Source organism: Pinus tabuliformis, chromosome J (genome assembly GCF_031772625.1).
Source record: "Pinus tabuliformis cultivar Carrire ecotype Pingquan chromosome J, CPIR1, whole genome shotgun sequence".
Lineage (NCBI taxonomy): Eukaryota > Viridiplantae > Streptophyta > Pinopsida > Pinales > Pinaceae > Pinus > Pinus tabuliformis.
The window spans coordinates 429,439,621-429,583,799 of NC_142295.1; the positions used below are offsets into that span (position 1 = coordinate 429,439,621).

The 144,179-nt window shown below is 36.7% G+C and overlaps 1 pseudogene; it reads right to left on the reverse strand.

Annotated features, from left to right (window-relative positions):
- Window positions 1-16,108: 16,108 nt before the first annotated feature.
- Window positions 16,109-114,078, reverse strand: LOC149227651 (plasma membrane ATPase 1-like; annotated as a pseudogene).
- Between the last annotated feature and the right edge of the window lie 30,101 nt (window positions 114,079-144,179).

Below are 144,179 nucleotides of genomic sequence, written 5' to 3' on the forward strand. Positions count from 1 at the left end.
CCACAACTGCCAACGAACCAAGGTTTAAGAACAACCACATTCACAGCAAAGAGTCGTTACATAAAAAACCAGAGGCATGCCCAAGACTTGCAGCAAAGCTGGCCACCAAAACTTGCAGAGCACAGCAGAGCAAACCCTCGACAAGCCAACAACAAAAGACCAAAATGAATGAAAAACAAAGGGTTCGAGCATAGGAATGAGCGGGAATATGAAATTTGAGGCAAGTACCCATTCATTATTGTGTAATTGAATGCTACATAATACAAACCCAAAATATCCGATGGTGAATTCCTTCCACGCGTAATCACAACCGAATCATTCAACCAAACATATAATCACCACATTAATCATTTTAATTACGACAGACTGTAAAGTGTTGGGTTGGTCCCATCACCACTTGCATCATTTAACATGATCTTAATGATATTTATTTTAGTTTTTAATTTTATAATATTGAAAAGATAGTTAATATTTAATTTTAATTTTAATATTTAATATTTTAATATTAAAAAAAAAAATTTATTATTTTTATTTTTTATTTTTTTACCAAGGAAAAATCGTAATTTTCATTCTTAGTAAGAAAATTATATATTGTAGATGTAGTGTCATATATGCTATATAGTGAGGTTAATTTCCTATCAAATAGAATGTATCAAAAAGATCTATGAGTCTCCATGCAGGGAGTATAGTTTGTCTGCCTTTATATGCAACTAATATGATTGAGATATACATATGTACTAATAAATTATGCAAAATATAAACATGTAAATCAAGCCCCACTGGGCCAGTTAAGCTCTGTAGTCCATGAATGACCGATGGTAGTATTGATAGTGATCATCATGCTTCTACTCCTGAATCATCCATGTACCACGAGGTCGGTTTGCAGCTTCCTTGGATAGATGATCAGAAATTTGGTTGTGTTCCCCGTATATATGGCGACAAACAAAGTGATCAAAATGGGTAATGAATCTGTGTTCCTCTTCCAGAATGGGTCTCAGAGAATATGCATGACAAATAGATGTATTGTTAATCCAGTTGATAGCATTCTTGGAGTCCCCAAAGATTTGGATATTTCTGTAGTGTTTCTCTATGGAAAAATGCAGGAGATGTCTAAGGGTGATCAGCTCGACATAATTATTGGTGCCCCTTCCCAGACCCATTTGGATTTTAAAGTAATGAGAATTAGAGAGGTATAGGATAGCTCCCCCCCCCCCCCCCCCCCCCCCCCCCCCCAAACACACCCTTCATCTTGGGAAAAACCATCGAAATAAGCCTAGGGGCAGTCTTGATTGATGGCCTCAGGAACAATATTCCTAGTGGGGGGAGAAGCATCGTCATCAGGGATGGAGTTATAGGTGGCCAATATGCAGGCAGAGATAGAGAGCCAATCAGGGGTGGTGTTCTGGAAAATATATTGGTTATGTGCTATCTAGATAGCCCAACAAAAAAGAAGGGGAAGGTTTCTGGCTTTGTTCGGTATAGTCGATGTCCACCAAGATAGCCATGCATCCATTACAGATGTGCCCTGCCATCGACTATGGATATTGATGGCACAAAGGGTTGTATTCCACAGATCCACAATGATCGGGCAATATAGGAAGAGGTGATCAATTGTTTCAGTGCTACTCTTGCACATGCAGCACCAAGATGGTTCGTGAAAGGCTCACTTATGTAGGTTGTCCCCCGTGGGGGCCTTGTTCTTGAGCACTATCCACATGAACAATTGTGTTATGGGTGGCGCCTTAAGTTTCCACAGTTGACTCCACCAATGCTCAATAATCGGTGGTCGATGGTCTGCAGAGATACATAAGTATCCTTCCTTTGGAGAGTATTTACCATTTTTTGCATGGGCCCATACAAGCTCATCTTCCCCCTCTGTAATCCTGACATGCGATTCAGTCAGAGCAGCAATGTATTCACCCCAATGGTGATGCCAAATCTGTGGGAGATGTAGGTGACGAGCAGTCTTCCATGCCTGTTGGAATAGAGAGGTATGCTCTAGATCCGCAATGTGGTTAATGTGAATGATACCAGAATTGTTGAGTAGGAGGGTCAGTTCCTATGGGAGCCTGTGTGAGTTGCCACTACCAATCCAGGGATCCAAACCAATGCACATCGATGAGCTGGATTGTATTTTCCATGTGATCCCATCTCGGATGAGAGGCATGGAGTTTATTACTGCTTTCCAAATGATGGATATCCCAGTCTTGTTCCAATTGGGTTGTCGGATCCAGTCCATCATGTTGTGGGGGAAAATATATTTCGAGTAGGCCACCCTTGTCCATAAGCTGCTTGTGGTAACCAACTACCATCCCAACTTAGCATCCAATGTAGTAGAGAAGTGGTCCAGTCTTTTAATTCCCCATCCTCCCCATTTCTTTGGTAGAGCTAGTAACTCCCATCTAGCCCAAGCAAATATTCTTCCTGTCTGTTTGCCTTTCCAAAGGAATCTGCAGCAGAGATTTTGTATTCTAGTAAGTATGCCCCTAGGAATCCAAGCTAGGGACATCCAATATACAGGGTGGCTTCAAGTACAGCTTTAATAAGGACCAACCGACCCACTCTAGAGAGATACTTATGGTGCCAGATATTAAGTCTTCTCTTGAGCTTGGAGATTAGCCAGGTCCAATCGGCAATCTTGTAACAGTGGGGTTTTAGCCTGTAACCCAAGTACCTAAGGCCATCATCCAAATTTTGAAGAGTGAATGGGAATCTATGGAGGGCAAACTAAATTTCATGTGGTGAGCAACCTGAAGCCGTGATGGTGGATTTTATGTTGTTGATCTCCATACCAGTAGCAGTTCTAAATATGGCCATGATGTTTTGAAGGTCAGTCAAATCCCCAATACCTCCATTAAGGAAGATCAACACATCATCAACAAAGAGCATATGGGTTAGTGTGTAATTGTTTGTAATCCTGATACCCTGTAGTCTCCCCATCCTGTGTTCTTCCAAGATGAGTCTACTAAGGCCCTCCATAATGAGAAAAAATAATAGAGGGGAGAGTGGGCATCCTTGCCTGAGGCCTCTTTCTGAGTGAAAAAATGGGGACATCGATCCATTGATAAGGACACTGAAAGTTATATTTGTTATGCAACACATAATCCAATTTATAAACTCTATGGGGAAACTGAGATGAGTTAAAAGCATTCTGATATATAACCAGCTAGCACGATCAAATGCTTTGGAGAGATCTACTTTGAGTATCATACCTTTCAATTTCTTCATCTAAATGGAATGCAACACCTCTTGTGCAGTTCCTACGACTTCATGGATCTGTCGATCCTGAAGGAAAGCAAATTGTTCAGAGGAGATATGAGAGGATAAGATGGGATAGAGGTGATTAGCTATGATTTTGGCAATGATCTTATAGATACAATTATAGAGGGAAATGGGATGAAAGTCGTCAAAGGAGCCAGAGATTCTATAGTCTTCAATGACCTTGAGGAGGTCATCTCCAAGGAGTTCGAGAAAAGCAATGTAGAACTCAACTATTCAGCTGTCTGGTCCGAGACTCTTGTCTCTCTTGAACCATTTCAATGTGGCTTCAAGCTCCCCCATAGTAACAACCTTATTGAGGTCCATAGCATCCTCCTTATCAATGAACTAGGGAAACAATTGTGCCACTCTGATGATTTTAGCCAATGTTGCATTGGGGGGAGCTTTGTAGAGCTGCTTGAAGTGAGATGTGCCAAGGGAGGCTAAGTGATGAAAGGAATTCACTATGATGCCCTGTTCATTTTTTTTTCCACTGGAAAAATCGTAATATTTTATTAAACTTTGAAAAATTACATATTGTAGATGCGATTGCATATGCTGTATCTGTCTAGCCCCAGAGGGCTTAGTCAAAATGTTCACCAAAAACTATATACTGTTTAGATTCACCACGTAGGGTGATCATTCAAAAATATAATAGGAGGCTATTATAAGTCTGTACATATGCCACGTGGGCCAAACATAAATATCTTGCATAATATGTACAAAGTTTTCAATATAAACATTTCTCAATTTTTTTAAAAAAAACCAATGTTCAGGGGCTCTCTACCCTGTGATAATGCTAATCTATGTATGGGTGGTGATAGTAGCGGTATTCATATGTCCCTCACTATTCCTGGATCATCCACTTTCCTCTGGGAAGTGCCATGGCCTCCTTGGATAGCCCATCAGCACAACTGTTATATTCCCTGTAAATATGATTGCATGTGATGTTATTAAATTGAGCCTTGAAAATGTTGACTTCATCCAAAATATTACTGAGTGTGTGTATGTGACAACAAGTAATATTATTGAATCAATTAATAATGATCTTCAAGTCTCCAAAAATATTTAAGCTCATGCAATTGTGTCCCAAAGAGAAATGCAAGAGATGATGGAGGGTGATGAGTTCTGTGAAATTGTTTGTTCCAGCCCCTAATCCCATCTTAACTTTGTAGTAGTGCTATTCACTAATGTATAAGATGAAGCCACCACCACATCCCTATTGTTGTGTTGTGTCCTCGAAATATGCCCAAGGGGTATTTTTATCAATATGAGGAGGTGTGTGAGGCCTTCTGGCTCGAGTTTGTGGAGGTTCAGGCATCTCATTGTATGCCGATACAATACAGGCCGCAATGTGTGGCCAACACACAGGTTTGTTATCAAATATAGAGCAGTTCCGAGCTAGCCAGAGGTGCCAGCTGATAATCAAAGGGATACTTTGTATTTTGGAACCCTTATACTGGTTGTACTGACATTCCCATGCACTGTTGAGGTCAGCACCTTCCCAATGCCCTGTATAATGAATGGAGGTAGAAATATTGTGCCAGAGAGTAATTAGCGTTGTGCATTTCAAGAAAAGATGTAGAGATGATTCAGTTGAGTTTTTGCACAAGGTACACCAATTCGGCCCATGGAAAGATTGTTGTGTGAGATTTTCACCCATAGGAACTTTGTCTCTAAGTATACACCAGAAAAAAACTCTGGTCCGAGGAGGTGTTGTAAGTTTCCAAATACTCTTCCACCAAAAAGTGATCTGCTCCAGAATCTTATGGGAGATCAAGGATAGATATCCAGTCTTTGGAGAGTAGATACCATTTTCCGCATGACACCAAATAAGTTCATTAGGGCCCTCTTTAATCCTGATATGAGATTTAGATAGTGCAGAGATATATTCGTGCCATTCTTGGTGCCAAAATTGTAGTACGTCAAGCTACAAGGCGGTTTTCCATCCTTGGACAATGATGGTGGAATTCTGATGATCTGCAATATTTGCAAGCAACTTTAGCTCATGAGAATGCAGATCCTATATGAGTTCTCTAGACAGCTAGTATCTTCCTCCTCCTCCAGTCCATGGGTCCAAGCCAATGCGGGCCATAGTTCCATCGTTGATTCTGCAGGCCAGATTATCCCTGATGTGTGGAAGAGAATGGAGTGCTTTCCAGACAAATGAGATGCGAGTTTTAGGCCAACTTGGCAAACAAACCTAGTCCATGATTTGCTGAGGCCAAATATACTTATGATATGTGATGGTAGTCCAAAGGTTCTATCCGGTCAATAGAGTCCAACCCATTTTTGCTGCAAGGGTTTGTGCAGATAATCGAAGGTATTTTAGATCCCAGCCTCCCCATTTCTTAAGAAATGTGATCTTATTCCAACCTACCCATGCGAAAATATTTTTGCCCCGGTTACCATTCCAAAGATGTCTATTGCAGATTTGTTGTAAATGAGCCAAGATGCTCCTAGGAATCCAAGCAAGTGCCATCCAGAATACTGGTGTGGCCTCAAGAACAGATTTTATAAGTACAAGTCTGCCAGCTCTGGACAAATATTTGTGGCTCCATATGGAAAGCCTTTTCTCTAGTTTGGTGACGAGCCATACCCAATCAACAATTTTCTGGCTGATAGGCTTTATCCAGAAACCCAGGTACTTTAGACCCCAGTCCAGAGGATTGATGCAATAAGGAAAAAGCTGATGTGCAAGATGAGACTCTTGGATGGAAGTTCGGGCAAAAGTAATGGTGGATTTTGATTGATTGGCTAACATCCCGGTAGCTGATGAGAAAAGAGAGAGAATTTTGGAGAAAGAGCGGGAGTCCTGAATACTTCCATCAAGAAAAATGAGAACATCATCCACAAATAGGAGGTGAGTGAGAAATAATTCATCAAATATCTTGAGACCATGAAGATCACCGTCCCACTTAGCCGATGTGATCAATCGAATTAGTCCATCCATGACAATCAGAAATAAGAGAGGAGATAGAGGGCATCCTTGTCTAAGTCCCCTCTCAGAGTGAAAGAAATGAGATGTAGATCCATTAATGAGGACACTGAAGGTGGGGGTGGTAATACAAGCCATAATCCAAATGATGAAGTTGTGCAGAAAGCCCAAGTGGATAAGGAGCATCTTAATGTAAAGCCAACTAACACAGTCAAAAGCTTTTTCCAGGTCTATCTTAAGAACAATGGCCTTTTGGTGTTTGGTCTAGATTGACTGAATAGCTCCTTGGGCCGAGCCAATGGCTTCACGAATCTAACGATGTTCAAGAAAAGAAAATTGCTAGGGGGCAATATGACGAGAGAGAATAGGGCGGAGATGGTTTGCAATGATCTTGGAGATAATTTTGTACAGACAATTGCACAAAGAAATGGGCCTGTAGTCATTAAAGGAGGATGGGGTGTCAGATTTAGGAATGAGGGCAATAAAAGTCGAATTGATGGCATTGTACAACGATCCAGACAATCTGCACTCTTCCACAACTTTCAACAGATCTTGTCCCAGGAGGTCATAGAATGCAAGGTAGAATTCTATGGTCTAGCCATCCAATCCTGGGCTCTTGTCCTTCTTGAATCATTTCAGTGTGCCTTCGAGTTCTCCAGTCATCATAGGAGCATAAAGTTCCTTTGCCTCATCCTCATTTACATATCTGGGGAAATGTCTGGCCACATTAATGATGTATCAAGATTTGATCCAAGAGGGCTTTTGTATAGGTTTTTGAAATGAGTACAGTCAAGATGGGAGAGTTTATTGAAATAATTAGCCACTCCTCCCTTAGGTAGAGGTAGATTCCAGATGGTATTTGATACCTTTCTACCCTTTGCATAGTTATGAAACAACCTTGTATTGTCATCCCCTGCTTTTAGCCATATGGCCCTACTCCTAAGTCGAAGGGATTCCTCTCTTTCCTTCAGGATCTGAGCCTTCTGATTCTCAAGCTCAATCAGATGTGATTTGTCTTCTGCAGTGATAAACCCCAGGCTTCGCTCATCGAGTAGAGAACTCAGCTCGGATTCTATGTGTAATAGAATCGAACTCTCCCTCTGATGCTTTTCTCTAGCCCAGTTAATAGAAAGATGCTTTAGCTTGGACAAGTTATAACAGAAACCTTTTACCAGGGAATCAAATCTATTGATCAGGTTGGCAGCCCAAAATTCTGATACCATACTAATATAAGCAGGGTCCTGTAGCCAGACATGGTTAAATTTAAATGGGGCTTTTGGTTTTGGATGAGGCCCCAAAATCTCCAAATAAATGGGGGAGTGGTCCGAAATGCCCCCTGAGCCAACCCATTGTTTATAGAGATGCAGATGCTGCAATAGGGGACCCTTCATAAGGAATCTGTCTAATCTTCGAGCAAGGGCAGCCTCACCCACCCTTCTATTCCTCCATGTAGGAAGAGGTTTATTCATAGGAACATCCATAAAGTTGTACTACTCCAGGAGGTTTGTCATAAACCCCGAGATAGAATCCACTTGAGCCAATGACCCCCAAGATTCACTATAACCCAAGGAGAAATTGAGATCGCCTCCAATAATGATGTGATCTGAAGAGAAAATGGAGAGGCCAAGTAGATGCTGCCAGAAATTCTCCCTCTGTTGACAAGGACCATATATGTTAACAACCCGAAGGTTGGTGCCAAGCTTTGCCGAGAATATGTCTAACCCTAGGAATCCATGGCCTCCCCAAGATGCAGTCGCTCTGATGGTACGAGGATTATATCCAATGGCAAGGCCACCAATTCTCCCCATAATGTCTGTTGCCAAGTAGATCCATCTCGGGGAAATAGAGTTCAGGGATCAGGTAATGAGATCAGCTGACCCTAGGGTTTCTTGGAGCAAGATAATGTCAATGGGTTCTATCTCAAAAAATTTGTGCAAGACTAGTTTCTTGGAGGCACTAGCCATGCCTCTGTAGTTGAAGGATAGACACTTCATGGGGGAACTCTACCTAGGGTGTTCAGTGCTCTAAGAACCCCATCGAGAGTAGATTGACGACCAGAGGCGACTTCAGCTCCAGCATGAATGATGGCTTTGGAGAGATCAATTTTCCTCCCCTGAGATGTCTGAGAGGCTGAAACAGGAAGAGTGAAATCCAATCCGAAAGGTAGAGCTGGAGTGCCGCTAGATAGAGAACGTGGGCGAAGATTGTAATGATGAGATTTCAAGACCCATGATGAAGATGGTGAGGAGGAGGATGTGGATATCAAAGAGGGAGCAGTGGTGGCAATAGCAGGAGGGGTCGACATAGTGCAATGTGCCACAGACGTAATAATGTATGGTGCAACAGATGATGTGCAATAAGCAATAGAAGAGATAAGTGGGGTCAGAGGAGTACCCGAAGATTTAGCGACTTCTGCTGCTACCCGAGACTTGGTGAGAGGCAGCGAGATCGATCTGTGCTCATCAACCACTGTCTTTGGAAGAGGATCACTGACCAGAGGAATATGGCCTGGAGCAGGGGAGCACTATATGGCCGGCGAGTCAATCCTGGAGGGAGCAGGTGACGCAATAGGGGTGTCCTCTAGCTACTTGTTAAGGGGGCAATCTTTGAATATATGTCCCACCTTGTGACACCGTCGACTGCGGAAAGGAACCCCTTCATAATCTAGAATTTGAACCCTAGTGAATTTCCCCCATTGAAGAGTAATTTTTTCCTCCAAACCCTCGCGAGTATCAAAATGGACAAGTATGCGGGCAAGGGTTCTATTCCTAGATTGCACAAAGGTTAGATCATGGTCCAGCTAAGTGTCGAGGGCATTCCCAATTTGGATGAAAACCTCCTCGCACTAGTACTGTAAAGGGAGCCTTGGCAAGTGCACCTAGAGGGGTCCAGCCCCAATTTTCTCTCTCTCAGGGTCAAAAAGGGGGCTCCATCTCTTGAGGAGAACTGGGGCCATCTCAATGTGCCAATATCTAGCAAGAACCAAATCTGTATAATTCTCTTTCGCAAAGTGTAGGGCAAACCAACCCCTGGGAAATACCTACACCTTAGACAGTTCTTTAAGCAATCCACCCCAAATCTCCTTGACCCATGAAGTGAACCTGGTAGTCGAATAAACCCTACCACGTACATTCCCTACAAGTACTGTGTTAGCCATATATGCCGCTTCCCCGTGTGCAGAGGTCTCACTGAACCTTATCGTGATATCCTTGGAAGTCGCCTTCACACACTTAGTCTTTCTCTTCCACGTGTGAGGAGCAGATGGGTGAACCACCAAAGGGTCAGGGGAACCTTCCAAAGGGATGAATTTTGCAGCCTTTACCTTGACTGCAGGGGTCTCGAAGGAACTCAATGGTGAGTGAACAGAAAAAGGAGGGTTTGGGGCCATAGAGGTATGTAAGTTTTCAGGCGGCACAGAGAAGAAAGATGAAAAGGGCGGATGGGGGTTGAAAGAGGGTGATGGAGGTGTGTTCATGGTCAAAATGTGCAAAGTACCAGGTGATAATGGAGAAATATCCAAAGTAGGGGAGTCAATAGAGAGCGACCCGATGAAAAGAGGTGCAGAACCCTGGCCCGACAAGGTAACCACCAGTGACGAAATAGGTGGAATAGGGTCGGACGGGTGACTAGGGCCAGCTTCCGGCGTAGTGAAGCTAGGGTTCCCGAAAATGACATGGTCCGGTTGTGGATCCTCAGAAAAGTCGAGCTCCTCAACTTCCATCGATTCCCCCATGATGCAAGCAGAAACTGACAGCAAAAAGTGACGGACGAGGTTGCAACGGAAATGGCGGGCAATACTGTCGTTCAGCGGGTACACTACTCCAGTTGTCTGCAAAGAGCTACAGTAAAACCTAGGGTTTTACCCTAAACCCTTACAGAAACCTGCAGTATTCGACATCTCTCCTTTTCACATTCCCTCGCGATGCCCTATTCATTATTCAAATACCAAATGGTATTTATTGTTTTTCGTCCATTTCTAAACTTATGATAAAATTTTGTGTTATCATCACCTTCAAGTAGACAAATGGCTCTGCTTCGCAACCTCCATGATTCCTCTATGTCTTTTAGGATTTTTCCCCTCTGTGCAACCAGGGTTGTGAGCCTCTCCTTTTTCTCAGGTGATGTATATCCCCTTCCATGCTCATCTTCCAAAGCGACAATCTCAGCTTCAGTGCTTCTCAGGGTTTGATCATCCATCAGTCTCTTGTTGTGTGCCCAACTTTTGGATAGTCTCTTCAGATTGCTTAAATTGTGGGCAAATCCTTCTACTATGTTCCCTCCTACAGCAGGAGGATGGGACTTCCAATAATCAGTTACAAGTTTAATATAGTCAGCATCTTTTAACCATGTTGAATTGAACTTATATGGTGCTTTAGGCTTGTTCATACCACCTCTAACTTCAAGGTATATTGGCGAGTGGTCTGACAAGTCCCCTGATCCAACCCACTGCCTATAGTTATACCCCATACCCAGAAGTTACTCTTTAAGGAGGAAGCAATCTAGTCTTCTGGCCAGCCTATCCTCCCCAGTCCTTCTGTTCCTCCAGGTGGGTTGTAGTTTAGCAGATGGGATATCAATTAGGCTATGGTCCTCCAAAACATTTTCAAAGAAGTCTGATAGTGGATCAATCTGAGCATGATGTCCCCATGATTCTGAATATCCAATTGAGAAATTAAGATCTCCTCCTAGTATAAGATTATCCACTTGCAGGAGACTAGAGCTGAGCAGTTGCTCCCAGTAGGGTCCCCGATTTTGGCATGGACCATATACATTAAGAAGTCTAATGTTTGTGCCTAATTTAGATGAATAGATGTCCACCCCAATATGACTTGTTCCTTAAATAAATTCCCAACCTTGTGGTGCCTCCTGCACCTGAAGGGGACCCCCTCATAATCAAGGATCTGTATTCGAGTGTAATGTTTCCAGTGTAGAGTAATGTGCTCTTCCAATCCCTCCCCAGTATCAATATGAACTAGAATCCTTGCATACGCCATGATACCCAAGGACAGGTATGAATTGTCCTATTCCAGATAGGTTGCCATAGCTTTCCCGATGCGCCTAAAAATGTCCTCCAACTGGAAGTGTAGGGGAAAACCTGGTAATCTGACCCACAATGTCCCTGCACCCAACTGCTCTCTCTCAAGGTCGAAGAGAGGGTTCCATGTTTTTATTAGCACAGGGGTTTACTCAATATGCTAGAAGCTGGATAATACCCAGGTGGTATGTTTGGCCCTAGAAAAGTGCATCACAAACCATCCCCAAATGAAGGTTTGAACAAAAGGTAGTTCAGTCATCTAGCATCCCTAAATCTCTTCAGTCCATTGCTTGAGCCTAGCCGTGGTGTAGTTCCTCCCTCATACCCTACCCACCATGTTGTGTGCGAGATCCCCCAAGGGTAGTTTTGGGGCTAAAATCCCCTTCAAGCCAACACACCAAAACCCTATCAACATTGTCCATGGCTTCACCCCACTGGATGTCCTCACCCAAACGAAGAGCAATATTTTGATACCTAGCCTTAACACACTTCGCCTTTTTCCCTAGCCTGTGACCCTTGCTAGATTCTTCAGCGTGTTGTGCCCTTAGAGAGGGGTTTTGTAAGTGTTGTCTAGGCATGGAGGGGTGTGCTTCCAGGTGAAGAGGAAATCCTGTAAAGCAACCTAAGGAGGGAGGCGTCAAATGATGATGAAGAGGGGGTCCTTGAGGTAATACTGAGGGTCCTCCAACAGGGGCAGTTGAGGGATAATAAGAAATGTCAAACTAGGGATGAGATAAGTAACCCAAGGGGTCAATGGGGGGGTCAAGGCCTATGAAACTAGCCATAAACTATAGGGATGTCAGCGATGGGGGGGGAGTAGCGGATACTGTCCACGGGAGGGAGTCTTCAGGCGGGGAAATGACCGGACATGAGGGATCCGAAAGCAATGGAGAGGGCACAAGGACATCCATCCAGCCATTTTTTTATGGAATAGCCCTTCCAATATTGAGGGAGGAGATGTCCAGATGGAGACGTTGGCATATGGGTCCTCAAAGTAATCAACCTGGTCGAGCTGCATGCCTAACCATCTGAAAATGACGTGACAGTTGCCACTAGAAACCTCAATATGTTTTCTGTGTAACTGCACCGCCTGTGGAGGGTAAACGAGAACATGAGTTGTTCAAGAGCGTGATGAGGGTAATGGCAATGAGGAAGCATACAAGTTGGTACCGTTACAGGATGGACAGGCAAAGGCAGGTGTATAGGCTTTGCAGAGAGTATAGTATTCCAAACCCTAATCTACATCAAGCTCCGACTAAGAAGTTACCCGGAGCTCCATCCTCATCAACATTCATGGACCTAATTTTCTATTGTTAATAATCTTAATATTATTTAATATTTGTCTTCCAATTATGTAAAAATATAAGAATTAATTTTATCAATTACTAATCTACTTTTTTTATGTTCGAATATTTAAATTTAATCTTAGAATCTTTAGCAAACTTTCTTTTGAATTTGCAACTAACTTAGATCCATCTTAACTCTTGATCTATCAAATGCCAAGATGGATCAAATCTCTTGAGGTGAAAACCTCTTTTTTGAGTGAAAAACTTGAGAAAGGTTTGCATCTCGAGATATTTGATCGCTCTGAGAACTTAATAGATTTGGGGCTAAGATGTATCTAGGTTGGTTATATAATATTATATAATATCTATATGTGAATCTATGTGTCTCTTTCTTATTCCCTCTCTCTATCTCACCCACCAAACATACACACTCTCTCTCCATATATATATATATATATATATATATATATATATATATATATATCCCTCTCTTCCTCATCCCCTCTCTCTCTCCCCATCTCTCTCTTTGTCTTTCCCTTCTCTCCCTCTCACTCTCCTTTCCCTCTTCCCTCCTGCTCTCCTCTCTCCCTCACTCTCTCCATATCTCCCTTATCGCTCCCTCTCTTTCTACACCTTTCTCCCTCTTTTTCTTTCTTCTTCCCTCCCTCTCTCTCCCCCTCCAACTCTCTCTCTCTCTCTCTCTCTCTCTCTCTCTCTCTCTCTCTCTCTCTCTATTGAGTCCTCACTCTCTTCCTTCCTAGCTATGTCCTTATTTGCCACCTCCTTCTATCTCCCTCGGTCCCCTCTCCCCCCTCCAATCACTCTCTCTCAAATTCTCTGCCACCTCCCTCTGTCTCCCTTACCCCACCCAATCACTCTCTCTCTATTCCCTCTAACTCTGTCATTATCCCCCTCCCTCTCTCTCTTCCCCTTATCTCCCTATCTCACTCCTCTCCTCTTATCTCTCTTCCCTCCTCTCTCCCTTAGTATCTCCCCATATCTCACTTTCACTCCCTCTCCTTATCCACCTCTATCTCTCTATTTATTTTCTTTCCTTCCTCTCTCTCTCCTCCATCTCTCACGCGCCCACCCCGCAACCACACCCCCCCCCCCCCCACACCCCCTCTTAAAATTTGATTTCATGATATTGTGTGTATCGAAATTAAACAAACTCAATTGGTTGTGAAATATTAAACCTATATTTTTTATCAACCATGTCAAAGAAAATACAATAATGAAAAACTTAAAACAATCATGCACTATCTTTCCTCTATTATTGTTTTTCAATTTGTTTGTTCTCATCGTTTGGATCCTTAATTAAGATGAATTTATGTTGGTTCTTTGTAATATTATTTATATTAGATATATTTCACATCTTCGTATATAAAAGTATTCTCATTTTTAATTTTATCCATGGTATTGGCCCATTGTATCATAACAAAGCCTATTCACAAGTTAATAACAAAATCAAAATATAAAAAATTGACTTTAATTCTAACTTTTTTTTGTTGTAAGATTGGTAGGACTCTCTGATTTACATGTTTACATGTCCATTATTCCCCCCGCTACAGGGGGAGAGTAGTACAAGATTATTCACCCCGCTACGGGGGGAGGGTAGCACAAGATTTGAACCCAAGACTTCTAATTCGATGAGACTTCATTTCCATGACCAGTGCCACTTGAGATACCTCAGGCGGACAACTTTAACTTTTTATTATTAATTGAGCCAACATTTAAATGTTTACAGGTATCGAGCTTTATATTACTTTTAACATTTTATTTATTATTATTTTTTCTTTTTTATAAATCAATATATACCTACACATAACCCTATATTGGGTCGAAATTGACATTAGATTAAGCTTGTTAAATGTTAAATTTTAAACATTTACGCTTGACATTTACCTCACGTTGGGCTATAGAGCACCTCTCACACAATAACTATTACTCATATTACTAGTACAACCACATTAAAAATATTAATGTGGTGGGTACAACCCAATGCTTCATTTGTATCTACCACTGATAAATATATAACAAAAAAAAACTATTCCAACAAAAATATTATTATTGACTTTGATTTTACATAACCTTTAAAGTAGAAGTGTTGAAGAGTTTATATCCTTTAAAACCAAGATATAAGGTGGTTTTTTTAAAATTAGGTATGCTTTGTTGATAAGCATTCAGACAAAGCATGAACTAAGTATATTCCTTTGAAAATCAATCTAAGCCGTCAATTAAAAAATAAAAAATAAAATCAACAGATCTTCATCCACCTTTAATTGAAATAAAAAACCTTCGACTAATAAACAACAATAAAAAAACCTATTATTTAAACATTTAAACCAATTAAATTTCTATTTTAAATATATAAATATAAAAAAACATAAAAATATATATTATTTTATTTGGTATATTCATCGTACATGATGTTGTGAGAGACGAGCTCATAGCCTCAGCCTTTAGGTTTTTCTCAATCTGTGAATAGAATTACGCTCTTGATCAAGGCAACTACACTCTCACGTCAACAAACAAAATAATTCAAAAGGCTGTTATAACAAGGAGCCAATGCCATGGCGGTAGTCCCTGCCGGGGTCTGCAGGCAGATTGCAAGTTAGCTAACAGCAAATGGATTGCATCAAGCAGGAGCTGGACTGAATTGCAGAACTTGGAAAAGTTGGCTAGGCGGAAATTGTCCCAAGTCTGGAGAGGATGGGAGGTAGAGGTCAAGGAATAAATGGACTGTCATTCAATCCTTTTATTACTTCACTTTGCTTCCTAATGCTTGGGCATTCAATGCCCGTGATAACAAGCAAGATTGAAAGGGCTATATGTGTGCTTTTTTCACCTATGTTGGAGGTGGGGGGGCTCCTGCCATTTTCAAACAACATAAACGAAACCATTATGAACTTAAAGAAGCTTTATTTGAATGAAGATGCTAAACAGAGATGCACAGAATCATTTAGGAATAGGGTTTGGAGATACAAAGTGTTCGAATTCAGCCCTTTCAATAATGCTCAACCACAAATAAACACTCTGTTGAATCTTGACTGAAAAATTAATTGCCTAGACTGAAAAATATCTTTAAATCTTAAACCAATAATTCATATAAATCGATAAATCGATCTTTAAATCATTTCACAGTGGATGCAAATATTACATAGTAAAAAAATAGCTATGGGGCCAGTTTCTTGACTGGCCTACATGCTGCAGAGCAGCGACCATTTGCATCCATCTGTCCAGGTTTGACAAGAACCATTATGAACTTAAAGAAGCTTTATTTGAATGAAGATGCTAAACAGAAATGTACAAAATCATTTAGGAACAGGGTTTGGAGATACAAAGTGATCAAATTCAACCCTTTCAATAATGCTTAACCACAAATAAACATTCTGTTCAATCTTGACTGAAAAATTAATTGCCTAGACTGAAAAATATCTTTAAATCTTAAAACCAATAATTCATATAAATCGATCTTTAAACCTGAAAACCAGTAATTCATATAAGTTTCTCAAGGCAGGTAGGTACTCTCAGCCGTAAATCATTTCACAGTGGATGCAAATATTACATAGTAACAAAATAGCTATGGGGTCAGTTTCTTGATTGGACTATGTCAGAAGCACTTCTTGTTGCATCAGTTGCATCAGCAAGAGCAATTCCTATGTCTTCCTTCTTTAGCCTGCAATCGTTTAACAATCTCGTACTTATGCTCTCCAATGACCAGTCAAAATCAGGAAGGATATGGAATCAAACACTAATTAAGGAAATGAAAAAATAAAGGTATCTGAAAAAACATAGAAGTAAAAGATAATTGTTGCTCACCAGGGAAAACATCAGCAAAACCATCAGCCTTCTCTATCAGTTCATCAACTGGCGAAGCTGCAATTGATTCATCTTTGTCCTGACCTAGTAAAGAGGATGATTGATACATGTTTGTACCCATGCCCAGTCGGCGACCTGTCTCCTTGGCAATAGCTAATTGATCTCCTGATGAACATTTGCAAGTAAATAGTTAAATGTCGGCTCGCTGCATTACAAAAACAGTAGTGAAACTGATGACACCATAACCTCACGATACCTGTGATCATTTTGACATTTACACCAAGATTAAGAGCCCTTGTGATTGTTTCAGCACTGTCATGGTGTGGGGGATCAAAAAGAGGCATCAATCCTGCAAACATTTTGAGATAGCTATAAAGATATACATAATCAACAAGAAGAACTTACTGGGAAGATTTAGCCCATGGATAAAGCAAAAGAAGCCATATTATTAACCTGATATTTAACTGCAAGAGAGCGAAGTCCTCGTTTAGCAAACTTGTCAATAACTGTATGAACTCGCCGGTCAATTTCTGGCTTATTATGTGCGAGGTTAAGAATCTAGCAGAAAGTATTTGGTCATTTCAGTTTTAATAGAATGTGTACAAATAAGTTTTGAACCAGTTTCTAAACAATACAGCCCATTACCAAGCCTAATGAAGAAGGTCAAACATCCAAAGAACAATACCTGCTTTGGAGCACCTTTACTAACTCGATGCATTTTCCCTTCATTGTCAATATAAGTGAGAGTTGTCCTCTTTTCAGTTGGATTAAAAGGAAGAAAATGGACCTCTTGAATGCCTGCACACGCCTTTTACATCGATGGATATTAAAACCCAGAATAAAAGATACAAATCAGTAAAATAAGCATAGGCCTGCTTATCAACTAAAATTTAATATGATGACATAAAAAAAATACTTGCCTCCTTAGGATCCGCAAGCATCCCAACAATTGCCGCGTCAATGGCATCTTGATCCTCTATTCTGGATGCTCTTACAGCTATCAGGACAACAACATCCTTGTCATATCCTTTCATGAAAACCTATTCATGATAACAATTAGTAATTGATACTTGTTTGAAGGAAACTAACAGTACTGGATCATCCAACATTACCACGGACCCTAACTAGCCAATTTGGTATAACTGCAGTATCACCAAAAATTATGTATTTATGAAATAAGAGAAAGGACAAAAAAAGAATCAGAAGTCCAGAATAAATAGCAACCTTTTGGAAGTGGCCAACTTGGTTTGTACTGTCCACAACATGTGCTGCTTTACCAAAAAAGGTATGGACTACAGTAGCAATGACAACACATTCAAGGTCACCCTATTTGCAAGTAGAGCCAGAATAAACCCCATCGTCAGGACCCTTTGTTACTGGTAATGAGTCACCAGTGAGGGCAAACTACACACATTCAAAAATATTGTCATAAAACGTGGCTCAGGAAAAGTACCAAAACAGTCGAAGTTAATCCTAGAAACCATATAAAAGCATACCAAAAATTCCAGCACTTGTAATCATAAATAAGAAGTAAAGAAAAGGTTTAGGTTAAGACCTGATCAATCTTTAAAGGATCTCCTTGAAGAAGAAGCGCATCCGTAGGAATAATATCTCCAAGTTTGATGCTGATTATGTCACCAGGAACAAGCATCGCTGCATCTTCTCCACTCCATTGTCCATCTCTGAGAACCTGTTAAGTTCAAAGTCTTAAGTCATTGACTAAGGAATTTAAAACTGCAGCACCCATGATCTTAAGAGGATTCTGAACATCCAATTGCATGCTTCCCCGCAAAACCAAGGATAGAAAACTGAAAATATCGGGGTTGCCACTCATACAAAAGATAGTGAACAGACCTTGCTCTTTGGAGCCAGCCGAGTCATCAGTGGCGCAGGAGCATTTCCAGCATTGTTTTCCTCTATGAAACTTATGGTAGAGTTTATAACAAGCAATGTTAGAATACCAACAAAATCTTGCCAGTCAGGAGGTTTTCCCTGCAATGATACAATTTACATGATTAAAGCCTCAATTAAAAAGAGTGGATAGGGTATGTCGTGACTGATACTGGCTACAAGAGAGAAATATTGCGACACGGTAGAACAAGAAGCCATCTTCTTTTCCAATAATATGCATAGGAACCATAAGGATGAAGTAATACGATGAACTGGCTATGGGGCCAGTTTCTTGACTGGCCTACATGCTGCAAAGTAGTGACCATTTGCATCCATCTATCTTATGCTTTCTAGGATGATAAAGAAGACAAGAGCCGTTGGAAGCTGATATTCCAAGTTATATTCAATGGCTTAGTTTGCTCTTTCACTGGCGGCTTTCTCAGAACTTGTAAATTTGAAAAAATGCACTTTATAATATAATTCAAATAAGAGACTTTGGATGGCATATTGAACTTTTGAAATAGGAATTCAGTCATTCAAAACTATCATCAGCATGATACTTACAAGTAGTAAAGTTGAACTCGGAACTATGTGTTCAACGTTCAGGGCATATTTCCAAATTATTGTTCGGAAATAACTTACTGTGAACAATAATATTTATCAGAAATAGGTCTGATATTCAGAAGTTTGACAATGTGTCCTCAAAAATGTGACTTGTTATAGATTGCCATAGATTCCTATGCTCCTGGTTGGAGATGTTATTGTTAGTGGCTATTTCTTGGTTTCTTTTTTCTTTGTGCTTCTACTTTTAGGATGTCCATAATCAGAAGAGTCATGAGAAGAAGTGCTAAGAGAAACGATGCTGCCAGTTGAGTAAGTTGGCTGATGCTAATGGATTCCATGTTATGTGAAGTAGAGAGATGTATGTCAATATGTAGGTGGAGAAGGAAGTTATGTTTTGTAGGCGAGAAATTAGACATTGCTTTTGCCAATTTATAAAAGAGTTCAACGTGTTTGCAAGCTGGTTTTAAATGTGAATGGAACTGAGTTTTTGGGAATATTTTACTGTAGGCAAGAGGTAATCATTTGAAAATATTGAAAGACAGTGGGTAATGGATGTTTGTATAGGCTTCTTCATCCTCGTGGAACGAGCGTTTTTGGAACCTATGCGCTAAAAGAGATGCAATCGAGAAGTCCTGTAGAACCAAATAGGGAAACGCGTGCAAGATTGCAACACTTGAATCCGGGATAAATTTATGACAGGTGCAGTAATAAATACATATACAGACTAATTTGAAATGTAGCTGAAATACTTCAAGATCAGATGGGAGAGGATATAATCCAATATGAAGAGCATTTATTGGAGCAAACCGGTGTTAAAATGTTTTAAATGCTTATTACCTAACGTTGCTGTGGTATTTTTGCATCTAGTCTTTTCAATCTTGATTTCTGTTATGGCATGCAACTCATAAATAGATATATTGTCCGATTTGAAATGGAACTGAAATAGTTCACCTAGAGCTGTTATGGCATGCAACTCATAAATACATATACTGTCCGATTTGAAATGGAACTGAAATAGTTCACCTAGAGCTGTCAAATCGACGGTGATGTGCGGAATTTGATATGCAATTGGTGCAGTTAAGTGAGTACTGCAATATAAGTGTAGGGTTGCTTATTGAAAAGAAGTGGTCACCATTTTTGGAAATCATGCATGAAAGGATATAGTACCCTTTATTTGAAAATTGAAAATTGTACTATTCGTTTCTGAGAGGGCGAACATTAAGGTATGGTTACGAATTTGCTGACCATGGTGACGCAGCGTAGGAACACTTGAGAAATGCACCAATAAGTGATAAGATGCCTTAAGAGCATTTAACAAGAAACTGGAGCATAAACCACCACAATATAGTGAGGGTTGGGAGCTAATTAGTCAGTGCTAGGTTTGAAATAAAGTTAATTTACATCAGGATATGCCAAGCAACAGTTAGACATCACCCAATTGATGAAAAAACGAGTTACCTTTTGATGCACAGGAATGACATCTGATAATTGATTGTTTAAACCAATAGCAAGAGATATTCTTGAGTTACCATTTGAGAATATGTTGAAATAAGGACAACCTTGCTGTTGTCCACAGATACCAGATCTAATTTATGATAAAAATATGCAGAAAGTGCAGGTTTGGAGAAAGGAAAAGCAACTGACCTCTGATGAAGACCCATTCTATTTCACTAAACCGAACCAAACAACAAAGCTTCAATCTGCCTTCGCCGAACAAACTTGCTACCTTCCCTGAAAGATCTTGCTGCTTGGATGGCGTTGCAAATTCAATGTGTGATTCGTTACAAAAATTTCAATTCGAAGTAAAACATATATTTCAAGATTGTTAAAATATTTTAAATGGTTATTACCTCATGTTGCTCTGGCTCATGCCCATTGCAAGAGACATATGTCTGAATAACATCTATCGCCCCGTCTTTAGACCTGGCAATAAGATTGGATCACATCTGTTTAATAACATGCAAAAAATTTAAGCAAATTGTACAGTTAACAATAAACAGAAACATAGGTAAAATAAAATAATACCAAATGCAATACAAACCTCTGCGGTGCCTCGAGGGCAATGTACAGAGTTGTCCGTTGATTAGCAAAGCTCTCTCATCATAGCTAGTTATCAGTAGATTTTGTATAGCACTATGCCATAATTCCATCTTCAAACAACATAAATTCATTTTAAAGTCCATATAGTTTGGTGCTATTTATAAAGTTTACCTAGTATGGTAACATATTGCTTCTAAGTAGTTTGCGGTACTTAATTTAATAGAGGAAAGTGCCATAGTGCAGCAAATTAAATAAATTATTAATAATTAATAGATCTATACAGGGAAAATAAATTATTAATATTAATAGATCTATCCTAGGTATGGATTATTTAGGTTTAGCTATTAAAGCAGATATTAAGCTATTAATACTTTGATATATTTAGCTACTAAATCAGCTATTGATACTTGGGACATCTATGCATTTTGATTTTGTAGTGAGATGAACGTACCATTACAACTGTTCACCAGGGTTCCAATTCCCTATAATCCAACCCAACGTGTATAGCAGAGTAGCAAAGAGAGAGGAGACTAGGTTGAAAGTGCTAAATAGTTTGGTGGAATCTGGCAGTTAAGCCCGCCGGAAGTTCATTTTTGCAATGTAGCATTTCAGTGTATGTATCTGAAACTAGGGAAAATTGGGAAAAAAAAACAAATAAGAGATACCACCTCCAGAACTTCATAGCTTTCAGGCATAACATAGGAATAAATAGAAATGAGTAACCGATTCAATATACAATTTGTCATTTAACTTCACTGGATAATAAGCACCATGTTTAATCAATCTATGGAACCTTTGGTGTTCGCATTTAGCAGCTGTAGATAAAAAATTATTGCTCATCTGAGGTTGCATTTGTTGTATTCAACGATATAATTTAAACCAAACATGGTACTTTTTAAGATGGAGCAAAAATATAAATACAAAAGGCGGCAAGAGAATGTCTGATTGTCAAGCTTCAACCATGTTGCAGGATGTGTTCCATTTGAAATACAGGACATTTGAAATACAGGACAGAAACAGAAACAGTACAAATACACATGCATAAAGACTTTCCAGCCTTCTTTCCTAAACCATTATCTACATTACCCAAGAAACAAAAACTAACAAAACAAGATGGCTTACAACAAGCTCATTATGACTAAAATTTGAAGCGACAACAGAAATTTAAAATCTTCTCTTCTCGGTTTGAAGTAGCAATGGAAAAGTTGGCCTGGCGGAAATTGTCCCAAGTCTGGAGAGGATGGGAGGCAGAGGTCAAGGAATAAATGGACTGAACCACAAATAAGTAATTCATATAAGTCGCTCAAGGCAGGCAGGTACTCTCAGCCGTAAATCATTTCACAGTGGATGCAAATATTACATAGTAACAAAATAGCTATGGGGCCAGTTTCTTGACTGGCCTACATGTTGCAGAGCAGCGACCATTTGCATCCATCTGTCTAGGTATGACAAGAACCATTATGAACTTAAAGAAGCTTTATTTGAATGAAGATGCTAAATAGAAATGCACAAAATCATTTAGGAACAGGGTTTGGAGATACAAAGTGATCGAATTCAGCCCTTTCAGTAATGCTCAACCACAAATAAACATTCTGTTCAATCTTGACTGAAAAATTAATTGCCTAGACTGAAAAATATCTTTAAATCTTAAAACCAATAATTCATATAAATCGATATTTAAACCTTAAAACCATTAATTCATATAAGTCGCTCAAGGCAGGCAGGTACTCTCAGCCGTAAATCATTTCACAGTGGATGCAAATATTACATAGTAACAAAATAGCTATGGGGCCAGTTTCTTGACTGGACTATGTCTGAAGCACTTCTTGTTGCATCAGTTGCATCAGCAACAACAATTCCTATGTCTGCCTTCTTTAGCCTGCAATCGTTTAACAATCTCGTACTTATGCTCTGCAATGACCAGTCAAAATTAGGAAGGATATGGAATCAAACACTAATTAAGGAAATGAAAAAATAAAAGTATCTGAAAAAACACAGAAGTAAAAGATAATTGTTGCTCACCAGGGAAAACACCAGCAAAACAATCAGCCTTCTCATCTGTATAACAAATAGTTAGTTATAATAAAATGATAACATTGTGAATTGAAGAGAGGACATATTTGAGACAAAAGATGTTAAGGCATATGTTCATGTACCTTCCATTTGTTAGCCGACATGTAATAGCTCACTATATTCGTTGAGTGTGAACTTGGTGTGAATTTTGAAGTCACGTAACATGTAAACAGTGGTAGCTTTCTGTTGCAAATATGCCTCATATGATATTGCTTTTAAATCAGGAAGTAAGTCATGTAATAAGGGCTGCCTGATAATGCACTGGACAAAGTTATTTGTAATGGATTCTATTACAACATTTATACAATGCTTGTAGATGAAAGGGCAATTATCATTGCATTGTGAACAGAAAATTGTCCAATTGGTTATCACTATGGATGAATTGACTGGAGAGTTACAAATTGCACAAACAGGTTCGAAAGGAGTTGAATATGGATTTGTTGCCATCAGAATACCTTCGACTTGTTTATAAAATATTCAAACGTTAATTTACATTATTACATGGCAAATGGAAAGCTAGTAAAAACATCATTATTGTTATACTTACAGCATAGGTAGATGTAGTTAGTTTTCTGAGATTGTTCACTGCATCTGTGTTAAGTTGAGTCATGAACGTTGACTTTGATGCCCTAAATATTGTTTCTTTTGTGTTTACCTTTTTTGTTAAATTTTTGAAAAGGATGAGGGGGAAGTCTCCTTTCTGCAGTTGTTTTTCCATTGAAAGGAAAAATTGTTCATACGTGTCAAATAATTGCAATTGCAAGAGAGAAATTGTTATCTATTGAAAAATACGAAAAGTAATATGCAAGTACATTGTTCGTATGTGTTGAAAAATTGCAAGTGCAAGAGAAAAATTACAATAACTATAGACAAATTACAATAACTATATATTGAAGTGATGCATGTTATCTACTGAAAATTAGGAATAAGTAACATGCAAATACATACAGTTGCATTGTCATTTTCAGAATCTCCATCTTTGATATGGAGTATGTAATGCAATCCAACCTGTTTGGCAAGTGTAACAGCTGCAGCGATTGTGCCAATTGGGTACATTTCTGTTTTGTTTGCAAATTGCCTAATGGTTGTATTGGGAATGAAGTAATATTCTTTGCAAACTTCAGGTACAGTTTCTATGATACTTGATTCATTAAGCAAAATTATTTTCTCACAGTCACCGCAATCATAAACAGTTTTAGGAAATATCCTGAAATTTGTAATTGAGATGTTGTTGCCTTGCAAAATTTTCTGTTCATGTTGCTCCACTAAATGTGCAGGTACAGTTAACGTTATAGTCATCATTCCTTGAGCATCTGTCAAATCAGTGCGTAATATTTGACATGATTTGTTTGCTTTATCAAGGAATGCAATATAGACAACCATTATGTCTCCAACAAATAGCTGCCCAATTCTACAACTATTGAGATCTTCAATTGATACTTTAATTGGCAGTATCTGTTTTTGCCTATTAAAATTGCTTAGTTAGAAATTGCTATAAACATTTCTACAATGCTATGTTTCTCCTAAAAACTGAATAAGTATAAATAGATTAGAATGTTGTGTTTCATATGCATACCTTTCTGATGTATCATTTTGTACATTTGTTGAATCAAGTTTTGTTGTGATTGTTTCAGTTGGACAAACACAAGTAAATGCACATTTCAATATGATGTGGATATTATCACATGTATTTTGTGATAAGCAATTAATAAAGAAATTATGATATCTAACCTGTACATGTCTTCTTGTTGCATTGTCTGGGGGGACTTACTACTAGTGCTTTCTCCACTCGTCCAACATTTTCTAATTTATATACATTTAAATATACATATGTAAAAAGAGAATGCATATATAATAAACATTAATATTTTAAATAGAAAATAACATATTTGTATAGCTGTCATACACATACCTTTTCAAAACAAGTGGTTGGCTTGCCTTTTCTATTTGAGTTATGCCCTCTATTTCTTCAATTGTTTCTTTTCCTTTTTCAGGATTTATGCTATGTTATAGAATAGCAACATATATTTAGTTCAATTTGAAAGAGCATATAGAAGTAAAAAGTGAACAAGAACATTAAAACCATAGAACCATACATATGTAAACATAGAATGCATATATAGTAAACATTAATATTCTAAATACAAATTAGCATATTTGTATAGTTCTCATAGACATACCTTAGTAAACATTAATATTCTAAATACAAATTAGCATATTTGTATAGTTGTCATAGACATACCTTTGCAAAACAAGCAGTTGGCTTGCCCTTTCTAATTGGGTTATGCATTCTATTTCTTCAATTGTTTCTTTTCCTCTTTGAAGATTTATGCTATGTTATAGAATAGTAAGATATATTTAGTGCAAATTAGAAGTAAAAAGTGAACAAGAACATTAAAACCATAGAACCATACATATGTAAAAATAGAATGCATATATAGTAAACATTAATATTCTAAATACAAATTAGCATATTTGTATAGTTCTCATAGACATACCTTTGCAAAACAAGCGGTTGGCTTGCCCTTTCTAATTGGGTTATGCATTCTATTTCTTCAATTGTTTCTTTTCCTTTTTCAAGATTTATGCTATGTTATAGAATAGTAAGACATATTTAGTGCAAATTAAAAGAACATATAAAAGCAAAAGTTGAACAAGAACAAAAGATCCATAGGAAAGGAAAGGCAAGAAGAATATACTCTGTTTGTTTATGTTCCATGTTGTTGTTCTTTTTTCTTGGTCATTTTTTCAATTGAAAAAGGTTTTACTGGTACAATCTGCATTCATAAATAGATGAGGTCATATCTGGAAATTTATGATAGGATGCTTGTGTTGCTTAATTGAAAAGGGTTTCTTTGGCATAATTTGCATTGATGAATTTATGAGGTCATATATGTAAATGTACGATAGAATGCATAATATGTATGGTGTTATTATTTGGTTTAGTACAAAAAGAATATTGTAATATGCTTTAGTAAAATAGAAATGGTAAAAACAATGAGGTATTGCAAAAATGTCAAAATTTGCAATTTTGTAAGCTGTTTCATGTGTATATCATAGCTGAAGGACAAGAGATATTGTATCATGGTCAGACCAATATGTATCCAATATGAAAATTCTATATTTTATATTAGCTAGATTTGCCCAAACATGGTCAATGAATGATTTATGCATGGTATTAGTTTTGTCAATAAGGAAATGAAGATTGTAGTTTTCCATGTAGGTTTCTAGCTGCTTTGTTTTTTGATTGCAATGTACCATATCAATATTGAAGTCCCCTAATATAACTATGATATTGTTTAGATCTAACTGGCATAAAGCTTTTGCAATGACATTCAAAATATTGTTTACATTTGCATGTGGCGATGCATATATATTGAGCATTGCAATTTGTAATCCGTGAACTTTTATTTTTGCGAGAAATGCTTCTACAAATTGCTCTTCAAAATGGGTATGTTCAAGGATAATGATATTTTTCTTTATCAATATCATTACTCCATGCTTAATGCAACTTGAGATGCAATTGAAATTTTTGAAATATTCATTTTCCATACACAATGACATATGTGTTTCTTGTAAGCATAAGATATCAGATTGCATTGTGTCATAATCATTGCATACGTCAGTAAGATGTGCATGAAGATTATGAGTGTTAAATGAAAGAATAAAGATGGATCGCAATGATTGTATTGATGAAGAGTCATATTCTAATTGCCATTTTGCAGTGGTTTGCAAATGTTGCATTTCACAATTTACTTTTTTCTTAACCTTAAAATTATTGTCTTTAAGAGGATTAAGCAAATACAATGATTCTTGTTTCTGACACGTGATAGTGCTGTGTATACTAGGCCATGCACTTGTACTCTAGTAGGGTCGAATGCAAGCCTATCCAAGGATAAGCCTTGTGATCTATGTATTGTGCGTGCACATGCAAGTTGAATTGGAAATTGTTTCCGTATTTTCAACTGGGCCATCTTTGATGTGATAGGCATTGCTTTTGATATTCGCAGTATTGGTGTCCAATTATGTGCTATGTCTGAAGTATACAAATGAGCCAGTTTTCTAGATTGTCGATGACCAATATTAGGGTCGTGGAACTTAATCCATAGAACATCGACCTTATCTGTATGGGTATATGATTTAACTATTCCATCTGCACCATTTACTAGCCCATCTGGTGCATCATAATTGCAAGCATACATTTCAACTAACATGTTCAACTTTATCAGAAGTTGCGAAGGCAAAATAGCTGTATGTTGATGTGTTGGGAAATTGCCGTTATTCTCCTCATTTTCATCAATTGCATTAATTAAAATTTCTTTGCCAGGCATGAGCATTAACATTTTCTTGTTATGCATTGCAACATCTTTGTTTTTGTAAAATAAATAGGGAAATGTCGGATCATTTGGTACAGGGCGCATGCAACTTGTATTCATATATGTTATATCATCAGATGTCTGACAATTTGTTCGCATTCTATTTAACACTGATATGAATCTCTCATTTGTTTGTCGCATAGTCATATGCAATTGGAAGCACTTGACATTATCCTTCCAGAAATCATGTGTTATTGTTTGATTTTTGATTCTTGTTTATTCAAAAATAAGAGAGTCTTGAATAGGTTGTGCTTGATAGAAATCACCAAAAAATATGATGTCAATGTTGCCAAAGTATTTGGTTTGGACATGTTTTATGTTTCTAAATCTACTGCCAATAGAATATAAGAATCGACTACCAATCATCGAGACCTCATCTATGAAATCTAGCTACAATTCTTGATATAGCTTTGATAAGCTGTCCAATACTTCTTTGCTGAGTGGGAACAATTGAGACTTGTTAAAAGGCATTAGCAATGCAGAATGGATTGTTGTTCCACCTGCATTATATGCAACTTTTCCTGTGTATGCTAATATTAGACCTTTTGGTTTCATAGGATCAGTTGTGTTTTGTGAATCATAAATTCGTATAAGCATTTGGAAAATTGCTTTTGTTGTGAGTGTTTTACCTACGCCTGCTCCACCTGTAATAAAAAGGTAAATTGGTTCCTTGGGGTTTTTTTTTTAATTGCAACGTCTTTTACAATTGCTTGTTGCTCTTTGTTCAACATTCTTCTAAGTTTGTAATACTCATTGTTCTCCATTAAAAATGGATGGGCAGTAATTTGAAATCCAAGATTGATTTTTTTCTTCATTTCAAACTGTTTTGGAAATTTCAAGTCCAATTGCAAATCATATTCCTCACAATGGGAACTGTTCTCTTGGTTTCGCATATTCATTTGGTTAGTATTCAAAGAACTAATTTTCTCATTTGTTGCAGTCTCTAAATCACCCCATGTTGGATTGATGTTATATGTAAATTTGGCTTCATTGGCTTGAATTGTTTTTTCATGTAATGTATATGCAGAGAGCCATGTAGACAATTCTTGTTTCAATGTATTTTCACAATTTTCAAATGGCATATATAATAATAATTTCTCTCGGAAAAAGTTTTCAATATCATTGTGTTTGTTATATTTGAAAATCGTATAACATTTGGTTTTTTCCTTTTAGATATGGGTGTGCCATCTTTCCTGTAATTTGATACAAATTCTGCAAGGCAGATTTTGCTAATGGAACTTGGGCGTCCAATGTAGTAGTCAATAATGGAATGGCACATAACATCTTCTGAATCATCAGGTTCTTGTTTCAAAAGAATAGGCGGTTTAAGCATAAATGTGCGTTCATCAACTGGAGATGTGTTTACGAATATACATTCCCTTGAACTACAACTCAATGGCAATGAAAGTGCTATATGCACTGCTTGTTGAGCTGACATTTGTTGCAGATTGAGTAATGTATTTCCAAGTTTACGAATCATTTGCATAGCATCAATTTCATTTTTCTGATGCTCTTTGTGTATTCTTCTAAATGCATTTGTCATAGACTTGTCAATTTTGGTCATATATGAACTACAATATGATGTTGCAGCATATGCATTTAGCACAAATTGTGCATCTGTATTTGCATTCCATAAAGTAGGCATAGCCTTCGCAAAACTGTTATTCCAAATGTGAGAATGTTTTTGTTTCAGGAAAATTGTTGGTTGCTTTATTGTATGTTGTAATAGTTCTATGTACTCACTTTCTAGTAGTCCTATTTCCAGGAGGAAATTGTCATGGGTTATTGAATCATTGTAGTTTGTTTGCTCCAAGAATGCAAAAAGTGATATTGATTTCTCTACGATTTTTTTATTTTGTGCATTGGTTGGCTCGATGATCATTGTTTATTTCATTGGTGGCATGGGGAAGTTGTATCTACAGTTTGAATTTTTTCGCTTCTTACAACTTCTTGTATGGTGATGTTTATGCAATTTAGCAACATCTGGGTCCAAATGATCTGTATTACAAGTTATGTAATTGTCAAGAAACTTCTCAATTTCTGAATTGCTTTGTTTTCCATATATTGGAGCATTCTCTATCCATAACAGTCCATGTTCATGTTCAGTTCCTCTATTTTGAAATTCTGTTACGAAATAGGAATCAGATATTTTTCCAAAGAATGTAGTATCTTGACATATCAATCGCTTTACAAAATTAATTCTATGTCTATAGTATTGGCTACATGTGACTGGATATTTTCTTATAAGGTAGTCAATGTCATCATCTTCTAATATATCAATAGAATTTTTATTTTCTTTATTTCTAAACAATGTGACGAGTGTATCTACTAATGGTTTCCATCGATGTTCTGCACTTGTAAATGTCACAAAGAAAGTTGGAGGTCCCAATTGTCGTATCATTGCAAATATGTTTTTCTTAATTTGTTCCAAATGATCAGAAGATATGCAAATGTTTTTGAAATCTATGTATCCAATATCAGATTTCAATAACTTTTCCAAATTTGCTCGATACTTGACATCTTTTGCTAATATTTTTCTGTCTTTTAGTTGTCCTTTTCTTATTCGTACCCATATGCAAGAAAGCACTTTATCAATTATTATTCGCATTGTCTTGAAAAACAAATTTGTTGTATGATATGAGAAGTCACCACTTGCTTGTAACAATTCCCATTGTACAATTTTTTGGTAACTAAACCTATTTGTGATGTCATGATCACGTGCATTGCCATAAAATAATGTTGGAAAGTTCATTTCTTCTGCATATTTGTCCTTGAAAATCCCCAGTGGTCGTTGTCCTTCAGCAGGTGCTAGTTCAATAATCTTGTCTTGCAAATCGTAGATGCGTTGTGACTCTATTAATCCATGCACCAATGTTTCAGTAGGTGCTTCGTTATTTTCATCACTGTCTGTATCACTTTCATTGTCGCTGTTTGAATTTTGTACAATGTATTCATTATTCTCTTGTAAAACATGGGCCCAATTCTCATTTATACAAATGTTCTCAGCTTTATAAAGACTTCTAGAACATAGTTTGTTCAATGCTTTCATGACAATAATTGGACGTACTTTACCTGTTTGGTATGCATTTTTGTATTGCAATCGTCTTTTTAATGCAACTACAATTGTCATTGTATCACTTAGATATTGTGGCAATGCTTTTTGCACAACATCCATATGAACTGGTACATTGATAATTGATCCTGTTAAGCCAATTTGTGATCGCCTATATCCCCATTGTCTGATTGTGCAAATGAAATTCTCAATGACACAAGTCTTTCTTCTAGATCTGAAAGTGTATTTACAGTTGGCAATGGAATGTTACGTCTTATTTGTTCAGGTGTTGCAAATTGTGGAAGCTTTCCATTCTTGAGTGATTTTTTGCAAGCAACACATATGTTTTCATTGCTGAAGGTCCTATTATTCAATGTCAAATTCATATGCTTTTCTTGCAACTCTATAGTGAAGAATCTGATATTTTTTGCAAAATGCAATCTGGTACAAACTGCACATGTATTCCTAGGCGTGTCTTCGACTTGTTCCATATAAATCTGTACTGCATCTTTCTTGCTTGTCATTCTTGACTTCTTATTAGAAGATGCTTTTTTGCATATGTCATTGCATTTGCTTCTTGTACGTATGAATTGCTTCAGTTTATGATAATTGAGCCTACGACACTTAGTTGGTCGCATTTGTTTTAAATGAGATGCGAGCCTAGATTGAATATTATCGTTAAAATGTACTTGAGATATACATTGTTGTTTTTCTAGTAAAAAACAATCAATGTTCTCAGGCACAATGCATTGTAATTTGAATTTGTCATTGTCAACATGTATTATTTCTGTCACATGGAATAAGTCGATCTTGCAGACAAGATAGACCTTCCTAGAATCTAAAGAAGACCTAATGACAAGCAAACCAACCAGACACTATCTTTCTCTAAATATGCTTTTATAAACAAAGGCAAACAAGTGTTTTTAGGGCCTACCTTAGGTCCAACGCAAGTTTGTGGATGCCCTCGCTCCTTCGATCCAAATGAGCTCCTTTGTCATGAATCTGCGAACACAAACAAGCAAACAAATTAAATAGCACCTGAAAAGCCAATATCATAAAACATGTTTAACATGAAAGTCAAGGAGTTCATGAAACAAATAACATGAGATACTTGTTGAGAAAAATGAGTTTGATTGTATTAATTCAAAAGAAGAAGAACTTTACAACTTGTGCCTTGACGCTGTACAAGCTCCTCCCAGGGTCCAGCAAGAATTCTCCTCTACTTTGACAAGTTTCACTCTCTTCCCAATGAAGCCAAAAAAGGTATGTGATCTCTCCTCTCAAGCTCAACTAGGAAGTATTAATTTCACCAGCATTTACCCTCAAAAATGTTCAGCTTCTAACCTCTCCAGCAACCAGCCCAATGCCTGAATTTATAGTGCAATGGAGGGAGGTTACTAGGTCCTCCTTCAAAGGGATAAAGCCCTCCTTCAAAGGGATAGCTCCTCTCCTCAAGGGATTAGCTCCTTCTCTTTTGGGATGCATGAACCACCTAAGAGCGGCCAATCCACGTCAAAATTCCTTCTAGAATCATCTAGAATTAACCCAAAGTGAGTTTTTTATAATAAACTTGCGCCTTTTTAACTTTCACAGGGGGTCCGCACCCACACCTTTAGGGACAGAGCGGGCAGGTCCACAGTTTTTGTAAACAGAAGATGCGGGATTGCAGGTAACAGTGAGAGAAAGTGCGGAACTAGAGTTTCATTGATTTTCAATGTCTTTCTCTCATTTTCAAAGCTTGACTTGAAGAGCTAAGGTCTGAGACTTGCTTAGGAGGATAGTACAAGTGATGATAGACCCATACTGACTGCAAATAATCATGATGACGATATTTTTATGTAACAGATTGCCCCCTAAAGTGCGAAGTCTGTAGTAGATGAGGATTTCATTTATCATTTAGGAAGAGTGAAGTACTTTGTCATTTCGAGGATCATCTTGTGGAGAGCCCAGTTGGAACCTGTAAAAACATTCAATGCAAGATATATATATGATATCATATCATCGCTGAGGTAGGCATTCCCATACTCAGATCAAAACTAACTTAGAAAACTAACTACTACTCTGATATAGGAATGATCTTGTAAAACATCACAAGTATAGACTCATGTGGACATAGTATGGACGCAACCATCTATTTATGAATAGTCCATTATATAATGAATACAAAATTCCTCGTAGCCTAGATTGTGGAAACTAGATCCAGGGTCTTCATTTCTATTTCCCGAAACAGTACGATTCTATCCATGTGAATGAATGTGTTGATGTCGAACATGGTAGAAACCACTTGATTACCAGTCAATGATGTAAACTGTTAACAAGTGTGAGAGAAACCACCAGTGATGTCAATGGCTCTCAAAGTACCCAGTACAATCCATGAGATGCGAATAAATGTGTTGATGTCCAACATGTCACGGAATCCTTTGATCGAAGGTCAATGATGCAACCTGTCGTCAAAGGCGAGAAACCTGCCATTGAGGCATGCATATCTCAAGGTACTGACGATTTCTAGATCATCTTTCTAGATAATGAGCTGAGGTCGATAGAAAGAGATCCGTCGCCGGCAAGCCCACAACACGAAATCATAGATCAAGTTGAAGAAATTTAGTTGCAACGACTGACTCAGGGATGGTCAAGATGGATGACAGATATTTTGCAGATGAACGGCTTATTGGCAGTGACCTCTTGAACACATAATGACACGACAGATGGCTTGGTGACAATTGACCCAAAGTTAATACCCAGAAACCGGTTGAAGACTTTCAATGTGGTTTGATCAACTGTTAGGCAAAGGATTTCCCAACCAAGGTGAATAAAAGTGTCATGTTCAAGATTGGTTACAAAGTATGACAAAGAGGCTCATTTTTCTCTCTTTTCCCCCACCATTTCTGGCAAGTACCTCTTTATTTTTGACAAGCTTGAGGAGGATAACATTTGCTTGATTATAATCTCATCCTTCGGATGAGTCCAACTTAGTTTAAATTCGAACCCTAAGAAGGAGTGGTTCATTCCTGTTTGTAATTGAATAGGTCCTTTACTGTGAAATTTTAATGAGTCCAGTATAGGAGAAACTCGGCGTTTTTCAATTTTAGAGAGTCTGAAAAAACTTAAGAAAACTCCAAGGTTGACCTTTTTCGTAAATTTGTGTCTCCCAAGCCCGAAAAAGTATAAAATAATACTTGAGAGAACCACTTGATCTTTTATGACCAAGGAGTACTTTTCATCATTAGTGCCCTTGACCCGAAAAAGTAAAAAAGCGATCAATGACACGTCGTTTTATAACCAATATCGAATTTGAAACGACAAAAATCCGGCAATCTTTTCATGTTTTTACGGTCAGAAAAGAGCTGCAAGTGGACCATCTTTTAATTCCGTTTTAACGAGTTTAAAAGAAAAACTCGGCAATCTTTTCATGTTTCAGGAGTCAGAAAAGAGCTTAAAGGTGACTCTAAATGTTTTTTCGTCGAAAATGATAGATTTCGCCTGAATAATCCGTTATCCTGAACAAAATGCAAACATTACTCATACCTGATTGAAATGGATAAAAATGTCGCAAAAATATCTTTTCAAAGTGAAACATAAACAAATTTGCAATTTATTTACTCAAAAAACTTATAAAAAGGGCCTTTGTCAATTCATTTTACCGTTTGAGTTTTGGGTGAGAAAAATAGTGCTTTTGTTCAGAAAACTTCCCATGAAGATTGCGGAAAATCCAACTGTCGGAATCGAACGCCGTCTTCTCGAGGTAATCCACATCATCCTACTCTTCATTTTTAATCATTTCATTTTTTGTTTTAGGTATTCATTTCAATTTTTGGAGTGTTTTTAGGCTTAAAACCCGCGCGCGGGGGCCCGCAAGTGTACCACTGCTAGCCTGCGGACCCCAACTTTTTCTCCATTGGGAAAAAGTCAGGGGTCCGCACCTTCCATGTAGACAAGGTGCGGTCCCACGCACTGTGTCTAACCCGGAGGGTGCGGTCCCCGCCGCAAGGGTTTTTAACCCAAAAATTCTCAAAATTGGACCAAACAAAATAATTTCTAGCATTTTAATTTATCTTTATACTTGATGCAGAGAATACATCATGCTAGATTGGCATGAACGAGAGCATGAGGACGTGGATGCTGCCGCATGGAACCATCAACCTTCACTTGATGCTTTGAGGGCGTGCGGCTTGTACAAATTCTGGGCCATTCCTGGCATGAGGGCTCAGGTGGATTTCTTACAGTGGCTGGTTGACAGATGGAGCATACAGGACCAATGCTTCTTCATTGGTGGCCACCAGCTCGAAATCGAGCCGGCGGACATATATTTCTTGACTGGTTTGCCTAAGAGAGGCGAAGACTTGACTCTGTTTGGGGCTAGGCCAAGTGGCCAGTCTGTTGATAGCAGGGAAAATTTTAAGAACCCCCCCTAAATTTATAAATATAATAAATGGGCGAATCTCCATGGTATATAGGAAAAATGGAAGGCGATTTTATCAATAATATAATATGTATATATAATTTTTTAGCGAATCTCTCACCAGGCATGGCGAATATTTTACTCAATTATAAAAAAGATCTTGGCAAGTCTTTCACTAAATAATAAAACTTTGTATGGATAGAATTTCCCCTTTAAATAGTCTATGCTCACATGAATACCATGGTATTACCATGGGTCAATACCATGGGTTATCATAAACCTGGAGCTTAAAAATTACTATTAGTAATTTATAAAAATTAATAAAATTAATAGTTGATTTTTATTTTATTTTTTATTTTAACCAAGCTAAAATGTTTAACCTACATTAAATTACAACATCTATTTTTACTCTTGACCAAGCCCCAAGAGGATCAAATATTTTTTCACTCTATGCTAGTTTTCATATCACGATATTTGATACCTCTCGGGGGGTTAGTAGATCTAGAGATGGATCTATGCTGGTTTAATTAATTCCCCCATTTAAATAGGCTACATTCCAGGTGAATACCATGGGTCAATACCATGTGCCATTTTGGTGAATACCATGGGTCAATACCATGTGCCATTTTTATTTTTATTAATTCTAATATTAGGGTTGATAATGGGTTTTTGCATGGTATTAAAAACAATCTAGTCCATGGTATTTGTCCCATAGTATTTTGCCCATAGGTTTCACCTAAATATCACCCATTTTTTGAGTGTTTGTAAATATAAGGTGACTTATGGAGTAAATATAAAAAAATGTTATATTTGTTTACCATACCTCTTGTTTATTTATATTTTTATTAATTTACCATACCTCTATTACAAATATGGTATTTGGCCCATAGGATTCACTTAAATAAAACCTCTTTCTTGAGCCTTCATAAATAGAATGAGGATTATGGACTAAACATAAAAAGAGGTTTTATTTATTTACCATACGTCTAATTTATTTATATTTTTATTTATTTACCATACCTTTTGAGTAAGTATAAAAAGACGTTTTATTTATTTACCATACCTCCACTTTACTTATATTTTTATTTGTTTACACCAAATGACTTACGGAGTAAATATAAAAAATGTTTTATTTATTTACCATACCTCTCATTTATTTATATTTTTATTAATTTACCATACCTCTTTTATAAATATGTTATTTGGCCCATAGGATTCACTTAAATAAAACCTATTCTTGAAAATGGGCGAATGGATTCGCTTAAATAAAACCTATTCTTGAAAATGGGCGAATGGAAGGTTGTGACTCCTAATTTCAAGGGCTAAATTTACCTTTTTTACCCTCACCCTTAAAATAAGATGGGCTATTTGAGGTGATTTGTAAAAATGTACTATGATACAAAATATTCGCCCACTAAAAATTTAAAACCCCTTAATTTCGCCAAAGGGCGAACATTCGCCCCTAAAATTATCCTTGGTTGATAGCCTCTGGCTAGAGTTCTGCAACAGCCAGGCTAGAGACAAAGGGATAGACATAAAAACCATATCCCGTCCTGAACTCATGGTGATTGCGTTTACTGTCACTAGATTTTGCGGGAGTTCCGCATTACATATTGCCACCGGATCCCAGATGCGTATGGCAGTTGATTGCTTTCGAGGCACCATCTTCAACTGGTGCGATGCTGTGTTGGCCAATGTGAAAGGCCAACTGACCAGGGCCAAGAACGGACAACTAAAGACCTTTGGTTATGGGGCTTTGGTTGTGAGTTTTGGTCTGGAGACGGTTCCCATATTGATCCCGCAGCACCTTATTGTTGGAGTTGGGCTTCCTCGAGAGCCCAAATTGATGCGATGGGTCCCAGTTATGGCCCGTCACCTGGACGAGAGGACAAAGGTTGTTCGATTCAAACCTGAGTATTTCCAATGGTTGGAAAACCAAGTATTTTCTATTCAGGACTTCCCTTATGCTAGGGTAGATTTTCGTGGTGACCTAGACGTGGCTCTTCCACCAGGAGGGCAGTGGGATGACTCAGGTCAAATCATTTTCAACATTTTTCCTATTTTAATTTTATTTTTATTTTTCCATCATCTAAAAACTGATAGCAAAAGTTTCAAATGCAGATGTGGGTCCACAGCGACTAGCTGCTCTCCGGCCTTACAAGAGGAAACAACCAGTTACAGTCGCGCCAGCCCCACAGGACAAATCAGCAGAGGTTTTGGCCGAGTTGGAGGGTCATTTGGAGCGCTTGACATGAGATATTCCGGATACCACTATAGATGACATTCCTCGTCGACTTCAGCACTATGTGATTGGGGTCCCAGGACTTTTTAGGAGGTTCCTTTGCAAGGTGGCCCGTGCAGTGGTTTCTTATCGAGATCATCACCAGTGATAGGATGATCACCTATTGTGGGCACATATGACATTTTTGTTTTTTGTACTTATCATTTTTGCCGATCATAAGGTGCTTTTCAACCTATGATCGAGGACGATGTATTTTTTGACACACTCCTATATATATATATATATATATACTATTACCGGCTTACCTTGTAAATCATGTTATGGAATGGTTTTAAATTTACATGTATGATTATTGCAAATGTCTATTTAACATTCGAGAAGAAATTGCATCTACTAATGTATTTAAAGATCTTGGAATATGCTGATATTCAATATAATCAAATTCACGTTCCAAGAGACACACTCTCAAAAATAATCTTAATAATACTGGATTTCTAATGGCATACACTCTATTAAGCTGTAATACAACGAGTTCAGAATCTAACCTCACTATCAAACTCCGAATCCCAAATGAAATAGATTCAGATAATAACTCAATCACTGCACTATACTCGGCAATGTTGTTCATTGTTTGACCGAGGCTTACCCCATGCATAGATACTAACTCGTCAGAGGGCAAATAGATAACCCAAGCTGCGGAAGAAATGTTCCGTGTATTACGACAAGCACCATCAGTGAAACCAATGTATGTTTGGAGAGGCATCGACATCTGCAATATCAAGAGTAAAACCATGATAAGAAGGAATAATGACAAAAAAACACTCTCTAAGCTAAGCACACTGTTTAAACTAAAACACACCAGCTAGAAAGAAAAACTATCCTAACTAAAAATCTCCATACCCATTTTTTAAGCATAATACCTCTTCAAGTAAAGACCATTTCTGGGTTTACCCAAAGAGTCCCCGTCAAAGTCTACCAATTCATAGGCCCCTTTTGCTAGCTTTTGCTTGACAACATAGGGACCATGCCACATAGGAACGAATTTTCCAGCGCCTAATTTATCATTAGCTTGATCGTAAACTAAGACTAGATCTCCTTCCGAAAAATTTCGAGGGGTCACATTTCAATCATACTGAGCTTTCATGCGTTTTGCGTGAGTCTCGATCACCAATGCAACATCACGTTGATTCTCATCTAATTGAGCCAAGTATAACAAATGCTTTTCCTCTTCAGAAGTGGCTAGAAGCAACTCGATGGCCATTTGCAGTGACGGGATTTCACATTCAATGGGTAACACAACTTCCAAACCTGTTGTGGCCACCAACAACCCCCCTCTTTGTTTATTATTAGCAAATAACACTAAGAAAATGGGGAACCTTAATAAAAAATCCAAAAAACATTTTTCATAAAAACTTTTGTATTTAACTCCTTAAAACTATATCACATCGTGAGAAGAGAATAAAGCATTTCCTTATGAGCATAATAAATTGCAAAGAGGCGACGCGAAATTCATCGCATCGCGTACATTATGAAGCACTCTCAAATGAAAATCTTAAGAAATCTCCGATGGCCGATGTGCGACGTCGCATATCGTAATATTGCATAAGCAGCACCCAATGATTTAATGACTCGTCGCGATCTGCGATCTGCGATAAACGCGATCTGAGATCTCCGATAAACGCGATTTGAAATCTGCGATAAACGCGATCTGCGATTTGCGATCTGCGATAATCTAATATGAAAAAGTTGCGATGACACATCTAGGTAATGCGATGACGCGATGTTGCTATCGCCCATCGCAAATTTCCTCGGCTCAACATTCAAGAAAAGCTGTCTATAAACCAAAATTGGGCACGCGCCTTAAAATAAATTAATGAATGTATGCCAAAGTATTCAAGAAGGACAGTTTTGTGTTTTTCGAAGAGTTAGTTCACGATGAGTGTCATGATTTTATACATTCATAGAGGTCAGAGCTTTCATATCAGTATTGATTATCATTACTCTTTTGCGTGAACTGCAGGAACGAAAAACAGGAAACAATATGAAGCAATGAGCAGGAAACATCTAAGGAAAAGGGGAGAGCGTCAATACTCGGAGTACAGAGAAGAGATGCCTTCATAAACGGATGCCGCATGCAATAGAACCGCAGATTCCAGAGTATCACTCAATAGATGCTGATGTCAATAGGTGATTCAACATTCAGGGTCAGAAAGCTCAGAAAAGCAGCATGTTTACGAAAAATCCTGAAACTTCTACCCGGTGAAGGAAAAAGCGATAAAGGCGGAAAATGCACCAGAAAAGCCCGGAACAAAGAATGGAGGCAGTTTTCGATGCGTGATTAGCGCCCAGCGCTAATCGCGCATCGCTAAGAAAATTGTTCAGAAAGCAAAGTCCCTAACTTGCTTAGTCATTCGCAAGGCCGGAAACCGAAATAGCAAAATCAGGAGCAGTTTGAGAGAAATTTGGGTTATTACCAAGTATACACGCAGTAAATCCACCCAGCCAAAGGAAGATTCTCAAAAAATATCTTCTAGTTTACTAGAAAGTGGTGCCAGCACTTACCATGTCTATTTTCATAGCTCAAACAAAAGCAGAAGACGACCAACCGACTCTTCCCAGGCGAATGTTGCATGCTCGCAGCACTGAGGAGCAAATACAGAAATAGTCAGGAATTAGATTCAATTTTTAGAAATAGTTTTGCTTAAGAAAAAGGGCGGTCATTTAAACCGTATCCGAAATTTATGTAATTAAGTTATTTTAGTTAGCAGTATTTAAACCCTTCTCATGCATTTGGAGAAGGGTCCAGAAATTTGTCAAAAACTTGTCCTCAGAACATGCACTTTTGCACCCTCGGAGGGGGTTTTGATGAATGGATGGATCAAGATTTATTAATGTTTGCATTTGATATCTGCTACTGATGTTGCACTTCTATACTCTTAGTAGATGTTGGAGCAAGGAGAGATAGATCATTGTTGCTTGAAGCTTATGAGTAGAACCAGCCATAAATGGTAGTTTTATCTCTTGGCCATTTCTGCTTATATTCCTAAAGTGATATACAGTCTGTAGTTGTTTATATGTTATTGCATGAATGTGTGAGTTACCATTTGGCACTTTTGTACGGTGGAGTCATTTATTTATGTCTGATATATGAATAACTTATTATGCGATATGTTGTTCACAACTGTTTTGCCTAACTTTTTATGCAAAGTGGTTCATCTTGAATTGATTTCCATTCTTATGATAGCTGAATGATCTTTATTACCAGTTATTGTCTGAAATCTTTTTAGATCGCATAATAGAAGAAATACACCCCGGGTTAGCATAGATTAGATGTGTTGTTTCTCATTAGATTACAATAGCATAGAGTTAGTTTAAAAGTTTGAATTAGATTAGCTTTAAGTATTCTTAGATCAGCAAACATCCAACTCTGCACACACACACACACCCTTAGATTGGGAAACTGGTCCCATTATCCCCAGTCGGACCCGCTATACCAAACGGATAAGGAGCTGCCAACCAAGGTCCGGACCGGGTGGGTATCCCCCTTGTTGTCGACCCGATTTTCGGGGCTTCAACATATTTGGCGCTAGAAGGAGGGCCCGAACTATGAATGGCACCTAAATCAAAATCTAAATACCATTCTGAGAGTAAATCGCCCTCATCAACTCCCCCGACTTCCCCAGCAAGTTTAAATCCTGAGTCAGAAGTCGCTCGAGTATTAACCGCTGCTACACACCCTAATATTTCAGACCAATCTACCATTGAACCCCCTGAGGTTCAAACTCTGATTCACAAACTCCAGGGATTTTCCATTTCTACTCAGAGGTCTGATAAGTCTCAAAGCAGTGTGACTTCGCAGTACATTCCTGCTCATCCCCTGACCAGATTAAAGAGTGAAAAATTTGGCATCCAGCCAACTGAATTCCCTCTCCCCACCAGGAAAAAAGCAAGGAAAACACCACAAGAGTCTGACAGTGAGACTCTTTCATCTACATCGTCCATTTCAACTCCCTCACCGCGAAGTCAGCCACCCACATCTTCATTCCAAACCATCATTCATCTGCTTACATGAACTCCCACAACCCTTCTTCAATCATCTACGATCATAGTATCCTCATCTTCACAGCCACAGGGATCATCTTCTGTGCTTTCATTCACTAGCAACTCGACGATGGCCCAGTCTCCATAAAATAATCCTGGGGCAGTTTTAATGCCTCCACCCTTGAGTCAAATACCGGCCCATCCTGAGAAATGGCTACCCAAATTCAATCCAGAAGTAGGCATGCTAGCAGAAGAACACATAAACAATTTCATGCTTTCTGTCAATCTCAACGGAGTTACTAACGAAGATGCTGTTGTTCGGCTTTTTCCCTATACAATGCAAGGAACAGCCAGGTCATGGTACTTTTCATTACCCTCCGGGTCTATCACAAGTTGGGACATTTTTCAAAGTCAATTCCTCACCAAGTTTGGTGATGATAGATCAACGGCAACGTTAATCAATGACCTATCCAACCTTAAAGCCGAGGCTAGAGAACCCATCAAAGATTTCAATTTACGGTTCAATAAGATCCTCAACAAAATTCCCACTGCTTCCCAACCCAGCGAAGAAGTACGATGTGAATGGTATATTACGGCCTTACCATCAAACTTAGCAATCTTCGTGGATAGGGCAAATAAAACAACCTTAGTTGAAAACTTGACAGAAGCGATAGCAGTAGAGAAACGCGTAATAGCCCTGGAAAAAAGATCTGCGTTAGAGGAACACAAGTCTAAAAAAGTCACCTTCAAAGAAGACTCCAAGAAGAAACAAACAAAAGACCCTTTCGATTTGGAAGGATTGCAGAAAGTATTAAAGACCATGTCCAATGAGATGATTGACATAAAAAAACAAGTAGCAGAAACTTCTTCAAAAAAGCCCTACAGAGCTTTTAAAAGAGGTCCTTCAATGGATGTGAAACCACCCAACGCTATTTCAAATGTCGAATCCGAAGAAGAGGAAGAAGAAGACAGTACCACTGAAGGACAGACTGATGACGAAGAAGTTGTGGAATTACAAGGAATGTGGGATTTCATCCTCCCACAAGAAGAAGATCAAGAAGAATTTCCGGTTAGCACACGAAGCAAAAATCAACTTGATCCTCCCCAAACTACCCCTAAACAGAAGAGCGCAAGCTTTGCAATAAAAGATAAAGTCGCAACAAAAAAAACGGTCGCTAAAGCGACTCAATCTAGCCCAGTCCAACCAGATCAAATAACTCCATCAAGAACATTGATAGTGTCGGATGAAATGGAATACAATATTATTGACGACATGAAAAAGACTAGGGCTAATATTACCCTTTACGAATTGAGCAAATTGAAACATCAACAGAAGATAATGATGAAAGAATTACATGTCGTGCCTATTACATCTTTGCCTACAATTGTAGCTTCCCACAACATGGGAAGACCTCCAACAAACACGATCAATAAGATTGATCCAAATGACATCGCCTTGATTGGAGGAAGATCAAGATCTCACACTCCCCCTTTTCTTCTCACTTATGAAATTTTCAATAAGAATGTGCACAATTGTTTGGTAGATTTTGGTGCTTCAACGAATATTTTACCCAGATCAATATGTGCCAAGTTAAATGTTCAACCACAAAAATCCGCAGTGCGCATAGTTCAACTTGATCGATCTCAAGTAGAAGTGATTGGTGAACTTAATCAAGTAACCATAAGATTGTCATCTAACCCGAAGGTATGTCAAGTTATTGACATTCTAGTGGCTGATATCCCAGAATTCTATGGCTTGATTCTTAGCAGGGATTGGTCCGAGAAACTCCATGGATACTTTTCAATCGACTGGTCACACATGTGGTTACCCTATAATGGCAAACCGAATCAAATAAAGGTTGAAAGAGAATTACACCAGAAGTACATAGTAACGGAATTGGAGGGAGAAAATGAAGCAATAGCGTATAACAGCAGTATCATAGGCAATTACTCAGTAGATTCTTTTCTTGGCAATTTCAATGCTCATACATCACCTTACTTAGAAAATTCAGTTTTATCCCAAGTCGAAATTTTTTCCCAAACCGATAATTCAAAGTGTGTTAATTTTGAAGATAAACCTGTAAATACATCTTTGTTTTGGAAATTATATTTTGATGGCTCTAAATCTAACGAAGGAGCAGGAGCAGGATGTGTTCTGATTAGTCCAGAAGGAAATAAGACCATGCTTACGTGCAGACTCGAATTCGATTGCACAAACAATACAGCAGAATATGAAACCTTTGTGCAAGGCCTATACAAAGCAATCGGGTTGAATGTCAAGTATCTTCAAGTCTTCGAAGACTCTGAGATTGTCGTCAAATAGGTACGTAATACTATACATTGCCTATCAAGTCATTTAAAACATTATCAATCTTTAGTACAAGATCTGACTGAGCATTTCATAGCATTCAATATTTCTTCAATCCCAAGACTCGAAAACGCAAGCACAGACCTTTTAGCTAACGTAGCCTCTAGGCTTATTCCCTCCGAAGAGTTTAGTCCAGATAGATTCTCAATAGAATTGATCTTTAGACCATCCATCCCTGACAACATTACAAATTGGAGAGTATTCAACGACGATCCTGATATTGTAAATTTCCTCACTTCCGAAGGATCCTACTCAAATCAGATAATTGAGAAAGACCATCATGATCGACAAATACAACAAAATGGAACTGATAATGCTATACCTAAATCGGTGGTTAAGTTAGAAGACTTATACGATTTGAAAAATCGGTTTAAAAGGCCTGCCAATTCAAAGCTCTACAGTTCAACTCTGAACTACGAATTAGTAAACCTAGGGACCGATGATAAACCACAAAACGTTACTCTAGGCATAGGCCTGGCCCCGGAAGAAAAACTAGCGTATATTCGTCTTTTGAGACAATATAAAAATGTCTTTGCCTGGAATTACGATGAGCTGAAGACGTACGACACTTCTATCATTCAGCACACTATTCCTATGATTGACAACGAAAAACCTGTCCAACAGAAACTGAGAAAGATCCACCCCAATTTAGAAAATCAGATAAAAACTGAGCTAAACAAGTTATTAAAAGCCAGAATAATTTTCCCCGTCAGACATTCCAAATGGGTTTCCAATATGGTACCCGTTAGAAAGAAAATCGGAGATATTAGAATCTGTATCGATTTCCGGAATCTCAACAAAGCCTATCAAAAAGACAATTTTCCTCTCCCACCTATGGAACAGATATTATAGGCAGTAGCAGGCTCAGAACTGATGTCTTTCTTGGATGGATTTTCAGGATATAATCAAGTGCTGGTACATCCCGATGATCAATTGAAAACCACATTCAGAACTAAATGGGGCACATACGCATATCAGAAGATGCCATTTGGTTTGATCAATGCCGGCGCTACATTTCAGAGAGCCATGGACATCGCATTCAAGGGTTTAGTCAATAAATCCATAGTAATTTATTTGGATGATATAACAGTGTACTCCAAGAAGCGAAGCGACCATCTCAGAGACTTAAAACAGATCTTTCAATGATGTTTAAGGTATGGGATTTCACTTAACCCAAAGAAATCTCTTTTCGCATTAAGTGAAGGAAAACTTCTAGGATTCATAGTGTCAAAATCCGGTATTCACATTGAGCCTGACAGAATCAAAGAAATTTCTGAAATATCCCTACCTCATAATAAGAAAGCCATGCAATCTTTCCTTGGTCAAATCAATTTTGTAAAGAGATTTGTCCCAGATTTTTCACGAATTGTGTCTCCTTTGCAAACCATGATTAAAAAGAATTCAAATTTTAAATGAGGTCAAGATGAACATGAAGCATTCAACCTGATCAAACAAGCTATTATTAATGCTCCATCTTTAGCAACCCCGAATTTTTCAGAATCTTTTATCTTATACACATTTGCCTCAGAGAAATCTTATGCTGCAATTCTAACTCAAGCAAATCGAGAAAAAGCAGAAGCTCCAATTGCGTTTTTTAGCTCAAATTTACAAGGTGCTGAACTCAATTATTCAGACGTAGAGAAACAGGCCTATGCTGTTTTCAAAGCGGTCAAATATTTCAGACCTTTCTTACTTAAAACCCATACTAAGATCATAGTACCATTTCCAGCGGTAAGAAATCTTCTAATACAGAAGGATGTCAGTGAGAAAAGAGCAAATTGGATCACTGCTTTACAGGAATACGACCTTGAGATCAAACCAGCAAACATTGTAAGAGGTCAAGGCTTCTGCAAATGTTGGCTGGAGCATTGCAAATCCCTGAAGTCCCATCTGAAGAGGTACAACTGTATGAGGTAAGCCTAAACGATGCAAAATCATTATATGCTGACATCATTTATTATCTTAAGAACGGATATGCTCCATCATACCTAGATCACACTAAGAAAAGAGCTCTGAGATTGAAAGCTAAACAATATCAGCTCATAAATGATGTTCTTTTTAGAAAGAATTATGATTCTGTTCTTCTTAGATGTCTTGAGAAAACTGAAGCTGAAAAAGTTTTGCAGGAACTCCACGACGGACCAGCAGGCGGACATTATGCTGGAGATGCTACTGCACATAAGATCTTACGTGCAGGATATTACTGGCCTACGCTGTTCAAAGACTCACACAGTTACGTAAGGAAATGTCAAATCTGCCAAACAACTGTTGGAAGACAAAAGAAGCCGTCCCTGCCACTACAGCCAGTAAACATCGAGCAACCATTCAGTCAGTGGGGCTTGGACATAATAGGTGAGATCGTTCCTCACTCTTCTAAGCAGCATAGATACATCCTCACGGCAACAGATTATTTTACTAAATGGGTAGAAGCAGTTCCCCTCAAGACAACTAATTCTGAAAATATTATTGAATTCATAGATCAATTTATAATCACTAGGTTTGGATTACCAACGGCTTTAATGTTTGATAATGCATCATACTTTTCTGGGAATGCAATGACTGAGTTTGCACTTAAAAGAGGGTTCAAATTGAAATATTCGGCCAACTACTATCCGCAAGGTAATGGGTTAGCTGAGTCAACAAATAAAAACCTAATCAGGATTATTAAAAGAACAGTTGACCAGAACCAAAAGAATTGGCACAAAGCTTTGGTAAATGCTTTATGGGCAGATAGAATAACGAAGAAAGCTTCAATCGGCACTTCCCCCTTTAATTTAGTTTATGGGAAGGAAGTGGTTCTTCCAACTCACTTAGCCATCCCCTCTTTGTCTTTAGTACAATACATCGATGAAGTATTTACTTCCTCCATACAACTAAGACAAATGGAAATAATTAAATTAGAAGAACAACGAGAACAAGCTAAGAAAACCCATGCTCATCACCAAGCGCTGATAAAATCCTCTTTTGATTCAAGCATAATGACCAGAAAAAATTTTCAGATGGGAGATTTAGTTTTGAAATGGGATAAGGCTCATGAAGAAAAGGGCAAACATACGAAATTTCAAAAGATGTGGCTTGGTCCTTTTCAGATTGTTGAAGTCATAGGTCCATCAACGTTTGTGTTGCAGGATTTAGCAGGTAGAAGGGATTCTTTGCCTGTTAATGGACAAATCCTCAAAAAATATTTTCCATAGAAGATTATTCTTCTATTTTGTAGAATAGTTTTGGTTTTTCTTTTCTTTTGCATAATAAAACCAGTTGTAAATGGTTACTATAGGTATTCACAGAAAAGACACCAATTCTCTTTTAGATTTTGAGCTTTTTGCTTGTATAAATAACAAAAATTTTCATAAATCTGATCTTTATTATAGACAAATAGAGTTAAAAAACTTTAACCTAGATATGATACTAGTTTCAACTTCAAAAATTTGATGAAAGCAACCTTTAGCGAAGAAATTGTTTTATATCAGCACAATGAAAGGTATCAATAGCAAAATAAGGGTTCTCTGTAAAACTGTTGTTTTCAAACTCTATTATTGTTGTCTAGAGCTTTCTTAAGGAAAAACAATGACTTCCTCCCCGCTAAAGAAAATCGCAGCATTCAGAGGAACAATCCAAGAAACACTATTTCTTAAAAGAATAAGAGGTCTCATCACGAGCCGGCTTATCATGATCACAGATATTATAACTTGCTGACTTTGCCAATACTGTCTACCAAAACAGGGCAATGACTCAAGATTGTTGCAATCAAAGGACAAGGGGTCTCATCACGAGCCAACTTGTTCAGCAAAAGTGTAAATCAAGTGAATGACTGTGTCATAATTTGGCTACCAAACCAAGACATTGTTCTTTAGAGAATAAAAAAGGAAAAAGTGTCAATGTGGATTTTTCTTCGAACGTTGTAGATAGCCTTAGGCAGGATAAAGGATCATTGCTGGGTAACAGGTAACCTTGTCGAGGCTATGGACGCCTGCTGGCAGCAGAGGCTCTACCTACGACAAATGAGCATATTTTAAAAGCTGGCACACAGAGAAGACTTTATTTTACCTTTACAAGACCAAGTAATGGCTGATGTAAATACAAGGAAAAAGCCTGAGGAAGCAAGCAATTAGAATAGAAAAAGGTTGAAACAAAATATCATTAATAGGATAAGACATAATGTACTCTATCTGTCCATAACGAAATTTAGACTTATGAAAATTTTTCTGTTTTGGAAGTTAGAATTCAATAGAAAAACAGAGATAACTGGTTCTTCCAGGTGAATTGCCATTGTTGTGGCCACCAACAACCCCCCTCTTTGTTTAGTATTAGCAATAACACTAAGGAAATGGGGACCCTTAATAAAAAATCCAAAAAACATTTTTTTATAAAAACTTTTGTATTTAACTCCTTAAAACTATATCACATCGCGAGAAGAGAATAAAGCATTTCCTTATGAGCATAATTAACTGCAAAGAGGCGACGTGAAATTCATCGCATCGCGTACATTATGAAGTGCTCTCAAATGAAAATCTTAAGAAATCTCCGACGGCCGATGTGCGACGTCACATATCGCAATATCGCATAAGCAACACCCAATGATTTAACGACTCGTCGCGATCTGCGATCTGTGATAAACGCGATCTGAGATCTGCGATAAACGCGATATGAAATCTGCGATAAACGCGATCTGCGATCTGCGATAATCTAATCTGAAAAAGTTGCGATGACACATCTAGGTAATGCGATGACGCGATGCTGCTATTGCCCATCGCAAATTTCCTCGGCTCAACATTCAAGAAAAGCTATCTATAAACCAAAATTGGGCACGCGCCTTAAAAGAAATTAATGAATGTACGCCAAAGTATTCAAGAAGGACAGTTTTGTGTTTTTCGAAAAGTCAGTTCACGATGAGTGTCATGATTTTATACATTCATAGAGGTCAGAGCTTTCATATCAGTATTGATTATCATTACTCTTTTGCGTGAACTGCAGGAACGAAAAATAGGAAACAATATGAAGCAATGAGCAGGAAATATCTAAGGAAAAGGGGAGAGTGTCAATACTCAGAGAATAGAGAAGAGATGCCTTCATAAATGGATGCCGCATGCAACAGAACCGTAGATTCCATAGTATCACTCAACAGATGTTGATGTCAATAGGTGATTCAACATTCAGGGTCAGAAAGCTCACAAAAGCAGCATGTTTACGAAAAATCCTGAAACTTCTACCCGGTGAAGGAAAAAGCGCTAAAGGCAGAAAATGCACCAGAAAAGCCCGGAACAAAGAACGGAGGCAGTTTTCGATGCGCGATTAGCGCCTAGCGCTAATCGCGCATCGCTAAGAAAATTGTTCAGAAAGCAAAGTCCCTAACTTGCTTAGTCATTCGCAAGGTCGGAAACCGAAATAGCAAAATCAGGAGTAGTTTGAAAGAAATTTGGGTTATTACCAAGTATACACGCAGTAAATCCACCCAGCCAAAGGAAGATTCTCAAAAAATATCTTCTAGTTTACTAGAAAGTGGTGCCAGCGCTTACCATTTCTATTTTCATAGCTCAAACAAAAGCAGAAGACGACCAGCCGACTCTTCCCAGGCGAATGTTGCATGCTCGCAACACTGAGGAGCAAATACATAAATAGTCAGGAATTAGATTCAATTTTTAGAAATAGTTTTGCTTAAGAAAAAGGGCGGTCATTTAAACCGTATCCAAAATTTATGTAATTAAGTTATTTTAGTTAGCAGTATTTAAACCCTTCTCATGCATTTGGAGAAGGGTCCAGAAATTTGTCAAAAACTTGTCCTCAGAACATGCACTTTTGCACCCTCGGAGGGGGTTTTGATGAATGGATGGATCAAGGTTTATTAATGTTTGCATTTGATATCTGCTACTGATGTTTCACTTCTGTACTCTTAGTAGATGTTGGAGCAAGGAGAGATAGATCATTGTTGCTTGAAGCTTATGAGTAGAACCAGTCATAAATGGTACTTTTATCTCTTGGCCATTTCTGCTTATATTCCTAAAGTGATATACAGTCTGTAGTTGTTTATATGTTATTGCATGAATGTGTGAGTTACCATTTGGCACTTTTGTACGGTGGAGTCATTTATTTATGTTTGATATATGAATAACTTATTATGCGATATGCTGTTCACAACTGTTTTGCCTAACTTTTTATGCAAAGTGGTTCATCTTGAATTGATTTCCATTCTTATGATAGCTGAATGATCTTTATTACCAGTTATTGTCTGAAATCTTTTTAGATCGCATAATAGAAGAAATACACCCCGGGTTAGCATAGATTAGATGTGCTGTTTCTCATTAGATTACAATAGCATAGAGTTAGTTTAGAAGTTTGAATTGGATTAGCTTTAAGTATTCTTAGATCAGCAAACATCCAACTCTGCACACACACACACACCCTTAGATTGGGAAACTGGTCCCATTATCCCTAGTCGGACTTGCTATACCAAACGGATAAGGAGCTGCCAACCAAGGTCCGGACCGGGTGGGTATCCCCCTTGTTGTCGACCCGATTTTCGGGGCTTCAACAAAACCATAGACTAGTTGGAAAGGAGTGAACCCTGTTGATGTTTTTACTGAAGTTCGGTATGCCCAAAGTGATAAAAATAGCATGTTATGCCAATTCGACCGATGAATCCCAATGATTCGTCGGATCATGATGACTAAAACTTTGTTGATGGATTCAACCAGACCATTAGCTTGTGGATAATAAGGGGTTGAACTATCGTGACGCAAACCAAGCTGGCTTGTCAGTTTGGTCATCATAACGTTTCGAAAATGACGCCCATGATCAGTGATTATCACTTGTGGGACACCAAACCTAGCAATTATGTGATTGAACACGAAAATTGCAGCTGTCTTGCCGTCTGCCTCAAATGTAGGCATCGCCTCGGCCCACTTGGTAAAATAATCTACCATGATATACGCATGCCCAACGGCCGAGTGAGGGTTACATGTAATAAAATCATACCCTATTTTGCAAAAGGACCAACGGCAATTATAGGGTGGAGAGGAGCAGGTGGAGCGCGCATCTTTCGATCAAAAATTTGGTAATACAATCTTTAAACAAAGACGGCCAGAAGTAGCCAGCGCGCAATATCTTTTGGGCTGTGGCATACCCAGACATATGACTGCTACACGCTCCAGAGTGACAGTCATTTAGAACCCTTTCAGCTTCCTCGTGAGTTAAGCAACGTCGAAAAACAGAGTCCTCCCCACGGCGATAAAGAGTATCTCCAATAATCCTGTATTGTTGGGACTGGAATCGTATTTTCCGACGTTCTGACCTTGATACTTCTGGCCAAAAGGATTGGGTCTAGAGATAAACGATGATATCCTCATACCACGGATCTAAAGTACTGATTAGAAACAAGGATTCGTCCGCAATGGGCTCCTCCGCCACAGTTTCCGTATCAGTACGCAGGAAATCACACATTAACTCCACAAAGACTAAAGATTTCTTAGACTTAGATTTCTCAAATTCCAAGTCGAACTCCTGTAGGATAACAATCCATTTAGAGTACTTGCCCCCTAGCAATTGCTTGGTAAAAATCTAGATCATAGGGTTGCAATCTGAAATTACAGTAGTTTTACGTAGTAAAATGTAGTGACGAAAATGTTGGACAACTTGAACAGCTGCCAATGCCAATTTCTCCACATGTGAGTATTTTAGCTCAGTTGGATTTAAAGTTTGACTAAGGTAATATATCACATGCTCAATTCCGAATTCATCTTCCTGGACTAAGACCATTCCAATGTTGGAATGAGAGGCGGCGAGATACAAGAAGTAATCCTGGTTGTAGTTGGGAGGATGCAATAATGGTGCATGGGTCAACGCGTGTTTGAGTGCATCAAAATATTTCTGAGTTATCTCATCCCAATAGAATGGAGTATTCTGTTTCAACAACCCAGTAAAACCCTTTGTAACCTAAAAATTTTGCTTTCCCTTGCAAACTTTGGAGTTGGCGAAGACTCGAAGGAGGAGGCAATTTGACGATAGCTTCGACCTTCGAGCGATCGACACGAATGCTGGCTTTCGAAACTACAAACCCCAGCAATCGACCCGTTTCTATACAGAAGACACATTTGTGTGGATTCAACCAAATCCGATAATGCCTACACCTCATAAAGATTGCTCGTAAATGGACGAGGTGATCAGCTCAATGTAATGAATGAGCAGGCAAGTCATCGAGATAAGGTTGCACAATGTGCTTGATGTCATGAAACGCGTAAGACATGGACCTTTGAAAAGTTTCTCCGACATTCTTGAGCCCAAAAGGTAACTTGCAATAAGCAAATGTCCCCCATCGACAAATGAAAGCCGTTTTTGGTTGATCGGCAGGTAGAATATTGATTTGATTGTATCCGAAAAAACCATCCATGAAGGAGAATATTTCGCTACCAACACAATCATCAATGATTTGATCGATATAAGGAGCTGGGTAATTGTCCTTTGGACAGGCTCAATTAATGTCCCTATAATCGATGCATATTCTTATTGTTCCTTTTTTTTTGTTAACCGGAACAATATTCGATACCCAATCCGTTAACAGGATCGGATAAATGAAACCTGCTCTGAGTAATTTTTCAACTTCTGCTTTAATTGCAGTAGCTTTTCTTGGGTGAATCTAACGCAAACGTTGCCGGACGGGTTTAGCATCCGGGTAAGTCTTGATCTCATGAACAACAATCGCGGGATCAATTCTTGGCATTTCCTCATAGGACCAGGCAAACACGTCGCGGAATCTTGAAATAGGGCCTTATATATTTGAATTTCGTCATCTGTACACGAGGCACCTATATGAATGTTCTCAACAATTCCGGGCTTAACCGAAATGTCAATAAGAATAGTTCGAGAGATGTTTCCCAAATTTAACTCTGAATCGGGATGTTTCATTGGATTCTGACGTTCCTTGACATATTCAGTCGTAAAAATTGATGAGAAATCATTTGCAAAACGATCATTCTCAGGTAAAAACGAAGATCTGTGATGGAGATCTTCCCATGGTAAATCATCTACACATAGGATTTCACGAATTTTCTCATCAGAGTGAACAAGTTCAGAAAACGTGATTAAATCCGAGCTTGATGTGAAAAGTGGTTCCTCACGGACCACATTCATGAAGTCATTTTCGATTGAAAATGGGTCGGTAAATGATTGCACGGCCTCATACGCAATTTCATATGGACTCAAAGGCATGACATTACCAAATGAGTCTATCTCAGATTTAGAAGGAATGATCCAAGGATCATCATAAATAATGGTGTCTGATGTAATCATATGAATGGTTGCAAATGAAGACGATGCGTTGGTCGAAGGAAAAGGAAAAGTTCCTAGTAAACTAGCATCTTTAACTAGTCCTACTCCAACATCCTTATACGGGATAGTCGTTTTACCAACATGCTGAATACTTTCCGAAGAGGCTGGGTCAGATGAAAAGTAAGCCAGCTGGTCTATTGTTACGATCTTTCCATTATGAGGAAACTTTATAACCCGAAACACCGATGAAACGACCGCTGTCATAGCGTAAGACCAACTTCGACCCAAGAGAAGGTTGTAGTCTAGAGGGGCATCAACCACCTCCACATCTAGATTAACGGTTTTTCCTTCAACCCCTATAGGAAAATCATGTAGAATGCCAAAAGGATGAAACCCACGGCCATCAAAGGCCTTTAGAATCATCGGGGATTGATTTAGTGAAGGGGAACCAAGTGATCTCCAACACTGTATCGACATAATACACGTTGAGGCTCCCTCATCAATTACAGTCGATGAATAGGCCTGTTTTTTACTATCACTGGAATCTGGAAAGCCATTTGATGAGGCAAACACGGTGTACTATTTTCTAGATCGAAAATTATTAGGTTCGAGTCCTGAACGTCAACAGCTCCTATAGTCGATAAAAGTAATTTACACTGTGCTGGACATGATTTCAGCACCTCCAAAGCCGACATTGCTGAGGGTGAAACAACTAAATCCTCAACAATGTTATAGTTCTAAGCCGCTCTCACATGTGGATTGAAAGTTGACTTTCGAAGTATACCCTTGGCGGGTGGTTTGATTACCAAGTCTGGATTAGGTTTCTCGAACTGTAGTGGATCGTAACCGGGAGCTGAGGTTGATGGATTAGAATGAGAAGATTCTGCTTCTTTACCATCAACAGGACTTTTACTACCATAATCTTGCGATCGAGTCGCAATCCTAACATGGGACATCATCAGTATGGGTTCTTCATTGGCACTCGAGGAAGAACCTATCATCTTACTGTCTTGAGCTGGAAAAGGATCCTTCAAGACAGCAGGCATTTGGGAACCTTTGACAATCTTCGCAACCTCTGCACGATGAGGGAAGTCTCTTGTAAAATGTTCATCATCACAAATGAGACAAGGATAACGAGGTTTGTGCTTTTCATCATTGGATTCTGATTTTTCAGGTTTCTCCTTTGAATTTTTGTCCGTTTTATTCTTCTTCTTTCCTTTCTTCTTCCCATCGGATTTTGATTTGGCTGTAGATGACTCTACAATGTGAATATCGGTGGAAATCTCTGCAGAAGAATCTCCTGTTGGGGAATCAGGCAAGGTTATGATAGGAGAAGACTTCTTCTTACTTTTAGTGTTAATCGTATCGATCATACCATCGGTGGCATGAGATCCCGAAGGAGCTGTAGCGATTTGATTTTGCTTGGGAAGATCGGGGATTTTCTCGTGTAACGTACCTGACTGAGTATAGACCAAGTCAAGGTACTGTGCTTGAGCAATTACTTGCTCCTCAGTAACAACTTCGGCTTTAGCTACATCTTCAGTGATCTTTGGCAACAAAGATTTTACAAACCACTCAGCCAAGATCTGATCCGGAATAAAAACCTTCACTAAAAGTCGTCGACGTCTCCACTCATGAATATGATCTGAAATGTAAGTGGATGTCGATTGTTTTAACAAAGTTAACAATTCCGTGCCATTGTCATATCGGACTGGCAACTGAAAATGAGTTAAAAACGAGGTAGCTAACTGACTAAAATTATAAAAAGTGCCTCGCGGTAACTCAATGTACCACTTGGCCGCGAGACCAATTAGAGTGCGCTGGAAAAGTCTAAGACGGATTGAATCATCTAAAATGGAGTTAGATGCACACCAGAGGTGGTAAGTCATCACATGGTTCGAGGGGTCCTCTCCTGATTTACCTTCGAACTTAGGAATGTCACTAGGGAATTTATTTGGCATTGGCGGCCAAAACGAAAGATAATTAATGGGATCGTTCGTTAGGCACGACAAGTCAGGTAAGTCCAAAGTTGCGATAAACAGTAACTGACGATTAGGGTCCCTAAAACTCTGGGTCATGAGACCAGCCCCAGGAGGAGGATATCCAGGATAACTAGGAATAGAAATTGCATTTAGGATATTGTATCCTCCCGGAAAACTAGGATTAACCGGACCATACTGGGGTTGCTGAGGTTGTTGATAAGTGTACCCAGGGTACGGTTGATACTGATAGACTGGCTGCTGCACAGCAAGACCAAATTGGTACTGTCCCTGGTACGGTTGATAAGTAAATTGTGGTTGACTTGTGACAACCGTACTTGAACCAGGTTGTCCTACAGTCATCTGAACCAAAGTTTGAATTGTAGATCCAGACGATGGTAAAGATGTCTAAGGAGTAGATACAGGAACAGTAGAAACCGGAGCTGTCGATACTCCAGAAGTAGCTGTGGTAGATTGAATAGATGTTGCGGCAATTGTAGCAGTCATTTGAGGTGGAGTACAAGGCGTACTAGGCCTAGGCTGAGAAACTACTGAAGGTACAGAAGTTTGAATGTTAGACTGGACTGGTTGCTAGGGTGTACCAGAAACTAAGGGTTGTCCAGTTTGAGATGAAAACTATACATTTGGCTGCAACACATGTTGAGTTTGCGATGGATCCCACACTATATTCATTCCGGGGTACGGACCCATAACAGGTTGAGAATATTGAGGACCATAACTGGGTTGAGGGTAGGATTGATAATTTAAAGGTACATTTCCCGTTCCTTGAACATACGTTTGACCGGAGGGTGGTTGGAAACCTTGGTTCGAGTACTGACCTTGGGGTTGATACCCTTGAGGCACGTACTGATACTGGGGTTGACCTTGAGGTATAAATTGATACTGGGGTTGACCTTGGGGTACATATTGAGTCTGGGGTTGACCTTGAGGAACGTACTGTCCCGTAGGTATGTACTGTCCTTGAGGTTGCCCCCCAGATGCAAATTGGGTACCTTGAGGTTGCCCCCCAGGCGATAATTGAGGCTGCCCCCCAGGCGGTAACTAGCCACCTTGAGGTTGAGGATTGGGAATAGAACCTGACATCATGAGAATGTCTTCTACACTCAACGGCTTAGTACCATTGCTTCCAATTAATAACCCTTGCTCAATGGGTTGAGGAGATGCTCCCGAAAAAGTACCAGAAAGTGACTGATACCCACAGGGAACAGAAGGACCACCGTACAATAAGGATTCGGGCAATTGAGTAAACATAGACGACTGTCTTAACATATTTAACGGAGGATAATAACCTCTAGGTGTTGGGTGATAAGGAACACGAGGTGGTGAAAAACTTAACCCTGGGTTTTCTAAGAAATTAGTCAAAGAAAGATACCAAGTACTGCTCCTAGGTGGACTATAAAAAATTGATTCACGCTCCCTTAGTTCAATAACAGGTTGATTTTCAGGGATAGGGATGCCTACTTCTTCTTCTAGAGTAGTAAGTTCTTTAATAGCTATAAGTCCAGAAGGAAGATCTTGGGTGATTACTCTTTCTACCCTAGGTGAACCAGGACCACTAGAAGCTGGAGAAGCAAACCCCGATGTCAGAATAGCAGCAAATTCACTTTCAGGTTCAGATATTTCAGGTTCCTCACCTATATCACTAGTAGATGAAAAGCTACCAGTAACTTCGGAAACAGACACTGACTGTGGATTATAATCTGCTACTAACGCTTGAAAATCAGGATGTACTACCAAAGAAGACTCTCCTTCTTCAGGTGACCCAACTCTACTGTCTCTAGGAGTTACGAGGACTTTCAAGCCTTCAAGCTGGCTCGGTGAAAACTCAGGAGGTTGGCCCCGAAGTCTACGGGATTTCCTCGGTAATTCAGCCATGGTTAAAAATTTTTAACTACTTCACACGCAAACAAATTAAAATCTCAATGAAAACCACCTAAAGCCTCTAAAGAACCAAACAAATTTGAATCACACGCCTAAAGAATCTAGGAGATCAAACACACACAAACAGTAACTTTCCATACTGAAAACACTAGTTGGTAATGAAATCCAACGTCGCAGAGTTCAATACAGAAATGGCGGTTGGAACAGTTACCTCGGCAACCTGCTTAATGAATAGACTGGCACAAGTTCCTCCACTTAACCGTCTCGAGTGAAGAGAACCCCCCAGAAAATCCAAGTGAGTCTAGTCAATGTCTGCTCTAGGTACAGTGGGATCTTCCCACCACTGTCACCTCAGGAAGAATCCTAAAGAATATGGCCACTAAGGTTACCAACTGAAACAAATATACCTGGGGGAACAGTGTACGATCCGATACGCACGCAAGGGCAGAGTAGCAAACTCAATCCTCTTGAAGGCTCCTTGACATAATCCAAGGTTTACCAACAAGTGACCCCAGGCTCCTTGATAATGGTTAATCTGATGTTTACCGTTTTTAATACGTGAATATCTGGCGTCATTCCCAATGAGGAAGGATTGATTCCCACACTGGTTCAGACACGATCTCGTGTTTCTCCTTTAAGAGGAGCTTTCCCAGAGCATAAATGCAACAATTGGATTTCTTCCCTACCACAAGATACAGCTACTTGTTTGTTTTTACTGTCTTGGAGAGTTAATTACTCTCCTACTCCAAGACACTAGCCTAAGCTAAGTTGGTGTATCAGAGCCCTAGAAATAAAAATGTTACTGGATGAATTTTACTTTAAGCATTATTTTTTATTGGTTTTTGTTTAAGTCAAAAGGTGCGGAGATGAAACTCGTGGTATGAAGACTCGACTCAAAATCACTAAAAATGCACCTAAGATGATTTAAACAATATTTTCTCTTCGATGAACTTCTAAACTAAGAAAGAGTTTGAGAATGAAAATATTTTGTAAACACAAATCTTTCTTAATCAAACAAATTAAAAGAAGAGCTTTTGTCCTTTCCAATGCACTCAAAATGAGACAACTAGTTATTTCACAAAAATTTCCCTTTTTCATTTCAAAGCACTCAACCACTACAAAAAACAAACTTTTTTCAAAAGAGATTTTTTAGTTTTTATAAAACACTCAAAACTATGGAAATGACTAACTTTGAGATCTATAAACTATAAAAACCTATTTGAAGTCAAAGCCTACAAGATGTCTTTTTTAAGGATGTTTTACTTAGCTAGATGTAAGCTAAGGACCAATTTATGCAGAATCACAAATCAGTCAAGAACAACCAATTTTGTTTTCTTTTTGAAAATGAAAATCCAAACTTTTAAACACAAGCTTTTCGAAGTTTTGTAAAGAGAAAACTCAAAGCGGATTCCTCAACAAGGAAAGATTTCATAAATGGTCAGACTCATAAGAAGGCTGGTAGACACCAAGGTGATCTGAGGTCCCTACAGCTTCTAAGCTCATAGCCATTACAAGACCAAAATGAAAAACAAACCCAACAAGCAAAACTCCTAGGAATTTCACCTAAAACCCTAACACTAATGAAATCAACCTAAGGAAAGCTTCTGACAAGTTATATGCAAGTTTGGGCAGTGGATAACAATTTCTAAACAAAAACTAGGCTGACTAACAGAGGAAATCTTAGGTTTTTCAAAATTTTGACAGGGTCCGCAGGCCCACAGTTAACATAGGTGCGGTCCCGCTCTGTGCTAAAAGTAAAGATGCGGATAGGTACGCACTGTGTCAAAAGGCTAGGGTGCGGTCCTCTCCCAAAGCTATGAAAAACGAAAAATAACCCTGGATCTACAAACTCTACCCAATTTTACACACAACAAGCCAAAAACAGAAACAAAAACACAGTTTCTCAGGTCAAAGTAAAAACAAGGAAAACAATCAAGTTCCCCAGCGGAGTTGCCATTTTGTCACATGGAATAAGTCGATCTTGCGGACAAGATAGACCTTCCTAGAATCTAAAGAAGACCTAATGACAAGCAAACCAACCAGACACTATCTTTCTCTAAATATGCTTTTATAAACAAAGGCAAACAAGTGTTTTTAGGGCCTACCTTAGGTCCAACGCAAGTTTGTGGATGCCCTCGCTCCTTCGATCCAAATGAGCTCCTTTGTCGCGAATCTACAAACACAAACAAGCAAACAAATTAAATAGCACCTGAAAAGCCAATATCATAAAACATATTTAACATGAAAGTCAAGGAGTTCATGAAACAAATAACATGAGATACTTGTTGAGAAAAATGAGTTTGATTGTATTAATTCAAAAGAAGAAGAACTTTACAACCTATGCCTTGACGCTGTACAAGCTCCTCCCAGGGTCCAGCAAGAATTCTCCTCTACTTTGACAAGTTTCACTCTCTTCCCAATGAAGCCAAAAAAGGTATGTGATCTCTCCTCTCAAGCTCAACTAGGAAGTATTAATTTCACCAGCATTTACCCTAAAAAATGTTCAGCTTCTAACCTCTCCAGCAACCAACCCAATGCCTGAATTTATAGTGCAATGGAGGGAGGTTACTAGGTCCTCCTTCAAAGGGATAAAGCCCTCCTTCAAAGGGATAGCTCCTCTCATCAAGGGATTAGCTCCTTCTCTTTTGGGATGCATGAACCACCTAAGAGCGGCCAATCCACGTCAAAATTCCTTCTAGAATCATCTAGAATTAACCCAAAGTGAGTTTTTTATAATAAACTTGTGCCTTTTTAACTTTCATAGGGGCCCGCACCCACACCTTTAGGGACATAGCGGGCAGGTCCGCAGTTTTTGTAAACAGAAGATGCGGGACCGTAGGTAACAATGAGAGAAAGTGCGGAACCAGAGTTTCATTGATTTTCAATGTCTTTCTCTCATTTTCAAAGCTTGGCTTGAAGAGCTGAGGTCTGAGACTTGCTTAGGAGGACAGTACAAGTGATGATAGACCCATACTAACTGCAAATAATCATGATGACGATATTTTTGTGTAACAATTTCTTCCATCATTTCCAATTGCTTACCAAAGTTGCTAATGCAAGAACTAGGTTGTTGATTTTCTAGTATATGATTATCACAAAAGATGTTATCATTGTTATGTACATTGCTGCATTTGCGTTTTGTACGTATGAATTGCTTTAGTTTGTGATAATTGAGCCTACGATGCTTAGTTGGCTGCATTTGTTCTAAATAATATGCTATCTAAAATGCAATATTATTGTTAAAATGTACTTGAGATATACATTGTTGTTTTTCTAGTATATGCTTATGATGCAATTGATTACAATCCTCTTTTGCTTCCATGTACACTTGTTGAGAATTGTGAACATATTTTTGTATCATTGTGTGGTAGTGAATATGTGATGTATCTGTCCTGAATGACATGATGTTAACAATATGATTGCATGTCGAATAAGCAGAACTGTAACTGACAAAGTTATTAGCAACAGAGGACCATTCCTGGATATTGACTTTGAATATTACAGATATCCATTGCAAATAGAATGGTCCGCCTTCTACCTGTCCCTTCTCATATGGCATTGCCATATTTATGAGATATTGTTGCCAGTTGTTATTCATTGCATAGTGTATCACATCAACTACTAGGTATTGTTCTAAACAATGTAATGCATCTCGATTCTTATGCATAAGTGCATTGCAAAAAGATTGGACAATGTAAAGTCACAAACACTATGCATCGAATTCTGTTGCCACTAAATAGCAAATTGCATTAAAGAGACTGTCACCACAATTAGATGTCATTTTCTTTGCGATCGTTAATTCATTTAAAAGCATATTATCTACAATATGCATCTAGTGGCTTTCAATATCTTTGCAAATAGATGACAGGTAGATATTAGATTGGCTGCAAATGCATATTGGAAACTTTTGGTAAAGCAATGGTTCATAATGACCACTAATAGGATTTGCATCATGAAAGAAAATGCAATATGTAATTGTATTTTCATGTTGATTAAAAAGCAAATATCTTGTTTTTCTTGTCAATGACCAAACTGAAATTGATATATCTAGTCATTTAGCTAACCAACGTATGCAAAAGGTATCACCCCATAAACCTCGGTCAGACTCCTTTATATTTGCAGATGCAGAACAACGCATTTTATGAAGATATGTACCAATATCATTAATTCCATGTAACTCATATAGGAAGTCAGGTGCTAGTTCATACTCATATGACTCTATTGCTTCAACATCATTATTGTTTAAGCAAAAAAGAAAATGTTCTATTAACCCATTTCATAGTTCATTTGAAGTATAACAAAAATGTAGAAGCATTTCGAATGAGTCAAATAGACAATCTCCTATAGTATATGAAAATGCATTTAGTCTAAAAAGACCATTTCTTTTTAATACAGTATCAACATTGTCAGGCAAAATGCATTGTAATATGAATTTGTAACTGTCAACATATATTATTTCTTCCATAATTTGCAATTGCTTACCAGACTTGCCTTCTGCAATTGTCTTCTACAGCTTTGCAAAAAATATTGATCAAATTAGCAAAAAGTGAAGATAATTGTTTCGAACAAAATATATATATTAAAAAAATAGGCTCTTGCATTATGTTGCAAAACAAATATCAAATTTCTAGAAACAAGTCATATTTATAAATAACAAAGGAATTGGAAATGGAAACAGTGGAAAGACATAATGAAAAAATGCAGCATAACTTTAAGAATATTTCTGCAAGTTAACAAAAGGAAGCAGTGGAATGACAAAATGAAAAAATGCACCATAACTTTAAGAATATTTCTGAAAGTTAACATTATTGTTGATTGCATTTGTGAAATAAAATAACAATAGATTGTCTATTGAAATCTATATTTTACTAGTTAAACATGTTGCCCAATGTTGTATATTGCCTTTATAACATCACTTGGATTGTCATGAGTTATGAGCACTGAAAAATAAGCGATAGAACAACAGGAATTTGAGAAGCTTCGAGAAAAGATGTGAGATGTGAGTTATCTAACATGCTTGCTTTTAATTTTTGACGATTGACCAAACAAAACAATATAGGAACTTTTCGTATGCTTTAATTTTCAAATTACAAAGGAAACAAAATAACAAAAACTTGATGAGCGCATACCTTAACATTAACAGAGAGTTAACCTGTTGTGTGAAATTAAGAAAAAACATACCAGAAATTAACAATATTGAGAATCATATATCCTAAAAACAAAAATCTTGAACCTAGAAAACGTCAGGTTCCTTTAGAGCTAGTGTAACCTCTCTCTTGAGAAAACCTCAGGTTCCTCTATGTATCAACGGCAAGATGCAAGGATAATGTTTGAAATTTCAATCGATCACTAACTTTTTGGTTTGGTCCCTGACGCCACAGTGAAGAGCCAATTTACTTTAGAAAACACTTGATTCTTGTTATTTTATAAATTGACTCCTTAGCATTAGTTTACTCACATTAACTTTTTGGTTTGGTTACAACATTCAACATAGTGAATTCTAAAGATGACAAAAAACTAATCTAAATGTTGTCAGAATCTTCATGGCAAAAACCTAATCTGAATGTTAACAGATTACTAATATTTATGGCAAAAAACTAACAACATTCAAGATAGTGAATTCTAAAGATGACAAAAAACTAATCTGAATGTTGTCAGAATCTTCATGGCAAAAACCTAATCTGAATGTTAACAGATTACTAATATTTATGGCAAAAAACTAATCCGAATGAAAAGGAGTTTCTGAAAATGAACATTTTCTCATGCTTGGCCTCAAACTCTTCATGGACTATGAAGCATGGCAAAAACCTAATTTGAATGTTGACAGATTACTAATATTCATGGCAAAAACCTAATTCGAATGAAAAGAAGTTTCTGAAAAATGATACTGTTTGTCATTGTGCAAAAAATTTGAGGGCATAATTGGTACAGGTACTAGACAATCACAACATGATCTCTAAAGATTTGGGAGCCTAGAATTTTGCCCAGCTATAATTCCCCTGTAATCGTGACACACACCAAATCCTGTCCTTAACAACCATAGATTCGAACCAAAAACGACAGAGCCTAGGCACAGAAAGAAAGTTTTGTTTACAGTGATGCATTATGTGATGCGAAAGAGAGAAATGTTGTCACTGGATTTATTTTTCAGCACGAAAAAAACTGTATAACTGTAGTCATGGGAGGAAACAAAATAAAACTTCATTATCTAAGATATATTGTCAGAGAAATATGACTTATGGGGATTTAGCACATTCTATAAAGATGACTAAAAATATGGACCATATGCAACCTATATTGCGATAGTTACATTGGGTATGGAATCAATAGGACTAGCAAAATAACAAAAACTTGATGAGTGCATACCTTAACATTAACAGAGAGTTAACCTGTTGTCTGAAATTAAGAAAAAACATACCACAAATTAACAGTATTGAGAATCATATATCCTAAAAAGAAAAATCTTGAACCTAGAAAACCTCAGGTTCCTTTAGAGCTAGTGTAACCTCTCTCTTGAGAAAACCTCAGGTTCCTCTATGTATCAATGGCAAGATGCAAGGATAATGTTTGAAATTTCAATCGATCACTAACTTTTTGGTTTGGTCCCTAACGCCACGGTGAAGAGCCAATTTACTTTAGAAAACACTTGATTCTTGTTATTTTATAAATTGACTCTTCAGCATTAGTTTACTCTCATTAACTTTTTGGTTTGGTTACAACATTCAACATAGTGAATTCTAAAGATGACAAAAAACTAATCTGAATGTTGTCGGAATCTTCATGGCAAAAAACAGATTACTAATATTTATGGCAAAAAACTAACAACATTCAAGATAGTGAATTCTAAAGATGACAAAAAACTAATCTGAATGTTGTCAGAATCTTCATGGCAAAAACCTAATCTGAATGTTAACAGATTACTAATATTTATGGCAAAAAACTAATCCGAATGAAAAGGAGTTTCTGAAAATGAACATTTTCTCATGCTTGGCCTCAAACTCTTCATGGACTATGAAGCATGGCAAAAACCTAATCTGAATGTTGACAGATTACTAATATTCAAGGCAAAAACCTAATCTGAATGAAAAGGAGTTTCTGAAAAATAATACTGTTTGTCATTGTGCAAACAATTTGAGGGCATAATTGGTACAGGTATCAGACAATCACAGCATGATCTCTAAAGATTTGGGAGCCTGGAATTTTGCCCAACTATAATTCCCCTGTAATCGTGGCACACACCAAATCCCGTCCTTAACAACCACAGATATGAACCAGAAACAACAGAGGTCCGACCTAAGGAAAGCTAGTGTAACCTCTCTCTTGAGAAAACCTCAGGTTCCTCTATGTATCAACGGCAAGATGCAAGGATAATGTTTGAAATTTCAATTGATCACAGACATTTAAAAGAAACAGGCACCATGATTCAGACAATTGAAATAATATGTTTACTAAATAACAGTTCCAAAGATAAATAAAAGATATACTTAGTTGATAAACCAGTTAGAAGTGGATCAAATGCACACCTCAATATATGTTTATATAGACCAATGATGGAAGACTAGAAACGAGACGAGGAAACATCAAAAGAGTGTAGTCAATCAAGTCTACTTAAGAAAGGAAAGATTAGACAGGCTAATTGAGCACCAGACAATGCATCACATATTCACTGTTTGAGCTAGCATTTAGGAGGCTAGACAGAATCACTTGAAGTTGTACTGCTTCTGTGTTGATTTTATGAAGGCCTTTCACTCTGCCTATTTATATGTGAATATTGTGAAAGAATAATGCATACCAGAATACTGCGGTTTGCAGGTTGCCAATTGAAGTGCAAACGCTGTCAAATTGAACTGGACCTCAACCGCTGTAGCAATTCAAATGTATAAAAGCAAAGAAAAACTGTATTGTAACAAGACAAATTGTAACAAAGTAAAGACAAAGCTTTTAAACAAGTTAAAGACAAAGCTTTTAACTAGACACTTGTCACACATGAAAAAAGAAAGGTATAATACAAAAACATATTTCAAACAAGTAAACTACCGTGGAGCCCACAACTTTACCAGCTGCCTACCTCTCGTCCTTCATGCATACCCAACGTCTTTACCTCTGTCTCTTTTGAATGTCCAACATTACAAGGCTTAACCCTGAACCCGGGAATGCGCCAGATGACCGAGAAATTGCATTTACGGAGCAGTTGGGGGAGGGCTGACCTAACTCGAGGTCTATTACAAACAAGGGGAGGCTACTTGGAATGTTCTTTTTTTTTCATTGAATTACAGTCAATTTAACTTAAAATTAATGTTTTGAAAAAGTTTTTCCTTTGAGCCAATTTTTATTAGGTCCGACCTCGTCCATATCGACATAATGCTTTAACTGTGATATTTTACTTCTTAAATCCCTTGTAAGCATATAATTAGGTTACTTCCATTATTTTTTCCAAATATTACTTTTATACACTTCACTTGAGGATTTTATGAGTCATCTATACCGAATATTGCCCATATATTTTGTTCATGATTATGGACTAATGCCCTATTTTCAGATTCTTTTTGCAATTTCCCATTTCTACAAGGGGTTGGAACCTAGTACTAGTTTGTTGTTCATTCTATCATATTTCTTAACATGGTATACATGCAGAAGAGTAGTTATGCATGATATGCCATTTTGATTTATGATAATATGTATGTGTTAATTTATGCCATTTTAATATTTTTGCATACAAGAAGGGCTTGTCTGGGTAATCATAATCCTCCACTGTCCAGTTAAGACAGTCATTCGCACCCACTTTCTCAGTAGGGATGGCAGGGAGTCGGCTGGAGATTCTCGAGCTGCAAGGCCTGGCATGTTTGGGATTTCCCCCCTCGCGTTCGGCACATTGGTCCTGAACGCCTTGGCCTATATATGAGATTCTCGACAAAGGGACTATAGACAGGGATTCATCTCGGTGACTGAATTCCAAATCGGTAATAGTCGGTAATAGAAGGTAGCGAGAATGGCTAGGTGTGTGCCTTTGTTTAGGAAGGGAATCCTGGTAGCAAGGGCGATGAATGGGGCATAAGCTTAATAAGCAGAAAGATCTGCTGCCGAAAGAGTGGATGAAGCCGATGAGACGGTTATAGTGGCTTTTCTAGCAGAATAGGAAGTCCTTGATACGGGAGGGTGATGCTTTTCAAGCTGCAGGGTAGGGATATCCACGGCTCCATAGCGACAACCTCAAAGGCCAAAGAAGGCTTTTCTTCTCTCTGCACGAAAGAAGTGAGACATGTGCTTGCTGTGAAACACATTACCATGAGCGCCTGGTCTATCTAACTAGCGGCTTCTGCGAGATTATCAGTTTCGCTAAAAAGCCACTTATAGTTTGATGTATACAGTTGGGGCTTCAAGGCAAGGGCCAAAGTCAGTCGTGATAGATAAGGAAGGTAAGAGATCCCACTAGTCCTAGGAGGGCTATTCTTGCCTTCATGCTCATGGAAAAAGCGTCTACTAGCTGCACAAAAACTGGCCGAAGCCAAACCAAAGAAATCCCATGAACAAAAACAACTGTAATCATGGAACTGCTGTAATTAAGTCATTATAAAATGGAACTTACAAGCGGTAAACCTAAATCTCCCCCCTTCACAGATCCTGCTGCTCGACACTCTCTGCTCCTCTGCTCCTCAAACTAGCTGGTCGACACTCTCTGCTCTGCTCCTCTGCTCCTCGAACTTACTCCGGAGTTCAACGATATGCATACTTCAACGATATCCAAACATCTGGAACACTTCAACCATATGCAAATATCTGTCCTGCATGCAGGACATGCAGAACAGGTACCAAAAACTTTACTTGTGCTTAAAATGTTCAGCTCGGAATGTCCTGAAACCTACGAACTTTGAGACAAGTGGCATATCAACCATACTTTGGATAACATCATATTGCCCCCAATACTTTTGCATCGGACAACATGAAGCCTGTAATAAGACCCCAATTCTTTTCCAAACCAAAACTTTGGTTAAAAGTTTGTTGAATGAAATTCCGAGCATTATTGAATGAAATTCCGAGCATTAAACTTAGGTTAAAATGCCAGAACACTGAAATAAAAACGGTCAAACTATGAACTAATGCTCAGTCAGCGATCGATCGATCGCTATTAGTCCCAGGCAGGGACTAATAACGCAAATGAAGTCGTGGTTACAATTAAGTAAAATCGATAGGAAAGACTATATTCCATGTTGCGTTTAACATTCTTAATGAAACATAGAACAAATTTAAAAACAAACAAATTTATCCATGAAAATGTTGAGTTATAAACTTAAACAAAGAATATTATTTAAGCAAAGTCTTTCGGTAGAAACCACATAAAAGAATTTTTTTGCCGACACGTTTCAAACCAACAAGTGTGGATCATAATCAGGACCAGATGAAGAGGCAGACCATGGCAAAGACTTAAATAAAAAGCAATGTAGAGATGAATTTCAAGTAACAACTATATTTGAACAATAATATTTAAATTATAATATTAATTTATTAATATAGTAAAAACAAATATTATTAAGTAATGGCTATATTAAACAACTTGTTTTTGAAAAATAATATTTAAATATGATATTAGTTTATTAATTTATTAAAAAATATTAATAGGTAATGACTATATTAAACGGCTAGTTTTTAAAAAATAATATTTAAATTAATTTATTAAAAAAAAAACAAAGTCAAACTCTAAACAGTGAGGGAAATCAAAATTATAAAAACGATTCAACACCCTAATCGAAACAAGACCATTTGATAAATAAAATAATTAATGGAAATAAAATAAACTAAATTAAAAATAATTAAAGGAGAAATGAATAAAATAAAACCAATATATACACAAGTATATATATATATATATATATATATATATATATATATATATATATATATATATATATATATATATATATATATATATACAAAGAAAAATAATCAATAAATAAAACAGGATCAACAATAAAATATAGGGTTGATGCCTATTAAATAAATAACAAAAATACTAAAAGGAGTTAAGAACGAATAGGATAATAAAATACACAAAAAACACAAAGGATCAAGAAAATAAACTCTAATGAAGAATAAATCAACAACAAATACTATAAAAAAGACACCAATACCTACATAGATAAACAAACAAACAAAATAAATCCCAAAAAGAAGCCTTAAAAACTAGGAGGACAGGACAGGGACCCAACTTCTACTAATATTCCAACCATCATCTCTATACAAATTATTGGGTCTTTTTTCAATTTCTAGGGCCTCCCTCAATTTACGATGATGGAAATGACTAACCCTATCAACGACTTGGGCATCCTCAATGCAAATGTGATGCTTAGATTTATCTTCATGCTCCGCCAAAGCAGAGGAGTATTTTTGTTATTTGTTTAATGGGCCTCCGCCCCATATTTTATTATTGACCTTGTTTTATTTATTGATTATTTTCTTTGAATATGAATATACAAAACAAAAGTTATGATTATCAAATCCAAGAAGGACACTTGCGCTAATTTTATGTATGAAAATAGTAACTTGGAGAAGGTGTCTTCCTACAAGTACCTAGGAATTGATATTCATCACAAGCTCAATTGGAACTATAGCATTGAGAAAAGTATTAATGGGGGTGGAAAGCTTATTTTGGTCTTGAAAATAATTGTAAAACGACAAACCTCATAATGTGGGATAGAAAGAAGTTCCTCTTTGAAACTTTAGTCACTCCGGTTATCTTATATGGATGTGAGGTTTGGGGTTGTAGCATCTCTAGAGAATCGTGGAGAAAGATTGAGCAAATCCAGAAGCGTTTTATAACGTATAACCTCAAAATTAAAAGCAACACACTCTATCCTATTCTCCATATAGAAGTGGGTCTTTCCTCTATCGAGAGCCTAGCTATGACTAGGCTTCTATTGTACAAGCACAAACTCAATAACAGAGGAGACCATAGACTTCCTAAACTAGCTTTAAATTCTATCCAAACCACCTAAGGCCCAAGCAAGGTTGGTATAAAGACACCAAGGCCTGGTTAAACCATTGGGAGATTGACGAGAATGTTGCATTGCAAAACATTAATAACATTAAAAATATTGTTACTTCTAAGTTCAAAGAAAAAATGTGTTGTGAGAAAGATTTAGCAACTAAAAGAAAATTAAGATATTATAATGAGGTCATCAACCCCACCCTAGAAGATCAAAAGTATCTCTCTGTTTTAACTAGCTCAAAGAAGAAAATTAATATAGCCAAGATTAGAACAAACTCTCATGAGCTCCATAGCGAAACGGGTCATTCGGCAGTTCCTAAAACAACATGGATGGAAAGGTTCTGCCATCTCTGTGAGTATACGAACACCGAGGATGAAAATCACTTCCTCTTAGAGTGCCCCGCGTACAACCACATTAGATCTCAGTTTCAAAATCTCTGTTGCAATACTAACCTTCCTAGCCTTTTACGATGTCAAAATTATAGTGAGCTCGGAACGCTTCTCTCCAAGCTTTTTGAGCATATGAATAAAATCTTAAATCAAACTAAATAATTCATTTCTTTAGGTCCGATAGACCAGAGTTTGGTCTCAGTGGATGTTAACCATAATCATCATCATCATATATATATTTCTTTTGACTTGTGTATATATTTTTTTATTTTATTTATTTCTATATTAATTAATTTTAATTTAGTTTATTTTATTTCTATTAATTATTTTACTTATCAAATGATCTTATCTCGATTAGAGTCTTGACTTGTTTTTATAATTTTGACTTCCCTCCTTGTTTAGAGTTTGACTTTGATATTTTTTTTTTAATAAATCAATTTAAATATTAACTTTCAAAATTTAGCTCTTTAATATAGCAGTTGCTTATTAATATTTGTTTTTAATAAATTAATAAACTAATATCATAATTTAAATATTATTTTTCAAAAATTAGTAATATTTGGTTTTAATAAATTAATTTAAATATTATTTTTCAAAAACTAGCCATTTAATATAGTCGTTACTTATTAAAAAAATTAATAAACTAATATCATTATTTAAATATTATTTTTCAAAACTAGTAATATTTGGTTTTAATAAATTAATTTAAATATTATTTTTCAAAACTAGCCATTTAATATAGCCATTACTTAATAATATTTGTTTTTAATATATTAATAAATTAATATCATAATTTAAATATTATTGTTCAAATATAGTTGTTACTTGAAATTATGTCTCTACATTGCTCTCTATTTAAGCCTTTGCCATGGTCCGCCTCTTCATCTAGTCCTGATGATGAACCACACTTGTTGATCCGAAACATGTCGACCAAAAATTTCTCTTATGTGATTTCTACCAAAAGACTTTTCTTAATTCATTATGGATCACAGAAGCTTGATTATCTCTCTCTCTCTCTCTCTCTCTCTCTCTCTCTCTCTCTCTATATATATATATATATATATATATATACATATTTTTATTTTTTATGTAATGTGATGTAAGTATTGACATATCTAATTTGTAGCTTGAGTCGTCAAAATCTTACAAGGATTGCACTCAGTCTAGGCCACACCAGCCCTTAGAATGGCTAGATCTTTGTCCACACATTTTTAAACCAATCACCTTTTCACCATAAAATCACGATCTCTATTTATGTCATTTATTATTACATAATATTTTATTCAATATTTTTAATTAATTTTATTTAATTTAAATATTTTTAATAAAAAAGTGTTAATAATTTATCATAAAATGTTTTATTAAAAATTATTTAAACTAATTTTATTTATATTTATAATTTATAATGAAAAATATAAACTTTATTGTAAAATAAACTACACAATTAATAATTTATTAATTTTTTGTTATAATAATTGGACTTAGTTTGAGTGGTTTAAAAAAAATTTGTGATCTCCTTAAATAACATCTATTTATATTATTTTTTTGGATTTAAAGTCACATTCTATAACCTAGTAGGTGGGAGATTTGTAATTCTCTTCCAGCTTGACCTTGAATTGACATATATTCCTTTTAAAATAAAAATAAAATATTCTTTAAATAAAATAATAAAATAAAACGAATATACATATTTGGTTAATATTAATTAAAAAAATTGTAAACCATTAGACATTTCATTCTCAATAAAAAAATTTAAAAGTAAAAAATCCTATAATTTCATTTTTGAGTGAGATGTAATATTCTTCTACTTTTTAAAAGTATTTCAATACAGGACTTAAAGAAACTATTTTAATACCTAATTTATTTCAATATCAACTTTATATATTGAGAAAAAAATGTTGACCATAATAAAATATTTAAATGTGCAAAAAAAGGAAGTAATTAAAAGTAAAAAAATTCAATTACTACCTAATAAGAGTAATAAGAGGGAAATGTGTAATTCATCTAATTTTTAATATAAAACCAATATATGGCATTTAAAACTATTATTAATAAAAAAATTAATTGTGAACAATAAGAAATAAAATATTTCAATACATAGGGTTAAGAAATATTGAGACATATTTAAAAATATATATTAATAACAAAAAAAACATTTTAATGTGGATAAGATGGTTCATGAATAAAATATTTCAATGTTTCTTTTAAGCAAATGATCTATAATTGAAACTTGAAGGTGATACATAAATTGCAAGTGAAATTTTATGTGTTATGGGTAATGGATCAATTTACAAAACTCATAAACAAGTGAGTTTTAAACTTATTTAACATCCAAAACAAAGACAAAATACCATATCAAAAACACATAACAACAAACATGATAAAGGAGTTCACCCCTCTCCTGGGCTACATCTCCTCGTCGAGCTTTCAATGTAGGATCTCTTTCATTAAGTGCTAAAATTTGTGTTTTCATGGATTTACAATGCTCAAAATGCAAAAAAAAAAAAAAAAAAAAAAAAAAAAAAAAAAAAAACTCTCCAATGGATCCAAAATTCTCAAAAACCCCCATCTCGGTTCTTTTTGCACCTCATTTGGCCAAAAACTAAGAAAGTTATGCCCATTACAAGCTTTTCCCAATTTCCATAATTGATCATCCTCCAATTCGACCCAAACCTGGCTTGAGCACCCCAAACCCGGGACCAGTGCACAAACCTGCCCTACAAGCCCGCCCGATAGGTGAATTTATCAGACAAATAAACTATCCACTAACGCCCAGTTTCTGAAATTTGAGGTCATATGGGGGCACGTGCCCATGGGTTGGGGCTAACAGCCCACCCCCATCGGTCGGCCCCCAACGAATGAACATGTGGTCCCATTGGCCCGTGGAACATGGGGATGGAGATAAAAATCCACGCTGAAGGCTACATTCCAGGCACATTCCTTTTTTGTGGACGGTCAGGTTGTATTGTGGCCATATGGCTTGAGGCTGGCCCCCTCTGCTCTCTGCACTCTTGGTTGTATGAAATTTCATATGACCTAGGCTAGCCCCTATCCAATTCTCTGCTAAAGGCTTTGCTCTGGTGCACATGTTGTGGGTTATGACCACAGGGTTGAGGCTAATCCCTGACCCACAGTCCTGCCCCATGGTCATGTGGGTGTGGGGACCAGGGCTGGAGCTTAGCCCCGACCCAATTCCAAAATGCAAAATCCAGAAAAGTTAAATGAATCCGGGGAGACTAACAAGTTAAGTAACACATGCGTGGTTCATTGGTTAAGACTCTTGGTGCTTGGGCAAAGGTCTTGAGTTCAATTCCCATTAGGTCTGATCTGGCCCAAAACAAATTTTTGACCTGTCATTGGAGGCCACGTGGCAGCCTCCAATTGGCCCACGTGGCTCTCCCCCATTAGCCCAAATATTACACAGTCAACCCACCATATAATAAAAATTAATTTTTGAGGCAATAAAATTCCGAATTTTTAGACCAATTAGGAGTGGACAAGTGGCAACCTGCCACTAGCCAAAATGTACAGTCACCCTGTCAATTCTACAAATTTTTACCTATTTGAGAATTTGATCAGAACATGATATCATGAGCATATGATATTGGTTTTGAGTGAAACGAGTTGCGTTGGATTCAGGTCACCGAGATCTACGCACTAGTATAGGTTTCGAGTATTTTTGAACTCTTTGAATTTTGAGCACTAAACTAATCCCTTGGATCACTCTAACCCATTGCAATCTATTGGACCTCCAAAATACTACTTTCAATCAACAAATAGATGAGGGTACAATTCCCTCACCCTTCCAACCTCAATCCATTTAGCTTTTCTTGGATTTGTTCCTTTGAGACCAACACGAAGGTACTCCACAGTCCCTCATTTTGAAGTTTTTGTCATTCTGTCAAGGATAGTATCCTATCGCAATTCTTCAAGAAATTCTGGCAAGAAATATTCTATTAGGTCCCTATACTACTAATATAACCCCTTATTGTTATTAGTACAACTCCCTTATTATATTTTTTTTGCCCATGTAGTCCCCATATTATTATTATTGTACCCAACAGAAGCCCACTATTCTAATTATTGTGCCCTTAGATTATTATTGTTATGTCGGCTATGATTATATTATGACCCCTTAGACTCCTATATATAGAAAGGAGGTATTGTCATTTGTATCATCGAAGTATTGTTCATTTGTGTAATGTAAAGGAGGTTTCCCCCTCAAAGAGGCTTATTTCTAAGGCGTTGATCTATCTTTTCTATCTTTTTGTGAGCTGGTTTCATAACATTTGGTATATGGGATCAGAGTTTTGGATTCTAGGGTTTCGATGCTCCAAATAGGTCATTGTGGAATTTTTACTATAACTTTTTTTCTGTGATGTTTCAGAAGCTAAACACGAAACCCATTTGAGCAGAAATCATTATGAACTTCGTGTCCAAATTTCAGAGCTTGTATTGCTATATTTGCGGAGATATGATATGAGGAAGTTAGGGTTTTTGCAGACTCCTGAATTACATTCCAAACTGGTGACCTGGGGAAAATCGTCATAACTTTGGTTCTGAGCATCAAATTTAAATTTCATAAGAAGTTTTGGAAATAGGATTGCCTATAGTTTTCTGTATATCAGTTTCAGGTACTAAGATCGAAACAGTGAGAAACGGCACGTTGTACAATTTTTCTCTACTGAACTAGTCTATAATTAGGTCACCATGGGAGATTTGGCATAACTCTTTATTGGATAATCAAATTTTGATAAGAATTGTGGGGTTAGAAAGAGAACTCATAGAGCTACCGCAAGAATAAATTTCAGAACCTAAAGATTTGAAATTACAAAGTTACAGTCGTTTCAAGATCGAGCTCCTAAAATCAAGAAAAGGCGAGATGAGGAAGTTTGATGGCAAGGATCCGATAAATTGGATACTACAAATGGAGAAATATTTTGATCTACATGGTGTACCACTGTTACAATGGGTATGTATCTAATATTTAGAACTAGATCAATTTTTATGGTATAAAGGGCTTTGTTCTCGTAAACCACTTGTTACGTGGTCAATTTTCACAGAGGAAATGATAGCACATTATGAGGATACAAAGAGAAACACCTTCTTTAGCCAATTGATAAATCTAAAGAAAAAGTGTTCAATGGCAGAGCACATTGAGGACTTTCAAAAATTGAATATAAGGGAAAATGATATTCCAAAGAAGCAGAGGATTGATGTCTCCATAAGGACTTTAAAGGATAACATTCAACATGAGGTTCATCCTTCGGAACCTGATTCATTGGAGAGAGCATTTAGGTTGGCAAGAAAAGTGGAAAGTAAAATTATGGCGACAAGGAAGTCTACCCCTCACAACTATAAAGATGGAAGTGTTGTTTCTCCTAGCCTTCCACAACCTACAAGGTTGACACCACAATAATTAGAAGAAAAAAGAGCAAAAGGGCTTTGTTACAATTTTGATAACAAATACACTAAAGGTCATAAGTGTGCTGAGAAGAAATTATTTTACATAGATTATGAAGAGGAGGAAGAAAAGGATCAAGAAACATCAAAAGAAGAGGATGTACACCAGGAACCAGCCCTAGAGAAAGAAGAAATGAATCCGACCATATCTTGTAAAGAATTGGAAAGAATTATCACTCCTCAAACTCTCAAGATAGAAGGACATATCAGGAAGAAAAAGGTTTAAGAAGTGAAAGATCACATCGAGAAAGAAGAAATGAATCCTAGAATATCTTGTAATGCATTGACTAGAATTACCACTCCTCAAACTATCAAGATAGAAGGACATATCAAGAAGAAAAATGTTCAAGAAGTGAAAGATCACATCGAGCATCAAGAAATGAATCCGACCATATCTTGTAATGCATTGGAAGAAATTACCACTCAAACTCTCAAGATAGAAGGACATATCAAGAAGAAAAAGGTTCAAGCAGTGAAAAATCAAATCAAGCATCAACAACAAGTTTTCCAACTTTTAGAGGATAACACCACTTTGGTGCAGAATCGAATGAAACAAGAGGCAGATCAACATCGCAGTGAAAGAATTTTTGATGTAGGTGATTGGGTATTTTTACGACTACATCTCAAGCAAGCTATTGATGAGAAGGAAATATTGGCAATACTACATGCACTTAAGAAATTGCAACCTTACCCAATGGGAAGACACTTCAAGGTAAAGCTAGATCATGATAATCTGAAATACTTTTTAGAACAAAGATTATCTTTAGAAGAAAAGAAAAAATGGGTCACAAATATGTCGGGTTATGATTTTGAAATCATCTACAAAAAAGGGAAGCAAAATGTTGTGGCATATGCACTCTCAAGAAAGGATGAGGATGTGGAAGCATTGTTGGGCACCATTTCTATTATCCAACCAGATTGGATAAACGAAACAAGGTATGAATGGAAGAAGAACGAAGAAGTGTGGCCACTCATTCAAAAGTTACAGAAAATCCCAGTTCAAACAATATTGGCAGAACTTGACGAGGGAGGAAAAATCATATTGGAACCTAGAGCAGTCACAGAAACAAGAACCCAACAGCTATGAACTCGATCAATTTTAGAGTATCTCATCAAGTGGAAGAACTTACTCACTGAAGATTCCACTTGGGAGGACAAGAAATTTATACAAAAGCATCAAAAACTACTCAAGCATTGAGGACAACACCTTTTGAAGGAGAGGGGCATGTTAGGTCCCTATACTACTAGTGTAACCCTTATTAATACAACCCCTTTATTATATTGTTGTGCCCATGTATTCCCCATATTGTTATTATTGTGCCCAATAGAAGCCCACTATTGTTATTATTGTGCCCAATAGAAGCTCATTATTGTTATTATTATGCCCTTAGATTATTATTTTTATGTCGGCTCTGATTATATTATGACCCCTTAGACTCCTACATATAGGAAGGAGGTATTGTCATTTGTATCATCGAAGTATTGTTCATTTGTGTAATGTAAAGGAGGTTGCCCCCTCGAAGAGGCTTATTTCTAAGGTGTTGATCTATCTTTTCTATCTTTTTGTGAGCTGGTTTCATAACATATTCTATTGAAGGAATTTGAACATGTTCTCCTTGATCATCAATCAAAGGAGGCTCATATAATCTCAAATTATCAAAATTAACAATTGCATACATTTTCATATAAGGACACAAATCCAAACGAAAGGCATTATTACCAATATTTTCTAGAATCTTAAAAGGTTCATGCCTTATTGGTTTCAATTTTTTAACTTCTCCTTTAAGCCTCTCCTTGTTAATGTAAAGCCAAACCTCATCTCCAACTTGAAAACTGTGGTCAACACAATGCTTATCATGCCTTATCTTGTACCTGGCTTGGCTCTTTTCCAATTGTTCTTGAATTGTTTGATGCACTAATTGAGCTTTTTCAATGAATCGCTTGGCCTTATCGATGTCACAATGACCATCAATAGCAACATCCTTCCCAAAGATAAAATCTAAAGGATATTTTGGTAAGTAACCAAAGCATGCCTCAAATGGAGATGTTTGAGTCAATGAATTCTTTTCCTGATTATAAGCATGTTGAATGTAGTGTAAGTGTTCATCCCAAAGCTTAGGATGTTTACTGCAATAACCACGAAGAAGATGTACTACTGTTCTGTTCACCAATTTTGTCTGACCATCGGTTTGTGGATGCAATGTTGTACTCTTTTTCAACTTGGTGTCCATGAGTCCTCATAAGTTTGACCAAAATTTCTTGACAAATCGAGAATCTCGATCAGAGATAATGGTTTTGGGAAACCCAAAATGTACCCATACATCTTGAAACAAAATTTGTGCAGTATGTTCAGCTGTAACTTGCTTCTTACAAGGCATGAAAATACACATCGTGATGAAACGATCCACCACAACATAAAGATAATCATAATTATTTTTCTATACATAGGCAGTCATCCAACAAAATCCATAGAAACACTTTCCCAAGGACGAGAAGGAACTGGAAGTGGAGTATACAACCCTACCTTTCTATTTCTAGGCTTACTTGTATCACATAAAGAACATCCTCTTACATATCATGACACACTTTCATTCATTCTAGGCCAATAACAATACCTTTGTAATTGTGCCACCATATTGCCTACACCAAAATGGCTAGCAATAAGAGATGTGCTTCCCTTGTGATGTTGACTCTTTCACCCTATGGAATGCATAGCCTACCAAGATGATACAAAAGTTTATCATGCACATGGTAATCTAATTCCTCTACTTGGTTTCCTTGACACAAAGTTGCATATACATCTTTAAAGTCATCATCTAAAGCATATTGTTCAACATAGCTCTCATGCATGATAGAATTATGCTTAAGAATAACTAAAGCACTAACAATTGGTCTAGAAAGCATGTCAGCAACCTTGTTATAGATACCTTTCTTATACCTTATCACCAAGTGGAATTGTTGCAAGAAACCCATCCATTTGAAGTGCCTCGCTTGTTGTAGCTTATTTTGTGATTAAAATTATTGCAATGATTGAAGGTCTATGTGAATTATGGTTTCCTTTCCCATCAAATAGTGTTTCCATTTTTTCACACTTTGCACCAATGCATACAGTTCCTTGTCATATGTAGGATAGTTAACTATTGCACCATTAAAAGTTTCAGAATGGTAACATATGGGCTTACCATGTTGCATCAAGATCACTCCCATGGCATAGTCACTTGCATATATTTGTATCTCAAATGGTTATCTTGAATTAGGAAGTGCAAGAACTGGAGCTATATTGATTCTCTCCTTCAATGCATCAAAAGATTTTTGTAGCTTGCCTCTCCATTGAAAAACTTGCTTTATGCTTGTCAAGGCATGTAATGGAGCTGCAATTGAAGAAACGTAAGAAATAAACTTTCTCCAATATTGGATTTCTCCCAAAAAGCTTCTAACCTTAGTTACATTATTGGGCTTGGGCCAATCTACAATGACTTTGACCTTTGAGGTATCTATCTTCAATTCACCCCTATAACATTATGTCCCAAATACACTAATGAGGTCTTTCCAAACTCATATTTAGACTTCTTTAAAATCAAATATTCTTTCTTCAAGACATCTAAGACTTGTTTCATATGCCTAACATGTTCTTCACGAGATTTGTTGAATATCAATATGTCATCTAAGTAGACAATTACAAAATCATCAAGAAAAGGCCTTAAGACATCATTCATAACTAGCATGAATGTTGCAGTAGCATTACAAAGCCCGAATGTCATAACCAACCATTCAAACAATCCTTGCTTTGTTTTGAAAGTTGTCTTCCATGTGTTTCCTTCAGCAATCCTAATATGATGATAACCACTTCTCAAGTCCAACTTAGTGAGTACACAACATCTTTCAATTGATCAATTAAATCATCAATTCAAGGAAGAGGGAAACGATTCTTTACCGTAATCTTGTTCAAGGCTCTGAAATCTACACACATGCACCATGTACTATCTTTCTTTGGTACTAAAAAAATTGGTGACCCGCATGGTGATGTGATTGGTCTGATGACCCCTTTGTCAAGCAACTCTTGGATTTGTCTTTTGATTTCTACATTTTCCATGATTGAAATCCTATACATGCCAATGTTTGGAAGACAATAATCTTGCTGCAATTGGATCTCATGTTGGATTCCTTTTTTTTGGAGACAATCCTTTGGGCTCCTGAAACACCTCATCATATGTATTAAAAACCTCATAAAATCAGATTTTAATCTTGCATCACATCCTTGGAAAGCTTCATTTTCAACATTCTCTTTGGGTTTGATCATCAAGAGTACAAATTTCTTACTAACATTGACTAACCTATTCATTTGTCCAGCATTCACAAGTGACAAATTCAACTTTTTGTTATGTTCTCTAACAATGTACTCAACTCCATTTTTAAACAAGTGAAATTTTTTCTCATGATGATGAAGTATGACTCTCCTATCATATAGATATGGACTTCCCAAAACAATACCACAAATGCCAAGTGGAATAACATCAAGCTCTACCTCATTTATAAAGTTTGTAGTGATGGAAAATCTTAATTTACATCTTTTTGTCACATCCAATTTTCCATTATCACATATCCAACCTAAAGAATATGGTTTAGGATGAGAAGTTGTTTCCAAATTCAATTTCTTGATAGTGCCTTCAAAAATGATGTTTGCTTGTGAACGACTATCAAACAATGTATCTATCTTGGTATGTTTTGAAATGACTCTAATGTGGAAAATTTCTATTCTTTCTTTTTCGTGTTGAGTTTCATTGAGGTTACTTGAAGAACTAGTACTTGCAATAGAGTCCTTACCTTTGAATCCCGTGGTTGTGATCTTTGTTTCATCCCTAGAATCAGATCCTAAATCATGTTGTGTAGTTGTAGAAGTCTATTGTTTCCGTTTGTTGTTAAATTGTTTGGGTCTCATTTCCAGATGAAGTTTCCAACAGTGGTCTTCATCATGGCCTTCTTTTGAATAGTGGTTACATGTGAGTTTTTCTCCCTCTTTCTTGACTGTAGTTTTCTACTTTCCTTTTCCTTTGAATTTCCCCTTTCCTTTGCCTCCACTCTTAAATGGATTTTTGCTGCCCTCTTGAGGAAAATGTTTCCCTCTTGCTTCTAAATGTGTTGCATGTACACAAACTTCATCTAGTTTTTTAAGGTTAAATATGAGAATTGTGTGTCTCAAATAACTATGCAATCCTCCAATATATGCGACTAGATCATAGTACACTGGTAAACAATATAGGCTCTTCCTCATTGTATGCTTTTCATCATTTCCATTCCTTTAATTTTTCTTTGTATTAGAAGTGTGGCTTTATCTATTACTGGTGTGATTGTTGCACTATTTTTCTTGTCGCATTTGCAAATTTTTCTATTCCACTGATCTATTGATTATTTTGTTGGGTTCATTTCGTGGGATGATGTTTTATAAATTTGGAATATTCAAAACATTTTCCATTTTTGATAGACAATCATTACATTGTATTTATCATTAGTGTCATTACAAATCTAGATTGATACACTTTTGTGTGGATTATGCGTGAAATATTTTTCAATTATGTTTGAAATATTGAGTAGAGCACATCTTGAGATTATAAATCTATACCCAAAATCAAATCCCTTTTCCTAAATTCTTGAGTATAGATTTGCACATTTTGACCTTTATCTTGCCTAAAGTTTTTCCAATCCATGATAGTTTTTTGCATGTATGCTAATGGATAAAATTTCCTTCTTTTTGCAACAAAAAAATCATTCCAAGAGGATAAAACATTACCATATTTCTTCATGTCCTCTTGAGTTTTGGCTTCCCACCAAATAAGTGTTGCACCTTCCAATATAAGAGAAGCAAGATGAATTTTGGTCTCATCATCCTTCATTCTTTGTATCCTTCAATACACTTCAATCTGACAAGCCCAATTATCCAATTTCTCAGCACTTACCTCCCCATTGTACATAGGAAATTCAAACTTTATATCAAGCTTAAATAAAGGAGTTTTTGCCATGTCCCTTTGGAGAATTTGGAGGTGTTTGTGAAAGGGTAGAAGAAGTAGAAGATGAGGATGAAGATGAGGATGAGGGTGGAGGTGAAGGTGGTGGTTTGTCACCATTCCCTCCATTCTCTTTTGGAGGCTTGTCTCCTTTTCCTCCATCTCATTTTGGAGGTTTTGAGCTCTCTCCATACATCCTTGAATTCCTCTCTTCATAAAGAAACTTTACCATTTCAGACATCTCAAAGAAAGCTTTTCTGAAATTTCTTTCGTCTTTAGACATCCCTTCAGGACCTTCTTCATGAGCCATGACTATTGAAGCTTGAGGTTTGTTTTTTCTCCTTGAAACAATTTGAGATCTTGTCTCCAAAAGTTATCCTTCTCCTCTTTTCAGCTTCAACCTTGTAAGCATTAGAAAAGACACTTGCAAACAAAATCGACCTTCACAATAACCTGTAATTGCAAGTGAAATTATATGTGTTATGGGTAATTGATAAATTTAAAAAACACATAAACAAGTGATTTTAAAACTTAATTAACATCCAAAACGGAGACAAACTACCATATCAGAAACACATAACAACAAACATGATAAATGAGTTCACCCGTCTCCTAGGCTACATCTCCTCGTCTAGCTTCAAATGCAGGGCCTCTTTCATAAAGTTCTCAAATTTGTGTTTTCATGGCTTTAAAATGCTCAAAATGCAAAACAAATGTCTCAAATGGATCCATAACTGTCAAAAACCCCATATGGGTTCTTTCTGCTCCTCATTTGGACAAAAACTGAGAAAGTTAGGCATGTTACAAGTTTTTCCCAATTTCCATAGCTAACCATCCTCCAACTTGACCCAAACCTGTCTTGAATGCCCCAAACCCAGAATCAGCGTAGAAACTTGGCCTACAATCCCGCCAGGCGAGCAAAATTGTCAGACAGTTAAACTTTACACTAACGCCCAATTTCTGAAATTTGAGATCATATGGGGATATGTGGGCGCAAGGACCAAGGCTGGGGCTTAGCCCCAACCCAATTCCAAAATGCAAAATCTGAAAAACTTAAATGAATACGAGGAGACTAATAGGTTAAGTAACACATGTGTGTCATGTTGGTTAAGACTCTTGGTGCTTGGGCAGAGGTCTTGAGTTCAATTCCCATTAGGCTCGATCTGGCCCAAAACAAATTTTTGACCTGTCACTAAAGGCCACTAGCAAACTCTAATTAGCCCACGTAGCTCTCCCCCATTAGCCCAAATATTACACAGTCAACCCACCATATAATAAAAAATAATTTTTGAGCCAATAAATTTCTAAATTTTTTTACCAATTAGGAGTGGCTAAGTGGCAGCTTGTGACTGGCCCAAAATGCACAGTCACCCTATTAATTCTACAATTTTTTTACTTGTTTGAGAATTCAATCAAAACACAATATCAGGAGCATATGATATCAGTTTTGAGTGAACCAAGTTGCGTTGGATTTAGGTCCCTGATATCTACGCACTAGTACAGGTTTCAAGCATTTTTGAACACTTTTAATTTTGAGCCCTAAACAGATCCCTTGGATCAGTAAAATATTTCAAAAATCTTGGGTTAGCTCAATTGGACAAGTATCGGTAGCTAAAGTACCTTGCTAATGGGAGGTCATGGGGTCAATTCCCCTTGACGCCCTAGGGGTAGGATATACTAACAGTCGACAGGATGTGATCTTCCTACATATTTCAAAAAGAAAAAATTATATTTCAATGGAAACAATGTATATATTATATATGGTTAAAAAACCTATGTATATATTATATAAAGTAATTGAAAAAAATACATTCTTTTGGTTAAAATATTCCAAGTAGTTTCAGTATTTGATGTCTTGATAGTTAGGATGCATATATATTAGATTTAAAAAATAAATTGCATAGAACAACACTTTTTAAAGTCCAATATGAGGAAGATGTGTAATTGTTTCCATACTCAACATGGAGTTGACATTTGGCATTAATAACCAGAAAAACATTTGAATGTGATCATAAATCAAATATTTCAATGTCCAATTAAGTATACACACACACACACACACACACACACACACAGATTGAAAAAAAAATATTATATGAATAACTACTCTGTATTTCCCAGTGATACATACTTTTTGCTTGCCAACTACACTTAAATTATTTTGTCAAAGGAAATAAGATAACTTGGTTCAAGTATTTTATATTGAAATAATAACTGATAGAAAATGCTTTTGAACTTATTGGATGCCTTAGAATTTATTTCCCTGAAAGCAAATTATATGTAAATGATTCATCATATTTTCAACTAATAGAAATCCTTAAATCTACTAAAAGCTACAATTCTTACTTAAAAAATGGTATATTTGCACAAGTTTCACAAGTATCATGTCCCGACGAAGAATATCACTAGAGAGAGTACTTGTACCTTGGTAGACCTTACATCATGAGGCATAAGCTTTTCCACATAGTCATTAAAACATTTACGTGGTGTGATTCTCATGTGGTCAACATGGAGTTCACACACACACACACACACACATTCTTAAGAACTAACATATAGATGCATTTTAATTGTTGATCTATCATGGACAAAAGCGTATCAAGTATTAAGAAGTCTCTCAAGATTATTTTTTTCATTTAAAGGGGTATGATCCAACATAATAGATGTAAAGTTAATATGGATCTCCACTAAGAATAAACATTTAAATTTTTTGTTTCTCAATATGAGGGAAATGTTTTATGCATTCCATGTTAAACATGGACTTGTTAAACATGGAGTTGGTATGTGACCCTTGGACATACACAAGCATATATATTTTTGTGTATGTGTGAAAAAACAAGTGTAAATCTATCTTAATACTCCATCTATCATGTGTTAAGATGGATCAATATGTGAATATTATTCCATCCAATTGAATTTCACACCGGCATATATATTATTACACATTAGTTGTTCCTATATTTTACTTTTAGGGTTTGAAAATTGTTTCCATTCTTCTTTAGTGTTAGCTTAAAAAAAAATATTTTATGCATTTTTAATAAAAAATGGTTTTGTTGTTTACTTAATTTTGAGATTATTATAAATAGACAACTTTGATTTATTGATTTATGGAAGAAGTTAGTAATGGTGGGCCCACAATCATTTGAAATGCAATTTAAAATCCATGTTATATATCATAGAAGAGGTATTATTTCAAGGCCAAAGTTGAAAGAAGTTACAAGAAATTTAGTGTTTATGGAATTCAAATGATATTCATCTTTGGTTTCCATATGAAATGTTCAATCTATAAAGACTTTAAAATAATATATGAGATTGTGGAAGACACACTAAAATATGAAATCAAACATTAGCTCAAAATGGTCTTAAAGCTCCTATGGACATGACTACCAAAGCCAATAGAAGTAGAGAAAAAAAAATAGTGGAAGCACCAAAACATAAAAAGTCTTTCTAAATGCATAGTTGAAAGCAATGAATGTTTCCAAATTTTAAATCTTTAACCATATTATATTAATGATCTACTTTTTGTATAACATATATTTCCACAGAGAGAGTGTGTGTGTGTGAGAGAGAGAGAGAGATATCTAAATGCATAGCTGAAAGCAATGATCTTTTCTAAATCTTTACCCATATTATATTAATGATCTACTTTTTGTATAACATATATTTCCAAAGAGAGAGAGAGAGAGAGAGAGAGAGAGAGAGAGAGAGAATTGTTACCATTCATGGGCCAAACATATTCAATCCTTGATTATGTAACCATCTAATCCACACCTTTTCAAATTAATTTATATTGGAGATGATTGAATTTTTTTTTAAAGCAGTCTACATGGGCTTTTATTGCACATTGTTTTGTCATCATCTATCATGTTAAGGGATTAGGGAATTGAAAGTGGGGAGGCTCATATAGTTGGTTTTGAGTTCATGTAAGAGGGTTGGCAACACCATGTGAAGAGGAAAATTGAGAAAGGAACTACCTCCCCTCATCTTTAGAGTGACTTTGTCATAAGTTAAGGCCATTTCTATGATTTTGAATGTTCCAAGCCACATCCATGCTCCTTCTTGAGAAAAAGCTCTTAATTCTTGTCATGAATTCCTCAAATGGGCACCTTTCCACACCTATGTAGTGCACCTTTATAAGTCGGCAAGTTGTGTACCTCTATCTTTTGATCCTTGGTCAGGTAATGATTATTTCCTATGATTCAGAATGCCTTTGATTGATCAGTTGATCATTCCTTAGCTCAAAAATCAAAGTGCCCATAATCGCTCAAACATTGAACTACCACGTCTATCTTGATGATATGATCCCAAGGCAACTCATTTCACTCAAAATTGAGTTCGTATGAGAAAGATAGGGACTTCTGTCCGCTTTGCCAAAAAGAGGAATTTTGCAAAAAAAAGTATAATCACTGCACAGTCAGTAGTCTGTACTGCTAATGTGGTAGGTAAACTGTGCAAGTCAAAGGTTGGTTCAATAGCTAGTGAGGCCATGCCAAGTGGCACATTTCGATTGGTCTACAGTTTGGTGAGTTGGTGTTTTTCCATTGGATGCGGGACGACCAATGAGAAGGTGACATGTGGAAAGTCTAGAGGCCACCACGTGTCCCTCCTCAAAGGCCTGGAAGAATTTACACACAATGGTAAAATGTTACTGGTAGTTTGTTGGAGTTGAACTTGTGACCTCGCCCACACAAGCCCCACGCTCCACCGCTATGCCACACCATATTACTTAACATGTAAGGGGTGCATCTTGTATTTAAAGTTTAAGCATGTGGTGGTTGGGGGAAGGAGAGGGCCAACCCCCTCCGCATATGACCAGAAACTCACAACCTGGAGCCGGTGCTTAAGCTAACCATGCGCACTTAATGTGCTAAGTGAGTTTAGCAATAATTAAACCATACTTATCAAGTAATTAATTTCAGTTTAACTTGGTGGAAGTTTGGTAGGTCTGAAAAATTTGGCATTTGATCCATTTTTGGCGAGATTAACTGGTGTTTCTCTAGTTTTGGTGGAGTTTTCCTAGGGAAAACTAAAGAGGCCATAAATTTTGCAATTTTCGACTAATTTTGGATCAACAAGAGTCATTCCTATAGGATTTTGATGTTATGGTCACATTGAAGCGGGTTTCAGGAGCGCTAGAGCATTGTAAATAGCACTTTTTTTCATTTTGATTCTAATACGGAGGCCCAAGCCATGGAAGCTGGACCAAGGATATATAGCCCAGGAGGGGTGAACTCCTTCATCAAAACACTCTGTCAAGTGTTCATTTTGATGGTTTGATGTATATTTGTTTGTTATTGTCCAACACCTTATTTACATGTTGTTTGGTGTAGGAATTTACAAGGTAAGTTCCTCAGACAGAACACCAATTGACACCGCTCACAAACATATCACAGATCAATACACCAATATTCTTGACGTGGTTAAAACCCTGAAAGAGGGATATAGTCCACGGCTTGAGCCAATGTGGCCACTTCAAGCAATTTATTAATAAAAGAATGAAAATTTACATAGGCTTCTCTCATGAACGGTTACACTACAAATGACCCTCCATGCTCTTTAAATAGAGATCACAGACCAATCAAGTGTTAAGCCATGGATCAAGTGTCGGTAATACTAAGGAGAGAATGAACCGTCAGATCACTACATATCGTGACCGTCAGATTATAAGTTACAAAAGTACATAGTAAAGAAACACACTTTACCTAACTCTAAACTAGACCAAGTTATACTTAATTATTTCCTATGTGTCAGAATATCCTAACATCCCCCCTTAAGAACAACTTGGGATAGGATTGAAGGATGTTCAAATATGACACAATAGGAGAAGGAAGGAGGCAAAAGAGCTTATCCCCCCTTAGTGAAAAATTCTTGAACTCCAACCATAAATCAAAGTTGAGTAAACTTTGCCTCTATGAGAGCCTTTGTAAAGATGTCTACAACTTGATCACCTGTTGAACAATATTGCACTTCAAGAACATGGTCATGAATGAGCTTTCTGATGAAGTGCATGTGTATTTCAATGTGTTTTCTACGCTGATGTTGGACTGGATCTTTGCATAGTTGAATGGCACTTTGGTTATCACACCAAAGTGTAGTTGGGTGTTGTTGCTAAAAGCCAAACTCTGACAGGATCTGACGAAGCCACAGGGCTTCCTTACTAGCTTCTATGACACCATGATACTCTGCTTCTACTGAAGAAAGAGAAATGGCACTTTTTTTCTTACAAGCCCATGTAATAGGTCCTGAACCAAGAGTGAACACATAACCTGTAGTAGACTTCTGATCATCAGGGTAACCAACCCAATCGGAATCATTGAAACCAACCAATAAAGGAGAAGCTTCTACACTATTATGAATCCCAAACTGAACTGTACCTCGAACATAATGAAGTATTCTTTTAGCTTCTTTCCAATGACTTTCATGTGGGTTTTGCATAAATCGAGCAATAAGGCCAACAACAAAGGAAAGGTTGGGAAAAGTATGGGTTAGATACAAAAGTTTTCCAGTAACATCAACTTCAGGGGAAGTACAAGTGATTGAAATTTTGTCTCTAGACTGAAAGGGAGAAGGGGTTGGCTTATAGTCTTCCATGTGAAAATGACGTAGAATATCGCAGGCATACTTGGACTGGGAAAGGGAAGTACCTTCCTTGGATTGCAAGACTTGAAGACCAAGAAAATAATGCAAGTGTCCTAAGTCTGTAATTTCAAACTTCTTTTTAAGGGTGGACTTCATATGGTTTATAAGGTTGGGATCACTACCATTAAGGATAAGATCATCAACATAAAGAACAAGAATGATAAGAGATTTGCCCACTTTCTTGGTGTAGACAGTATTGTCAGAATGACACCTAGAAAAGCCAGTTTCTAAAAGAAAGCCATCCATTTTGGTATACCAAGCCCGAGGGGCTTGCTTGAGACCATAAAGGGGTTTCTTAATCTGACATACAAGGCTGGAGTCAGTTTGTATAAAGCCATTAGGTTGTTCCATATAGATTTCTTCATGCAAGTCCCCATGCAAGAAGGCAGATTTAACATCCATTTGATGGACTTCCCATTTGAAAGAGGTAGCAAGGGAAAGAACAAGGCAGATAGAGTTAATTTTGGCAACAGGGGAGAAGGTTTCAGTATATTCAATGCCTTCAACTTGTGAAAAACCCTTAGCAACAAGATGAGCTATATGTTTATCAACTTTTCCATATGGTACATACTTGGTTCTGTAAACCCATTTGCATCTAACAAATTTTCATCCTTTGGTAGAGGAACAAGATCCCATGTATCATTTGCCAATAATGAACGATATTCTTCATTCATATTTGTGTCCCAATCTGGATGGCTTGAAGCTTCTCCAAATGTGTCAGGATCATAATTCGCTGAAGCTTGAGCCAGTAAAGAAGAGACTCTTCGAACTGAGAACATGTATGTTGCTAATATGTAGGATCACCGACAAGAGCACCTGCTGCATCCCAAGTAGAACGAACCCATTTTGGAAGCTGAGGAGCTGAAAGAGGATCCTAAGAAGGCAGGGGAGGATTTTCATCCTCGCTGTCATCATCTAAAGAAGAAATATTTTCAGAATTAGAAGGGATAGAGAGAGGTGGCACATCCGCCGAACTAGGCTCATAGGCCGATATATTTTCAGCAAACTTTACATCTCTTCTAATGATAACATTTTTGGACTTAAGTGGAATAAGTCTATATCCTTTTACATCTTCAGAATATCCAACAAAAATACATTTTTCACTCTTAGGTTCTAAAACTTTATGTTTCTCATCCGGAATATGGGCCCATGCTTCACTTCCGAAAACATGAAAGTGACTTAAATCTGGTTTAATTGAGCTCCATGCTTCTTCTGGAGTGATATTCTTTAAAACCTTAGTAGGAGTGCAATTTACTATGTAATTTGCATAGTTAATTTCTTCTGCCCAAAAACTAAGATTAAGTCCTTTAGATTGAAGCATACAATTAGTCATTTCCTTTAAGGTGTGATTCTTCCTTTCAGCTACACCATTTTGTTGTGGAGTATATGGAACAATATGTTGCATTTGAATTCCATTCTCAGTGCAAAAGTTCATGAATTGTTGTTAATATATTCTCTGCCATTATCAAATCTTAGCTTAAGAATTTGATGTCCATATTGTTTTTCAACAAAGGCCTTAAAGGCCAAGAACATGTTAAATACTTCACTCTTGAGTTTTAAGAAGTATACCCAAGTGTGTCTGGAGAAATCATCAATGAAAGTTAAGAAATACTTGTAGCCAGATAATGAAACAACTGGAAGTGGACCACATAAATCACTATGCAAAAGCTGTAAAGGGGATGAGGTGTGCCAAGAGGCACGTTTTTAAAAACTATCCCAATGATGTTTTCCGAGTACACATCCAGAACAAACACCATCTCTGCAAGATACCATTGGAAGACCTGTCACCATATTTTCTTTACATAGATTTTGAAGGGAGCGATAGGTTAAGTGACCAAATCTCTCATGCCAAAGTTTGCTCACTTCATCATTATGAGCAACAAATACCGAGGGAAGATTTGATGACCCAAAGTTGTTAAACTTATACAACCTTGTAGAATCATTAGCAATGTCAGTAGCCAAAATCTGTCTAGGATCTCTTAGGTCCTTAATTACAACATCGTGAGGTGAAAATTCAACGATTTTACCTTCACCTGAATGAGTTATTTGATATATAGATAGAAGGTTGTAGGATAAGGTTGGAACACATAATACATCATTAAATTGACCATTGTCTATATGAAGAGTTCCAGTCCCTATAACACTAAGAGATCTATGATCACCAACATATATATTTTTGGTGTTAAAATCATTTAAAGAAGAAAACATGACTTTGTTTTTGGCCATGTGATAAGAAGCTCCATAATCAATAAGCCACTCATGAGAATGAGAAGAAGAAGATACATTTAGTGCATAACCAAACCGAGATGCTTGACAACCACATGCAAAAAGTACTATTCCTGAAGATGAAGTTGAAGTTGAAGAGTGCTCCAAATGGATTTTATGCTTCATCATTGCTGCTTCCAAGGCTTCCATCTTCTTAAAGCATTTGGATTCTAAGTAGCCATCTCGATTAAAAAAGTGGCAATGTTTATCAGTCTTCTTTCCTTTGTTTTTATTTGCCTTATCATTTTGTTGAAATGATTTTTCATTTTGAGACTGAAATTGCTTAGAACCCTTGTTTGGTTTAGCACCATTCTTTTTAAGATACTGCTTCTTAGGACTCTTTCAATTTGGTTGCTACTGGGCAGCTAAGGCTTTCTTAGAAGAGTTTCCAAGATTAAGACGACCAAGATATAAGAGCTTTTCTTGTTTTCTTATTAAAGAATCACAAAAGGCATCAAAAGAGGGGGACTTGTAGTCTTGTCCTTGATAAATAAAGGCTTCTCTAGTAGAATGGAAGGTGGAAACAAACACAGAGTAGGCTGGTCCCAACTTAGTAAGAATGGAATAGATAAGGACACCATCTTCTTTCTTAACCTTAACACCTTCCAAGAGAAGTTTAAGGGTCTTGAACTTGGACAAAAAGTCTTCAATGGAAGAAAAATTATTGGGGTCTAATGTAAGCAACTCATTTTTGAGTTGATGGGCTCTAATTTCATTTTTAATTCCAAAAACTTTAGTGAGTTGTTTCATTGCTTCATTAGGAGTATCAAGTTCTGTGATATGGAATCTAAGGTCTGGAGAAATAGACATCCCTATCAACCCACGTGATTGATCTTGCCTATTTTATCATTTGGCTATGTTATCTTCATCTTGAGGTTTGGTTTCTTAGCATGAGGCTATTATGTAAAGACCTTTACTTCTAAGTAAATCCACAATGTAGGACCACCATTGGAAGTAGTTGGTGCTATCAAGAATAAATTGGCATAGACTTTCCATTTTAATAGAAACTGAAGCTATAGATGCTGAAACTAAGTGTTCCAATGGAAAGATCTCAAAGAATTAGGTTGATTAAAAAAAAACGGCTCTGAAAATGGCTTTCGGATGAAGAAATCATGGCTTTTTGAAGAAAAGTTGTTGAAGATGTCGACGAAGTATGTGAATGTGCACAAATGAATGATAATACTATATTTAAAAAAAATATCCCCCCTTTCCAAACATAAATCTAATTAGCTCACTTTTAAAAAAAATTATGTGAGTCACTTTTATAAATAAGTGAAAGTCACTTTTACAATGGTACTTTATGAGCTACCCACTAAATTGTAAGTTAAATAAAAGATAAAGAGACTTTAGAATTATAAGTGACTCACTTTTTATAATGGGTGAGAACACTTTTACATAAAGTAACTTTAAAACATAAGCTACATGTGCTTTTTTGAAAAAGTAACTCAACAAAAATAAAGACTTAGACCCAAGACCTCTATTCTGATAAAGTACTTTGCACCAAGTGAGCTAATTTAAAAGGTTAGTAATTTTTGGAAAAGAGAAAGGTTTGTTTGTTTGTTTGTTTCTTTTTTTAGTCACTAAAGCTTTGGGGTGCATGCTTATTTGAGAAAGCTCTTTTTTGCCTACAAAACAAAAAACACAAAACCCAACACGAACATACAAAAAAACACAAACCTTACGGCTTCAAGTTAATTTTAGCTGGAAACTTAATATTTTCCTCAATGTTTCTGATTTTCCGAGATCACAGTAAGGTGCGACGAAAAAGAGCATACGCATAAGAAAAATCCTTCATTTCTATTTCTGATTTTCCCAGATCGCACAAAGTCGCGGGGCAAAAAGCATACACAGAAATGAAAAGTATAGATCTGGTAATAAAAAGCAGAGAGCTAAATAAACCAAACTAAATAGAGAGAAAATAACTAAAAACTACAAATAAACATTGTATACCTCCAAATCTTAAAAATGACGTAGCTATGACTACCGAAAACCTTTTCACATCAAAAGAAAGGGGTTCCTCATTGGAATAGATGCTCCTAAAACAATAGAGTAGTCCTCTAGGCCCGAAAGCAGTTAGAAACAGTAGATCTAGGAAACAACAGTCAGATGCAGTTCTACTAACTTCAGATTTGGATCACCAACGGATGCGGCCCTCAAATAGCTCTAATATCATGTAGGAATTTACAAGGTAATTTCCTCAGATAGAACACCAAAGGACACCGCTCACAAACAGATCACATATCAATACACTAGTATTCTTGATGTGGTTAAAACCCTCAAAGAGGGAAACAGTCCACGGCCTGAGCCAACGCGGCCACTTCAGGAAATTTATTAATAAAAGAATGAAAATTTACATAAGATTCTCTCATGAACGGTTACACTAAAATGACCCTCCATGCTCTTTAAATAGAGATCATGGACCAATCGGGTGTCAAGCCACGGATCAAGTGTCGGCAATACCGAAGAGAGAATGAATCGTTGGATCACTACATATCATGACCGTCGGATTGTAAGTTACAAAAGTACATAGTAAAGAAACACACTTTACCTAACTCTATACTAGACCAAGTTATACTTAACTATTTCATATGTTATGAGAGATTTTATGGCATAAATCACATGATATTTCATTTGTCGACACATTTTGAACCAACTAGTGTGGTTCATCGTCGGAATATCCTAACATTTGGCTCATTAATTAGACATAAAACTTGACAAATTTACCTGTTACATTCAAAAACACCATAAGGAAACCTATGCACATCAAGAAAATGATGAGCAATTGTTTTTACTTCTAAAGTTGAAATTAGCACAGCAAAACTAACATTCAACAACAGATCAAGTTGGTATCAGAGAAAAGTTATTTGCTTAATTGCTTGAGTTTTGTGCAAGTAGGGTTTTAATGGTTGCAAATTTGTGATGTTTACAAAGTTAAAGTTGCAGAGAGAAAAAAGGAAACTATTGGTTGCAAATCCTGAGGTAATTCCTAGAAGAAGGAGAGCAACAAGGCCACAATATCCCCCCAAAGTTTCAATCCCAGTTGCACTTGAAGCACCTCAATTTTTACCTTCAGTTGAGATTGAGGAGGTACAAGTAGTACCAGAAGCTGAGCTTGAATCCAAATCCATCATGTTTGGAGCAAGAGAGACTGAAGGTATTTCAGAAGAGGAAGCATTCAAGAAATCTTGCTATGATTTAACTGACATGGTTAGAGTCCTCTATGAAAAGACGAATACTAGGATCACTGGAGAGAGTTCTAAGTCCCCACATGGAGAGGGAAGCTCAGAAGATAAAAAAGATGAAAAGTAGGATTCAAAGCTAAAGGAGGAAAGCCTCCTCCATCTCCACTGTATTCATCATCTTCCTCATCATATTCATCATCCTCATCATCAGAAACAACATTGTCTTCCACTTCCACCACAAAAATTGTTCATACTCATTCACAAACCCCAAAAAGGAAAACTCCCTTACTCAAATTGGAAATTAAGTTTGAACTTACTATGTACAATGGCGACGTAAATGCAGAGAAGTTAGAAAATTGGATTTGACAATTGGATATTTATTGCAGAATACAGAACCTTCAAGAAGATGACATAAAGATCCAGTTGGCTTCATTGAGGCAAGAAGGAGGAGCACTAGTTTGGTGGGAAGCAAAGACTCAAGAGGAAATGAAAATTCATGGTAAGATATCCATTTCTTAGGTTGAATTTCTTCAATTAAAAGATAGTTTTATCCTTTAGCCTACATGCAAAAATTCATTATGAGTTGCCAAAATGTTAGGCAACTCAAGGGCCAAACAGTTCAAGACTATACCCAAGAGTTTAGGAAAAGGGCTTTGTTGTTAGGAGTAAACTTGAATTCCCAAGATACACTATTGAAATACATTGGGGGTTTACATTCCTACTTAAAACACACTATCCTTATGTTCAATCCAAGCAATTTAGATGAGGTATGTGTGCAAGCCACGCACCTCAAAGCAAGAGGAAAGAACATTGAGGAAGAGGGTAGTAATAAGAATCCATTCAAGGGTAAGGAGAAAGAGAAGGGTGGAAAATGGAAAGGAAAGAAGAATGAAAGTGTAAAGAAAGAAGGGGAGAAAATTACATGCAAACATTGTTCCAAAGAGGGGCATGATGAAGCCCACTGTTGGAAACTACATCCCGAACTAAGGCCTAAGAAACCAAACAATAAGGGGAAACAAAAGACGACCGCTACCACACAACATGATCTTGGATTCGATTCCAGTGATGAAACCAACATTTCAACCATGGTCACAAAGGGAAAAGAAGACATAGCAAGCACCAGTTCCTCACATAGTCACAACAACACTCCAAATGAAGAATCAAGGATAGAGTTGTTCCATGTAAGGGTAATCTCAAACCATACAAAGATTGATGCATTATTTGATAGTGGGTCACAATCGAACTTAATTTCAAAAGACTTGGTCAAAAAGCTTAACCTTGAAATTATACCTCATCATAAGCCATATCCTTTGGGTTGGATAGTCAATAATGCAAATTTATAGGTTACAAGGAAATGCTCATTTAGGTTTGCCATTACTGAAAAATTCATTGATGAAGTTGAGTTAGATGTAGTTCCAATTGACATCTCAGGAATTATTTTGGGAAGCCCATATTTATATGATAGGAAAGCAGTATTTTATCACCATGAGAACAAATATCAATTGCTCAATGATGGAGTGGAGTATATTGTGAGAGCCCATCAAAAAAAGTTAAATATTTCTTTGGTTAATGTAGGGCAGATGAAGAGACTAGTAAATGCAATTAAAAATTTTGTGTTTCTCATGATCAAGAAAAAGAATGATATATATTATGAATCTTTTGAAGGTTTTGATGATAAGTTAAAAATCTGATTTGTTTGATGTGGTAAGAAAGCATGGTGAGATGTTTGAGGAACCAAAGGGGTTACCTCCCAAGAGGGGAATTCAGCATGAAATACAGTTGCAATAGGATGTTCCACTTCCAAACATTGGCATGTATCACATGTCGACCATGGAGAGTATGGAAATAAAGAATAAAATTCAAGAATTTATAAACAAAGGTATCGTACACCCATCTACTTAGCCATGTGGTTCACCAATTGTCTTGGTGCCTAGGAAGGATGAGACTTGGTGCATATGTGTGGATTTCTGTGCACTGAATAAGATAATGGTAAAGAATCATTATCCACTCCCAAGAATTGATGATTTGCTTGATCAATTGAGGTATGCAAAGTATTTCACTAATTTAGATTTACGAAGTGGTTATCATCAAGTTAGAATAGATGAAGAGGACATTTGGAAAACCGCATTTAAAACTAAACAAGGATTGTTTGAGTGCCTTGTCATGCCTTTCGGTCTTACAAATGCTCCAACTACTTTCATGAGAGTTGTGAATGATGTATTGAGACCATTTATAGATGATTTTGTCATTTTTACTTGGATGATATTCTCATATTCAGCAAATCCAAAGATGAACATGTCATGCATGTGAACAAAGTACTTGATGTCTTGAGCAAAGAACAGTTATTTTTAAAGATGTCAAAGTGTGAATTTGGCAAGATTTATTTAGTGTATTTGGGACACATTGTTGGAGGATGTGAGCTGAAGATACACCCCTCTAAGGTTGAGGTCATTGTGAATTGACCCAAGCCCAATACAGTTACAGAGGTAAGAATCTTTCTATGAGCAGCACAATATCAGAGGAAATTTATTACTTAATTTTATTCCATTGCAGTTCCACTACATGCATTGACTAGTGTCAAGAAAGTCTTCCATTGGGGATATGTACAACAAAAATAATTTGATGCTTTAAAACAAAACATTAGTTCAACACCAGTATTGGTTCTTCCAGATCTTAGACAACCATTTCAGATTCAAATGGATGCTAGTGATTACGTCATGGGAGTAGTTCTCATACATCATGGTAAGCCCATTTCATTTCATTCTAAAATTTTTAATGATGTTGTGACTAACTATCCCACTCATGACAAAGAACTTTACACATAGGTACAAATTGTTAAAAAATGGAAACACTACTTGATGGGGAAGGAGACCATTATCCATACCGACCATCAACCATTGCAGTACTTACAATCACGGTCAACATTGCAGCAATCACGACACTTTAGATGGATGGTTTTTCTACAAAAGTTTCATTTGGTTATCAAGTACAAAAAGGGAATCTACATTAAGGTAGTTGATATGCTTTCTAGGCCTATTGTAAATTCATCTATTATACTCAAGCACAATTTTTTTTACATGAAAGTTATATTGAGCAATATGCATATGATAATGACTTTCAAGATGTGTATGCAAGCTTTAGGCAAGGAAACCAAATTGAAGAGTTAGATTACCATGTACATAACAATTTTTTGTATCACTTGGGAAAGTTATGTATTCCACAAGGAGAAAGAAACAATATCATAAGGGAGCGCACACTTCAATGATTTCTAGACATTTTGGTGTAGGCAAGACATTAGCGAATCTCCAAAGGTATTGTTATTGGCCATGCATGTTTGATAATGTATATCATTTCATTAGAGGATGTTCTTTGTGTGCAATGAGTAAACCTAGCAATAGGAAACTAGGATTGTACACTCCACTTCTGGTACCTTCATGTCCATGGGAGAGTATCTCAACAGATTTTGTAGGAGGTCTTCCATTGTCAAGGAAAGGTCATGATTACTTGTATGTAGTTGTAGACAGGTTCAACAAGATGTGTATTCTAATGCCATGTAAAAATAAAATTACAACTTAACAAACATATCATCTTTTCTTTCAAAATGTTTGGGTTCATTTTGGTCTTCCTACTTCCATTGTAAGTGATCGAGATTCTCGATTTGTTGTGAATTTTTGGTCAAATTTGTGGGACATGATGGACACTAAGTTGAAGAAGAGTAAAACCTTTCATCCGAAAACAGATAGACAAACCAAGGTGGTCAACAAGAAAATCATTCATCTTCTTAGAGCATATTGCAACAAACATCCCAAGTTGTGGGATGAACAGTTGCATTACATACAACATGCATACAATAGGGCAAAGCATTCTTCCACAAACGCATTGCCATTTGAGGCATGTTTTGGGTACTTGCCAAGATCTCCATTGGAATTCATATTTGAGAAAGATGTCGCTATTGATGGTCATAGTGACATTGATAAGGCAAGGAAGTTCATTGAGCAAATTCAGTTGATACATCACACAGTGCAAGAACAACTTGAAAAGAGTCAAAGTAGCTACAAGGCAAGGCATGACAAACACCGTGTCGATCATAAATTTCAAGTTGGAGATGAAGTTTGGTTATATATTAGAAAAGAGAGACTTCAAGGGGAAGGTAAAAAGTTGAAACCAATTCATTATGGTCCTTTTAAAATTATAGAAAAGATTGGTAACAATGCATTTAAGCTAGATTTGCCTCCTTATATGAAAATATACTTTGTTATTAATGTTGAGAATTTGAGATTGTTTGAACCTCATTTGATTGATGATCAAGGAGAGCATGTTCAGCTACCATCAATAGATGATTTCTTGCTAGATTATCTTAATGAACTAAAACAAGATCTCATACTTGACAAAAGAACCAGAACTTCAAAGAGAGGGAATGTCAAATACCTTCGAGTGGGACTCAAGGGACAAAATCCTTCTAAGGCCAAATGGATGAAGATTGAGAAGGTGAGGGAGTTGTACCCTCACCTTCTAAACAATTTATAGTATCTTTCAGGGTCCAAAAGGCTTCTAGTGGGGAGAAATGATTAGGTGATCAATATTTAGCTCAAAAATCAAAGTGCTCAAAATCACTCAAACAATGAATGATCGCTTCCATCTCAGCAATATGATCCCAATGCAACTTGTTTCACTCAAAACGGATTTTGTATGAGAAATATAGGGATTTCTGTTTGCTTTGACAAATAGAGAAATTTCGCAAAAAAAAAAAAGTACAATCACTGCACAATGAGCAGTCCATATTGCTGACGTGGTAGGTGACTGTGTAGGTCAAAGTTTTGATTAATAACCAGTGACGTCACGCCAAGTGGAACATTTTGATTGGTCTATAGTTTGGTCAGTTAATGTTTTTTCATTGGACAAGAGAGGACCAATGAGAAGGTGACATGTGGCAATCCTGGAAGCCACCACGTGTCCCTCCCCAAAGGCCTAGTAGAATCAATGTGCAATGGTAAAACATTATTGGTAGGTCGACAGAGACGAACCCACGACCTTACCCGCATAAACCCCACGCTCCACTACTATGCCACACCATATTACTTAACATGTAAGGGGTGCTTATTGTATTTAAAGTTTAAGCACGTGGTGGTTGGGGGAAGGAGAGGGCAACCCCCGCAGGCCAGCCCCCTTTGCATATGACGAAACACTCAAAACCTAGAGGCGGTGCTTATGCTAATCTCTTAACGCGCTAAGTGATTTTAGTGGTAAGTAAACCATACTTATCAATTAATTAATTTCAGTTTAACTTGGTGGAAGTTTGGCAAGTCCGATAAATTCGGCATTTGCTCCATTTTTGGTGGGGTTAACTGGAGTTTCTCCAGTTTTGGTGGAGTTTTCCTAGGGAAAACTGAAGAGGCCATAACGTTTGCAATTTTTGACCAATTTTGGCTCAGAAAGAGTCATTCCTGTAGGATTTTGATGTTCTAAGCACATTGAAGCAGGTTTTAGGAGCAGTAGAGCATTGCAAACATCACTTTTTTCCATTTTAAGCTAATACAAAGGCCCAAGCCATGGAAGTTGGACGAAGGAGATGTAGCCCAGGAGGGGTGAACTCCTTCATCAAAACATTGTGTTAAGTGTTCATTTTGATGGTTTGTTGTATATTTGTTTGTTGTGTTAAAAACTTTATTTACATGCTATTTTTCTCATGAATTTGACATAAAACTTGACAAATTTACCTATTACATTCACAAACACCATAAGGAAACCTATGCACATGAAGCAAATGATGAGCAATTGTTTTTAATTCTGAAGTTGAAATTAGCACAAAAAAACTAACATTCAACAACAGATCATTGATTGGAATTGTTTTTCCATGCTCAACCATTATTAAAGGCTCAAGAAGCTTTCCAAAATTTGGTTGAATTATTACATACTAATGATAACTTCCAAACAATTTTCAAACATTCTTATTGAGGTCTTATTCAATTGCACAAGGTTCCATCTAATTTGGACCCAAGTTTCCCTCCATTACTATGTTGTTTTCATAAATTAGGGACTTCATTGAGCTCATCAATCCCAGGAATTTCTATGGGGACTACTATTTCACTAATCCACTCTTTAACAACATGTTGATGGGGGATTTTATAGTCATGGCCATCATATGACTACCATGCCATGCAACATTGTATGGGAATGGATAGATCAAACGGATTGGATTCTGTGAATCAAAGGCCCCAAATGGTCACACATTTCCCCAAATATTTAATGCAGATTTGATGTGCCCTATTTATCTGCAACATGTTCATCATAATTAGGGTTTTCAATTTGTATGTTGGAAGGAAGAAGAATTCACAAGTAAGGTTTCCTACTAAATTATCAAATGGAACAACAATGAAAGAGTGATTGATATTAAGAGAGGAATCTCTATTCCCACAAAAAAAAAAAGGAATCAACATTCCAAAGTCTCCATCTAGTTATTTCTAGGTTTATATTTATGAGTTCTATGAACTTAGTGGCAATAACTCAAGGTGAAGGGAGAAGACAAGAACTATGATTTTGATGCAGGAGCATCTAAACTTCCAAATCATTTTCGAAAAATCAAGAATTTTTTGATATAAAGTTCCAAAAGGGGCTTCAACATTTAAAAGTGATTCTAATTCTTTGTTTGTAAATATTCTTAGTTTCTTTAATTGTTATAGAATAGTTTTAGAAAATATATGGATAGGAGATATTATTTCCATAAACTAAAAGCTAATTTACCTTGAAAAGCATGAATTATTTAGGGAATACATGAGGGAGTGATTTATGGATGTAGAAAAATATACTTTTCTTGTAACTTTCTATTTAATCATTGTAATCGTACAGGAAAATCTAATGGCCAAATCAATGTAGAATCAGGCCAAGAGATGAAGAGAGCTTATGATTATTTGTGTATGTATAAATTTTAATTAATGAAATAAAGTTTTCATACATTTATTATGCTCATGCATCTTTTTGTAACCTAGAATTAAGCATAGTTTTAGTTCTGTGTGAATATTGAAACTGATAATAGATTGAATTTAAACTCTGTCATGAATGAATGGTACTAATCCAGTGAGAGATTAGAGACAATTTTAGTAGCAGAAGAATTTTGTGCATGTTAGATGATTCTTCGTGTATTACAATTGAAGGTTATGTAATATAGTATTTGAGTTAATACCATGAGTGCTAAATTAATTCTCAGTGTGTTAAAACGGTATTGTAAGAAGTAGGTGTCGGCGTTGGAATTGGTTGATTGGATGCATACGTGAAGGTGTGGAAAAGAAAATTGATAGAGCAATGAAATCAACATTGGATGTGTGTTTGAATTATGGATGTGGTTTCCATGCCAGGGTTTTGCAAAATGTTGTGGAATACCTTGTAGCTGGGACTTTAGATCTGACAGTTGTGTTGAAAAATATTTAGTTATAACCAAAGAAACAGCTAGAACAAGACTGAATTTGGGTAGAACCTATTGAGGTTCCAAATTTTGTAGAAGTGTCCATGAGTCAGAGCTGATTTGTAAGAAAAGTCAAATTTTTCCTACATCAAGTGGTATCCGAGCTATAAATCTCATGGTGGGAAGATTAGAGAATGGCAGAGCTTGTAAAACTTGCAAAGGATCAAATTTGGTGAAATGCGACAGGTGAAGCTTTAGTGTTTTAATGAATTTGAGTAGGATATAATATTTGCAAGTTTTCTCTTTGGAGGATAAATTCAAAGATTTCAGCATCAAAGGTTTGAAAATTCTAATTGAGGTAAATTGTTTTGTTTACAATTTATATTGATGATTATATGAATGAAGTTTTGTGCAAAAAGAACATTAAAGTTATTTGGAAGGAAATCTACTTGGATAAAAGTAGAATGGATTTGGCTTTGAAAGAAATATGGAGAATAATGTTCTTTGGATGAGGAAGTACAATGGAAGATTTGCAATAGTAGAGCTAGAAGAAGGAGTGAAGACTGCAGCAATGGTATGCATGTTCACATGAAGTTGAACATAGAGGTAAATTTGATCTTTTGTTTTCAATAAATTTATGAATGGAATTATTGATTACAGATAGTAGTGATGAGGATGATTACAACAGAATGATTGTAAGCAAGAGAATAGGAAGTTCTTGAAGAATTCTGTCAAAGAACCTTTGCAAGTTCCAACTGAGGTTGGAAGGAGGAGGACAGATGGATGTTCTCAGAGAAAGTGAAGAGCTACAAAATCCTAAAAGGAGCAGAGAGAACCAAGGATACCAAGAGGTTGGGCTCAGAGATAGCTTGGTGAGGTAATAGGTTAAGGAGTAACTTTTTATTGCAGAGATTTGGATGAAGTCTACAAGTGGACAAGGAAAAGTTCACAAAGGAAGAAGGAAGATGATTACTGATAGTCATATCATGGGTTTAGAGAAAAGCCACAATAGAAGAAAAGAAAACGCCAAAGAAAATGGTATAAAGAGAAGGATGAGTCAAGATGAACTTGATTGAGAAGTTGTTGAGAAAAAAAGTACAACTAAATGTACTAATGGAACTGCTACAAGAAGATAAGGAAGAACAAAGGTGTGTGTTGATTCTACGAAAGAATATGAAGTGGCACAAGTTGCAAGTGAAGATAAAGCACAGGTTGCATGCTTGGTTAACTAGAGAGCTCAAGGAAATCAAGATGAATGTGTGCATTTGTGAACAATAGCAAGGACCATTGCTTGGTTATTTTGTGGATGGTGATGAAAAATCATCTAGAACTGTCATGAAGGTGAGGGAAGCAAAAGAAATGTCTTCACAAGACATAGAAGGAAGACAAACTTAGAATTTCATTCTGATAGAGGATGAGGTAGCATTGTCTCCTGAAAAAAACCATGATGAAAATCATGCATCAATGAACAAATTGATTGATAAAATACATTTAAAGAAACTTGTTGTTGCATACAACAAAGAAGAATTTTCTCATGGTGATATTCAAAGGAAGGATAAAGAGGAAGAGAAGCATTCAGACTTAATGTTGACAAATTTTGAAGAAGAGCTAAGGATGTTGGAAGAATAATTGACCAATCCAAGGACTCTTGGAGAATACTACATGGAAGTTGCAAGCATAAGAGTGCTTAAGTCATCAAATGAAGGAAAGGGTAATAGTTCTGAAGATATAAAAGAAGAGAGCATGCAACAACAATGAGTGAGGAGCAACAACAGTAAATTTCAGCAAAAGACGAGTAGAAAATTGAAAATTATGTACCATTTAGAGGACAAGCTGGAAATAGATATTGAAGAGATGGCTTATATGGAAAAAAAGGATATTGGATCCTAGGGTGCATACTCGACATGCACAACTAAAGCCAGCTGAAGAAGTTGTTTTAAATCACATCAAGATGGGTGTTGGTACAAGGTATGATCAACATAAATTACTTGAATAATTTAATAATATTTTTGATATTCTTATGCACAGGAGTATGCAACAAATGAAAGTGGACAACAGAAAATTTTAATGACCAAGAAAAAGGTTGGATGATGAGATTGATAGGTTGTGGATGTTGATGAAAAGGATAACCAAGATAAGGTATTGTAGAAATAAAAGGACATCGGGAAACAAAGAGAAACTGATTGTAAGGCTTTGTATCAAAAAGACAAGTGGACAAGAGAAACTTAAGATTTGGAGACATGGAGAATTGAAGGTAATTAAAACAACGGAAAAGTAGCGCAAAGGGATGAGTGTACAATTGCAAAACAAATTTTGGGATCCAGGATGATTGGTTCATCAAATTCTTATGACCAGGAGTCATAAATTTTCTATCTTGGGAGTCTTATGCAGGAGCGTCTGAACCACCAAGTCATTTTCGAAAAATCAATTTTTTTTTGGAGATAAAGCTAAAAAAAGGAATTATAATTCTTTGTTTGTAAATATTCTTATTTTATTTAATTATTATAGAATAGTTTTAGAAAAGATATGGATAGGAGAGACTTTTTCCATAAGGTGAAAGTTAATTTATCTTAAAAAGCATGAGAGGTTTAGGGAATAAATCATAAGAGCTTTAGGGGATAAATCATGAGAGATTCATGGAATAAATCATGAGAGATTTAGGGAATAAATCAGGGAGTGATTTATGGATGTAGAAAAATCTACTTTTCTTGTAACTTTGTATTTAATCATTGTAAGCCTATGGGCAAAGCTAATGGCCAAATGAATGTAGAATCTGGCTAAAAGGGGAAGAGAGCTTCTGATTATTTATGTATGTACAACTTTTAATTAATTAAATAGAGCTTCCATACATTTATTATTCTCTATGTATTTGTGAATGAAGAATTTTAGCATCTGTGTGTAATTTGGAATTAAGCAGAGTTTCAGTTATGTGTGAATATTGAAACTGATAATAGATTAAATTTTGTCATGAATGAATGGTACCAATACAGTGAGAGATTAGAGACAATTTCAGTCGTAAAATAATTTTGTGCATGTTAGTTCATTATCCATGTATTACAATTAAAGGTTTTATATAGAGTATGTGAGTTTATAGCATGAATCTTAAATTAATTCTTAATGTGTTAAAATGGTAGTGTAAAAAGCAGGTGTAGGCATTGGAATTGGTTGAATGGATGCATGCGTGAAGGTGTGGCAAATAAAATTGACATAAGAATGAATCAATATTGGATGTGTGTTGGAATTATGGATGTAGTTTCCTTGTCAAGGTTTTGCAAAAAAATGTGGAATACCTTGTAGTTGGGACTTTAGATATGATAACTACGTTGAAAAAGATTAAGTTCTGACCAAAGAAATAGCTATATCAAGATTGAATTTGGGTAGAACCTATCAAGGTTCCAAATTTCGTAGAAATCTCCATGAGTCAAAGTTGAGTTACAGGAAAAGTCAATTTTTCTGACATCAGCTTTGGAAGAAAAAATTGAGGTTGAAGTGTACCCTTCTTTTTCTATGTAATAATAGACCAAGGTTTGAGGTTCAATTCTCTTCCTAACAATGTGCACTTAGCTATTATTTCCTTTGAATAATTGCTTCGTCGATAAATAGGCTACCCAATATTCAATTTTCATGTAGTAGTAATTGTTTACCTAGTAATTGAGATGAAACAAACTAGGAGTGAGACTACAAGCCTACATTCTTGCCTCATATTCTCTACCCTCCAATGGAAAAAACATGATATTTTACCTAAAGACAAAGTGGAGGGAAATAAATTTGGCTTTGACATTATTCATTAGATCTCTATAAGTGTGAGCCTTGGATTCACTTTTCTCTAAATTATTCTCTCTTTATTCGTGTTGTTGTTTTCTTTCATTCTTGAAAAAATGTCACACAAAGATAGAATCATGTACAAAAAGTGCCTCTTGACATACATTGAAATTCTCCACCATTGGAAAATATTTTTACTAAGCCCTCACAAATATTTTTGGATGTATATAGACTTGTGTGAGTATCATTGAAATATAGTTTTTGGAAGAACCCACTCTGCAATAGATCATTTAGCTCTTCAAGGTTAACATATGTTGCAATATGGGTTATGAAAAGAAATCTTCAAAGGAAAATGTTGGAGTATGGACAATCAATATGGTTAGATTAGTGTGAATCATCATCTCTAGCAAGTAGTGATGCTTGATAAATTATATAACTTCTAGATTGTAGGCTAATAAATGATATAACTCCATATTCAATGAATAGTGGTATATTAACTTTAATTAAAATATACTTCTATAACATCTAGTAATATTTTTTATGGTATTATGTGATGCTCTCTAAACTCATCTATGGACGTTATATTATTAGTGTTTGTTATGTTTTAGATTATGTTTGCACTCCATAACCTTTCTTCTCATGTTATATTCATACCTATATAATCCAAATAGAAGAGACCATAAACCATTTAATTTTTTATGTCCTGAATATTCTAAACTACATTCTATGGATATATTGATTATAATGAAAAATCATAAGAGGATGTTTGTTTCTTTGAAAGTAATCTTAAGTGGAAGTTTTTTTCCTTATTCTTCTATGGGTGAATTTTTAATAACTCAGAGATGGAACTCCTATCATGAGAAATTGTCATTCATAATCAATGAGTCATTGCTACTACAATTTGTTGGAGCGATGACTTTCTCATGAACTTTGGACTATGAATATCATTTAAGTTACTAATTTCCAACCTCTAATTGAATTGTAATAGTGACCTCTGAAAACATCATTATACATAATGACCTTCTATTTCCTCGTATCCTTATAGTCCTTGAAAGATTATTTTTACATCAATGTATTATTCTTGAAAGATCCATTAGAAACATTAATTAGGGTTAGTCTAATGGTGAAAGGACATCTTAGAACCTCCCACATTACATTTTTCCATTTTACGTGCATTCACATTGACCCTTGACCCTGACTAGAAGACTTTTTGAAGTAATCATTTCGTAAAAAAGACATATCCCTCCATCATTAAACAATATAAGCACTTTGTTTCACTTCGGTGTTTCCTTTCTCCCACTTTGTGGGTTTGCTAGTTTTTATAAAACTAGATGGATGTAAGCTTATTCATCTAAATAATTGTCCTCATGTTTCTTGATTTTCCCTTTGTGCCGTAAAATGAAAAATGTATTATTCTTTTATTCTTTCCCAAATAGTGAGAGCTTTCCCATAATAATTTTCCATACTTCTATATTATCATTGAGTTGTAAAATTTTAAATCAAATTTTAATGATAAGAATATGAAAATGTGAAAGCCACAGAGGTATTTTATAATATTAGAATCCATCATAAAATCTACGTATATGTATGAGTTTAAACTTTTAAGTTTTTACTTTTATTCATCTCTTAAATGAGATAATTATAAGTATAGTGGTTACAAATTTGTTTTATTTTTTAAATAATCATTTTATTATGTATAGATAAATCAGTTTATTTGTCTTGAGTTTAGTTTTTGTTTTTTTTTTTAATTATCAAATATCAATGTTAAATCTCAAAAATTAAAGGTGGAACCTGATCTAATTTACCATCTTACTTTTAAAGAAAATTCACCTTACGAACCCCACAAAATAATAATGATGGTGCAGCTCCTATCTAATCACTTTGACTTAGCTAGTGTTCATAATAATTATATACAATCTCGTCGTTATTACGCTCATGTCCACGTCACAATATACCATAGTTAGAGAGGTGGTTGTACATTGGACCTAGTCGTCACCATCCACTGTGCCTCACGAAGAGCCAACAATATTAATACTTGATACTTGTATTTTTATTATAATGCTTTGCATATTATTTTGCGTTAATAACTGTGAATGATCTTCACCATTTTTTTCGGTGTTGTTTTATGTTTTGAAGTTTTTAGTTAGAATTTAGCAAAATAATTTTTGGTTAAATCATGATTTTGTGTTATTTAGAATTTGTTTTTGACTATATATAAATTCAGCATTCTGAATTTTTTTGGGACACTTGGATTGTAGAGAGTTTATAGCTCAAATTTATGATTCCAATAATTTCTTGTTAGATTCTAGGCAAATTCACAGGAAAATATGCTCGAAAAATCTCCAAATCATATAACAAGTAGATTACGGTTTTATTTTGCATATTAATGGATAAGGGTAAAGCGTTTAGTGTCAAAGGTTGTGTGTGAAAGGTTAGAGGTAAGGGTTAAGGTGTGGAGTGTTACTAATTACGAGTAAAGTATTAAATGTCAGGAATTAAGGGTAGCATGTTAAGTGTTAAGAGTTAAAGATAAAGTGCAAACCATTGATAAATAAGAGATTTAAATTTAATTAATTTCATTAATATGGATATTTGTGGAATTATAATATGATTTATGTTTCTTTGTCTTATGAATAGATGTTTATTCACTAAATGTTTACAATATTTTTGTTCTCAATGTATAACATGTACAAAAACAACCAACTGTAAATACTTTTATTGACTATCCTTTAACAGGCATGTGAGGATGGTATATTTTCTAACTTCAAGGCTTGAGTTCTTTCATGTTTACAATTTTTAATTCTCAAGAGTCAAATGTATAACACATGCATGCACCTACTCTTGTTTGGGCAAAAATCCTTTACAAATTCAATCCTATTGCAAACACCTTCATTCATTTTTCTCTTTTAAAAGAAAGAAATTTTGGTTGAATAAAAACATGAAGTAAAAGGTTGAATAGAATAATTGAATGCCAATCTCTTATCATGTAAGAATGGTTGTATCTCAATAGTGTTATGCTCATCTATTTGTTGAGGTATGTGCTAGTTTTTTCCAAAGGCTTATGAAACCCAACAATACACTTGTCACCAAGACCCAAACAACAAATGACACAAGATTCTAGCCTCAAGAATTATTGAGGCGCTCTAGCATAATAAATACTAGTCCAATAACAAACACAATATGTTACTCTAGTATATTAAAATATTTATATCAACTAGAAAATGGAAGCTCCACTCATTGTCTATACTTTCGGCATTGAAACACATATGGCTCCACCCCAATTTAGGCCAATAATCTTTATCACAATGATATCAATTTTCTTTGCAATGTGTGTGCAACCAAGAGCTTAAATCAATCAAGCCCTACATATTCTTGTCATTGAAATGTATAGGGATTTAAATTAGCTTTCAACAATAATTAGAAACAATTCACAATAATTTCACAAATTTCATGTGCTCTTAATTAAACTCTAATCCACCTTATACTTTATTACTTAAACCTATATTAAATTACAATTATCTAAAGCATATATGAAATGGAAATTAATCAATACATTTAAAAATTAACTTCTTGAGAGAGTGGGAATAAGATGAAAGTACACAAAACCATAAGTGTTATTGAAGGCAAGATGTTCCAAATTGACTTGAATCCCATATGCCAAATGATTGAAAAAGAGAGTAGTTAAAGAGAATTTGTGTTTTCCACTTCACAAGATTTGAACTCTCCAATATTTAATTAAGAAACAATGTTGGTAATTGGGGGTCCTTCAATGTACTATGACCTGTCTCACATCAACTAACAATGCGTGATAATGTGGTATAACCCAATAGGAAGGAATGATATATATATATATATATATATATATATATATATATATATATATATATATAGTTCAAAAGAAAAATTTGACTACCTTTCATTAAAAATAAAAGTAGTTACATTCTCGACAAGTCTAATGATCCCCAAATGTTGCAGGTAACATAAAGAACTTCTATGAGGGGAGAAAAACTAGTAATGTGAGAGGGGGAATCACTAATTTACTGCCAAAATAGGAGAAACCAAAAAACACTAAAAATGACTTCAATAATCTAGATTTTTGTCAGTTGATACTAATTACCTAAAGTAGAGATATTACATGCTACATATGCGAACATATTCATGTAAACACAATGATCCAAAAAGATCTTTTTGAAAAAAACTGGCCGAGAGTATGATATGGTTGCCAATACTAAAAGGAAAAAACTAACTCTGCTCTTTAGGACTTGAACCTCCTGGAACCACAAGAATATCCATCAACAAAGGAATTGAAACATATTTCACCAATCAGAACAGATCTATCATGTTTGGAGAGGTGGTCATCCACCATATTTTTCTCCCTGTATATATGGGAGAAAGTGATGCTCTTGAAGAAATCTGACAAGGCTCTAATCTGTTGCTTCCAGTGATGAAGGGAAGGTGAATCAAAGGAATAGAGACCTTGTTCCCACTCAATGACCGATTTAGAGTCACTAGCAACAACAAACTCCTCAATTACAAGCCAAGAAGTACACTGAAGCACACCCTAAAGAGCCAATAAGTTTTTCCTACTATTAGAACCTTTGACCCCATGCCAACAGAAAATGATAGGAGTGATCATGATTCAAGACAATTATGCCCCACACCCACATATCCCTTCTGAAGACACACCATCAAAGAAACCCATTGGTGAAGACGACTTGATAACCTTGTAAAGACATTATCGCCTTTGTGGCTTTGGCATCCAAGGCTCAATATCCTAAAAGTATGCCCAAATATTCAAACTAACAGACCTCATATCAAGGACAACTTGGTCGAAAATTATGGCATTCCTACACCTCCATATACCCTAACAGATAGAGAAAGGAAGTGACCTAAACTATTTATGTCCCTCCAACCACTGCGAGAGACACAAGAAATTGGAATATTTGTCCACATCTACTTGTAAATTGAGGAACATGAATACATATTTCTAGATTGAAACAATGAATGTACAAGTAAGAAAAGTATGTACCACCTCTTCATTCGCCCTTCCACACAAAGAGCATATATCAGGCCCTTGAAAACCCATTTTAGTGAGGTTCTCCCATGATTGTATACGATTGTGGAAAACCAACAACAAGAAACACTTCATCTTCAATGGGACCTCCCAACACCACACTCTTGATAGTCATGAGACTCTGATTGGAGACATGTACCCCTGTGTGATATATGCATATGCTTCTTTCATTGAAATGAGCCATTCTGAATCTCGCCCTCCCCAAGCTAATGAATCATCCTTCTATAACAACAAATACTTGCATGGAAGAGCATATATCTTTATCTCTCCCACTCATCCTTAAAGGCCCTTGCCAACTCAATTTCACTAGCATGTGGCCAACTTAGAGGGGCAAGTAAGGAATGGCATGGGTAGCCAAGACAACTCAGAAATTGTCAACCCAATTGATTAAGAAAAAGAATTATTGGATCTAATAGTATTTGGGCTCCTTACATGCCTTTGATAGCATCATGGCCTATAACTATCTTACCTCCCCTACCCACCTCCCACCTCAGAGTCCCATAGATCCAATGCTTTCCCTTCATCGAGCTTCTCTAGATGTGTGAAGCCTCCAACTTTTTTGGGGCTCCAACACTAATCCAAGCCTCTAGAGATAGGCGATTAAGATATTTTTTTCTTACCACATGTTTCCATAAACCTACACCTTTGAAAGCTCTCCAAATATTTTTGACAAGCAGAGCCAAATTAAATATTTCTATGTTTGTGATCCCCTAACCTCCATCCGCCTCACTCCTAGAGATTACTACCTAATGAACTGGGTGAAATTTCTTCAACTTACCAGCACCTTCTCATAGAAAGTTGGAAATGATAACATCTACTATTTTTATGATAACTTTAGGTAAATTAAAAATGTGCATCCAGTAGACTGAGATGCCATGTAATACAAACTTGATCATGACCACCCTCCCTCCCAATGTAAGCCACTTGTTTTCCCAAAGGGTCAACTTCTACTCAAACTTTTTGATAAGCCACTCCTAATCCTGGAAATCATATTTTTTTGGCTACAAAATAAATCCCACATGTATGTATGTATGTATGTATATATATATATATATATATATATATATATATATATATATATATATATATAGAGAATATGATATATAATTACTGGGTCCATGACTCACCAAGGTGGGTATCCTAGTGCAGACCCCCACATCTTGCACTAACTCAATGCAAGTTCATTTCCATGCATATCTCATCATGTTCACCACTTGTTACAGCTTCACACAACATGTGATCCTAGCAATGCTCATTCAAATGACTTCACATCACCATGATGGTCTCATGTACCAACAAAGCACACCTTCAGGAAATACCACATCTAAGAAAACATTGATCACCCTATTTAATCATTCTGGAATGACAACTTACCATCATTACTAGATGGCCCATATTCAAATCCTTCAAGGAAAATATTATCACCAGCACCTCACATCATAATAACCTTGGTACCATGCATAATCTTGGCAGCAGATATGTGTAGGTGAATATCTCCTGAAAGCACGTCTAGTGCATTCTAGAAATAGATTAAATTCCATCTCTTGATTTTAGAAAAAATCCTCTTATCGAGGCACCCTGGCCCCTTATTAGGACCATGCAGAGAAGCCCTTGAATTCTATGCTCTTTGGCTCAGGAATTCGTTCTACAATATGAGCAACAACAAAATGGATCATTTGCCTCCTCAATGTGAGCTCCTCCAATACTAGGGTAAGATCATTATCACTCCAATTCATCTCCTTTCATTTTAAACTATTTTTATTTGGTTCACTCTTTCATTATTTTGGTATGTGGATTGGAGCTTCTACATGCAACGACTTATTTTGATTTGGCATTCTCATCTTTTTTTTGCTCCCCTAATCCCTCTAGCTCATCTTCCATGTTTTCATTTCACTCCCCTCAAACCTTCATTCCTCTAGATCTCCATCACATTCTATCTCTCATGTCACTCCTTAACCTCGAATCATACATTTTCCATCCCTCGACGACTTTTTTCTCATCTTAGTCAACCTTTTTTCATCATCCCACAACTTCTTGTTGAGGTAGGGGTAGATGTTGCCATTTATGTTCCTCTCCCTTTCCCAACAATCCTCCCCCTTCCACCCAACAAAGATATCGTAACAAGTTGTAACCACCCCTCCCACATTTACCCACTTTTACAAGCTCTCCAAGGTAAACATGAGAGTTGAGTGTCACTATGATATGAACCAACCTTCAAGTTCAAGTTATGGAAGTGCGACCTAAACATCGAAAACAAACTGACAACCCTCAGAGACTATAGATCACTTAGGAGACTACCAACCACCCCATGTGATCAATCCCTGAGTTGGAACTCATTTTCACTAGGTTTACACACAACCACACCCTTGAAACCATGTACATGTGGTTATGAGGCTCCAACTGCACCTATAAGCCTTCCTACATGTGGTTGTGACCCAAATTCCTCAGTTCAAAGAATGTAGTCACGAGATCTATGCTAATGTTTCAGGCAAGCCTCCAATCCACTGCCCAAAACTACCTATAACTTTCCAAAATCATAACAATGATGATGATAATGCAAAAAAAGCAAATATTAAGCCAGATCTTGACCAATACATGCCTAATGCAAGATAGACATTTCTTCAAACACATGACAAACATATAAGCTACAAGTCATGAATGCATATATGATCATAAATATCTGAAATTCATCTGAGAATCACCAATAAGGTTCCAATCCCTCCCTAATTAGTTGCAACAACACTTGTTATTCCATGAATTCATCAACCATATAGTAACTTAATGAATAATGAACAAGAGCCATATCTAGAGCACATCATATATCTAGGTATATAACCAGAACAGAGACCATAACAAATCAGCCTAATATCAACATGATAACTAATACAAGTGCTCATAGAGAACAATAGGAAAATAACTCTTATTAACATATGAAAATTCCAACCAAGTTAGGTACTTCCATGTACCACCTGACCATAGATTGGGCTGAACCAAATCTCTCTTTCATCCAATCACACCCGTGCCATATTCCAAGAATGAATGTGGGATCATATGGGTTAAACCAAAAAAAAAGAAAACCAACCAGGGCTTCTAGAGGCCAAACCACCTCAACCCTCAAGCACAGTGATCTCACCTATACGGTCCAGAAATCACTAACATCAACCAAATTAGTTGTTATCCAAGTTGTCGAGTGCTCCAGATGTTAGCAATCCTTAGTTTCCCAAGGCTGAGAAAGGAAATCAAAGAGGTAACCACAAAACAGACTTTTGACTTAGTAGTTAGCCCTACCAAATTAGAGAGGGCTCTCTCTAGAATCAACCAAAATGTGGTTTGAATTATTAGGGTTTTAGGCTAGGTATTTTGCACAGTGGGGTTTTGATTTAGATTTTGTTGGATATGAAGCACTAGGTTTAGGAACTAGAGTCAAATGGATCAAAATATTAGTTGCAGTCATTAAATGAGGCAAGATAGATGTAATCAAAGACACAAATGGATCCGTCGTAGTATTATGGTAGTAAGGAAATTAGATAGAAGAAACTAAGTGAGCATAGATGCATGAATTCACTTATCTGGAAGGAAAACACTTAAATTCTAATCTCAAACAAAACAAAGCATTTAGGCAATGAATTTTGTTTAACACTTAAGATATTAAGCATAAGAAGAAGTATAGATGGCTGCTAGAAACATCTAACAATCAATTACATAAGAAAACATGAGAAAAATAGTGCCACTGACCACAACACATGAATCCCATAAAAATAGTTGCAACTGTATATTATTTCTCTGCAAAAAATGGAGTTCACTAGTTCCAAAATGTATCTACCTCTAGTATCCAACCCTTCTCTTAGACTTGTTTCTAAATACATATAGATGAATAACAAGATTTCCCCTCTAAGGGGTCGAATCCTGCTCCATAGGAACCAATTCATGAACCTATCTTATCACTGCCAACTTCTAGGGGAGTTAGAAACAACTTTCCTCTTTTTAGCTAACTAATTGAGCTTATCTCTCAAGGCATTAATTACAAGATTATTTACAATAATAATCATTTAACAAACCCATTTACATCAGATAAACTCATAAGACAACTATTTACATTAACCTAATTTGACATTTCACCATTTACATGCAGTAAAAACCTTCATACACAGAAGCGCAACAAATCATGCAGAAACGCAACAAATAGTTGACTTGAAATTTTGATGACTTGAATGAGGTTTTGAGTATTTCTGAAGACCTGTGAAGAAACTTGGAGGTGTCCACTACACCCTGGAGCCTTTAAACCATTCAAAAACATGATTTAAGCCTCTTCAAACTTGATCCCAAAACTGACTGTCTAGAAGCACAGCAACAGTCTTGGAAAGGTGGCAACAAGGTGTAAAAAAGGCACATTTTGATCATTTTCTACAAATTTATCACTCCTCAAACATCCTCAAGTAATTTTCTGGTATCCATATGCCATAAGCTATCCAATCATGCTTGAAATTTTGATTTTTGACCTCCTGAGGAAAAGCACAACAAATAGTTGTTGTGTTTCTGTAGGATATTCTTTTCTGTTGTTCAAAAATTTCAAAATTTCAAAACTGTGTTTCTCTTTTTCTTTGCCTTTCTATCTTGCCTTTACATCAACAGTGATGCATCAGCCAATAGGTCTACAATTTCCTCTTTTTGAGTGCCTTGAGTCTCCTTAGAGCCCTTTTGAGTTTCCTCTTCATATTGTTCACCCTAACTTTGCAAACCATGTTCCTAGTATAATAATGTCTTGCCATATTTCTTTGTAGTGTGGTATCTCTGTTTTCTTTTTTCAATAGCTTCTCCAAGTGTTCATTTACTCTCCCAAGCCAATACTCCTTGTCTTTCTCAATTTCAACAGCTATGGTGTCATCTATGGTATTTTGGGCTTGAGGAGGAGATGGATCTTCTACATGATGTTCCTTTCTAGCCATTTCCCTTGTCTTAGGTCTCCTAGGATGTACTTGAATGTTATTCTCCTCCAACTTCTCATTATCTTCTTCTGTCAAAACACCTGATTTGCTTGTTGATGGAGGGTCTTCCTGTGACTTTCTCTGCTGCATTAGGGTTAGCTTCAATTGTCTATTCTCCTGCTGTAGGAAAGCCACCATGAAATTGGCTTTGGCTAGGTCATCCTTCAGCTCTCTAATATGTGCATATTTCTCTTTGATTATGTCATCTACTACCTTATTTCCATGTTGTTCTCCTAGGTCAACCATTTCAAATTCTGGAGGTACTTGTTCTTCATTTTGCAAGGGTGAATCATGTCTTCTCCTAGGTGATTCCTCTCTCATGCTTTCAACCTGAATTGCCTCTTCACTAACAATCTCTTTAGGTAGTCTTTTTGCCTCAGACCTAGTTTTAGGCTTAGATCTAGGCATCTTTGTTTCTAGCTCAGGAGAAAAAGCCAACTTCTTACCTTTCTTGTTTGACTTTGATATATCTGCTTTAGACTGGGTTTTTGTTACTGATGGTCTGCTTGATGATTCAGCTCCCTATGATCTGGAAGATGATGAAGGAGTGTTTTGACTTTTTGACTTGCTGGAGACAGGTAGGAGAGAAACTGCCTCCAAGAAAATGACATATTTATTCTTGCTAGTTGATGGAGGATTATCATTTTCACTAGGGCATGATGAAAGAGGCTAGGCTGATGATATTTACCTTTAGATTGCACTTTCTCTATCATCTTTACCAAGCTTTTGAAAAGATAGTTAGGTAAGTTCAGAGGCTTCTTAGAGGTGAAGTGCATTAGTAAACTGATGTGATATTGATAAAGCCTTCTAAACCTACCTCCACAAGTGAAGTACTTTTGGATGGTCTTCATTAAAGGGTTGTACTTATCTAACAACTACCTACTAGGAAATATGTGTGAAGGAGAATCCTTATACTGTGGCTTCAAATACATTTTATAGTGCTCTAGGTCCAAGTCCATTCCCTTGAACCAGATTGCACCTTGATTAGGATAGTAGTTGCTTGAGCTATGACCTCTTCTAATATTGGAAAGTTCACCCCTACTATAGTGGCCTTGTTCTTCTTGAAGTTAATGGAAAATAGGCTTGTTAAATCATGATGATAGCCCACCTCTTGCACTTTTTGACAAAACCCTAGATAGCCTGCTTGCTCAAATGATTTTCTGATGAACTCTGATGAATTGACCTCTTGCATATGAGTTGGCTCATACCTAGAGATCTCCTCCTTTATACTTCCTCCTTTCACTGGTTTTCACCATGTTTCTAGCTTCACTTTAATAGAAAACCATAGTTTCAAACAAGAAAAGGGCACGGGTTCTGATTAGCAAAACAGAGCTAAAAGCGACAACTTGGGGGAAGGGAATGGGGAGAAAGGGAGGTAGAAAAAATTCTGAGAAAATTATGGGGGGTAGGGATAGATGTTAGGAAGAGAATGGAGGTGGATTTTCTTAAAAATAATGAGAAAAAAGGGGTGAAAAGAGTGAAACATGGACTTAGGGAAAAAATGCAGCAGAAAGCTAGGTTTTTTGGGGGAAATGGTGAAATGAGGGAATTTAAGTAAGGGGAATGGTGGGGAATGTTTAATGAGGGTAATAAAGGATATTTAGACTTAGAAACAAGGATATTTCCTCTCAAAAGAAGCTAGAGACCATGAAAGGAGAAAACACAACAAAACCCTAGAAATGGATTTTTAGTCTATCTCTGAGGAAAGAGAGACTACATAAAGGGTTTATGAAGCTTGACTTACTTGTTTACAGAAGCTCTAAAGAATTTGAAACTACAATTGAACCTTTTCTTCCTTTCTTTGATCTCCAAATGAAAAATGTAGCAACCTTTCTCCAGAAACACAACAAACAGATGAAAAGAGAAGTGGTGGAAAAATTTGAATGTCTGATGGCTATGGCGAGTATCAAAGTGGTAGAGAGGAGCTCTTGGAACTTTTGGAAGGATACAATGAAGTTTTGAAATGTCTTGATACTCTTTATAACTTGGAAAATCGATTTTTGGCTTCATAGTGGAATGACATCATGTGTACTTTGACAAAGTGACTAATGATGTGATTTGTACTGCAACAATGTTTCTTCAATAGGAAATGTTACATCTCCATGTGATGTAGATGTACTTTGATTCTTTTTGAAAAACTTTATTCCCTAATTTCTAACTCCCATGATGATGACCATAATGGATGACATGACCATGATGGCTGTTTGTGACCTTGAATCAGTGGAGGGAGTAGCAATGACACCTAGACAATGACTTGGAACCATTTGACAATCAAGAGATATGTCAAATTTTATTTGAAAATATAATAATTTGACCTAAGACTCTATCAACAATAGAAAGAGTAAATTTGATCACTGTAACTATAAGACTCTAACATTGGCTCCAATGGTGATGGCAGCTCCTTTAGGAGGTGTCAAGAACATTGTAGACCAAGTAGCCTTGTTTATTGGGCAATGGAGTCACTGCAGCTATAATATTCAAACTGATTTCAAATAAAACTAAAAATTGACTGTACACAATCAACTACAAAATATACTGGAAACTAACATTGAAAAAGATGCTTAGAATGTTGATCTTATTCATCACGCCATACCTACTCTAACTGGTCCATACATCACTTGATCAAGTAAAATGGAACAAATAATGCAACCATGCAGGCATTTATCCACTGACTAAATTATTTGCATATGCTTGTTTACGAGAAAAATAGAAATTATGCATGATGATAACTCCAATACAAGCTTGCAAACAAATCTTAATTTGGTAGGTTGAAAATTTTAGATTCCCTTGTTGACTCCAAAAATGGCGCAAAAGGATCTTCAAACAAATATGCACTGAGGTTTAGCTCATCCAACAAATTGTAATTCTGCTCTAAGTGATCTTTATACCATGATTATAAACTTTCATTTTAATCCTTACTCTCATGCAATTCCAACTTTTGATTGTCTTGATATGACTGCAAATTTTTGGATGAGCTTTGTAATGAGACTCTTGCTGAACAAGACAATGAAGCCGATTACCTGATTAAGTTTTTATCATCTCTGTTTTTAGGCTCATAGCTAGCTAATGGAGAAGGAATTTGACTACAGATATCATCCAAAACATCAACTATTGGATCATGGAGAACCTGAGAAGACTGTTGCAACTTGTTATACATTGGTTCCAATGAGACTACATGATTTTCTATAGGCTTGTCATTCTTTGCTTCAGAGATATTATCAAAATTTTTCTTCAAAAACTAAAATGAATCAAAACTTAATGGTACAAAATTATCCTACATCAATTCATAATATGTTTCAGGTTCTAAGCTTTCATCTATGGTTTGAAACTCAATGTAACTTAGTGGTTGTGATTATGGAGTGAAAGAAGCTTCCATATCACAAGTGACATCCTCAACCGATTCATGAGAAGGTTTCCCATTTATACTATTGACAACTTGCTTATCTGCTTTCTTATAGTGTTCTCTTATTTTTTCAAATGAGGAGAAACACAAGGGTAAGGATTCCTGATCAATAAGTTCATTATCTTCTTCGTGTTCAATATCAAAACTAAAAGGTTGTTGATTTCTAATCTTCGGAAATTTTTCTCTTAGAAATTGAAATGAAGCGAAACATAAGGGAAAAGACCTTTCACGATCCATAAATCACTAACATCAACCAAATCGGTTGCTACCCAAGTTGTCCAATGCTCCATGAAAATTTGTCAAATCTATCTTCAAATCTGCCATGTCTGTCTTCAAATTTGTCCTCAAATATGCCTTCAGATCATCCATCTTAGCTTCCATGCCCTTTATCTTAGATTCCACGCCATTTATCTTAGCATCTGTTAGCTTTTGTGAGCGTGACATTTGTTGCACTTGTCCTCGTAATTTTGATATATCATGTAGCATTTCTTCCTCTTCTTCATGAGTCATGCTAGAGCTTTCAGGTTCCTTACTAGGTGTTTGCATTTTCTTTCCTTGGGGCATCAGTTACCGATAATAATGCTTTACTATGCCCTTTGAATTCCTTCAATCCAAGCTTATGCAAAAATTTAAAAAAAAAAACTACACACCTTTTTTTTCTTTGTAGAACCCTGATATTGAATCTGATGTATCTCTGTAATTTCAAATCATCCAGTTCTGAAATTGTGACCTGTAGTAGCCTTCTATGTCCTCCTTTCAATTCCACTAGTCTGATCCAAATTGGATTCTCCAAGAAAGAGTTATGCACAATCTCCCGCAGTGACCTGATTATAGACTAGTTCAGTAGAGAGAACTTGTATGAAGTGCCACATGTCACTGTTTCAACCTTTGACTCTGAAAAATATATAAAAGAAAACTACAACCCATCCTCTTTCTATTCCTTCTTATGAAATTTCAATCCGATGCTCAGAAAGAAAGTTATGACGATTTTTCCCAGGTCACCTGTTTTGAGTGTAATTCAGGAGTCTGCAAAAATACCAACTTCCTCAGATCATATCTCCGAAAATGTCGCGCGAAAAGCTCTGAAATTTGGACCCAAGGTTCAGCACGATTTCTTCTCAAATGGGTTTTTTTTGCGACTTCTGAAACATCACAGAAAAAAGGTTATAGTGAAAATGCCACGATGACCTGTTTGGAGCAGCGAAACCCTAGAATCCAAAGCTCTGATACCAAATGTTATGAAACCAGCTCAAGAAAAGATAGAAAAGATAAATCAACGCCTTAGAATTCAGCATCTTCGAGGGGGAAACCTCCTTTACATTACATAAATGAACAATTCTTGGATGATTCAAATGACAAAACCTCCTTTCTATATATAGGAGTCTAAGGAGTCACAATATAATCCAGCCGACCTAACAATAATAATATAAAGCCACAAAAATAGCAATAGAGGGATTCTATGGGCACATTAATAACAATATGGGGGCAATGGGGGCACAACAATATAAATAAGGGGTATAACTACAATAGTAATGGGGTAATCACTAGTATTATAGGGACCCAACAACTAGTAACTCAACCCACAACGTGTAGGGAACCTAAGTTGTTCGAGGGCTCCAAAGCATTTGTGCCAACCCCAAGGCTCCAAGGACTAGTAACTCAACCCACGGACTTTAGGGAAACATAGGTTGTTCCAGGTCTCTAGAGCATTTTTTCCAACCCACAACCAGAAGGAACCCGAGAACCAATCAGAAAAAGCAAATAGGTAACCCACAACACCATGACTATCCAGCAAATGGCAAGGCAAGGTTGAAACCACTGTCAATCCAAGAAAATATCCATGCCAAAGGAAACACATAACCAAGGAACCACATGCATATACCATGCATCCAAAAATAAATAAGCAAATCACACATGCAACCTGTTACCTGAAAATTTTCCTTGTTGTAGTTGTTTATCCAACTATCCCCTTGTGCCTCCTTGATTTCCTTTGCTTTCTTTCTCCAATCCAAGTGAATGCTAGAGTGCTCCAAACATGCTCCAAGAATGCTCTAAGTTTGCAAGAGTGTAAGAGAGCTAAATGCTAAACTGAAAAAAGTCATCAATTGTTTCTCTAATGCCATTTTATTAATGATGTCTCATTTTTCTTCATTTTCCTTCATTTTTCCTCTAATTTCCTTGCATGAAAATTTGTGTCTCTTCACCTTCCTTTTCTCCTATTCTCCTTATTTCTCATAATTAAATTTCAATTATTTCCTATTTGTCTTTTTCAATGCCTTTTCAAATTCCAAAGCCATTAATAAACCACAAGTGATTCCCACTATAATGTTTTCCTACCATCCAAGTTGGAATACATGTCCCATGACCTTTGTCTTATTTTTTTTATTTTTATTTTTACATGGAAAATAAACTAGGGGTTATTACAAACTCCTCCCCCATATGGGAACACCATCTTTGGTGTTCAATGATGCTTATAACAAGAAAAAAATATTGCCTATGGAGCTTTATAACACAACTCGTTATAGTATTTACAATATACCACACTGCTAAAACAAAACAATATACCATTTATGGAGCTTTATAAACCCAACTTGATGTGGTATTTACAATGATATACACATACATGCCTATGCATACTTTCTTCAACCAAAAAATAAACATATTATATATGGAATTTTATAAACACAGCTCGACAAAATATTTACAATAATATACACACACATATGCATATGCACATTTTATTTAACCAACAAATAGAAGGATATTATGCTTGAATCAGCAACAAGGGAATCCAGAGGCTCACACCTCCACCCTTAAAGCAGTTATAGGATTCACCTCCTTCCCAAGAAGTCCAAAATCCACTTTCAAATTCAAAGTCCACATCCAGTGTCCAAAGCTACAATCCTTGTGCTACTTGTCTTCTCAATGAGAAATTACCAACTCATTATTCCAGGGCAAACGCCCAATGTGCTTATAATTTCATTTGGCAATGCTAATGTTAAAAATAAATTTATGCCTCAGCCTTCCATTCTCTTCTTCCTATTCCCTCAGGAAATTCGATCACCCCCTTTTGTGCAATCACACACCTTCCAAGTTCCATTGGCATCCCCTTCTCAAGCGATCCATCCATTGCCAAGGTTTCCTCACATTGGAAGGTCTAAAAACCAAGGCATATCCCTGCCTCAAATCCATCACACTAGTCATAGAATACTCATGGTAATCAATGGACACTATTTGGGTACCAATGTCCCACAATGGCCCTAATCCTGAATGCTTTACCTTCATATTATTGCATGTTATGATTCCTTCTACTGTTGCTACTAACACTCTGGAAACCAATTCCAACTGCCCAAGTCGGGCATTTTCCATGCTTTCCTATACCAAGCACATAATTCCATTAAACTCAAAATGAATTGAAATAAATTCAAATAATACCTCATTGATAGTTCATCAATAAGGTACACTTGCAATTATGTTTAATTCCTCACATAGCAAGTCAAATTAGCTCTTTGATGAAATCATCGTGTATAAATCATCATATCACATCTGGTTAGCTCAAAAATCAACCATAATAAAACAAAATCATAGACTATGTAAATAATTAAGAACTGAAAAAAAAAATGTTGATACTTATCTTTTAAATGGTTCTTTGCTTCTACCTTTATTCTTTTTCTTTTCGTACACACACTAGATTGGTTTCCAAACCCAGCAAGCACCCAATTCCTTCTCTTCTCTTCTCTTTGACCACATACACACATTAAATCGGTTTCCAACTCAAAAAACACCAAGTGCCTTCTCTTCTCTTTCATATGTAGTATCAGCAACAAGGGTGTTAGAGACAATACTATATCAACCGTTAATATCATAAACTAAAGATTGGTATCATCCCATGTTGTCCAAGGATACAGGGACTACTATCTCAACCCACAACCTCTAGGGAACACAAGTCGTTATAGGGCTCCAGAGTGTTTGTCCCAACCCGCAGGCTCCATGGACTAGTAACTCAACCCACAGTGTCCAGGTAACCTAGGCTATTATAGGGCTCTAAAGGTCTTGTCCCAATCCATAGCTTCCAGCGATCCTAAGAACTAATCCCCAACACATACACACACACATAGTGTACATCACAACACATACACCCAAACACAGTGTATAACACAACAAATACACTTACACATGGTGTATACCGCAACACATATACATACACGTAGTACAACACAACGGATACACATGTCATGATACAATGACTAGGCAATACACATCGCACAATACCACACATACATAACACAACATGTAAAACATGTACAAAACACCACATGTACATGTACACAGCAATAGTATTGCACATCCAGAGACCACACCATCTCTACCAAGAAACCTTGCCTCCAGTGTCTTTCCCATGCCTTACTATGTGCATCCACAACCCAAGTCCTGGGTCTATGGATCTTTCCACTATCCATGCTTGTCCCAGCATGTTGCAGATCACACTACTTTCATTCCGCTGATGTATCCTTCAACATTACCTACCATAACATAAGTATAGGCATAATTATAAGCACATAATATCAAATCATATCCTCATAGATCTTCCATAGCTAATTTACCCACTTGATTCCTCATAAGACCAAGAACCTTTTCATGCCATTCACTTGCATAAAAAATGCATTCTTCTACAAGAATGATCCTTGACGACCCTTTTGAGCAATGTCATACATACATACACACACACACACACACACACACACACACGTATCATAATCATGATAACAACATAATTACCAATATTCATAAGATCAAGGTCAAAAGAATTTTCTACATCCGTGCACAACATGCACAACATTGAGAACAACAATTCCCAACATAGCAAATCCATTTAATGCCTCAAATCCATTTACTTTAACTTTTTTGTTACCTTTCTCATGATTGTCTTTCCATTGTCCATATACCCCAATGGACCTAACCAGCGCAACTAGTTTCCATATTCTTTCCTTCAGTTGCCATTTATTCATGCAATAGGTTTCATCCTGTTCTTACATTACCTGTTGGGTTAAATTCAGCTCTCCATGAGCTCCATTAACTTTTATCTTTCCCCAACCACTTCCCAAGGCCCTCAAAACGTAAAAGGAAAGAACAAAAAGAAACAAGGAGAAAACCATGGAAAACCAATCATCAATGCAACACCACAAACACAATGGCATGACCATGCACCAGACACAATCAAAACCCAAAATCAAGCACAAACAAAGCACATAATACCGAAAGCACAAAACTCTTAATGTGCACCATGCTCAACCCCTATGGTTCCCAGTGCTTCCAAAGGAAAGCTCAACCCGATCATTGTTCAAGGTTTCATGGCAATCTCTTTTTGCATGCAATTCCCTGCATCATATTGCCATAAAGACACAATTGTTAGTGCATAAATAAATATAACAATATACCAATAACCTTACCTATTGTACCCACCACATTTTCCTGTAACTGAACACTTGGACATACGATCTCTCATGGGACTCCAATTCCCTTAAAAAATATATCCATAACTAAAAACTAGTGTTATGCATGCATCCAATCAACCGTCTACCATGTTTCTTCCTCGACCCCAAAGTGCTTCCATGCAATTTACTTTATCTATGCTCGGTCTCAGAGCATGAGTTTATTCCATTGCAAAATGCATTGAGGCTTTATCTGGAACTATCCTCTTGTTTCCACTTCCACCTTAATGATGGATACCTGGTGACTGACATGTCTATTATCTACTACTGCATAGATCTAGGGAATGCTCTGACCTATGCCCCCAATTGTCCCTGCCTCTTGTGATCTGTAGATCTAAGGTCTGCCATGCATCCACTGTGTCACTTTGATACAAAGGGAAATCCTTCCTGTTATGATTTCCACCATAATGATTTCCACCATAGGTTCAACATCGCAATGGTTCTATGTCATTTCCTTTACTCTGTTGCTCCAGGGTTGAGACCCATGTCCTCTATCAGTTGCATTGAATTTCTTAACCTTGTCATCATAGTATCTTTTGGATAGGTACTTATTCTTGAAGAGTCTCTTAAACTCATATCATGCAACCATGCTTCTTTATCTTTTGATTTCTTCATTTATTCACCAATGTAGGAGGCTTGGCGTTATTTAACTCTTATGGAAAATATCCCTCCTCCCTCCTCCTATAAGATGATGTCTCTTAGAACCAGAACTAGAGTGAAATCCATAAGTACTAACCTGCATGTTAGGTGTATCCAAATATCTCCCACCTCTAACTGTATCATCTCTATCCATCTTGTATCCTTTCCAAGACCTACTACCATCTACACCATTAGTCCTTTCATCCTGTCCATGGTTGACCCCTAGTTGTCCCTACTTCTGCAAATCTAGAAGACTTTTAAGGATGATTTCATTAACTTCTGCTTGCTTTTCTTGAGCCCTTGCAAGTCTTTCCTATGTCTCATCCAACCTGTTATTATATTCCTTGCAATTTTTGATCGCTGCCCTTAGACTTCTCAGTGTCTCTATTAGGTCAGGAGAGTACTCTTCTCCTTGTTGCCCAACTGACCTTTCCCATTCCATAGAATTCACGTCAGGTTTGTAAGGGGAGTCATATGAATTGTAGTCCACCATTTTTCTCTTTATCTCTAATCTTATATCTCTTGCAAACTTGTCATGTTAGATAAACCAAATAGAAAACATAATCACAACCATACATTAGTGTGTTTCATGGGAGGCTATCTAGTTTTCACCATCAATCTAGATTAACACAATATCGATACATAACGATACGAAGAACTTAACCGCAATAAGAATAATCATCATGCATATTACCACAATGCATATAATAGCAAGTTAACTATCATGCGTGACTAACCGATGCACGTTCATATAACAAACTAATCAACTAGAATTTATCATGCATGTAACCACAATGACAATAAAATGAAACACATGCAAAAAACAACCATTAGCCATCATGTCTACATGTCAAACATACAAATGTTATGAAACCAGCTCACAAAAAGATAGAAAATATAGATCAACGACTTAGAAATAAGCCTCTTCAAGTGGGCAACCTCCCTTACATTACATAAATGAACAATTCTTCAATGATACAAATGACAAGACCTCCTTTCTATATATATAGGAGTCTAAGGGTCATAATATAATCAGAGCCGACATAACAATAATAATGTAAGGGCACAACAATAACAATAGTGGGCTTCTATGGGGCACAATAATAACAATATGGGGACTACATGGGCACAACAATATAATAAGGGGGTTGCACTAATAACAATAAAGGGTTACACTAGTAGTATAGGGACCTAACATGCCCCTCTCCTTCAAAAAGTGTTGTCCTCAATGCTTGAGTAGTTCTGGATGCTTTTGTATAAAATTATTGTCTTCCCATGTGGAATCTTCAGTGGGTAAGTTCTTCCACTTGATGAGATACTCTGAAATTGATCGATTTCATAGTTGTTGGGTTCTTGTTTCCGTGACTGTTGTAGGCTCCAGTATGATTTGTCCTTCCTCATCAAGTTCTAACAATATTGTTTGAACTGGGAGCTTTCCACCTATAACCTTCTTTAATCATGAAACATAGAAAACTAGGGAAACTTGGGAAGATGCAGGAAGCTCCAATTTGTATGCCATAGTACCAATCTTTTGCAGCACTTGGTAAGGACCATAGTACTTTGCTGATAATTTATTATCCTTATTAGCTTGCTTGAGGGACATTTGTTTGTATGGTCATATTCGTAAAAATAACCAATCACCTACATCAAAACTTCTTTCACTACGATGCTGATGTTCCTATTGTTTCATTCAATTCTACATCAAAGTGGGGTTATCCTTTAAAAGTTGGAAAACTTGTTGTTGATGCTTGTTGTGATCTTTCACTACTTGAACCTTTTTCTTCTTGATATGTCCTTCTATCTTGAGAGTTTTAGGAGTGATAATTATTTCCAATGCATTACAAGATATGGTTGAATTCATTTCTTGATGCTCGATGTGATCTTTCACTTCTTGAACCTTTTTATTCTTGATATGTCCTTCTATCTTGAGATTTTGAGGAGTGGTAATTCTTGACAATGCTTTACAAGATATGGTCGGATTCATTTATTATTTCTCTAGGATTGGTTCTTGGCGTATATCCTCTTCTTTTGATGCTTCTTGATCCTTTTCTTCTTCCTCTTCACAAACTATGTAAAATAATGTCTTCTCAGCACACTCATGACCTTTAGTGTATTTTCTATCACAACTGTAACAAAGCCATTTTTCTCTTTTTTATTCCAATTGTTGTGGTGCAATCCTTGTAGGTTGTGGAAGGATATGAGAAAAAACACTTCCATATTTATAGTTGTGAGTGGTAAGATTCCTTCTTTTCATAATTCCGCTTTCAATTTTTCTTGCCAACCTGAATGCATTCTCTAATGAATTAGGTTCCCAAAGACAAACCTCATGTTGAATGCTATCCTTTAAAGTCCCTATGAAGACATAAATCATTTGCTTCTCTAGAATATCATTTACCCTTATATTCAATTTTTGGAAGTCCTCAATGTGCTCTTCCATTGAACCCTTTTGTTTTAGATTTATCAATTGGCTAAAGCAGGTGTTTCTCTTTGTATCCACATAATATGCTATCATTTCCTCCATGAAAATTGACCAAGTGACAAGTGTTTTACGAGAAAAAAGCGCTCTATACCATACAAATTGATTTGGTTCTAAAAAGAAAATATCTACCTTTTGTAACAGTTATACATCATGTAGATCGAAATATTGCTCCATTTGTAGTATCCAATTTAGCAGATCCTTACCATCAAGCTTCCTCATATCGATTTTTCTTGGTTTTAGGATATCAATATTGAATTTGTTGTATCTCTAAAATTTCGAATCTCCAAGGTCTAAAATTATGACCTAGGGTAGCCCTTTGTGTCCTCTTTCCAATGCCATTAGTTTGATCGAAATTGGATTCTCCAAGAAAGAGTTATGCCCAATCTACCAATATGACCTGATTATATACTTTTTCAGTAGAGCTAACTTGTACGAAGTGTCACATGTCACTGTTTTGACCTTAGGTTCTAAACCTGATACCCAACAAACTACAATCCATTTGATTTTTGCCACTTCTTACAAAATTTGAATCAAATCCTCAGAGAGAGAGTTATGACTATTTTCCCAAGGTCACCTGTTTAGAATGTAATTTGGGAGCTTGCATAAACCCTAAATGTCTTGGACCATATCTCCGAAAATATAGTGAGCCAATATCTGAAATTCGGGCCCGAGATTCACCAAGATTTCGGCTCCAATGGGTGTCAATTTCATAATCTAAACATTTGTAGAAAACAAATTATATAGAAAATTCCATGATGACCTGTGTTGAGCCTCAAACCTGCACCTTCCTATACACCCTCTCAGCCTTCTTTTTCCACTTACTTCATCCACCAAGCTGTTAAAATCATTGCATTATAGTCTAAAAAGAGCTTCTGACATGGTTTTCTAACTATGCTTATGACTGTTGTTTGGTTTAGATTTTTGTTCAGGCAGCTGCGAAAACTTGTCAGTTTCCGCAGCCAGCACAGGTTTCCGCAGCCATTTTGTTAAAGGCTATGCTATAGGTGTCCTATGAAGAAATGAGCCACATGGGCAAGCTACAGGTGATGTGTACATGGAACGTGTCCCTTCAGATCAGCCAAATCATCCATAAAAGGTCACGGTCAACAAGGGTCAAAGGCAAAGCCAACCAAGGAATTTAGCGGTGGCACGTCTCTATTTTGAGCACGTGAAGGTTTACGTGGCACAGTCCTCAGCTCACGGAGATATCGGCACACCTGGAGATCAACCCCATAACCTGAATCCAGCAGCTACCACTCCGAGGATTTAATGGACTTGATGACCATTACGCTAGATCTCGCGCTGAGGAGATCTACGTGTCTCTGGCAACGCAATTAACAGCATAGGATTTAGGAGTTAGTTACAACACTTTTTCATTATAAATAACGTGTTGATAAACGCTGTGTAGAAGCTTTGGAGATGTAATTTTTGAACTGTTGTTATTATCACCCCACTGTACTCTGTTTTACGTGTTTTGCTGTTGCTTTAATATATGAGAAGACTACTTTCCTGAGCTAGTTTTTGTGACTGTTCATTGACTGGCTGAGGTGGCAGAGGGCCCCTGCGCACTAAAGCTTTGTATAGTTATCATTTGATTTTATTATGTTTCTGCTTTCATAATTATTAGCTTGTATATAACATGTTGTTTTGATGTTTTTAATTCACTGTTGTTTACATTTTCATTTATGTTTTCTTATAGCTGTCAGCTGATCAGTGCTTTTCTACAGGTTTTCTTAGGCAGCCCGGGAAAATTTTCATCTTTTTGACAACTACTGACATATGAGATCATCTTGTCCTTCCTGCTAATTTTCATTTTCTGAAGTTTAATTCCAGCACTGTCATTTTTCAAATTGTGTTTTGCTTATTTATTTTTCTGCTACTTAGACATCATACTACTCATTTGTTTATGGTTTCTTTCTATAGTCAAGTGACTCTATTAGTAAGGAATCATAATATTACTTATTGTAGTGTGATTTCGTTTGCTTTCTTGCAATTTAGATATCATATTGCTTAACTTGTTCATGATTGCTTCCCATAAGGTAGATTGAGCTGAAGGGTAAAGGATCAGAAGAGTTGAAGTAGTGTGATTAGTTTCCTTTATGCAATTTAATTTCCTGCAATTTAGATATCATATTGCTTAACTTGTTCATGATTGCTTCCCATAAGGTAGATTGAGCTGAAGGGTAAAGGATCAGAAGAGTTGAAGTAGTGTGAATTAGTTGCTTTGCTTTCAGTCTTTGAGTTGCTTTAAGTTCAGTTTTTACTTTCTTTTTCATACAGCAGTAAGGATACTGGGCCATTGTCATTAGTTCACTGTTGATACATTTACTTCCTCTTAAGAATTTATTTCATTACAGTTATTTTAGAGCTTTCTTTTTGAACACTTTTAAGTTTGGAAAATCACTGTAGAAATCACCATTACCATCCATACTTAACTTTCATTTTCGCCATCACACACTAGGGAATCCATAAAAGATAAATCCAAAAACAAACTAAAAATAACTCAAACACGACAAAAGACTAAGAAAATGGTTATCTTGTACATATAGTACACTTCACTTCGTCAGTTTACGAATCCCGGATTGACATTTTAAATAGCAATTTAGAACACACTAAATTAACCAAACATTTTGGCGCCGCTGCCGGGGAAGTGAAATTAGGTAGCCAATTTCTTTAAAAAAAAACAAGAAAATTTCAAGGAAGGTAAAAATTGATAATTTCTCAAAGTATGCTCTCCTCTTGCACCTAGTGTGATCTGGAGGATCAGAAAAGAGAAAGTTATTGGTTTAATAGTTTCTTGAGTATGCTCTCTACTTGCACCTAGAGTGACCTGGAAGATCAGAAATAGAATTATTAGCCCGACTTGAAGAAAAATAAAAAAAATGACATGCATAGAGCAAGATATTCTAGGGGAAGGTTTTTAGCTAGAGCCAAGAGTTCGATTTTTACAACTCCTTCTACCTCAAGGAATAGACAAGAGACACCTCCATCATCTCCAACCTACACTCCTAGCCCTAGGATTCCTGGAATTCAAGAGACAGTAGTTGGGTTAGGAGACTCTTCCTCACCATCCATCGAATCTGAATTAGGAAAAGATCCTTTCTTTTCTTCTACAGGGAGACACATTTTAATTGAAGAAGTAGAATCATCTGAGGAAGAAGAGAGAGAAATTCCTCCTCGTTCGCCATTAGTAGAGGAACCAGAGGACTCTGAAATCTCTGAGAAAACTACCATGACAGAAGAGGGAGTTAACGGATTTGGTAGAGGTAGAGGTAGAGGAGGGGGAGGAGGAAATAATGGAGGAGGTAGAGGTAATAATGGGGGAAATAGGGATGGAGATAACTCATTTGGATTTCCTATAGTCGATGAGGATTCTCGAGCAACAATGAAAAATATTTCACCATCTGTCCTCCCAAACTTTCATGGGTTAAGAAATGAAGATCCTGAAACATTTCTATTTGAGTTTGAGGTCGTGTGTCGAACCTATGATTATCTGGAAGACTCTCAAAAACTCAAACTGTTTCCTTCAACATTGAAAGGAGCTGCTTTGAAATAGTTCATGGGATTACTCACTCAATCCATTAGGACTTGGAATGATATGAAACAAACATTTCTGGATAGATACATGGATTATTGTATGCCTACCAACCACAAAGATGAAGTATTTAAAATGGTACAAAGAGAAGATGAAAACTTGGAGGATTTACTTGAAAGATTCCAATACAATCTGAAAAGAGCAAAAATGAGTAACTTAGATGAGGAGACCTTGAAAGCCCTTCTATTAAAAGCCATTAGAGATGAATGGATAGATATTTTGAACATGATGGGAAAAGGAGACATATATCAACTTCCACTTCATGATATATCAGAACTGTGTGTCCATCTCTCAAGAGGAAAATCTAAAACTGGAAAAGGGCCTAGAGATCCTTCTCTCATCAGAGCAAACAAATCTACAACTAGATCAGTAAGTAGGGATGAGATTGGCAATATGCTTGATGAATTCAAAACTGATATCTTAGGGAGTCTTAGTGAGCAACTAGACACTCTTAAGATCCACAATAAGCAGAAAGCAGAAGCTGAAGCTTTAGCCATCTTTTGCCCAAAATGTAGAAAAAAACATGCTCTCAGAAAATGTCCCTTGGATGCAAAAGTTGTAGAAACATGTGCGATTTGTTCAGAGAATCATGAGACCAAGGATTGTCCTTCAATTCCTGGGCTCAAAGCTGTCTTTCAAGAATATCCAAATACAATTGAGTCTCTCTGTTTTGTTGCAAGGAGACCTTGGCAGGGGCAACAAAATCAAGGGTTTAACAACTCTATGAACTTTCAACCCCCACCAAACTGGAATCCTTGGAAACAACCTTAGTCCCAACCTCAAAATCCTTTTCAATCATGGGTACAAGGAATGCAAAATCCTTATGGGAGATTTGCTCAATTTTATCAATATCCTCCATCTTTTCAAAACCAACAAGCTCCACAACTTCCAAATCAAAACCCACAACTATCATTGCCATTTCAACAACAACAACCCTCTCAACAAAACCCAAATTCTCAACCCTTGCTTCCATTCCAACAAAAGTCAAATCAACTTCCTTCTCAGCCATTGCCAAACCCCAATAATAAAAACCCTCAAAATGCTTACATGGTAGAAGGTCAACAATTTCCTGCCTATATGATTGTTCCTCTCAATGATGTACAACTCAGATCTGGTAGAGTTCTAGATAAACCTTCTATAGATGCCCAAAATCAAAGCATTTCTGAGGAAGAATCTCTTGAAGCCAATAAGGGTTCTGAAGCATCCCTTCAAAACCCAAACACTTAGAAAGAAAAAGAAAAAGAGCTAACCCCCACAACTCCTATAGTTGAGCAACCTGCATCTTCATCCACACCTCCTTTTCCTGAAAGATTACAAATTAACAAAGGGGTGGACAAACAAATCTTGTTGTCTGACTATGATTTTCTAGATGAATTGAAGAATGTCTGTATCAAGATTCCCTTGTTACAAGCCATTAGAGAGATTCCTATTCTAGCGAAAACAATAAAGGAGTTGAGTCTTAAAAGACCAGGAAGGAAACCTAGAGACACAAGAAGAATCCACCTGGTAGGGAAAATTGCAGACATCATGATGGGAAAAATTAATATGCAGAAATATGTAGATCCCGATAGTCCAGTTGTCAAAACACATATCAATGGGATTGAAATTCCAAATACTTTTATTGATTTAGGGGCTGCTATCAACATTATGAGTAGACAAACTATGGAACAACTGAAACTTCCTAATATTCTCTTTACACCTACTTTACTGCAACTTGCAGATCGATCAATTATTAAACCAGATGGTGTATTAGAAGACATTTCAGTCCCCTTAGACTCTTGGGAATATCCAGTAGATTTTATGATTTTAACCCCCAAGAGTAATTTAGGAGGACACCCTCTCATCTTAGGAAGACCTTGGCTAGCCACAGCCGATGCTTTCATCAGTTGTAGGTTTGGGGATATGTATATTTCTGATGGTAATTCGAAAAAGAAATTCAATCTGTATCCTCCAGCAAAAGCAATTACAGAAATAGGAGATAATGAGTGGATTGATGATGAAGATACTATACAACCTGTCTTTACCATTTCTGAAGTTAGTGAAGATAGTCAAATTCTGAACACAATAGAAAACTTTGAAACATCTTTAGAATATGACCACACACAATTTCAGTTAGATTCTGACATTGAGTATTTATCATCTAGACAAATGTCTCTTTTCTCTATGGAATATTTTGGTAGTTCCGCCATTGAGATCTTTCCAGGAAAAACATTGAATATCAACAAAAATTTGGAAAGATCACAACAGGAAGAACTAACCAAAATCTTGCAAAAACATTCTACTGCATTTGCATGGGAATATACTGATATTTAAGGTGTTGACCCTAAGACTTCCATTCATCACATCTACATTGAGGAAAACAGTAGACCAATCAGACAACCTCAGAGAAGGATGAATCCAAACCTTAGGGAGATAGTGAAAGAAGAGCTCCAAAAGTTACTTAATGTAAACTTCATTTATCCAATTTCAGATAGCCGATGGGTTTCTCCTTTGGTTATAGTACCTAAAAAGAATGGTAAATGGAGGGTATGCATTGATTACAGGGAATTGAACAAAACAACTTTGAAGGATCACTTTCCTTTACCCTTTATCGATCAGGTATTAGATACTTTAGCAGGAAAAAAGTATTTTTCATTTTTGGATGGTTTTAGTGGTTAAAATCAGATTCAGGTAGCACCTGAAGATCAGGACAAGACCACATTTACCTGTCCATGGGGAACTTTTGCTTACCGAGTACTTCCTTTTGGATTATGTAATGCACCCGCAACATTTCAAAGGGCAGTACTAGGAATCTTTTCCGATCTAATCCATGATTGTGTAGAGGTTTATATGGATGATTTTACAGTTTATGGTAATTCGTTTGAAGAGGCATTAGAGAATTTGGAAAAAGTCCTTATAAGATGTAAAGAAACAAACCTATCATTAAGTCATGAAAAATGCTTTATGATGTTTACTGAAGGGATTGTTTTAGGACATCATATTTCAGGAGATGGGATTAAAGTTGATAGATCAAAAGTTGAAGTCATCTCCAAATTGCCTATTCCAAATTGTCAAAAAGATGTTAGAAGTTTTCTTGGATTTACTGGATACTATAGAAGATTTATTGAAAACTTCACCAAAATAGCATCTCCACTCTTCAAATTACTTACAAAAGATTGTGAATTCAAATGGGATCCTGATTGTCAATCTGCATTTGAAACTTTGAAAATAAGAATATCTGAAGCACCCATTTTGAGAGAGCCGAATTGGAAACTTCCTTTCCATATTTCCACAGATGCTTCAGATATAGCTCTAGGAGCTGTGTTGGGACAAAAGGATTTAGTTCCTTATGCCATTTACTACACCAGTAAAAATTTGACTCCCACTGAGTTAAACTATACAGTGACTGAGAAAGAGTTCTTAGCTGTTGTTCATGCAATCAATAAGTTTAGACACTATATAACTGGCTATGAAACTTTTGTCCATACTGATCATTCTACAATTAGATATCTCATGAATAAACCTGTTACTAACGGCAGAGTTACAAGATGGCTCTTACTTTTACAAAAATTCAATATTACTGTGTTGGATAGACCAGGGAAACAAAATACAGTAGATGATTTCTTGTCTAGAATCCAAAATACTAACGAAGATTCTCCTGTAGAGGATAAGTTTCCAGATGAATATTTGTTTGCAGTAACTACTAAGACTCCTTGGTATGCAGATATTGCTAACTATTTGGTTACAGGGAAGCTACCTCCACATCTATTTCCTGGTGAAAAAAGAAAATTTATTCAGGAGAGTTCAAGTTATTCATGGATTTCTAATGAATTGTTTAAAACAGGGCTAGATTGTGTGATCAGAAGATGTGTTCGGGAAGATGAAATGCCTAACATCCTCAAGGCATGTCATGATGAACCATGCGGTGGACACTTTGCTGACAAAAGGACGGCCTATAAAATCCTTTCTTTAGGATATTATTTGCCTTCCCTTTTCAAAGATGCAAAACAATATGTCAGACTCTTTCAAATGAAATGTCATTACAACCACAGGTACTCATCGAACCCTTTGAAAAATGGGCTTTAGATTTCATTGGACCCATTAATCCACCATCTAGACAAAAGAAGTATATATTGGTATGCACTGATTATGTCACTAAATGGGTGGAAGCTAAAGCATTGCCTTCTGCCACTGAAAATTCAGTTGTTCAATTTCTTTTTGAGGATATTTTTACTCGTTTTGGTGTCCCAAGATAAATTGTGACAGATCAGGGAAGTCAATTTACATCTAACTTGATGGAGAAGCTGATGGAAGAATACAAAATCAAGCACAGAAAATCTACTCCTTACCATCCGCAAGCAAATGGCCAAGTGGAATCTACAAACAAAGTTCTTGAGAACATCATCACCAAAATTGTTCATCTACACAGAAGAGATTGGGCAGAAAGGCTTCCTGAAGCCTTATGGGCCTACAGAACTACATGGAGGAACACAACAGGACATTCTCCCTATGAACTTGTTTATGGGAAAGAGGTCCTGCTCCCCATTGAGTTTCAAGTCAAGACTTTCAAGATGGCAGTCCAATTGGGGATGAATCTATCAGAAGCCCAAAAGCACAGAATGGAGCAGCTGAATGAGCTAGATGGGATCAGACAAGAAGCAATTTTAAGGACTGATCTAGTTCAACATCAAAGAGCTAAGTGGCATGACAGATACATCAAAGAGAGAAAGTTTCAAGAGGGAGATTGGGCGTTACTGTTTGATTCCAAGTTTAAAGACTTCAAAGGAAAATTTCAGACTCATTGGCTTGGGCAATATGAGATTGACAAAGTCTTTAACAATGGAGCGGTAAGAATCAAGGCCATTGATGAATTTCGAACTCCTCTCATTGTGAATGGCCACCGATTGAAAATTTATCATAAGCCACTCTCAAAAGAGGAATTTTTCAAAATGTTCCAAGAGAATTCTGCAATAAGGGTGGTGGAGAAGGATCCTTCTCCCCCACTAGCCTAGCCTTTTATTCTTTTAGTTAAAAAAAATAAAAATAAAAATAAATAAAATAAAATTTTATAAGCCTGAAAACCAATCATAGATTGGCAGTCTTATACAGAAAATATGGAGTGAAAATCAAGGACACTTGACACTCTATATTTTCTAAAAAAAAAAAACCCCTCTCCTTCTCTTTCCATCTTCACTCCATCTCATTTGCCATTTCACTTCACCTCCATCTCATTCTCATTTCCATTTCACTTCACTCCACTTCATTTTCATTTCATTCCACTCATTCCATTTCATTTCATCAATAAAAGTCCCTTTCAGGACTATTTTCATTTAGTTAGTTCTTCTCTAACTATCTTTGTTCAATTAAGTGGGTGCTATCTCAGTTTCCGCAGCTGGAAGCCGTTTCCACAGCCAGAAGCAGTTTCCGTAGCCAGAAATGATTTTCGCAGCCAGCATCACTCTATTTTCAAATTTACAGTCAACTGTTAGTGCAATAATCATGAAATGCAGGTGTAATTGAGCTAAAGACATGGGGCATCTCCAAGACATCAAGAAAGAGCAATTGGTTAGAAGCCTTGAGCAAGAAATGACAAAGTTTCCAAAGGTATGAGCAATTTTTTTTATCAAATAACAATTAAAGTCATGATTACGCATAGTTATCAAACCATAAAAAGTTCTACTATGTGCAATGATTTGATACGATAGCTCCATTACCACTCCTATTCCACGATATCACTCCACACACCTTGCATTCATTTCTCCAACAGTCTCATGATTATTTCGAGTTTAAACTCAAGACTGACTGCACTTTCATTTATTACCCGTACTCATGAGACGTGACCTATTTTGTTACGGTCCTTCTTAGCCACATTTTCTGCAGCCGTCCATTGAGACGTTTAATGTTTCAAACACAATCATCCGATTCAAAAGAATCCTGACGTTACTCCATTCGTTTACCACTCCATTAATACCATACTCCTCACATGCATCCGCATTTTATTTTATGAACTCGTTTACTGCTGCTCACCCTTTGTTCCTCCTGTAATTCAGGTATTGCCATTCCCTGTTTTCCATTTTCGATTGCAGCCACTACAGTTATCCTAAACCCCGATTGCAGCCACTATAGTTTATTCTAAACCCTGATTGCAGCCACTACAGTCTATCCTAAACCCTGTAACCGAGCCATATTTTTCTCTGAACCCTCACACGCAGAAGAGCTCTCAGTTGAGATTCAAAACAGAGGATGGGAAAATTACTGAGAGCAGAGCCAGAAGGACTGAAATACTTGGAAGGTTATCCTCAAACTAAAGAATTGTTGAAGAAAGCCAGATGGTTATGATTTATCCAAAAGTTTAAAGGCCATAACAAGGAGGTGACAAAAGCTTTTGCACGGTCTTTTGATGGACAAACAGTGGAGATTGGAGACTTGAAGCTCACGGTGACTGAAGCCACAGTAGCAGCTACCACAGGCCTACCTCAGGAAGGTGAGAGGTGGTTTAAAAATAGAAGTGTGGATGATCAATATGGAGAATTATGCTACAAAACCAAGGTATGGACACCACCATGTTTAGAAGAGGCATCCATGTTCATGCACTAAAAGAGGAATGGTCTAGTCTGCTATTAGTTATCCAAAAATTTATCACGTGTGAAGGACGTTTTGGTTCTATGTATATGTATCATGCTAGACTGATGATGAATTTCTTAGAGGGTCACACTCTTAATTTGCCTCATTTTCTGTTGTTAAGTTTGAAAAAGATGAGTATTACAGTTCAAAAACACATAGGAAACATTGAACCTCATCTATATCATCATGGACTCATAAAAATTCTTATTGAGGACTAGCTGAAGAAAACTAAATATACTTGGGAGCAATTCTTGATAAGAAACTACTTCCAAGAGCCATCTGAGGCCTCTGGAAGTAGTCCACCAAAGATTCCAAGAAAAAGTAGGAGGAGAGAAAAGAACACTACAGTCCAAGACTCCCCTACTATAGAAACTCAAGAAACTGACCAAAAAGAAGAAGAAGATAGAGCTAAAGACAAGAAACAGAAGAAAGAAAAAGGCAAAAGAACCATCCAAGAAGTCTATCCATCCCCTGAGAAATCCATAGAGGAGGACTATCAACCACTGTCAGAAAGATTAGTACATCTTCAGGCTGCTGCTATAGCAAAGAAAAAGAAAAAAGGAAAACGGAGTACACAAGAAAAGAGTACTAGTCCATACTTAAGGAGGAGCACTAGGCTAAGAGGAAAGGTGAGTAAAACCCAAGAAAAACAGCCTCACTTGATCGATTTAGGTGAAGAGACACTTGAGAAATCTCCAGCTCAGCCAAGCATTGAATCAAGTCCTCCACATGATGAAAGCCCTTTTCGGCCGGAAAGAGAGAGCAGTTCTCCTCCTCCACCAGATTTTGAGCTTAGTCCAAGAAAGACACCTGAGGTAGATCCCAATCAGCAAGAGGTATATAACTACATGGAATCCTTAGAACAATCAGCTGCAGGTCCGAGTACCACTCTGCCACTAGATGCACAAGTTCAGTCCTTGAAACAGGAGGTATTTGAATTAGAAGTCCTAAATAGGCATATCAAGCAGGAAAATGAAGCACTCAAAGAGCAGAGCAAGGTAGATAAGATTATCCATGATAACACTATGCTCCATTTAGGACTGTGGCAAAAGAAAAACAAGAAACTGAAGAAAAAGTGCAAAACGTTAAGCAGAGCATTGATTAATCTCAAGTTCAAATGTCTAGTCAGGAAACCTAGGATGATGTTAGCACCAAAGAAGAAGAAAAGAGGGCTAGATGTCCTAGCAGAAGCCTCAGAACATATGGATTAGAGGGAAATGACTAAAATTTTGGTTGCATGAGGATATGCAACAACTTCACAGTGGGGGTATGGTGAGCCTCAAACCTGCACCTTCCTATACACCCTCTTAGCCTTCTTTTTCCACTTACTTCATCCACCAAGCTGTTAAAATCATTGCATTATAGTCTAAAAAGAGCTTCTGACATGGTTTTCTAACTATGCTTATGACTGTTGTTTGGTTTAGATTTTTGTTTAGGAAGTTGCGGAAACTTGTCAGTTTCCGCAGCCATTTTGTTAAAGGCTATGCTACAGGTGTCCTATGAAGAAACGAGCCACATGGGCAAGCTACAGGTGACGTGTACATGGAACGTGTCCCTTCAGATCAACCAAATCATCCATGAAAGGTCACGGTCAACAAGGGTCAAAGGCAAAGCCAACCAAGGAATTTAGCGGTGGCACATCTCTGTTTTGAGCACGTGAAGGTTTACGTGGCACAGTCCTCAGCTCACGGAGATATCGGCACACCTGGAGATCAACCCCATAACCTGAATCCAGCAGCTACCACTCTGAAGATTTAATGGACATGATGACCATTACGCTAGATCTCGGGCTGAGGAGATCTACGTGTCTCTGGCAACGCAGTTAACAACATAGGATTTAGGAGTTAGTTACAACACTTTTTTATTATAAATAACGCGTTGATAAACACTGTGTAGAAGCTTTGGAGATGTAATTTTTGAACTGTTGTTATTATCACCCCACTGCACTCTATTTTACGTGTTTTGCTGTTGCTTTAACACATGAGAAGACTACTTTCCTGAGATCGTTTTTGTGACTGTTCGTTGACTGGCTGAGGTGGCAGAGGGCCCCTGCACACTAAAGCTTTGTATAGTTATCATTTGATTTTATTATGTTTCTGCTTTCATAATTATTAGCTTGTATATAACATGTTGTTTTGATGTTTTTAATTCACTGCTGTTTACATTTTCATTTATGTTTTCTTATAGCTGTCAGCTGATCAGTGCTTTTCTACAGGTTTTCTTAGGCAGCCTGGGCAAATTTTCATATTTTTGACAACTACTAACATATGATATCATCTTGTCCTTCCTGCTAATTTTCATTTTCTGAAGTTTAATTCCAGCACTGTCATTTTTCAAATTGTGTTTTGCTTATTTATTTTTTTGCTACTTAGACATCATACTACTCATTTGTTTATGGTTTATTTCTATAGTCAAGTGACTCTATTAGTAAGGAATCAGAATATTACTTATTGTAGTGTTATTTAGTTTGATTTCTTGCAATTTAGATATCATATTGCTTAACTTGTTCATGATTGCTTCCCATAAGGTAGATTGAGCTTAAGGGTAAAGGATCAGAAGAGTTGAAGTAGTGTGATTAGTTTCCTTTATGCAATTTAATTTCCTGCAATTTAGATATCATATTGCTTAACTTGTTCATGATTGCTTCCCATAAGGTAGATTGAGCTGAAGGGTAAAGGATCAGAAGAGTTGAAGTAGTGTGATTAGTTTCCTTTATGCAATTTAATTTCCTACAATTTAGATATCATATTGCTTAACTTGTTCATGATTGCTTCCCATAAGGTAGATTGAGCTGAAGGGTAAAGGATCAGAAGAGTTGAAGTAATGTGAATTAGTTGCTTTGCTTTCAGTCTTTGAGTTGCTTTAAGTTCAGTTTTTACTTTCTTTTTCATACAGCAGTAAGGATACTGGGCCATTGTCATTAGTTCACTGTTTGATACATTTACTTCCTCTTAAGAATTGATTTCATTACAGTTATTTTAGAGCTTTCTTTTTGAACACTTTTAAGTTTGGAAAATCACTGTAGAAATCACCATTACCATCCATACTTAACTTTCATTTTCGCCATCACACACTAGGGAATCCATAAAAGATAAATCCAAAAACAAACTAAAAAAAACTCAAACACGACAAAAGACTAAGAAAATGGTTATCTTGTACATATAGTACACTTCACTTCATCAGTTTACGAATCCCGGATTGACATTTTAAATAGCAATTTAGAACACACTAAATTGACCAAACAACCTATTTGAGATGGAATTTTGGATCTTACAAAAACCCTAACTTCCTCATATAATATTTCCGAATAGTGATACAAGCTTTGAAATTCGGACCCGAGATTCATAACGATTTCTTATAAAATGGTTTTTTTTCTTATGAAATGGCATAGAAAACATGTTATAGTGAAAAATGTCATGAAGTCCTGTTTGGAGTAGGGAAACCCTAGAATCCAAAGCTCTGATACCAAATGTTATGAAACCATCTCATAAAAAGATAGAAAAGATAGATCAATGACTTAGAAATAAGCCTCTTCAAGGGGGAAACCTCCTTTACATTACACAAATGAACAATTCTTCAATGATACAAATGACAAGACCTCCTTTCTATATATAGGAGTCTAAGGGGTCATAATATAATTAGTGACGACATAACAATAATAATGTAAGGGCACAACAATAACAATAGTAGGCTTCTATGGGACACAATAATAAAAACATGGGGAATACATGGGCACAATAATATAATAATGGGGTTTCACTAATAACAATAAGAGGTTACACTAGTAGTATAGAAAGCTAACAACAAACCTGTATGACGATATTCTTTTACCCTGGGGTCCAGTGTTACAACCTCGCTCTGATACCAATCTGTAACCACCCTTCCCACATTTACCCACATTTAAAAGCTCTCCATGGTAAACATGAGAGTTGAGTGTCACTATGATATGACTCGACCTCCAAGTTCTAGTTATGGAAGTGGAGCCTGCAAACCGACAACAAAATGGCAACCCTCAGAGACTAAAGAGCACTCAAGAGCCTACCAACCACCCTAGGTGATCAATCCCTTAGTTGCAACTCATTTTCACTAGGTTTACACCCTAACCACACCCTTGACACCTTGTGAATGTGGTTATGAGGCTCCAACCACACCCATATGCCTACCTACATGCAATTGTGACCCAAATTCCTCAGTTCAAACGATGTGTTCATGAGATCTATGCCATGTTTTTAGGAAAAACTCCAAACCACTACCCAAAACTGCCTGTAACTTTCTAAAATCATAACAATGATGATGATAATTCTAAACCAACAAAACTTGAGCTATACTTGACCAATACATGCCTAATGTAAGATAGACTTTTTTTTCAAACACATGACAAACATATAAGCTATAAGCCATGAATGCATATTTTATCATAAACTTATGAACTTCATCTGAGAATCACCAAGAAGGTTCCAAGCCCTCTCTAACTAGCTGCAACAACACTTGTTAGCCAATGCATTCATACACCACCCAGTAACTTAAAAAATCATGAACAAGACCCATAACTAGAGCACATCCATAACTAGGTATATAACCAACATATAACTAGAATAAAGACCATATAAAATCATCCATAATATCAACATGATAACCAGTACAAGTGCTCATAAATCATAATAGGAAAATAACTCTTATTAACATATGAAAATGCAACCAAGTGAGGGACTTCAACATGCTACCCGACTATAGATTGGGCTGAATCAAATATATCTTTCATTCAATCAACTTTGCACCATATTCCAAGCATTATTGTGGGATCATATGGGTCAAACCAAAACAAAACCAACTACGGATTCCAAAGGCCAAACCAACTCAACTCTCAAGCATAGTGATCTCATCTAAATGGTCCAAAAATCACTAATATCAACCAACGGTCCCCACCCAAGTTCTTTAGGGCTCTAGGAACTAATAAATCAACCCATGACCTCTAGGGAACCTGAGCTCTTCCAGGGCTCCAAATCATTTGTCCCAACCCCAAGGCTTTATGGATTAGTAACTCATCCCATAGTCTCTGAGGAAACCCAAGTTATTAAAGGGATCTATAGCATTTGTTCCAACCCACGACCATAGGGAACCTAAGAACCAATCATAAAATCCAAATGGGGAACCCACAACACCATGGTTATCCAGGAAATGGCAAGGCAAAGTTGAAACCACTATCAATCTAGGTAAATCTCCATACCAATGACAACACATAACCAAGGAACCACATGCATCTATCATGCATCCAAAAATAAACAAGGAAATCACACATGCAAGTTATCCCTCTTGTAGTTGTTGATCCAACTGTTCGCTTTTGCTCCTTTGTTTTCCTTTTCTTTCATTCTCTAATCCAAGTGAATGCTAGAGTGCTCCAAGCATGCTCCAAGAATTCTCTAGGTGTGCAATGTTGGGTTGTGTTATATTATTTCCACGACAGCCCCAGTAGTTAAATCGGGGGGTTAGAGGGGGGGGAGCCCCCCTTCATTGCACCGATTTGCAGCGGGGTGGGGGCGGAAACCCCCCTTGTATGGGGGGTTTAAGGGGGGCGAAAGCCCCCCTCTACGGGGTCTAACGCAGTGCCTTGGGAAAAAAAAAAATTGGACCCTATATTAGGTGGGCAAACCTACCTATGGTTTTGTGCATGGTTTTCGCACATGGTTTTGGGCGTAATGGTTTTCGGTCCATGGTATTTTGTAGATGCAGTCAAGGGAACTATAGTTATGTTCTAATCCAGGGTTAATGATTTGGGGTTTATGGATGCTTCGACATGTATATATATGTATTGTAACATTGAAAGGAACATAATGAAAAATCAATCTAGTAGTCCCGGTTTTGGGGTCCGGGGGAAAATCTTTGTGTATATTTATTTTATGTGTTATGCTCTCACCTTTTTATATTTTTTGTTTTAGAATTCGTATGCAGGTAAATTTTGTATAGGATTAAAACCTACATTTGGTATCAGAGTTGTTTTGGCTTCAAGGGGACGCCTTTGCTGCTAAGGGGTTTTTCTCAAGCTTATGGTAGATCATTTTTAGTGGGAGATCTGCAGGATCGATTCTGGTGGTGAAAGAAGATAGCGAGCAGTGGAAAGATAGAGATCAATAAATTTAATGGTCAAAGTTTTGAGTTGTGGAAACTCAAGATGGAGGACCTGCTGGTGGATAAAGATCAGTGGATCATAGTAGAACCAAGTACTAAACCAACGGGAGTGTTCGATGAAGAATGGAAAAGGCTGGATTGGAAGGCAAAGAGCACAATACGATTGTGTGTCTTAGATTTAGTATTGCTGAATGTATCAGGGGAAGTTACGCTGAAGGCTTTGTGGGACAAGTTAGGGACATTGTACCAATCTAAGTCTCTGGGGAATAAATTTTTCCTATTGAAAAAGTTGTATATGTTGAGGATGAAAGATGGAGACTCGATGACAGAGCATCTGAATGCATTTAATATTGTGCTAAGCCCGTGATTGTCTGTTGATATTAAAATTTTAGATGAAGATAAGTGCATTAGTTTGTTGTGTTCTCTACCAGATTCGTGGGATAGTCTAGTTATTGCAATAGGTAGCAATGCAACTACCTTGTAGTTTGATGAAATAGTCTCATTCTTGTTGACAAAGGAGATGAGATGGAAAAATATGGAGAGCTAGAATGGTGATGCCTTGTTTGTACAAGGACAATTCCAGAATAGAAATAGAAATAAGTCCTCGAGTGGGAGATCTAAATCTATAGGGAGATCTAAACTCCAGGAAAATTTGTAAAGGTGTACTGGAAATGTGGAAATGAAGGGAACTACAAAAAGGACTATAAATCTAAAGCTCTTGAGAAAGGAAAGGGATCTGATGATGCTCCTTCTGCAGAGGCGAAAACCACCTCAGATGAAGGTGGGGATGTGTACTTGGCTTCTTCTTCAAGTACACATGTAGATCATGAGGCATGGTTGATTGACTCAGGTACATCCTTTCACTTCACTCCCCATAGAGAGTGGTTCTTCAAGTATGAGAAATATGATGGTGGAGATGTCTTCTCAGGGGATGATACAAAGGCTAGAATTGTTGGTCGTGGAAAAGTAAAGTTTAATTTGCAAGGTGGAAGGATTAGAACACTTACGGGTGTTCTGCATATTCCTGCATTGGCCAGAAATCTGATTTCTTTAAGCAAGTTGGATGATGTAGGTGTAAAAACAGTGTTCGAGAAAGATACTTGCAAGATGGTTCAGGGAGCATTGGTATTGATGTGAGGAGTTTGGATTGGAACTCTATACAAGCTGCAAGGTAGCACTTTTATTAATGGGTGCAACAGTTCTATGGTTCCTAAAAGTGGAGCAAAAAATCTAGTGGTCTCTGGAGAAAAGACATGATATGGCAACATAGGCTTAGACATATTGGAGAGAAGGTTCTTCGCATACTTCATGGTAAAGGTATGACTAATAGCTCTCTATATTTTGATTTCTATGAAAATTGTGTATATGGGAAGCAGAATCAGGTGAGTTTCCCCTCTAGTGGTAAGAGGGTGAAACAAATATTAGAGCTTGTGCACAGTGATGTGTTTGGACCTGTGAAGGTTCCATCACTGGGTAAGTCTATGTACTATGTATCATTTATAGATGACTTTTCAAGGAATACATGGATATATTTCCTCAATAAGAAATATGAAGTCTTTGACAGGTTTAAAGAATTTAAGGCTTTGGTGGAAAACCAGACAGAGAAGAAGATAAAGGTGCCGAGGACAGATAATGGTGGAGATTTTTGCAAGAAGGAATTTGAAGATTTCTGTAAGAAGTGTGGTATAGCACGACAAAAGACTACTCCATACACACCTTAGCAAAATGGAGTTGTAGAAAGAATGAACAAGATGTTGATGGAAATGGCAAGAAGCATGATCAGTGGTGTCGGGTTAGGACAAGAATTCTGGGCAGAGGCGGTGGAGATTGCATGTCACTGTTGAAATATGGAAACAAAAATATTCCAATTTAATTTGTCCTTGAATTAAATTGTGAATTAAAATCAAATTTAGTCTTAACAACTACTTGGAAATAATTAATTTGTTTATTTTAAATTAATTAGTTGGAGAAATTCAAGTTAGAAGTCTTTCTGAAGTCATGCAAGAGTTATCCCTTAAATTAAGGAGATAATATTGAGTTATATTTGAGTTGTAATTAGTTAACTCCGTTAACTGAGTTAAGTCCAGTTAAATTTGTTCCAAACTGTTTGAGGAACTAATAGTGAGTTAACAGTCAGTTGATGCATTAATGCACTCAACTAATGCTACTCCA